The 121,896-nt window shown below is 41.3% G+C and overlaps 2 protein-coding genes and 5 long non-coding RNA genes across 10 annotated transcripts; 5 read left to right on the top strand and 2 right to left on the bottom strand.

Moving 5' to 3' along the window:
- Positions 1-531: 531 nt before the first annotated feature.
- LOC148129548 (uncharacterized) lies at positions 532-6,235 on the top strand. Its single transcript, XR_015745373.1, has 3 exons — positions 532-610; positions 2,454-2,528; positions 5,424-6,235. It is a non-coding gene; the product is annotated as an uncharacterized LOC148129548 (long non-coding RNA).
- Positions 6,236-34,997: 28,762 nt separating this feature from the next.
- LOC148129547 (uncharacterized) lies at positions 34,998-36,959 on the bottom strand. Its single transcript, XR_015745326.1, has 2 exons — positions 36,797-36,959; positions 34,998-35,688 (listed from the first exon to the last, which is right to left on the bottom strand). It is a non-coding gene; the product is annotated as an uncharacterized LOC148129547 (long non-coding RNA).
- Positions 36,960-51,728: 14,769 nt separating this feature from the next.
- On the top strand, positions 51,729-53,033 carry LOC148129546 (uncharacterized). Its single transcript, XR_015745306.1, has 2 exons — positions 51,729-51,951; positions 52,324-53,033. It is a non-coding gene; the product is annotated as an uncharacterized LOC148129546 (long non-coding RNA).
- A 4,354-nt stretch (positions 53,034-57,387) lies between these two features.
- Positions 57,388-58,357, top strand: LOC148129545 (uncharacterized). Its single transcript, XR_015745301.1, has 2 exons — positions 57,388-57,427; positions 57,970-58,357. It is a non-coding gene; the product is annotated as an uncharacterized LOC148129545 (long non-coding RNA).
- A 17,229-nt stretch (positions 58,358-75,586) lies between these two features.
- LOC148129544 (uncharacterized) lies at positions 75,587-78,172 on the top strand. Its single transcript, XR_015745314.1, has 2 exons — positions 75,587-75,813; positions 77,519-78,172. It is a non-coding gene; the product is annotated as an uncharacterized LOC148129544 (long non-coding RNA).
- An 8,788-nt stretch (positions 78,173-86,960) lies between these two features.
- On the bottom strand, positions 86,961-88,915 carry LOC113425878 (uncharacterized). Of its 2 annotated transcripts, XM_087943748.1 has the most exons (2): positions 87,791-88,915; positions 86,961-87,622 (listed from the first exon to the last, which is right to left on the bottom strand). In XM_087943748.1, the coding sequence occupies exons 1-2, from the start codon at positions 88,899-88,901 to the stop codon at positions 87,462-87,464; spliced, it is 1,272 nt and encodes a 423-aa protein (XP_087799874.1). In that variant the 5' UTR covers positions 88,902-88,915; the 3' UTR covers positions 86,961-87,461. The 2 variants fall into 2 exon arrangements, with proteins under 2 accessions (XP_087799874.1, XP_087799873.1); XM_087943747.1 differs by having other exon boundaries at positions 86,961-88,915.
- A 14,012-nt stretch (positions 88,916-102,927) lies between these two features.
- Positions 102,928-108,771, top strand: LOC113425877 (uncharacterized). Of its 3 annotated transcripts, none has more exons than XM_087943224.1 (2): positions 102,928-103,300; positions 106,061-108,771. In XM_087943224.1, the coding sequence occupies exon 2, from the start codon at positions 106,079-106,081 to the stop codon at positions 107,207-107,209; it is 1,131 nt and encodes a 376-aa protein (XP_087799350.1). In that variant the 5' UTR covers positions 102,928-103,300; positions 106,061-106,078; the 3' UTR covers positions 107,210-108,771. The 3 variants fall into 3 exon arrangements, with proteins under 3 accessions (XP_087799350.1, XP_087799352.1, XP_087799351.1); XM_087943226.1 differs by lacking the exon at positions 102,928-103,300 and adding an exon at positions 104,939-105,435 and having other exon boundaries at positions 106,061-108,758; XM_087943225.1 differs by lacking the exon at positions 102,928-103,300 and adding an exon at positions 105,466-105,620.
- The last annotated feature ends 13,125 nt before the right edge of the window (positions 108,772-121,896 follow it).

Below are 121,896 nucleotides of genomic sequence, written 5' to 3'. Positions count from 1 at the left end.
TGATGGAGGTGTGGTATTTTTTTTTCTTGCTAGTTCCTCGATCAGTTTTCTGCTTGTTTGACTGGTATTAATCCCTGCTTATCTGGGTGTTGCCTGCTGGAGAGAATATGTTTGGGTCTTTTTGTTTTCTTCTTAGTTTATGTTTTAATTCTCTCTTTGGAACGGTATGTAAATGTAGTTTATCTCTATGTGTCTATTGATGGCTGGTTTTTTTCTGAATGAAGAAGAATCCTTTTGTGTTTTGGGGATTTAATTTGGTCTAGGATGAAAGGTAGTCTACCGAAGACTTTAAGAGCTTCGGTTCCTGAAATCAAGATGGAATTGAACAATGCTTTCCTTAAGATTGGGGAGTCATAGAGAAGGAGGACAGTAGCTGCCATTGAAAACAATCATGTCATTCTTTGCAAATGACAATGGTGAGTCAAAAGATAAAAGGAGTTCTTGATGGACATGTTCTGTAACTTGTTGACATTTGAATGTGGAAAGATGCCTGGCTTGTGAGCAACTTCCTTTCAATGTCAAGAGAAATCTGATATCCAGCTGGATATCTCCCAGACACTATCTTTTGAGAGATACACCATCTCCACTCCAACCAGATGAACCATTTATGGTGAGAAGATGGAGGGAAGTAGACCCAGAGACCTCAAATACAGAGGCTTCCATATTTCCTTTTTCTTCCAGATCTTCTTCTTCTTCTTCTTCTTCTTCTTCTTCTTCTTCTTCTTCTTCTTCTTCTTCTTCTTCTTCTTCTTCTTCTTCTTCTTCTTCTTCTTCTTCTTCTTCTTCTTCTTCTTCTCCTTCTTCTTCTTCTCCTTCTCTTCTCCTTCTCCTTCTCCTCTCCTTCTCCTCCTCCTTCTCTCTTCTCCTTCTCCTCCTCCTCCTCCTCCTCTTCTTCTTCTTCTTCTCTTCTCCTCCTCCTCCTCCTCCTCCTCCTCCTCCTCCTCCTCCTCCTCCCTCCTCCTCCTCCTCCTCCTCCTCCTCCTCCTCCTCCTCTTTTATCACTTTAGTTATATCACTAGATTTCTTCCAGGTACCAAACATTAAATCTAAATAGTCTACTAGGATGGGGTGGAAATCTGTGTAGCTAGTTACCAACTTTTGAAAAGTATGAGCAGTGGGTTTATTTTTGTATCTATTTCTGGCTGTGATTTATCTATACATCTAAAAGGGGTCTGAGCTGTTTAGAGAAAATGCAGAAATAAAAAGTTCAATCTCACTTCGAGTTGTGAAAACTATCTTTTCCCGATAATGATAGCATAAAGAGATGGACATTGCAGCCTTCTTTACAAGCTCTTTCCCTGGGAATATTTTGGAAGGTCTATATTTCATCTCCCACACCCTCTCAAAATTTGTTCGGCTCCTCCAAAAATAGCAAAACACGTCAGCCTTTAAATCAGGTTTAGCAGCTAACTCAGCCAATAAGCTTCACCAAATTCCAGGAAATTTTTAAATATTTTCATAACTTTGAGTGGGATGGAGAATTAACTCTCATCATGTTGCCTCTCTGTTTTTTTTTTTTCCTAAAGAGCTTTTCATTTTTAAAAAGCAGCTTAGAAAAGAAAGATTGTTTAAAAAAGGGAAAAAAACCAGAAAGTGCAAAAAAAGGAAAAAAAATAGAAAAGGTAAGGATGTAGTAAAGAAAAGAAATACATTTGTTTTGTATGTCCAATATTATATATATATTTCCACGCCATTTTGTAATGTCTCATTTTTAAATCCAGCCTCAGTTTTGCCATATAATACTTAACAGAATAACAGAGTTGGAAAGGGACCTTGGAGGTCATCTAGTCCAACCCCTGCTCAAGTAGGGGACTCTTGTTCTTGTTCCATAACCTCTTTTAAACAGAATCTATTTAGAGTAAAAATTAATTTCTGGGTCCATTGTTTAAAAATATCCGAAGTTCAAATATTTTCCTTCCTTTGTTCTGTATTTTACACTAATAGGATGAACGATCAGAAATACCAGCATGATTTAAAAAAAACAAAAAACACCAGCAGTTAAAATTACCAACCATTATCGAATTAAATCACGTGTGACTTTTCTGCACGTACTTCTCTCCCTCTGGAGCATAAAACGCGTTCTTGCAAGGACATTTGCATTTTAAACTTCCTTCCTTTATTCAGTTGTTTCATCCTCACCTTATTATCTATGCTAATACATCTTAATGAGTGATCTTCTGAAAATGCTCCAGAAATTATAGGAGTAACAATACGCTTCTTTCATTGCTACTGCTAAAGAAATTTCTTTTTGTCTCCCCCCTCCTCCTTTTGATTTAATCATTTGCATTTATTATTATTTTTGGCCTATTAAATTTTCCTGGGGTGATGGAAAATTTGGCAGATCAGCTGTTCGTTTTGACTCCAGGGGAAAATGATTGCAATTGTTTTACATGGAACTTTTAATGGTTGCCAGCTAATTAAATAACAAAGGGTGTTTCATATCCCCCCCTTAGGCTCCCAAGGAAGAGATATAAGGACGCTAAACATATTTCACTAAAAAAATATTCCTTCTTTCTGCGCTGAAGCTGGTAAGTCTGTTTGATTCATTTCTTTAACAAAAAAAAACAAAAAAATCTTCTTTACGGGGCTTTCTACTCTTCGCCTTTTTCCTATGTATCCATTTAGACAGCTTTTTTTTTTTTTTAACAAGTTTTTTCCCAGGAATGTGTTCAATCTTTTGGAGGGCAAAGCACATTTATTAAGCAAGCGTTGGTTGTCTCCCTTCTCTATTTCAAGGCTTTACCTCCCAGTTGTGTAATATTTTTCTCCCGTCTGTGCTTCTTTTGCAAAATAAAAATGTCTGGAGACTTTGCTATCATTCATCGTAGGACGGATTCACTGCATCTTCATTTAAATATTTCTTTTTTCAACAGATCCTTTAATTCACCCAAGGTGGGTACGGTTAGGATTGTAGCTCCAAAAAAAAACCCACTCCATGAGGAATAAAACTCTTTGATTTTAAGAGGAATGTAATTCACAGATAAATAAAGCTACATTGACGAATCCAGCCTTGTAGAGGGTAGCACCTAACAATTCTCACATAGAGCATAAAATCATAGTGATGGAAGGGACCTCCGGAAGCATCCGATCTGGAGACCACCAAGAGATCAAGACCGGGAATTCCAATTTTAATTGTAATTTTTAATTGGAATTTTAATTGTAAGTTAAAAGAAGTAGAAGAAAAAAAAGGAGACAGAGGGGAAAAACCTTCTGCCAGGAAAAATGGACAGTTGTGTCTGTGAGACGAGTAATCAAACGCAGCTATGCTTGATGTCCTTAGAATAGTTTAGATTACTGTAGGATCATTATATCCCTTTTAAATATTACCTTTGAACATTAATCCAGATGGAAACTTTTGAATATAGGGGGCTTGAAGGACACGGACAATAGCTGGAAAACAACCTGGTAAATGATGGTTGTAATGGAAATCAATCTGTGAACTGTTTGAACAAATGACTAACTTTTGTAAAAATTCAATATTCAGGGAGTAAATATACAACTATTAGCCTGATTTGTCAAGAGAGAGAGAGAGAGAGAGAGAGAGAGAGAGAGAGAGAGAGAGAGAGAGAGAGAGAGAGAGAGAGAGAGAGAGAGAGAGAGAGAGAGATCTACAATTTCACACTATGTTCAAGTTACCCAAATTGGCCCAAATTGGCCCATCTATAAATAAATGAACCTAGATATAGATATGTGCAATGTAAGTTCATTTATTTATAGATGGGCCAATTTGGGTGACCTGAACATAGAGTAAAATTATAATACATGTGCAAAGCCATTGAAACATCTCAGAATTCCTAGGAGGTGGAATCTAATCGTCCACAGGTTTTCTAAACAACTTTTGAAGGCTTTTCTCCTTCCACTGATGCTTGGAAACTGGTTCGGGTTGTTTTCCAACATCTGGTAAGTTGGCAACATTTTAAAAAAAAATGTTTCTCAATTAGAATTACCCCTCCCTTCCTTCAAGGGTTTCATGAAGACACGTGTGGTTTCCAAAAGCTCATATGCCTTTTTGGAACTGTTGCCAAGAAACATGCCCAACTGGCTCAATCTATGAATTCTTGGGTCGTAGTAATACAAAATGAAAAAATTGAATTCAATTAACTTGCTTCTTCTAGTCAGTTTAGGAGCACCACGTTCCAAGTCTTTGTTTTGCCTTCTTGGCCCTCCAAGACAAAAAGTTGGAAAGGAAGAGTGGCCAGCAGAACAAAGATCTCTAGGACAACAAAACACCCCAAAGCAATTGACCGCAATAACCAAGCCAGGGATATGGCTGCCTCTCTAGCCAAGAAGGAGAAGAGAGAACTAAAAATAATTCCTGACAGTTGGAAAAATTAATCAATGGAACAACTGGCCTGCTGAAGTTGTGAATGCTCCAACATTGTTCTTAAGAAGTGATTGGACAACCATTTGTGTGAAATGGTAGAGTCTGTTCTATTCTATTCTATTCTATTCTATTCTATTCTATTCTATTCTATTCTATTCTATTCTATTCTATTCTATTCTATTCTATTCTATTCTACTCTACTCTACTCTACTCTACTCTAACTCTAATGCTATTCTATTCTTTATTCCAGTATTCTATTCTATTTTCTTAAAAAATCTATTCTATTCTCTACTCTACTCTACTCTACTCTACTCTACTCTACTCTACTCTACTCTACCCTACTCTACTCTACTCTAATCTGACTGAGTTTTTCCTAGTGCAGAATTTGTGAGATACCCCTATTTCCTGGAAAAAGTGGTAGCCACTGACATATTTCTCAAACAGCAACTTGAAATCTTGTAGGCGTGATTGGGAGAATGCAGTAAGGAGATCTGACCAGGTCAAATTAAGGTTGCTGAGGATGAGATCCATCAACCACATTTGCATAACTAATTTGTTTATTGAATGAACCAAACCTGGGCGGACTTGACACAATCATACACTCGTGCTCTTAACACCTCTGGATCGCCCACGAAACACATACCTGAACAGAGAGGTGCCCTCTGTGTCCTCATGCTAAGTCATGAGAGAGATTAAGTCAGTGGCTTCCAACCTTTCTTCACCACAACCCCCATTAAACACCTTTTGTGGCCACAGATCATGGCCACGGACCTGCCCCCAAGACATAAGATTTAAATCATAACATCTCATCATGCCTTTAAGAACTCCTTATGATAACAACATGGCCCTCTAAGGGTCCGTGGCACCCAGGTTGAGAACCATTGCTCTAAGCCATGGGAGAGACCTCTTGGAGATGAGGTAGGTCTACGGTTCTCATCTGCCATGGTCTCCAGTTGGCTTTTCTCCATCAGGATTTGACCGCGCTCTATTCCCGTCCTTCCATCTCTTTGATCCAAAGGGTTTGCGGGTGGTGCCCAGAAAGGAAAGGAAATAGATGAAAAATATGAAGCTCACTTGATATGAAATCCTTTCTTTTCAGGTCTATCTCTGCTTCCAGGAACATGAACTTCTACACTCAACCAGAATCCATTGACTCTTCTTATCTACCATACTATCTCTCGTGTTATCCACCGTGTTATGCTCCTTGCTATCCCCAGTATGGTTATGGCACTGGGACCAGCTACTGTGACCCAGGCAATGGTTACAACTATGGTTATCAGCCATACGGCTATGGTTATGGGGGTTTAAATACATGTTCCACATCACCTTGTAGTTATGGTTACCGATACACCCGCAGAGGAAGCTGCTACGAACCTTGGAACTACCGGATGGGCTACGGAGCCAGGCGCAACTTCCCATCCAGGAGATACAATAGCCCCAACCCCTGGTAAACTCCAGGTGGAGCTTCCAGAAGATTGCAGATACAGCAACCATCACAGGTGGCTACAAAGGACCTGGTGTTTCTGAAAAGCTGAAGAGAAGCAGCTCCCTTGTCCCTTTTTAGATGTTGAAGTGTGGCTTCTCCAACTTGGGGACAATGAGTTGTGAGTCAACCATGATGGGAATTGTAGTCTCAGTTTATCAAAAAGGCATCAAACTTGAAAAGGCTTAGTCCTTCTCATTGCCAAAAATGACCCGGTTCTTTCCCAGGATGAAAGGTGACCCAACCCCATGTCCCATTTTCGTCCATCTCTGTGGCCACCGCATGTTTTCAAGACCGTATCTTTTCACGAGAAGAATATGGCTTGGAGGAACAGGTCACGTTTCACGCCACCTTCTTAACAATATCCAACAAGCTTAGTGAGGAACCAGACACTCTTGCTGTAGTCTTCTCCTGCAATAAAATCTCAACCTCAATACCAAACCATCTCCTCTATTATTATCTTATTTATTGTGCATTGTTTTAATGACAACACTCTAGTGGGGACGTGGGTCAGAGGGAAAAACATTCATTGAAGCTCTGGAACGATCCCTCCCACCAACCGATGGGAGATTCCAGATCCCGTTGTCCTTTAGAAAGGCATGATAAAAAAAAACAAACCTGGTTTCTACTTTGGCTTTTGGATGGTCGGGAGTTTCACCTGGAGAAGAAGAGAAATGATAAACCCCAGAAGCTTCTTAATTTTTTTCTATTCCAGGGAGGGAGGGAGGGAGGGAGGGAGGGAGAGGGAGATAGATTTTGGGGTACAATGTGGCTGAGAACATTTCTGTGCCAGCCAGGCAACTGGCCCATCCTTCCCACTTGAGTTTTTCACACTTCATCAACAGTCAAAATTGACACACCAATGTATGTCTTACGTTTTTGTTTTATTTTATTATAGTCCAGTCCTGTAAACTTTCCTCTCTATATTGTGATCCCAAAATTATTTATACACGGACGTCTATTATTTTCATCGCTTATATTGTTTTGGCTAACAAACAATCCTCGTTTGATGAGTGAGTTGAGTATTACAGGCCAAAAAACCAAACAAACATTATTAACCTTCAGTATATGACTTTGAAAATTAGATTATCGTCTATACTTGGAGATAAGGTGGGAATTTTAGGTTCCAAGATACAAAATCAGGTTTGATTTATCCACCAATGGTTTCATCTGCAATTATATGTAATACTGTTTTATAAAAAAAATAGTCAAATATTCAGCCCATCTGCGGATAAGCTGAACCTTGAATGTTTAAATCGGGGGGAAAAGTGCCACGTGAAGACTCGCCAATTGTAAAAATGAAAATGGACTGTACAAAAATGACATTGGTTTATCCATATGTGATACACTTTTAATGGCATTTTGGTCTAAAAATGATCAGCTTAAGGATAAAGAGTAAATTAAAAAGGGTGTTAAAAGATCTGGGTGAGGCAGAACTATATGAGGTCCTCATGAAAAGATAAGAGGTATCAATGACCAATGAAGACCAAATCAAAATATTTTCCCACTAAGGTTGGATCAAAAATGAATTGTGTTGAAAGGGGACCCCCAAAATACTAATGGGTCTGCAAATCACAACCACAATTTGAATTATACCCCTAATTCCAATCCTACAGTTGTATTATCAAGCTCATGTTGAACATTGGAGTTTTCAAGAAGGGAGAAGTTATCCAATCCCAGTTAGGGAGAAGTTATCCAATCCTTTCCTTGTAGCCTGCAAAACACACCTCATATCTGCAAAGAACCACCTGTAAGGAGCCCTCAACATGTAATTACACAACCTACTTTACTCTGACTCACATCAGTAGTGACAGAAAGCCAACATGTTAGGTGGAAGCATACAGTAGTCAGCTCCCCATGAGACATATACTCATGACAACCCCAAAATTACCAACTGTGTAGATTTGTTGAGTGGCAGAAAAGCAGTGAGATAAGATTCCCTCGGTCAATGCCTACTTTTGATCTTGTCTAATCTGATTCTATCTCAAGCGGCAGGAAAAGGCATCTCCCAGTTTCCAGCGGTGGTGCCAAAGATCTGAACCTCAAGCTTTCTTGTACATCACCAAAAAAAATCTCCACAGCTGAACTGTGAAATTGCAACCAGATCAAAAACCGAGATGGCTAATGTGTCATTCGGTTAATTAACATCACAGAGCTATTTACTTTAAATATAACAGGATCTACGAGAATCTGCATATTGTGTAGGAGATAAGTAGCTTAAGGTTGGTCATGAGCCTCTTCTTATTTTAAATGAAGGCAAGCTGGACCCAAACAGAAGTTGAAGGACATATAATAACATCTGCCTACCTCCAAAAGTGTAAATGGATGACCTCGAATTCTCCCTGTTCTGATTCACCAACCCCATAACTCACACCCCAGCCCCCCAAGATCTAGACAATTGTGCAGCTCAGTGATTTATGATCCATATTTGATCCCAGTGTCCATCAGAGGGATGCTGAAGATGGGAATATGTCCTGTTGAGCCTCCTTGAGTTGAGCCACAATGGCCTCCTGAAAGAGAAGACCATTTTTTTGACTCAGTGTAGAGTAGACTACTGTTGGGAACAGAGTTGGTTCAAATCATGCCAATGGAAGGTGTAAGAATGAACACCAGAGAAAAATGGGACGTGGTACAAGGACAATACCTTCAGAGTACCCAGTTCTTGAACTACAGAAGTTGAAACAATTGGAAATCAAGAGTTTTCATGTTGGTTTCATGCAATATGCTAAGCTTTCATGTGTGTTTGAGCTGATACGTCCTGCAAAGTCAGCCAGTTAAGACAGTCTATAAACCAAGACCAAGAAAAAATGTCGGTTTCATGCAATGTGTGTGACAAGAGTCTCTGTAGCTGGCCATGATAAGAAACCTGGTGCTATTTTAGGTGGCTGGTGAAGTTTAATTTTTTTGTCTGTACAGGTTTTTTTTTTCCCTTGCCTACATTCCAGAGGTGGTATTCAGCTGGTTCAGACCAGTTCTGGAGAACCGGTAGTGGAAATTTGTAGTAGTTCGAAGAATTGGCTAATGCAACCTCTGACTGGCCCTGCCAACCCCATCTATTCTCCACCTCCCATTGAGTCCCAGCTGATCGGCTGGTTCTTCTTTGGTTGCCCTGCACAGGAGAACGGAGCTGGAAAGCAGGTTAGTGGGGGTGCAGAGGGAATGGAGATTTTGCAATATCCTCCCCCTGCCACACCCACCAAGCCATGCCCATAGAACCGGTGGTAAAGTTTGGAATCCCACCTCTGCTACATTCCAATTTGGCATTGGAGAAACATAGAAGATAAGAGATGTTCTTCAACTATAGATGTGTATGCCAACCCAAAGATTAAAAAACAACCACAGGCACGGAATTCGATGCAGAAGAAACTTTAATCAAGGACAGAGAAATAGAGATACAGAAAAAACAGTTTCAGTTTAAGGTGATGAATACAAGTTAGTTGTAGATATTTAAGCAAGGATATAGCTTGCCATGCTGGAAGAGACCTCAAAGAATCTTCTAGCACTCTGTTTCCTACAAGGCCCAGCCATATCCCTTCTGGAGATACATACAAGGAAGGTGTTAAGATATTCCCCCTTAGTTAGTTCTCCAGGAACATCTATTGATCAAAGCAGGCATCCTGCTACTGACTATAGAGGTAGAATTCTTAGCATGCTATCCCTAATTATATGTCAACTAGTTTAAGATCATTGAAAGCCAGGTCCAATCAACATAAGTGATGGAACTATCTGTTGGTTGTCTTGAAAGTTGCGTTGTGTCTTCTCCATTTTTATTTCATTTGTTGCATCCTGTTGAGATTCTAAAGCGCCATCTCAGAAGCTGCTGCTGGATCTGAAGGCTCTTCCTGAAGGGCAACCATAGAAAAACAAAGCCAGGAGACCAATAATCAGTCTTGGAGTTGTAGCAAGGAGAGGCACAGCAGGAACCTTGGAAAGGAGGTCACATCTGAAGCCAGGAGATCAACAATAGTAGTAAGGATAATAATAGATGACAGGGCAGCATCTGGAGCTACAAGCTGGAGGTCCCCACCTGTTCATGAAGGGAGGGGAACAACAGCAAGGAGGACAACAGCAGCCAGAGTCCATGGAGGAAGGAGGACATCTTAGACTGTGGCATCGAGGCTTACAGATGGGGCTGTAACACGGGTTACAAGAACCACATGTGGACCTAGGAGGGTAGCAGGAGCTGCGGTCTTGAGATCCCCGTCTGGACACAGATGGAGGACTCCAAGGGCAGCAAGGAGCACAGGGATTACAAGGGCCCCATTTGGACAAAGGAGGAAAGTATCTGGAGGAGGAGCTGAAATCTTGGGATCCCCGTCTGGACATGGATGGAGAACCCCAACGGCAGCAAGGAGAGCAGGGGTTACAAGGGCCCCATTTGGACGAAGGAGGAAAGTATCTGGAGGAGGAGCTGAAATCTTGGGATCCCCGTCTGGACATGGATGGAGAACCCCAACGGCAGCAAGGAGAGTAGGGGTTAAAAGGGCCCCATTTGGATGAAAGAGGAAAGTATCTGGAGATGGGATGTTGAGATCCCCGCCTCTTCATGAAGGGAGGAGACCAACAGCAAGGAGGACAACAGCAGCCAGAGTCCATGGAGGGAGGAGGACATCTTAGACTGTGGCATCGAGGCTTACAGATTGGGCTGTAACAGGGGTTACAAGAACCACATGTGGACCTAGGAGGGTAGCGGGAGCTGTGGTCTTCAGATCCCTGTCTGGACATGGATGGAGGACTCCAACGGCAGCAAGGAGCACAGGGGTTACAAGGGTCACATCTGGATGAAGGAGGAAAGTATCTGCAGGAGGAGGTAGAATCTTGAGATCCCCGCCTGGACCTAGATGGAGAACCCCAACGGCAGCAAGGATCATAGGGATTACAAGGGCCACCTCTGGACCAAGGCGGACAATAGCTGGAGCTAGAACTTTTAGGTCCCCAACTGCCCATGGAGGGAGGAGCAGATCTTGACCGGCCAGGCTGGGGCCTACAGAGGGGGCTGTAGCAGGGATTACAAGGGCCACATCCGAACCATGGAGGAGAACAGCTGGGATCTGGGCAAGAAGGAGACCAACAGCGACTTTTGATATAGGAGGGATGACCTCTGGACTGTGATCCACTGCTGGCCCTGATGCGAGGACCCCAGCGGTCAGAGCTACAGCTGTAGGAAGGAGAATCCTGTCTGGACTTATGATATGAGATGAAGCTCATGGGATCATTGGCGTAGAAATATTCAGAGGGGGAATTGTCGTCATTTTCATAGTTGATGTCCCAGCTGTCTAGGTCCAAGTATTGCTGAGGTGTGTAGAAGTTCATCTTGAGAGGATCAAGGTAGGTCTGAAAAGAAGGACACTGGATGAAGGGAAGCCTAGAGACAGGAAAGCTTACTCAGAAGTGGATACACCATCCAGATTACAGCTCTCCAAAGAAATCAGAGAAGACTTACCTGGACCATAGACAATAGACAGTATGAAGAGATCTCTGGAACCTCTCAGGATTTCACTGACCTTTTATAGAAATCCTCAGTGCTGGAAGGGAGCTTGGACAACTCATACATCGGAAGCCCAACATTACCACCGATTTATTTCAAGGAACTTTAATTCCCTTGATATCTTCAAAAAGTAATTTTGGCTCGTCGGAACACACCCTCATGCTGCTTAATTGTTAGGAATTAAGAGTTGTAGCTGGTCTGAGGATTCTCATGTGAGCCTTATGAGGTGGTGGATGAGCAGAACAAGACGTTGACTCAAAGCCATAGGGTGACCTACGGAATGACAAGATGCTATTGATGGTAGGGAATGCATACCTAGAGCTACCACTGCAATCCACGTGTGTTCATCCAGATGTTTGCAATGGTCTACGAAGAAGACTGGGGCATGGCACAAAGGCAACACAGTCAGATAATCAGTAGGAGTTCTTTTATTAGCTCCAACTTTGCCCCCAATGTCCTGGTTACCTTCTGGCTGGAGAAAAACTCTCCCAGGAACAGCTGTTGGCTGCAGAGATTCGAACCCAAAACGTGGTCAACAAAAACTGTAACTGTCAAGGCAAGATGAGGTAATTAGTCCAGCAGGTCAAGAGAAGGAATTCCAGATGTGAAGGAACGGCAGTAATTCAACATGGTTGGGAGGATGCCAGGAATGCAGATAATCAAAGTCAACACAATGTAAACTCACGTTTGTTCCCAGAAGGCGCTGCACTCAGCTTGCATCTCTTTTAAACTCTCATTCCCAGCTGTGGCTAATGAAGGGAATCAGGGCCCTTTCCTCCCCTGTAAGCCATGCAACCCCGTTGCTCCCTTCTCCGTTCCTCCCTGCATGCCTAGGATGAACCCTACCGACTCGGTTATTCTCTGTACATGGATCCTGCTAACAATTGCTTGAACATTTGATCTTCTGACAATTTCTGGGCACCTTCAGAGTGACTTCATCCAACTTGTGGTCCTCACAATGTTGGATTGTGACCAGCCTGAAGAAATCTTGTTTTCCATGGCTTTGGGCTTCCTCATTTTCTAATGAATCTCATTTCTATGTCAGCGCAGAGCAAAGCTCCAGGGAAGACCAAGGGAAGAATTTTGCAAAATGCATCGCACGCCCCTTGCAAACAGTTTTCCCGACGTAATCATGTTTGGGATATATTATTATTATTATTATTATTATTATTATTATTATTATTATTATTATTATTATTATTATTATTATTATTATTATTGCTGTTGTTCTTATGTCCATTCATTTTCCTCCCCTGATGACATTTTGCAACTGGACCACTGCCTTTACCACTTTTGAAAGAGCAAAAATAGTGTAGCTTAGTTGCATTTAATTAAGCAATTAGTTATTCATTAAAACTGAACCAGCCTGATTTCTTCCCAAATCTCAGAACTTGGGTGGAGGGCATCTTCCGTTTTACTTTTATTTATCTTTATTATATCTTTATTTTCTAATTTGTTAGACAAAAGACTCTGACTTGCCTGCCAGTGGAAGTTTATATTTTATCCTAAGCTTATGATTATAACAATCCAGAAAACTATTTATAATCGTAACCTAACTCTCTCCATTATAATTTTTTTTGGGTGTGTGTGTGAAAAAAGTCACATTCTCTCCTAAATATTACCCATTTCTCACCTTTATGTCGACCACATGTCCTGTGCATGATGGATTTTGCAAGTTTTTCAAAAACTAAAACATGGTACCCATTTCCTGACTTTTCTTTCATTACACAAAGTCCCTTTTTGGTGTCCGTTGACTTATTTGGAGCCCCATCACCCAAACCCATCTCAAGATGTTTCGCCATTGATGTTCCTCTTGGAAAAAAACAGGAGTATATTCCTTCTCCCTGTATCTGTTCTTATTCATTTAGGAATTTTAGCCCATGCCATTAAAAAAAGGCCATTCTTTAATTAACCAGCACCCTAGGGTTCTCCAGGCCTAAAGCAAGACCTACAATGTTGTGATAAACCCAGATTTTAATTACAGTTTGTCGCACCTTCTGCTTTTTTTGGAAAACGACAGGTGACACCTGCTTCTTACAAAAGAGCCAAGATGTGGCTTCTTCTTTGAAGAACGTCAGTGTTTGATTCTCAATTTATTTAATTATTTTTATCCAGGAGGGATCTTGACTAATTGCCACCTCTCAAAGGCATGCCCATTTGACTTAATCATGCTTGATCACAGCTCTAGCTCCAAAGACCATATTATTTTGTTAATAGTTGGGTTGCTGCTTTGGAACATTCCTATCGGATTACACTGTAGACAAGTACGTCTCTACCAAAATCCTGTCTAAACTATGCATGGATCAGGTTTAGAAGGGTGTTGGGCCTTCTTGGTGGCTTTATGAAGAAGACTTGCAATCAGAAGTAAAGATGGAGAAGAAATACACTGGTCCCTCGGGATTCTTCAACGTTGGGCAAGGCTACACATTACACTGAAAGTTGGACTCAGTCCATTGTATCAAGTAGTCTCAATTCCCACTTGTAAAGTCATGACAGGTGGTAGAATATTGCAGGCCATAAACGTTCTGTTTGGTCTCCTGCCACAACTTCAGCCTCAGTCTTCTCATTTGCTCAAAATCCCAAAGCAGGTTAGCTTGGATAGAACAGTGCAGACCGAAGATAGAATGCAATGTGAAAAGCGGGTCTGATGTGGAGTTTGAAATAAATATTCTTGGAATCAACTTGTTGAAGATGGAAGAGAGGGAGGGAGGGAGGGAAGGGAAGGGAAGGAAGGAAGTAATGCGGGAGGGAGGAAGAGAGGAAGATGAAGGGGAAGGGGAAGGAAAGAAGGAAGGAGGGAGGGAGGAAGATGAAGGGAAAGGGAAAGGAAGGAAGGAAGGAAGGAAGTAAAGAAGGAAGGAAGGAAGGAAGGAAGGAAAGAAAGAAAGAAAAGGAGGAAGAGGAGAAGGAGGAAAAGGAGAAGATAGACCAGGAGAAGGAAAGAGAGAAGGAGAGGGAGAAGAGAGGGGAGAAGGAGAAGGAGGATGCAGGATTTCTTCAATAATTCTCCCTTTGAATTCAGTGAAGAGAGCATGGTCTGTTCCTAGGATCATATCATGGCTGCAGTCTGTGCAAATCCAGGGCAGCAATTAATATAATAAAAAGCTGCTAACACATCACCTTTTCTCCTCTGACGTTAAAATTAGAAGGGTGTAGAAAAGCACAATGTACCCGACCTAAAAGTTGAAAATTACACAGAAGAGGAGAACGATATACAGAACTGCAGATTAGCAACCCGCTATCAAAGTAATTAAACTCATTTGTAGCAGGAGTACAACATCTGGAGTTGGCATATAATTAGGTTCTCCCCTTTAAAGATTGAAGTCTTCTGGCTATGGGTGAGAATGTATATATACAAAAAAGGGAACTGTTGCTTGAACCCTCTTTCAAATTTTGCCTGTTTATCCAGATCTCTAGGTAGGTGCTACGCGTCTCTCTTGGTTCGGCAAATGGTTCATTGAGGGGAGACTTTCAGCTGACGGTGGGGAAGCAACTGATCTTAAAACATTTTTTTAAAGATGGGGGAGAATCTGTGAATTTTAACCTCGTGTTTGTAGGAAAGCATTCAGCAGTAGAATAGCTGTTTCTATTTGATTTTAAGTCCTGTGTTTTAAATGGCATGTATGATAAGAGATAGACAGATGACTAGATAGGTAGGTAGGTAGGTAGATAGATAGATAGATAGATAGATAGATAGATAGATAGATAGATAGATAGATAGATAGATAGATAGATAGATAAAAGGAAGGAAGGAAGGAGATGGAGTGAGGGAAGGAAAAAAGAAGGAAGGAAGGAAGGAGATGAAGGGAGGGAGAGAGGGAAGGAAGAAGAAGGAAGGAAGGAAGGAAGGAAGGAAGGAAGGAAGGAAGGAAGGAAGGAAGGAAGGAAGGAAGGAAAGAAAGAAGGAAGGAAGAACATGGAGGGAGGGAAGGAAAAAGAAGGAAGGAAGGAAGGAAGGAAGGAGATGAAGGGAGAGGGAAGGAAGAAGAAGGAAGGAAGGAAAGAAGGAAAGAAGGAAGGAAGGAAGGAAGGAAAGAAAGAAGGAAGGAAAGAAGAACATGGAGGGAGAGAAGGAAAAAGAAGGAAGGAAAGAAAAGATGGAGGGAGGGAAGGAAGAAGAAGGAAGGAAAGAAGAAAGGAAGGAAGGAAGAAGATTGAGGGAGGGAAGAAAGAAGGAAGGAAAGAAGGAAGGAAGGAAGAAGATGGAGGGAGGGAGGGAAGGAAGGAAGGACAAGGAAGGGAGGAAGGAAAGAAGGAAGGAAAGAAGGAAGGAAGGAAGGTTTTCTTTGTTGCTAATGAAATCTATTGACTATAATTTGCTTTTTCAACAAGATGATTTTTTTAAAATCCACTTCTTTTCAAAGAGACATGTTTTAACTGCAAATGGCATGGCTCATTTCAGAAAAGTTTAAAGTTTTCTCAACCCGGTTCACCTCTTCATAATGGGAAAGTGAGATAAATTCAAATCCCGTCAAACCGTTCACTTCCTGTTTCTTATATCGCTCCAGATCTAGAATGTCTGACTTTTTTTTTAAACTTTGTAATCCTCAGATAATAGAGGATAACCATGGAAATAACAACATGCGGATATAACAAAGCAGCCCTTTAGAGATCGAGATAGGCAGAGCTAGTGTTACACAGATGGGTAGATAAAGAGACAACCTCGCGGTAGCTGAAAAACAATTTCCAGAGCTTGCTTACTCGGTTCATCCTTGCAACAAAATAGTGCTTCAATTTTTTAAAAAAAAAAAGCACCTCAGGAAAAAAAAAAACCACAAAGGCTTCCACCATCAGATTGTAAAACTCAGCATTCCCAGAACAAATCCTAGAGTGTCCCCAAGGCAATTGGACTCCAGCCAACTTCCTTCTAATATTGAATCTGAGGCGCAGCATTCGCCATGTTGTTAAGATGGTTGGGAACACAACGGAGAGGTGTTGTGGCCCAGGAGGAACAGTATTTGACCAGATGATTGCAAAATCCCCCTTTAGTAAGATGTTTACGGCTATCGTTTAGAACCAACGTTAGGATCTGTGTTACCAAGAGGAAGAAAAGAGAAAAGGTGTGATTGAGAGGAGGAAAAAAGAGACACAGGAAGGAAAATAGAAGAAGGGGTGGAAAGATAAGGATGGAGGTCCACCACAACATGTTTGATATGCTGCATTTTGGCCCTCAGGGCTTGGCCTCAAAACCTGGTTTCCATAATTGGACCTACAATAAAACTCACCTCATCGATGATCTGAGGGTGGTTAGGAGAACCAACCTGGCTTGCATCACCAAGACTTGGTTGGACATTGGAAGGGATGGTTCTTCTCTCTGAAATATGACCTCCTGGATACTGAGAGTGGCACCAGCCAGGACTCCAGGGCAGGGGTTAGGGATGTCGTGCTTGTTATTTGTGAGTCTCTGGTGGCCTTCAGGGACCCTGTTCTAGAGGCCACCAGAAGTGAGGTGCTCTTCAACTTGGGAACCATTTTACCATTTGTTTTAGAGTTACTGGTTTGACTGTTGTTGTGAGCTGAGCAGAGTTGTTTAAGGTGCGCAGCCATATGAAGTTTTTGAATAAATAAACCACCTGTGGGGTGAAAAGGGACCTTCTCGTCCTCATCTTACCTTGTGTTTTGGATTCCAGGTATCCTTCCATCCAAATATGATCGGCATTACCGTCCTGAGCAATGATCCTTCTGGTGGCACCAAAGCCATCTATTACCCACCAACCATCTACAGGCCAAGTGCTTCCAATCCCAGCATCTGTCCACCCTACAGCTCCTTAGCTGGCACCTCAGCCAGGTGTTACATACCACATAGATACCGCCACCTGTTTGGCCTTAGCCCGAGTTGCTACCTTTATGACCCATCCATGGCCTGTGGCTATAGTTCCTCACCACTCAGTGATTGGAGAAGTGGCTATCAGCCATGTAATTATGGATACCTCTTCAAGAGTAATCAAGGCTACTATGATCCACGCACTGATGGCTACCTCTCCAGGGGTGTCCAAAGAAGCTCTGATCCATATGGATTGGAGTATCTCTATAGCTATCGTAGAAGATTTTGTGATCCATGTGACTATAGCTATTCTCCAAGCTATGGTAGAAGATGCTATGATCCATGCATTTGTAACTATCCGTCCAATTATGGCAGAAGCTCTTATCCCTCCCATGGCTACACCTATCGCTGTGGGTACAGCAATGATCCCTGTGGCTACAGCTCTGCTCCTAGGTCCTGTCAGCCACGCTATGCAGAACGCCGACGCTACAGCTGTCGACCCGTTTCTTATGACCCTTACAGATTCTCTTCCGAATCGCCCTACTCTTCAATATGTTGGAGACGCAGCTCTGACTGTTGCAATGATTGTGGCTCTTATTAACTCACTCTTGTCAGGCCCCTCCAAGCTAAGAAAGACGTGTCGAGTTACTACTATGCAGCTTCTTTTGTTGTCGGTAGACAAAATCTTGCCAAACTGAAGTAACTGCAGGCATCGATAGAGATATACGCTGAAATTCTCCAGGGAGGAGCCACCTTAATACTCTTCCTTCCAACTAAACTGCCACTGCCTCTTGTTCCTCTGGAATGCACCCCCTCCTTTCTGGGAATCCAGACCACATTCCACCACACTGTAGAAGAATAGAACAACCAAGATCCACGTGCTCACAAAAACTCTCCTCTCTTCAGTGCAATCAAACTGATATGGATGGGTTATCCAAGAGATGTTTGGAGACCACGAAGGACCGGTTTTCACAAACCTTTATCAACTTTTGCTAGCTCCATTCTACATGCCATTGTCCCCGTTTTCTTCATCTCACCTAGCTAAATCTGCCTTTGTGTTGGGTTTTGTCATATTCTTTATTTTCACAGCAAATAAAGCTTGTTCTAAATTGCTGATAATTGTTTGCGTTTTCTCTCAGATCCTTTCAAGTTGACGGGTGGTGGGAGAAATATTTATTTACAAATTACAAATAAATAAAACTTGGAGCCTTCTTGTACAAATGTGGGAAAGGGATATAACTCAGTTATCTAAACATTTGCCCCAATTCAGAAAATCAGATTGATTAGAGTGAGATCTTCAAATCAGACCAATTCAGACTAATTAAATTTCTAATTGGAATCAAATTGATCCAATGCTGGACATCCGTTCTTTTGAGTTCAAACTGCCCACTCTTCATCAAAGACTCCTTTCTTTATAACTTAAAAAAAAAAAAACCAGATAAAACTCTGATTCATACAGAAAGATCAAATTAGATTTGTTTCACTGGGAAAAGAATATAATGAACCAAACAATACTAAACCTTAAATAAACCGCTATAGCCTTCATACTGACTCCTAAAGCAAGCTTGTCCAACCAAATAAATAAACATCATGGTTTAGAGTGATTTATGAAGGTGTAATTTATTGAATGTAGTAATATTATTTTCTGATTTAAATAATAATTTAACAATAAGATATGAATTGTGAAAACTGGTGTGGTGGAGTGGTTAAGGTGATGAATGAAATTTATCGAGATCCAGAACTTCAACCATGGATGTTCCTTGGATGACTTTGGGCCAGCCCTTCTCTCTTGGCAAGGTGAGAAGTTTTGATGTCCTTCACACCTCCCTTGTGGGAACTTTCTGTTTGGTCCACCAAGGAATGGAAGAGAATCAGAGAGGCCTTTAGTCTATCTAATCTAACCTCAACCTTCCTCCTGTTTCCTTATTCTCATGTCCTCTTACTCTCATCTCCTCCATGGCTTTCCATCAGGATAAGTTTTGAACTACAAAACCCAATCTCAACCACAAGTTGATAAATAACCTCCACCTATTTCTCATGTTTGCAGCAATTAGTTGGGATCACAATCTTGTCTTAAGAGGAGGTGCAGGGTTACACCCTGCCTTTAATCTTAGCTGTTTTTGAGAAGACTAGGAGGAACAAAATGAGTTCCTCCTGGACTTGTTCTCCATACAGCAAAACTTGCAGGTGTCTCTAAGTGGGATGGACGCCCTCTGCTTCTGAATGATGCGGTTGGATATTGGTGTGGCCACCTCAGCGATGCTCTCCAAACATCTTGACTTTAGGCTGAGTTTACCTTTGGTCAACATCTATTTGGTGTACTGTCAGACATAAAGCAGAACAAACTCATATTATGTGAAGGCATCAACTCAGCCAATACACCATTTTTGATGGAAGAAATAGATGTTGATCCAAGGTAAGTTCAGCCTAATATCTTTGGCCAACATCTATTTATTCCATCAGCAGATCATGGCTTTCCTTCATACATGTTGAACCATCTCAGGTAAAGACTAAGATGGTTGCATTCACACGATATGAGTTTGCCTGGGCTAAATCCTGGCCTGTTTTGTGCCTCTCCCCAACATGTGAGTGGATTACCATGGGCTGACATTCCAGTCTTTTTAATTTATGATCCAGGATGGTATGTGAATTCAGATGGGCCACCACAGTAATCACATCCAATATTCTGTGAAAACACATTCATTTCTAACTATGGTCAAATATTCCTCCTTTTAAGCTTCCCTTTGAAGGCCCTATCTCAAAAGAATATAGTGTCAATTTGTAAATCATTCCTATGCCCTTTTCCGAGTTGCCATAAGAAGGAGCGGGGAAGGCCTGAGGGAGCAGTACAACAAATGAAGGCCGGAATCACATTCCACACATCTTGTGGAGATTGTAACCTAGGCTACTGGATCTTCTGCCATGAAAATCCTTCACTGGAGAGTGTGATTGATGACACCCAACCCATGAACCTGTTTCATTGGAGAATCTGATTTATGGCACACCCAGGAGGATGGGGGGAAACATGGTCATAGGTGATAGTATCTCACAGTTGGCTTCATACGGGTTGGTGCCAGACATGTTGCTCCTAATAAACCTTTTGTATTCTTTTGAAGCTTGGCTCATGATTTAATTAGGGCAATCATCGGAATCCTGACATATAATTCTTCTTATGCATTTGTCCACTCAGTCTGGACTCCCATGTAGAGCTGATACCAGTGCACCATAAAAGTCTAGTTTTCATCTCAATAAGACCAACAGAAAGTAAGAACAGCTACATCTTGGACCAGGGATGTTCCTATCTAATCCCACACGACATAATATATGGTGACTAGTTTCAACTTCCAAGGCATTTAGACTTACTGGTTTGACATGGTTTTTACATTTTGGGGGGAAGCCATTTGTGGTGACAAATCTGGACCCTGGGACAGAACCCCCAAATATGGTTGTCTTAGGCTTCCATTCTCCAATGATCAGATTCCCATCTTGGCTCTTGAACCTTACCAAGTCTTGCTCAGAATTGGGATCACGTCTGTTGAGGTCAACAGACCTCAATGTCATTTTTGACATTGGAAACCCGATGTGCGGATGTGTCATTTTTCTTTGCCCTCCTCGTGCCTTCTCCACATGTCCCACCACCTTTTTGAAATGGCCACCTCAGAGTGAGGCCAATCTTAAGTGGATTTGTCTCTCTTGGCAATCTCTGGGCATCGTAGGAATTATTTTGAAGTAAATAAGCTCTTTGGAATGTCGTGTAAACAAGTAACATGACTGTAAAAAGAAATTAAGGGTCCGAAAAGAGCTAACCTCACTTCCTTGATGTAAACATCATTAAGGCTCCATGGGATTTGCTCTTCAGGAGGTGACTGGGAGGTTTCAGAATCCAACTGATTGCTTCATTTTGGAAACCCAAGTAAAGGGACTGGCCTCTGGCTTTGAATAAGCCAATGCCTTCATCTAATTAAAAGTGGAAAACCCTTGCTCTGATGTTCCCTTTTGAAAGGCGTCAGTGGATCCAGAAGAACATTCCTTGTCCCCAAAATTGGGTGTTTCCAGGACAACCCTCCAGCAGAAATGTCTCGGCCAGAATTCACACCCGCCCTTTTCTCCAGAGCGTCTCCTATTTCCCCTTAAATGTGGCAATTATGCTTATTAAGGATTCCTGTTTCTTCCACAGTTCCTGTCATCTTTGTCCAACTTAAGCTGCAAAGAGTAGCAGTTCTCGACCATTAGGACCGAGCTGGGGAACCATCTCTGTGTCAGAAATAACATTGGAGAGCAACTGATCATGGTTTGTTCAGGTTTAGCCCCTTCCCACAAAGATCAAAGAACTGAAATGTCCGGCTTGGTATAGGGTTCTCCTGCTTGACCAGGGGGTTGGATTAGGGGACCTCCCAAGGTCCCTTTCAATTCTGTTCTTCTGTTAGAATTAAGGAGAAATTCCCTGACATTGAGAACAATGAACCGGTGGAACAGAAGTTGCCTCCAGAAGTTGCAAATGCTTCAACACTGGAGGTTTTGAAGAAGAGATTGGATCACCATTTTGTCTGAAGTGGTGTAGGTCCCTTCCAACTCGGTTGTTCTGTAAATGAACAAAATGTTCATTTGTGGAATGCCTGGTTCCAATGCTCCAAAATGACCAGGCTTGGAAGAATCATATAAGACCAACCTCTAGGTCCCAAGGAGATTCTCCCTCATCCAGGTCATGGTTGTCCCAAAGATGCTTTTCAAAAGGCAACTGGACTTTCTTGGTTTTCTTTTCCCTTGAAGACATTTCACTTCTCATCTGGCTGAAGGGGGGGGGGAGAATGGAAGGATTTATATGCTTTGTAGTCATCTGGTTATTAGTACTCTTTCTGGGGATCATTGAGGCCACTTGGGGGTGTTATCTGTGTCCTCAGCGTCACCTGAATAGTGCAAATGGATGTGGAACCTTGTTGGAACTGCTCAAAGGGTTGTGTTGTAGACATGGGATAACTAGCGTCCTATCCTTCCCCCTCTGTTGAGGGAGGGCTGTTCAATTTTAATACAGATGACCTCTCTGACCCCTATTTCAAACCTGGTTTGAATGTTCAGCTGCATTTGGAAAAGCACCTTTGGAATATATGGGTCCCAGCATCACATTAAGTTGTGGTTTGCTCAGCTACAGCATTCTTCACAAGATACATCGATAGACCCTGTGTCAACCCAACGACAAAGAGTCACAATGGTATGAATCAGGCCTCACGATGGCTCGATTTGGTACTTACACAAAGCCACAAATGAGCCTGAAAGCAGCTGAAACATACCTCTGAATTCTTGTGACCGTCCTTTGGTTCTTATAGAGTTGGAAGGGATTTTGGAGGTCTTCTAGAATCTAATCCAACCCCTTTCTCTTATACTATTTCAGATAAACGGTTGTCCAATCTCTTCTTTTAAAATCTCCAGTGTTGGAGTACCCACAACTTCTGAAGGCAAGCTATTCCCTTGGTTGATTGCTCTTGCCATCTGGAAATTCCTCCTTAGTTCGAGGTTGCTTCTCTCCTTGGTTAGTTTCCATCCATTGTTTCTCGTCTTGCCTTTGGGTGCTTTGGAAAATAGTTTGACCTCCCTTGTCTTTGTAGGAGCCCCTCAAATATTGGAACGGCGTTATCATGTCCCGCCCAGTCCTTCTTTTCATCCGACTAGAGCAGAGTTCTCCAAACTTGGCAACTTTAAGACTTGTGGAGTTAAAGTACACAAGTCTTAGCTGCCAAGTTTGGGGACCCCTGGACTAGAGAGATATAAACTAGATATATCTTTTTCGCTGCCTCTGTTTGGCTTCAAGAAAGCAGAAGTTGGATTTGGGTTTGGATTATTTTTTTATTCAGAAATTCCCTCCTCCTCAAAGTTTTTGTCCCCCCGGGCTTCTGTCCAACTTCAATCTCAGATGGTGATGACTCTAGAGCGGTGGAGATGCCTCTTCTATAGAAAAAAAATCTCCAAAAAAATATTCATTAAAGTTTTATTACTGCAAAACAGCTTATGACACAGGCTGACACGCCTTTCTGATGAAGCTATCATCAGAGGTATCATTTCACAAGTTCCGGAGCCACCCGTCCCCCCAGAAAAAACAACTTCTGCACGTGTAAAGAGTGCGGAACAAAGCCTTGATGATCGAGAAGAGGCTTCCAAGATTTTCACACACATTTTTGTCGAGCAAAGCACATCATCATCCTAACATGTCCATCGACTTGCAGTAACAAAAGTAATATCATTTCATATGTTCCAGAGCATTGCAAGTTTTGAGCACAACCGCAAAGTGTTAAAACTGAGTCATGGTAATTTTTTTTATTTATTTTTTGCTGTTGTTGTTAATAGCTGCTGACACAGCCTGGAACAGTCATCATGTACTCAGCATTCGGTCAAACATTGTTGACAGCTTTTAACACCACGATGGCAAGCTTGCAAAAACACTTCAAAAAAAAAACCCCTCCTTTTTTTTCTCACCTGTCTTTTCCCTCCCTGACCACAAAATGTAATTATCCTGATTTTCACACTGATGAAAGCTGGAAGTTTAGCAAGTCCAGAAATGGGCCTGTTTTCAGCTTCCAGAGAGCCTTCGGAGTCTGGGGAGGGCAAAAACACCCCCCACACACACATCGTAGTGCAGGAGGCCAACTAGGCCACGCCCACCATGCCTATCCAGCAACTGGTCAGAGAACCTCTCCCTACAATTTTTGAAGCCCACCCCAGCTGTGACACCTTGTGAAGTCAAGTTTTTTTAAAAAACTGAACTTGACTTTTTAAATCGAGGGCCAGGTCCCCCTCCTTTCATTTGGCAGTTCTAGAGAAGTGCTTTGATCGTGCCTTTCTTGCTCTTTCTTTCTTTTTAAATCCAGACTCACCTAAAAAGATCTGGATTTTTTCCTTTGGATCTCCCGAAACCGGGTCGGAACAAACCTGAACCAGGTTTAGCTTTCTGAGATTAGCTGAGGTGGAATATGAAATAATCTGGATTCATTCTAAAATGTTGGGTTGTTCGGTGTCCCTTTGAAGTTCTACAGGAATAGTTAAACCATCAAACAACATTCATTTGGAATGACTGGAGATGTTCAAGAAGAGATTGGACGACCATTTGCCTGAAATGGTCTAGGGTTTCCTGACTGAGCAGGGTTTGGACTAGAAGACCTCCACGATCCCTTCCAACTCTATTATTCTGTTATTCGGAATTTACGGCAATTTGCCCTATCGCAAGAACAGAAAAATTAAAGTACAGAGTGAAAAAGCTTTCAGCCTAATTTTACACAAGGAAGGAAGGAAGGATCTGCAAAACTCATTTTTAAAATAACTAATAAACTACTGCCTTCTTGTGGAGAACATTAGTACTGCATGAAATAGTAATCATTCCTGCCCTCTATTGGAGACTTCGGGGAAATATTTAAAGTATCAGATTGATTTGACAACCTGTACAGAGTGCCTCAGATTGATCCTGAAGTTTTTCATCCCTGCATATATATATATATATATTAATATATATTAATTTTAAATGTTTGCTCGGGGTCTGAAGGAATTTTAAGAGAATCAGACGCAAAGATTTAGGTCTGTATGGTTTTGGACAAATAAAAAAAGGATGCTTCTTCCCTTTCTTTAAAGAAAAATTAATAGTTACAGTCTCGTCCAATTTAATTTTTTTTTCTGGATCAATTGCAAATATTCAATATTCTGAACATCTGCACTGAGGTTCAGTTACACACCTTAGTTTGCCCACCCACGCCTGAAGTTTCCAAAACTTTGGTGCTAAAAAATAAAGGGGAAAAAAAACCCTTTAAAATAACCGCACACAGTATCTTCAACCATTATCAGGCAGGAGGATGTGGCCCTCTAGTACGAGAGCAGAGTATTGCAAGCCCTCAAACAGGTTTAAATCCAAGCCTGATAAATTAGCGTACTGGGCCATTTCATTCAATGCTAACAGTAATTTAAAGCAGTGGATTAAATCCTGGCGTGGCAAAGAAGAGAAAGCATATCCAGAACTGTGCTAAAAAAAAAAATAAAGAAAGGAAAGGAAATTGGAAAACGGTAACAAATAAACCAGAATGGATTAGATGATCTGTATTTGTTTACAGCTCAACAAGTATTCAATTTCTTAGCAGTTTGAACCCGATCAATTCCTTCAATCAACTGAATCTTGAATTCCCAGATGAGTTTGGGGCATTGCATTGGGCCCCTGCCTTGATCTGAATATTCGAAGGACAATTATCCAAAAAACAGACATGGCTTCTGGCGGACACAAATTCCAGATCTGTATCAACCCAATTCTGTTGAATTCTCCCATTTGAACCACACCTGATGGGCCCCAGTCCCATTCTTGGCATTTTTAGAAGTCCCACCTCCCATCTTCACCAATACATTGAATGAGAGGTGGTATTCAGCAGGTTCTGACCAGTTCTGGAGAACCGGTGGCAGATATTTTGAGTAGTTCGGAGAACCGGCAAATACCACCTTTGACTGAAGATTTTATAGTATCCTTCCCCTGCCATGCCCACCAAGCCACGCCCACAGAATCGGTAGTAAAAAATATGTGAATCCCACCACTGCATTGAATGGTAATGAATTAAAAACAGTCTTTTCTTCTTGGTTTCTCGCTTCTTTGATGTGGACCTAACATTTAATGTACCTATATGACTGCAGTGGTGGGTTCCTTTGGAGGCTGTATGAGATTCCAGAGGTGGGACCTCTCATATACTTCAACTGTCGAGAGGTTGACAAGCAACCGTATTCTCTTGTCTTCTGCTTGGGAAACCCTTGGATCCTTTGAGCCGTGGAAAGAGTTTCTCTTGGAGTAGAAACCAGCTCTTGGTGCGAAGGTATGTTAATCTGTGAAAAGTACATGCAGAGACATGACGGCTTGGCATGGAAGCATGGACGAGAAGAAGAACAGGACACACAAGTGCAGATGTTGAAGGAAGTCATCACAATGAAGGAAAAAGAAGGCACCCTATAAACTCCTGGGAGAAAAATAAGCATAGGTTGACCTGCTGTAAATCAGAAGTCTGTTTACTTACTCTGCTTAGCTGGTCTGGCTTTTAAAATATAGAAAGACTCACATCTTACCTGCTGACAGAAGAACAGTGTGGGAATTTCATCAAAACAAACTTCGCCAAGGAACTGGCGGTATATTTATATACTTGCTCCAAGCTCTTCTGAATAACTAGAACTCTGACCTATGCAGAACCTCCAAATTGCTCAAAATTACTGCTTTCCTCTGCTTAATAATAGTGAAGTCTTATTCTCCACCCAATCTCTTCATCCCCTCGGCACCAAGGCACCAACTGAACAGTGTGTATCATTCCAAGAAGTTGAAATGCAAATTATGTATGACCCAAAGCTAAATCTTGAATATGTGTTGGAGGACAGGCAGATGGTTTTAATATCTCTTCCCCAGATTTTATAACCGTAATTATCTGGCTTTGTTTCCAAACTAGTAGCCAGGTTATCAACTTCATCCTTGTATAAGGAGGTCCTCTATTTTCTAAATTTGGAGAGCCACCACAAGTGAAGTGAGTTGTGGACCTCGTATCTGGCCAGTTCACACATATTGAGTCCAGCCTGTGGAACAGAACCGAAGAATGGATTTATATAATGGGTTGACCTAGACTTCTGGTGCTTTCAAAGAAGTGCAAGATCAGAAGACATGGAAAGATCTGGTCCATAGAATCAGATACGACTGAATGGATAACATCATCATAATAGCAGAACAACAGAATAGTAGATTTGGAATAGATTAATAATAATAATAATAATAATAATAATAATAATAATAATAATAATAATAATAATAATAATAATAATAATAGATCTGGAATAATAGATTCTGCTGAAGCAGAAGACCATACACCATTCTGGACAAATGGTTGTCCCATCTCTTCTTGGAAACCTCTGATGATGGAGCACCCACAACTTCTGGAGGTCACCATCATGATCTGGAGCTTTGGACTTATACAATGTACAATCTAGTATCTAATTCAGTATTCCTCAACCTTGGCCATTTTAAACTATGTGGACTTCAACTCCCAAAATTCTCCAGCCAGTCTTCACATCTTACAATGGCCAAAGTCAAGAAACATGGCTCTAATGCTACAACAAATGACTATTCCTTGGTGGTACAGATCTGACTCCATGACTCTCCTCAGATAAACCCTAATCTCAAGAGAACTCATTTGAAGACTAGCTGTGACTCAGGATATCATTTGTGTCCTCCCGAAATTGGTAGTTACACTGTTGGTTTCCCCACCTCTCTTGTCCCCAGTCTGCAAGAGAAATATCCTAAATTTACTGACAAGCAGCTGACAGCTTAGAGGTCTTTCCAAGAGCAACAGGTGAAGACGAAATTATAAAGTGTGATGGACTTGCCTAGAGGTCTCCTTTTCAATAAGGAAATATGACACATTTCCACCAAAGTATACAATCTCCACTCCTTCCTCCAGTTTTGGAGACAGTGTACAGGGTTGTTGTTGTTTTTGCTTTGGTTTCCTCCTTTCTTGAAATTTCTGGGAGGGAATAATGCCAAACCACGACTCAACTCCAACCTCTTCCCCGTAGCTTCTCTTCAGAAGATACCATCCCTGATTGACAAGGATTTTTCTAGAAGAAAAAAGACCAGGCCCTTTAGAAATTGCCTTCTGTTGCCTGAAGGACTGTAGTTAATGAAAATTTGAGACGGATGGACTTAACAGATTACGATTGCTGGAGTTTAGGAAGTTTGAGTTTGGAAGTTGTAGACGGGAATCTGAACATCTTGAATTAAACAATATAAAATGATTTTATTTGTGAGCCAAATTTGTGAATCAAAATGACAGGATAACAGAGTTGGGAGGGACCTTGGAGGTCTTCTCATCCAACCCCCTCCTCAAGGATTTCAGACAAATGGTTGTTGTGCAATTTACAAGCCCAGTTTGAAATTCCTTCGCAGAAAATCACAGTTATCTACTAGAGTTTCCACAGAAACCCTTATTAACTAAGCCTGGCAGTGTTTCCAAATTATCCTGATTGTTTATCTCTTCTTTATGACAAATCTCTTGGCTCACCCATCTTCTGGAAACATTTCCCAGGTGCCGCTCCAGCGGGCAACTTTCCTAAAATAAAAACCATTAAAGGACTGACAGTCCTAAGTAAGGTATGATTGCTCTCCCCTGCTCCGCTGAATGAAACTGGATTCTTCTGATTTTTTTTTAAAGAATCTTTGAGTGGTGGAACAAGGAGAGGAGATCAGGCCTATGGTCTCTGGGCTTGTTCCCGGGGTTGAAGTCCTCATACATTTTCAGTTGGCCAAGATTGAGAAACACTGATTCAGGGAGTGGAAGGTTGGCGTTTTCAAGAAATGGTTGAAGGGGTGGAATTGCAATACAAGACGTTGGGCAATTCTTTTAAAACCCAAGTTCTTTGCACTTTTTCAGCATTTTTTTTTAAATGATCAAATGAAAGATTTATCTATCCAACCCCGCTTTCTAAGATTCTTGATTTCCAAAATTTATCCCCTTGGAAGTCTTGGCAGAAAGGTGTTTTCAAGATTCACAACAGCACAAACAAAACAAAAGGTGGATTTTTAATCGTGTGAAAATCTTTCTCCAGGGCGGGTGCATTTTCTCTGAAGTGCCAGCCAGCACAATTCAGAAGCCCAACTCCATTTACATACCAGTACATGCAAATACCTCATTGCCATTTGTTCAGCTGATTACGAGGCAACATTCCTGATTTTTGAGAAGAGGTGAAGAAGAAGGGGGGTGGGGTGGCGTTTGCCAAGATGTTTTGGATCAAGGAGGAGACAAACAAGAAATGGTTGTGCGGGAACTTTCCACATGGAAGGCGTTTGCTGAACCATTGATCTCTGGCCCTTCCTATGATGATTAGATAAGGTTCTAGTTCTCATAGCAGTCTTCCAATATTTGAGGGGCTGCCCCAGAGAGGAGGAAGGGGTCAAGCTATTTTCCAAGGCACCCAAAGGCCAGACAAGGAATAATGGATGGAAACTGACCGAGGAGAGATTCAACCTGGAAATAAGGAGAAACTTTCTGACAGGGAGAACAATCAACCCATGGAACAGAAGTTGCCTTCGGAGGTTGTGGGAACTTCATCCCTGGAAGCTTTCAAGAAGAGACTGTCAGAAATGGTGTAGGGTCTCCTGCTTGGGCAGGGGGTTGGACTAGATGACCTACAAGGTCTCTTCCAACTCTGTTAACCTGTAATCTAACCAAATCATATACAAAGATGGGAAACAGTGCAAATTAAATGAGTGGGAATGGTCTCATTCCTTTTTCCACACCTTTTATTATCCTTCTCTCTGTCTGGAAGGGGAAGATGGAAATTCCTGATAGTCTTAATGAAATCAAAGTCAAATCCCACTTCTACCACCAAGCAGACATTCACAAAAACAATTGCTATTTTGAAATGCTCAAGTGCCTCTTAGAAAATACACACTCCTTTGCTGAACTCATGGCTACATAATAAAAAAGAATCCAAGGAAATTAAAAAAAAAAACCAATTAAGCATTCCAGCAAAATAAATTAAAAAGATCAAAACCAAATGGTTAAAAATAAAATAAAACAGACAATAACGTGTTCGGTAAAATCATCATGCACTTAGCCTTCTAATATGATAACAGAATGATAGAGAATAACAAAGCAGTAACAGAATAACAGAGTTGGAAGGGACTTTGAAGGTCTTCTACTCCAACCCTCAAGTGGAAGACCATCTACCATTTCGGGCAAACAGCTATCCAATCTCTTCTTAAAAACTTCCCATGATGGAGCACCCACAACTTCTGTTCCATTGATGACAGTTCTAACTGTCAGGAAGTTTCTCCTTAATTCTAGCTGCTTCTCTCTTTGATTAGTTTCCATCCATTGGTTCTTGTCCTTAGGTCTTCTCTATCATGGCAATGTTTCCAGACATCTGTTTGCTTTGCGAAACTCCAGAAGTTGTTTCAATTGGGCTGTTCCCGAGATGATTTTTTAGGGAAGTCGGAAGCCCAGCAATTTTCAAAGGAGGGTCTCTCCTTGTGTGGTGAAATACACAGAAGGTTCAAGAAGAACAAAGAGATAGAAAGTCATTCCTTGAGAAAACTTGGGTGTGACACCAAGGAAAATGTTGTTCTTAGCGGTTAAATTAGGAGTTCGTGAAAAACAAACGTATCACCCACTGAGCCATGGAAAGGAGGTATAAAAGGCTATGAGGTCTTAGAGCAAAGGACCTTGAACATCACATCACATTGCTGATTAACTGCAGAACTTGGTAAGTTTAGCAGAAGTTCCTGAGAACTTGGGCCAACCTTCTTAGCTATTACATAGGATTCGAAGGAGATTTTGGGTGAGTGGGTGGATCCATCGTGCTCCTAACTGTCAGGCAACCGAGAATATTGTATGATTTGCAACAGAATTTGATGTTCTTCCTTGAACCTGGTGTTCATGCCTTCCTTCTTTTCCATCGTAAGCTAAAATTCTTGTTGCAACTTGCAATGTGGCTTCTGAAGTTGCAGGTTGCTGATACACGTTCAGGTTTCGGCTGCAATTAGTTTGATTTCTTGTTGAAAAAGCCACCAGGTTAAAAAATAATCTGCGTACGACTCTTGATGTGGGTTGGTCTTCCAAATTCTGCCTCAGTTGGATCGCCAGACTGCAGGGTGTGAAGTCCGTATGCGATGGGATATTCAATAAAATCTTTAAAAACTGGAGGAAAGTTTACTCTTAGATTGTTGAGCCTTAGTAAAAGGGTTGAGTAGAGTACATCAGGTGATTGGTCACGTAAAAGCTACAAGATTTTGGAAAACAGAGTATGTTTAACTGATTTATGAAGTGAAGAGGAAAAATAGTCAGGCAATTGGATAAAAACACAGTAAAAGAGAATGTCAGAGATTAAATATTAATATATTAGCCAGTGGAGCATACCAAGGAAAGATCTATCCAGACAATATCTGCTACTTGTCCTGACCTAATCTAGAAATATAAGCAGAGTTAATCTTTGGTTAGTCCAAAGCTGTTCTGAACTTTACCATTTCTAGTTTCCCAGGGCTGAGGAACCATTTCATTTCTATTACCTCTTTTTCAAAGTCAGAGCTATGGTTGCGTTGGGTTGTCTTTCCATGAACCTGGAAATGAAAGGGCCACCATCTTCTTCCTTGAAGAAAAAAATGGGCTCCCAGGTGTAGGGAGGATTAGATGATTCCATAGGATCCAAAGAAGATGCTCACATCCCCGTTGCAACGTTTTCAGAAGAGGGCTCTTCTAAATAACGTTGAAAGGGAGAGGTGGGTATTTGGATTTGTCTTCTTCTGCTGCTATTTTCTGCTTTTTCTTCTCCCCCACCCCCCTGTCATCTCTCTTAGCTCAACACAATGCACGCAGGACATAGTATGTACTCCGGATGGGACCACTGCTATCCCAACTGTACACCAATGACCGTGATGGTTCAGCCACCTCCTCTGACCCTCGGCATCATGTCACCGGCTCATTATTCTCCAGGCCATCCCGCCTGTATCAAGTCACACAACCCTTGTGCTCCAGTTCACTGTTGGGATGGAAGAAGCCACTACGATTACCACGGCCTGACCCATGGCGCAGCTCCCTATTTTACCTCCACTTCTCAAAAGTGTTTGCCCAGGAGCAAGAGTGGATATGTTCCTTGTCATACCTACTGAGCTCAAGAACCACCGACGGCAGACCAAGAAAGATCCACAACTTCCATAACACCAAGGCATGTTTGAAGCAATGAGACGATGGACCTGTGATCTAACCGTGGATGTTCAAGGAGGACAGTTCTTCAACTTGTCTTTGCCTGTTGGGTATCCATCCTCAAATGCATGTCTGGGCCACCCAAGTAAGGAATCTACGGCTGTCCTAGAGATTGCTGAAGCTCAATTCCCAGATGGTTTGGTCCGTGGTGATGGAGGCTGGGTGTGGGACTTCAACAACTTCTGGAGATCTGTTGGATGCTCCCTCCAATCCAAGGAGATTTTGTATGCTTTAGTGTTCCTTTGTTTGAACTGAGAAGGTGTCTCAAAATAAGCACGATGGCTGAGTTTCCACCATATGATTAACCAGAGCAGATTAAGACCTAACACACACGTAGTAGCACAACATACTGAACCAAGTTGTTTCTCTTTTTGGGGGTTGTGTTGTGACTCACGGTGTTGGGCCAATCCAGTTTGGATTCTGCAGACCCAGGAAATGGGTTGATTTAATAACTGGATTAAGCATTTTGTGGGAATGCAGCCAAGACTAGGCTTATATCATTGAAAGACCTTTCAAAGCAACCTTCAGGCACCATGGATGATCCTGCTTCAGCCACTCGTGGGTCCATCTTTTCTGCAATTGACCAAACAGCCCTGTCGTTTTGTGTCCTCTGTCCTGCCTTATACATTTGAGCTCCTTAATAAAATCATATCCTGCATCAGACATATGTGTTTCTCTTTCATTACTTTAAACTCCAATACATTTTCATAATTCTGTGATGAGGCATAACTATTTCAAGTGTCCTTGGGTTAACACTCCATGAAGGCCTGATCTCCAGTCGGCTCTGCCCTACATAATTTACTGCCCACCTTTGACCCTGTTTCCCCCCTCCTCCCAGGTATGTTATAAATCACATTCTCCAATAAAGTACTTTCAACCGCTGTAGAAAACACGCCTCTCCAGCTGGGCTTGGTAACTTGAGACACAATCTGGAGAAAGGTATGCGTGGAATGTGCTTCTGGTCATAGCAATGAACTGGTCTATCAGATCTCTCCCCCTCCTTCTTATGGCAACTCCAGAGCAAGCCAGGAATGCTTTGCAAGTTGACACTTTGGTCCTTCAGATGTTATGGAAACTCAGTCCCCATCCGTCAATGAATATTGGGAGGGAAAGGACAGCTAGCTCTGAAGAACCATGTCTGAAGCTAGCTTTAATCTTGTGGTAAGACAAATGTATGGAGATACCATTCAAAGAATTAACGTGTTCCACCTAAAAATGGTTAATGGTTAACCTTAAGATTCGAAACCACAGACTACAAGGCTGAGTGTAGGAACCCAGCTAAAAAAAGTCACATCAGGAAGGTTGAAAAGAAAGCAGCTGTCCTGATTTGCTCTGGAAAAAACATAGAAAACTTTCTTGCATGATATGCTAGAGAAGAAAGCTGACTTTCATGGAGTCACATCTCAATGATTATTTGCATTGCATCCACTGGGAAGCTCCTAGAATGAATGCACCCAACATGTTTGCACATGGAAACACAGAATGTGTTTGCCAGACCTATTGAGAACGACTTGGCCTTCTCTTCAGTGCTTTACGGAAGAAAACAAGATCATTTTGAACATATAGAACCCTAGCACCCGTGCTTCACTACGAAACTCAGGCTTAGCTTTTGGGGAGGAAAATAAGGGGGGGGGAATTGTGCCTCTGTCTACCAGCATCCATCACTATTCATCTGGCTGGCGTCCTGTCAGTTTGAGAGAGAGTTGAGCGTTGTCTGGAAACGGAAAGAGTATTTGCTGTGTGAGCACGAAGGAGACAACAAGGAGCCTGGGCATGGCTTAGCTCAACTGTTCTGTACTAAAGCTGCTGTGAAACTGAAACTCCTGTCCTCTGCTTGTGTTTTGCATTTGGAAGAGATTTCTTTCCAGGTCGGGAGGGGGAGTAGAGCGTGTTAATAATCAGAGCGTATTATTATTATTATTAGTAGTAGTAGTAGTAATAATAATATAGGAAACACTCTAAATGCTCTGGTGGTCATTTTGAAAAATCCTTCCTTAGCGAGCCCCTAGAAGCCAAGAGGAACCTACGAGCCAAATTTCAAGTTTGTAGGCTTTACGGTTCTGGAGATTTTGTGATGATGCGTGAGGGGCATTTTGCTTTTATAGAGATATATATATATATAGAACATAGAATAATAAAGTTGGAAGGGACCTAGGAGATCTGTCCAGAAAATAAGGGGACTTTGAATGTATAGGCTAAAGGGCAACAGGAGACACCGCATAGGTCTTCCCTTGAAGACTAACTCATGGTTGAATTTTTAAGGGGAATTATTCACCAATAGACACTGCAGAGGTATTTACAAGAGAGACTTGTGAAAATTCCCAATTAAAATCCCAAGGAAAGGTTAAAATAAAAGGAAAGTCATCTCTGTTGTGGATGGGGGGAAAAGGACCGTTGATTTCCCACGAAATTATTCACTCCACAAAAGTCACCTCCATCATTCCCTAAAAATAAACTCTTTTGAAGTTCTTTTGAGGGTGAAAGGTCATTTTAGCATCCTCAAAATTACAGATCTGCAGAAACAGGACCTTAGTGGGACGAATAAGCTACCATGTTTGAGTTTGCACACTGTGTTATCCCAAACAATAATACCTAACACCTCCTGCCTGCAAATGTTGATTTAAAAACAACCCAAAAGAAGATTGGACTGAAGTGGTATAGGTCCGAAATGATATAGGGTTTCCTGCTTGAACAGGGGTTGGACTAGAAGACCTCAAAGGTCCCTTCAAACTCTGTTCTTCTACTATTCTGCTTTCCTTCCTTCCTTCCTTCCTTCCTTCCTTCTTCCTCCCTCCCTCCCTCCTTCCTTCCTTCCTTCCTTCCTTCTTCCTCCCTCCCTTCCTCCCACCTTCCTTCCTTCCTTCCTTCCTTCCTTCCTTCCTTCCTTCCTTCCTTCCTTCCTTCCTTCCTTCCTTCCTTCCTTCCTTCCTTCCTTCCTTCCTTCCTTCCTTCCTTCCCCATCATTGGAGGCTTCTAAGAAGTGACTGGACACCCATTTGTCTGAAATGGTATAGGGTTTCCTGCCTGAGCAGGGCGGTTGGACTAGTTGATCTCCAAGGTCCCTTCCAATTCTATTCTGACCATTTGTTTTTCACTGACCCAACCTGAATTGAAAAGGGGGCATTTTATTTTGGCGAACCATCATTGAGAAACAGCCAAGATTCAGATAACCATGAGCAAGAGGCAGGAAGTTTGAATGCAATAAAGATTTTATTGGAAGGGGGTGCGGAAAAGAGAAGCTAATATTCCATACGTCAATGTTAAAGCAGAGGAAGCAGTCCCATCAAACAAGGGTCGAATTCAACAGAATCCGCGCAAGCATCAATCCCAATCCCCTCCAGGGCGAGTGAAGAATCATTGGAAAGGCCAAATGCGGATCCATCCCAGATCTAAAGGGCTGCCATTCCCCAATTAGGGTACAACTGGAAGTCCCTCAGAACATTGAACAAAATTCCACGAAGGGGACAAACAATCTTGGAGGCTAGCATTTGGGGTTCTGAACTTCCTGCGATATTCTTCAGCTGTCAAGAAGTTCTGGGTTGGTTCAGCAATCTTGGCCCGTCCTCCATCTTCTATCCTGGGGTGTGGAACGTCAAAGACTTAGAAACGTTGTTGAAATTGCTGCTGCTGCTGCTGCTGTTGTTGGGACTTCTGGGAATAAATGCTGGCTGCACTCGATGGGAGGGGTAAACTTCCACGATAAGGCAGAGGAACACAAGGGTTGCACTGGTCAATGCAGAGGGGCTGGTCTGGGCAGTGGAGAGATGGGCCTGGAATGCTGAGGCAGAAAGGGGGCGGCTGGATGGTCACGGTGGTGGGTGGGCAGTTGAAGGAGCAGACATCCCATCTGGAGGCCATCTTTGTTCAAAAGCACGGGTGGGTCTACAGGCAAGAATCAAGAGAAAAAGGATGTTGCAAAGCTTAGTAACATTTGAGCTACCCCAAGTCTTTATGATCTGTTTTCCAACAATTGTTTTAAGAATCTCTGACGCAGAGGACATTTTGAGCAAAGAATGAAGCACAGACTTTATAGATCTTAGTAAAAATCTTAGTAGGAATCCATAAAAACATAGTTTTAAGAATCTCTGATGCAGAGAACATTTTGAACAAAGAATGAAACACAGACTCTACAGACTCTACAGTAAAGTCATGGTGGGAATCCATAAAAGCATGGTTGGAAGTTCTTGAAGGTCTTCTGTTTTAATTCCCTGCCCAGATGGGACTTCTCAGACCATCTCAGACTTTGCTGGAAAACCTCCAGGAATGAATATTCCCAAGTCTGAGAAGAAGACCGCTCCACTCCTGAATAGCTCTAGGACAGGAGTCTCCAAACATGGCAACTTTAGGATTTGTGGACTTCAATTCTCAGAATTCTTCAGCCAGCAATGCTGAATTATGGGAGTTGAAGTCCATAAAAGTGGCCAAGGTTGGAGAACCTTGCTCTAGTAGATCCTTGAGTTTAGCGTTCCCTCTGAGAAGCTTCCACTTGTTGGGGAAGTTTTGAGGAAAAGCCCACACCCTCTTCCCTGTGACAGCTCAACATTTGTTTAATGAAATATGTTGAATTAATTAAAATATATAAATATTCATGGCATTCATGAAGTTCTTGGATAACCCATCTCTTTTCCTCCTCATGCTCTCCCTGATGCAAACAGTTCATGCGATAATACAAGACTTCCTAAGGCTTCATCAAATTACCACTGGCAGATATTTGAAGGTTAGGTGCTAAAGCTAAGTTGGGAAAGCTAGAACCCAGCCATCCATCTCAAGTTTGGTACGAAAAGTTGGGGAGATCTCCTTCTCATTTTGTTGGGCTTAACCCATCAGCAAGGGGAAAAAATATCAAGGTTCGAAGCTAAGACATTCTAACTCCCTTCTTAAGCATCATTTTTGCAAGAAGTAAACCGCTCGGACGCCTGTGCCAAGAAACATCAAAGCAAGATCACCCAGCAGCTCCACACAAGTTAAAACATCTCAGTGCCTTACTTACCAAGTGATGCAGTGGAAACAGCTTGGAGTGAGTTCTTTCAGCTCTGAAGGAATCTGATACTCGACTGTGAATCTCCTGGGTCTTTTATACAGCTGCAGAAGGGGGTGATGCATTTGACTTCTCAAGGTCCTAATTAATTGCTCATCACATTCTTTTACTCCTGGTTGTAACACCCAAGCAGTTTCAGCGGTGATTTCACTCTTCTTAAGCCTCCTTCTTCATTGTTGATGCTTCAATCCATAGGTGGGGTCCCTCCAGACAGACACTGAGGTGGGGTGAGGTTTTCCAGAGAAATATGAGACATTCGTGATGGAGATTGCTTGTAAATCTCACGAGAAACAAGTCGGGAGAACATAGTCGGGAGAAGAAGATCAGAGAAGAAACATAGAATAATAGTTGGAAGGGACCTTGGAGGTCTTCTAGTCCAACCCCCTGCTCAAGCAGGAGACTCCATACCATTTAAGAAAAATGGTTCTCCGGTCTGTTTTTGAAAGCCTCCAGATATGGAATCCCCACAACTCTCTATCTTCTTTGGATCTCCATCCTTTGTAGCAGTGAATTAAATTCCCATAAGAAGGTGGATCCTTGTCTTCAAAGCCATGTCTGCCTTCAGACAATCCAAAGAACTTAAGAAGAGCTCAGGTGAACCAAGTCAAGGTCCTTCTTAGTCCAGAGGTCAACCTTTATGGTGCTTGAAAACTGATTTTGAAAGCCTCCAGTGATGGAGCCCCCACAGCTTCTGAAGGCAAGCTTTTCCACTGCTCTGACCATTAGGAAATTCCTCCTTCATTCGAGGTTGCTTCTCTCCTTGGTTAGTTTTCATCCATTGTTTCTCATCTTGCCTTTTGGTGCTTTGGAAAATGGTTTGAACCCCCTTGTCTTTGTAGGAGCCCCTCAAATAAGGAAAAACAAAAGAAAATCACTTTTTTCAATGTTGTAAATGTCTCTAAATCAACTGTTGTTTGTTGAAGATTTCCTTTATTTGTGAAGACAGCAGAATTAACCCCCCACCCCACCCATTTTCAGAACTATCTCAGCTCCATCTTGGAAAGACCAGAAACATAATATTTTCTTCAATAACAAACATGCCCATATTTTTTTTTTTTTAAAAAAGATGGCCACATGGTTGGCCTTCTAAACCAATGTGACTTAAATAAAGAGCTCCTTATTTAAGGAACAACAAATGTGTTAAATATTCCCAGTAAATTAGGAATTGATTCAATTAATGAATTGGTCGAATTAATTAAATTAATTTAACGAAACTGTCAACTGAGCTTTTTTTTTTTTTTAAGAAAAGGAACATTCTGATTATGAAAAAAATGTAACAAGACCAATTTGGAACTTTTATCTTCTTATTTTCTGGAAATTCCTTGCGGGAAGATTAGAAAATGAATTTTCTAACTTTAAATGCTGTTTTTTCTAAAGATCATTTAACAATAGAAATATGAAAATATAAGCATTTAAACTGGGAAAGTAAAAAAGTTTCAACTTGAACAGGGCATTAAGAGCTTCAAATTAGTGCTGACCAATTTTTACAGCTCCAAGATGAAAATTTTAGGAAGTCTGAAGATTGTCTCTGAACACGTGAATTTTGTAACTCCTTTCCGTCAAACATCACAATTAAATTGCACCCAGGTTGTTATTCCAAGTAAATATCAGCATACTCAAAAGCTGAAAATCCATCCACAACCGGATAGCAAAATTGTTTTAACCATTTTTGAGTCAGTCCTTTGTCCTTTTTTTTTAACCCCCCAAAATTATTTTGGGAACATTTCAGCCAACTGTGGAAGAAAGTAGGCATGAGGATAGACAGTTGCAAGAAGCAAAAATCATTCCTTGAGAAAACATAGGTGTGACACCGGGAAAACTGTTGCAATTCATTAAAAGCACAACAGCTCTTAGAATCACTGAAAGAATTGTATAAAATCCTTGGGATTTGGGAGAAATAGCATCCAGCATCCAGACACTCCAACAGAATCCACTTCTCTACAAGAGCTGGTAAGATTTACAGAGATTTTTTTAATTTGGCTGAAGTCTTTCAGCCAACTTTTCCCTGATTCTTGTTCTTGAGGTCTATCCTTGGTTAATCGGTTGTCAGCTTCAAGAACAACCTGGTTCTTGAGTGCCAAACCCAGAGATCTAAAAAAATGACAAGGATAACTATTTGAAACCAATTTGCATGAAATGGAGAAATGGACCATTGCTTTATTTTGGTCCTTTTCTATCCAAAATGGCCAGGTTCCTCCTCATACATTCAACTCTACTTGACTTGAAGAAACATCATCCATTTTGCAAATGCATGATGTCCTCTTCCCCAATATTTAGTGTCAAGGCAGCACTGGTGGAAAATTACTTTCCCAAGGTCAATAGCTTTCTCCTGTTGGAAGCTACTGAGATGTCCTTCAAGATCCATTTTGGTGGAGTGGATCCTAGATGTGGTTCAGGTTCAGGAAGAAAAGGCATATGATGGAGAGGAGGAGTACACAGGCGCAATAAAAAGAGCTCTGGTAGATTTCCAGAAATTAACTCATTCCTCTGTTGGTGTCCTCCCATCGCTACCTTCTTAGGGATTCCATGCAAATATATTTGGTGCTATCCCCACTCAATCACATCCTTGTGTTTTAATTCCCAACTCCTTAACACCTCAACAATTGTTCAACAATCCCAGCAGGTAAAAATCCAGAATGCTAATTTGAAGTAAATTCCATTCATGTATGCATGCATGTACGGGTGATGTTATCTCTCAGCTCTCCCCACTCTTGTCTTCCCGTAGATCCACGCCTCTTCTCATCCACCATGTCTTACGGATGGAACAACTGCTACCCCAACTGCACCCCTGTGACCGTCACTCTGCAGCCACCTCCATTCAGCATGAACATCCCCAGCACTTCGCTCTGCTGCCCTGACCAGTATGCCTGCGTTGATCCCTGCAGACCGTGCTCACCCACCGTCTGTTCTCCTATGATCTGCTCGCCCACCATGTGTGGTCCTTCCCTGTGTGCCCCTAAGGTCTGTGGTCCTGCAGCATGTGGCCTAGCACACTGTGGTCCCGTATCATGTGCTCCTGTATCATGTGCTCCCATATCATGTGGTCCCATATCATGTGGTCCCGTATCATGTGCTCCTGTATCATGTGCTCCAGTGGTGTGTGATCCTGCATTCAGCCACAGCAGATACAACTCCGGTTACAGTTCCTACAACCTTCCTTCTCGGAAATGCCTTCCCAGAGTCCAGACCATTTGTGATCCTTGCACCAAATACTAAGATGGCACAGGACGGGGTAGAATGAGGAGCCAGCTCTTCAGGTCAACTACCCTTCCAGATGTCAGTTCTCAGTGGCTTTGTCTCTCGAGTCAACTTCTTCATCTTTTTTTTTTTTTTTTGCAAGCTTCTGCTTTGTTTCTTGGTTGGTGGATTAACTCTTTGTGACCTTGGATCCCTTCTGTACTTGCTGAAATCAAACTGCAGAAAGATAAATATATGCTTTGCTTCTCATGCCGAATAAAGCCTAGATGGGTATTGAAAAAAAAAAATCATGGTTTCTTGTTCTGATGGTTTCGTGGTATTAACTTTCCTCTCCATTGAATTGGACAATGGTGAAATGGATGGAGGGGCACAGAGAAAAAAGAGAGGGAAGGAAGGAAGAGGTGGGAAGGGAGGAGGGGAAGGAAGAGGGAGGAAGGAAGGGAGACAGGGATGGAGGATGGGAAGAGGGAGAAAAAGAGAGAAAGAGACCGGGGAGGGAAGATGGAGGAAGGGAGGGAGGGAGAGAGGCAGGATGAAACAGAGAGAGGGAGGGAGGGAGAGAGATTAATCCAAAATCTTATTTTAGAAAAAAGCACTCTGTGTGTGACAACTAAATATCAAGAAGTAATCACTAAAATTTCACTAACCAAGTAGTTGAGACATGTGTATCAGGTTCCTCTTCTACACTGACTGGTCAGATTGGATTATGTCCAGATCTGGTTGTGGTGAGGGACATCATAGGAGGCTTTCAAGCAAAGGTTGGAGAACCATAGGTCTGAGATTACCTGAGGATTCTTCAGCAAGGCATTCGACAAAGTAGACCACAATCTACTTCTTGGGAAGCTAGAAAAAAGTGGGAAAGATGGCACCACCACCAGATGGACTCACAACTGGCTGACAAACTGTACTCAATGAGTAGTCCTTTATGGTACTACATCTACATTGAGGGAAGTAAGCAATGGGTATCACAAAGTTCCATCTTAGGCCCAGTACTCTTCAATATCTTCATAAACAACTTAGATGAGGCAATAGAAGGGGAACTTACCAAATTTGTGGATGATGCTAAGCTGGCAGGAATAGCTAATACCCAAGAAGATAGGCTGTCAAGATGCAGATGGATCTTGACAGACTTGAACACTGGATCCTATCCAACAAAATGAAATTCAATGCAGAGCAAAGGAAAGTGTTACACTTAGGCAAGAAAACTAAAAGTACACATACAGACTGGGTGAAACCAGGCTTAATAGCAGTAACTGTGACAGGGATCTTGGAGTCTTAGTGGACAATAAATTAAATATGAGCCAACAGTGTACAGTGGCAGCCAAAAAATCCAACACAATTCTAAGTTGCATTAACAGAGGGATAAAATTAAGATCAAGGTAGGTACTAATACCACTCTATAAAGCCTTAGTAAGATCACACCTAGAATACTGCATCCAGTTTTGGCAGCTCCTCAAATATTAGTCCTTATCTTCACTAGACTAGCCATGCTCAGTTCCTGCAACTGTTCATTGTATGTTTTAGCCTCCAGTCCCCTAATCATCCTGGTTGCTCTTCTCTGTACTTTTTCTAAAGTCTCAACATCTTTTTTATAATGTGGTGAAGTGAACTGGATGCAGTACTCTAGGTGTGGCCTTACTAAGGCTTTATAGAATGATATTAGCACCTCCCTTGATCTTGATTGTATCCCTCTGTTAATGCAACTTAGGATTGTATTGGCTTTTTTGGCTGCCACCACACACTGTTGGCACATGTTTAATTTGTTGTCCACTAAGACTCCAAGATCTCGCTCACAGTTACCAGTCTATAGGTATCCTTTTGGTTTTTCTTGCCTAAGTATAAGCCTTTACTTTTCTTTACATTGAATTCTGTCAGATAGAGCCCAGGGTTCAAGTTTGTCAATGTGATAAATGCCAAAAATAGAAATAGACATGAAGAACCGTAAAAAGCTTCAGTTTATTTAGAATATTTGCAAATATTAGAATAGGACCCCATCTCCTCAACAAGCAGGAGATGAGGACGCCACACCCAAAATGGATATTGCTTATGTAGGATGTTGCATACAAAGATTACATAATTCTTCCAGTTACGCTCATTCAGTACTTTTAGGGGCTTTTTCTCAGTAGTTTTCCGATATAACTCTGCCCAAACCATCTTCTCTGGGAAAGTACCTCATTCTCATGGCCATGTCTTCCTGTTATGTCCCTCTGAAGACAACGGATCATTAACAGGTTCCTGCTAGGTCAAAATGACCCAGTTCCTCCCACATATATCTGAACATCAAGAAATACAACCCCCATGTTCCAGCCACAAAGCTGACATTTTACGTTAGAACCTAACAAATTGTAAAACAGTACATGTTTCTCAGGTATAGTTATATAACTGTCCAATAATCATGGCATAGTTCAAATATCGGATAAGCGTGGCTTCCCTCTTGTTCTTCATTTTCACAGGTGTAACTCATAATATGTATTTTCTACATATCACAGTCAAGATCCATCTGGATCTTGAGCCTGTCTTCTTGGGTGTTGGCTATGTGTCTCACCTTAGTATCATCCACAAATTTGGTAAGTTCCCCTTCTATTGCCTCATCTAAGTCGTTTATGAAGATATTGAAGAGTACTGGGCCTAAGATGGAACTTTGTGATACACATTGCTTACTTCCCTCAATGTAGATGTAGTACCATAAAGGACTACTCATTGAGTACAGTTTGTCAGCCAGTTGCGAGTCCATCTGGTGGTGGTGCTATCTTTCCCACTTTTTTCTAGCTTCCCAAGAAGTAGATTGTGGTCTACTTTGTCGAATGCCTTGCTGAAGAATCCTCAGGTCATCTCAGACCTATGGTTCTTCAACCTTTGCTTGAAACCCTCTTATGATGTCCCTCGACACCCTTCTTGCATTGTGGCAACCAGATCTGGACATAATCCAATCTGACCAGTCAGTGTAGAAGAGGAACATGATTCACATGTCTCAACTACTTGGTTAGTGAAATTTTAGTCATTACTTCTTGATATTTAGTTGTCACACACAGAGTGCTTTTTTTCTAAAATAAGATTTTGGATTAATCTCTCTCCCTCCCTCCATCACTTTCTCTCTCCCTCCCTCCTTCCCTCTGTCTCTCCTTTTCCCACTCTTCCCTCTCTCCCTCCCCTTCTTTCCTTCTCCCTCCTTCTTTTCTATGTGCCCTTCCATCCATCTCACCATTGTCCAATTCAATGGAGAGGAAAGTTAATACCACGAAACCATCAGAACAAGAAACCATGGTTTTTTTTCCAATACCATCTAGGCTTTATTTGGCATGAGAAGCAAAGCATATATTTATCTTTCTGCAGTTTGATTTCAGCAAGTACAGAAGGGCTCAAAGGCCACAAAGAGTTAATCCACCAACCAAGAAACAAAGCAGAAGTTTGCAAAAAAAAGATGAAGACATTGATTCAAGAGACGAAGCTGGTGAAAACCAACATCCGGAAGGATAATTGACCTGAAGAGCAGGATCCTCATTCTACCCCGTCTTGTGCCATCTTAGTATTTGGTGCAAGGATCACAGATGGTCTGGACTCTGGGAAGGCATTTCCGAGAAGGAAGGTTGTAGGAACTGTAACCGGAGTTGTATCTGCTGTGGCTGAATGCAGGACCACACACCACTGGAGCACATGATACAGGACCACATGATACAGGACCACATGATACGGGACCACATGATACAGGAGCACAGGATGTGGGACCACATGATACATGACCACATGATACGGGACCACATGATATGGGACCACATGATACAGGAGCACATGATACATGACCACGTGATACAGGACCACATGATAGGGGACCACATGATACAGGACCACATGATACAGGACCACAGGATGTGGGACCACAGGCCTTAGGGGCACACACAGAAGGACCACACATGCTGGGCGAGCAGATCATAGGAGAACAGACGGTGGGTGAGCAGGGTCGGCAGGGATCAACGCAGGCATACTGGTCAGGGCAGCAGAGCGAAGTGCTGGGGATGTTCATACTCAATGGAGGTGGCTGCACAGTGACGGTCACAGGGGTGCAGTTGGGGTAGCAGTTGTTCCATCCGTAAGACATGGTGGATGAGAAGAGGCGTGGATCTACGGGAAGACAAGAGTGGGGAGAGCTGAGAGATAACATCACCCACACATACATATATACATGAATGGAATTTGATTACTTTGATTACTTGAATAGGGATAGCACCCAATATATTTGCATGGAATTCCTAAGAAGGAAGCAATGGGAGGAGACCAACGGAGGACTTAATGAATTTCTGGAAATTAACCAGAGCTGTTTTAATGCTCTTGTGTCCTCCTCCTCTCCATCACATATCACTTTTCTTCCTGAACCTAAATCATATCTAGGCTTCATTCCAGCAACATGGATCTTGAAGGACATCTCCGTAGCTTCCGAAACAGGGATCAAACCAGAAAGTTTTTGATCTTGGGGAAGTAATTCTCCACCAGGGTTGCCTTGACACTAAATATTGGGGAAGAGGACATCATGCATTTGCAAAATGGATGATGTTTCTTCAAGTCAAGTAGAATTGAATGTATGAGGAGGAACCTGGCCATCTTGGATAGAAAAGGACCACAATAAAGCAATGGTCCATTTCTCCATTTCATGCAAATCGGTTTCAAATAGTTATCCTTGTCATTTTTTAGATCTCTGGGTCTGGCACTCAAGAACCAGGTTGTTCTTGAAGCTGACAACCGATTAACCAAGGATAGACCTCAAGAACAAGAATCAGGGAAAAGTTGGCTGAAAGACTTCAGCCAAATTAAAAAAAATCTTTCTGTAAATCTTACCAGCTCTTGTAGAGAAATGGATTCTGTTGGAGTGTCTGGATGCTGGATGCTATTTCTCCCAAATCCTGAGCTTTTTATACAATTCTTTCAGTGATTCTAAGAGCTGTTGTGCTTTTAATTAATTGCAACAGTTTTCCCAGTGTCACACCTATGTTTTCTCAAGGAATGATTTTTGCTCCTTGCAACTGTCTATCCTCATGCCTACTTTCTTCCACAGTTGGCTGAAATGTTCCCAAAATAATTTTGGGGGGTTAAAAAAAAAGGACAAAGGACTGACTCAAAAATGGTTAAAACAATTTTGCTATCCGGTTGTGGATGGATTTTCAGCTTTTGAGTATAATTTGCTGATGTTTACTTGGAATAACAACTCATGTGGGGTGCAGTTTAATTGTGATGTTCAACGGAAAGGAGTTACAAAATTCATGTGTTCAGAGACAATCTTCAGACTTCCTAAATTTTTTATCTTGGAGCTATAAAAAGTGGGTCAGCCCTAATTTTAAACCCTTTAATACCTGATTAAGTAAAATTCCTGCCCCGTTCAAATTGAAACTCTTTTCTTTCCAAGTTACCTTGCTTATAATTCCATATTTTTATTGTAAAATGATCATTAGAAAAATAATTTAAAGTTAGAAAGTTCATTTTCTAATCTTCCTCCAAGGAATTTCCAGAAACAAGAAAAGTTCCAAATTGGTCTTATTACATTTTTTTCATAATCAGAATGTTCCTTTTCAGATTCGTTAAAGTAACTTAATTAATTCAATCAATTCATTCCTTGAATCAGCTTGATTCCTAATTTACTGGGAATAGTTATTTGTTACAACTTAAATAAGGACCTCTCTATTTAAGTCACATTGGTTTGGAAGGCCAATTGTGCGGCCAATTTCTTTCTTTTTTTAAATGTATATTCTTGAAGTTTTGGCAATATCCATCAGGGAAAAAAGGCTGGTATTTCCAAGATGGAGCTGAAATAGTTCTGAAAAAATGGGAAAAAACTCTAAGTGTGAAGTGAATTCTGCTGTGTTCACAAAACACAGGAAATCTTCAACTTACAACAGTTCATTTAGGGAGAGTTACAACAACATTGAAAAACGTGATTTATGGCCATTTTTCAAACTTATGACCGGCCTCAGGTCACATGATCCAAATTCAGATGCTTGGCAATGGGATCATAGTTATGATGGTCACCACGGATCACGTGATTCCCTTTTCTGACCTTCCAACCAGCAAACTTAATGGAGAGGCCAGATTCACTTAACAACCGTGTCACTAATTGAATGACGGCAGGAATTCACTTAAGAACAGTGGCTGGGAAGTTCGTACAACGGGAGTAAGCACACTTCACACATTTTGTGAACACAGCAGAATTAATTTCATACTCAGAGAGTTTTTCACCCCATTTTCAGAATTATTTCAGTGCTGACCCATTTTTTATGGCTCCAAGATGAAAGGAAGTCTGAAGATTACCTTGGAGGAAGATTAGAAAATGAACTTTCTAACTTTAAATTATTTTTCTAATGATCATTTTACAATAAAAATATGGAATTATAAGCAAGGTAACTTGGAAAGAAAAGAGTTTCAATTTGAACGGGGCAGGAATTTTACTTAATCAGGTATTAAAGGGTTTAAAATTAGGGCTGACCCACTTTTTATAGCTCCAAGATAAAAAATTTAGGAAGTCTGAAGATTGTCTCTGAACACATGAATTTTGTAACTCCTTTCCGTCGAACATCACAATTAAACTGCACCCCACATGAGTTGTTATTCCAAGTAAACATCAGCAAATTATACTCAAAAGCTGAAAATCCATCCACAACCGGATAGCAAAATTGTTTTAACCATTTTTGAGTCAGTCCTTTGTCCTTTTTTTTTAACCCCCCAAAATTATTTTGGGAACATTTCAGCCAACTGTGGAAGAAAGTAGGCATGAGGATAGACAGTTGCAAGGAGCAAAAATCATTCCTTGAGAAAACATAGGTGTGACACCGGGAAAACTGTTGCAATTCATTAAAAGCACAACAGCTCTTAGAATCACTGAAAGAATTGTATAAAATCCTTGGGATTTGGGAGAAATAGCATCCAGCATCCAGACACTCCAACAGAATCCACTTCTCTACAAGAGCCGGTAAGATTTACAGAAAGATTTTTTAATTTGGCTGAAGTCTTTCAGCCAAATTTTCCCTGATTCTTGTTCTTGAGGTCGATCCTTGGTTAATCGGTTTTCAGCATCAAGGCCAACCTGGTTCTTGAATGCCAGACCCAGAGATCTAAAAAAATGACAAGGATAACTATTTGAAACCAATTTGCTTGAAATGGAGGAATGGACCATTGCTTCATTGTGGTCCTTTTCTATCCAAGATGGCCAGGTTCCTCCTGATACATTCAAGGCCTACTTGACTTGAAGAAACATCACCCATTTTGCATGATGTCTTCTTCCCCAATATTTAGTGTCAAGGCAACCCTGGTGGAGAATTATTTCCTAAGGTCAAAAACTTTCTGGTTTGATCCCTGTTTCGGAAGCTACGGAGATGTCCTTCAAGATCCATGTTGATGGAATGAAACCTAGATATGATTTAGGTTCAGGAAGAAAAGTGACATGTGATGGAGAGAAGGAGGACACAAGAGCATTAAAACAGCTCTGGTTAATTTCCAGAAATTCATTAAGTCCTCCGTTGGTCTCCTCCCATTGCTTCCTTCCTAGGAATTCCATGCAAATATATTGGGTGCTATCCCTATTCAAGTAATCAAAGTAATCAAATTCCATTCATGTATATATGTATGTGTGGGTGATGTTATCTCTCAGCTCTCGCCACTCTTGTCTTCCCGTAGATCCACGCCTCTTCTCATCCACCATGTCTTACGGATGGAACAACTGCTACCCCAACTGCACCCCTGTGACCGTCACTCTGCAGCCACCTGCATTCAGCATGAACATCCCCAGCACTTCGCTCTGCTGCCCTGACCAGTATGCCTGCATTGATCCCTGCAGACCCTGCTCACCCACCGTCTGTTCTCCTATGATCTGCTCGCCCAGCATGTATGGTCCTTCTGTGTGTGCCCCTAAGGCCTGTGGTCCCACATCCTGTGCTCCTGTATCATGTGGTCCTGTATCATGTGGTCCCGTATCATGTGGTCCTGTATCACGTGGTCATGTATCATGTGGTCCTGTATCATATGGTCCCGTATCATGTGGTCCTGTATCACGTGGTCATGTATCATGTGGTCCCGTATCATGTGGTCCTGTATCACGTGGTCATGTATCATGTGGTCCTGTATCATGTGCTCCAGTGGTGTGTGGTCCTTCATTCAGCCGCAGCAGATACAACTCCGGTTACAGTTCCTACAACCTTCCTTCTCGGAAATGCCTTCCCAGAGTCCAGACCATTTGTGATCCTTGCACCAAATACTAAGATGGCACAAGACGGGGTAGAATGAGGAGCCAGCTCTACAGGTCAATTATCCTTCCGGATGTCGGTTTTCACCGGCTTCGTCTCTTGAATCAATGTCTTCATCTTTTTTTTTGCAAGCTTTTGCTTTGTTTCTTGGTTGGTGGATTAACTCTTTGTGACCTTGGATCCCTTCTGTACTTGCTGAAATCAAACTGCAGAAAGATAAATATATGCTTTGCTTCTCATTCCAAATAAAACACTTAGATTGCATTGAAAACAAATCATGGTTTCTTGTTCTGATGGTTTTGTGGTATTAATTTTCCTCTGAATTGAATTGGAAATGGATGACGGGGCACAGAGAAAAGAGGGAGAGGGAGGAAGGGAGAGAGAGAAGGGGAAAGAAAAGCAGGGAGGGAAGGAAGACGGAGGGAGGGAGGGAGGCAGGTATGAAGGGAGAGGGAGAGAAGGAGACAAATCCAAAGCCTTATTTTAGAAAAAGCACTCTGTTGGTGACAACTAATTTCAATAAATAAATAATCACTAAACTTTCACTAACCAAGTAGTTGAGATATGTGAATCATGTTCTTCTTCTACGCTGACTGGTCAGACTGGATTATGTCCAGATCTAGTTGCCACAATACAAGAAGGGTAGTGAGGGACATCACAGGAGGCTTTCAAGCAAAGGTTGGAGAACCATTGGTCTGGGATGACCTGAGGAATCTTGGCCCTGAACAGGACATCAAGACCTCCAAGATCTTTGCTAGTTCCATGGTTCTCCACTGCTGACTTTAACTCCATGGGGTCTTTCTGTTAGCAAAAGGAAAACACAAATGGGTTTTGGAAATGGACAATTAGAGACAGAAAAATATCCCTCATATTTATACCTGGGACAAAACTGGTAAGACTTCAAGGTCTTGTACCATTTTTGTATATCCATCAATTTTAAGGCATTGGGTGATCCCAGTTCATAGTTTCTTCATTAAACCACACTGAAGGAAAACATAGCTTTCCGTAATATGTGCCCATCCTTGTTTTGTTTTATATATACAAATGTCCACATACAGAAACACAAGAGACACAGAACAAAATAACATAATTGGGAGGGACCCTGAAGGTCTTCTAATCCAACCCTCTGCTGAGGCAAGAGTCCTTATACCATTTCTGACATATGGTTGTCCAATCTCTTCTTAAAAACCTCCAGTGATTCTGGTGGCAAGTCGTTCCACTGATTAACTGTTCTATCAGGAAATTTCTCCTTAGTTCTAAGTTGCTTCTCTCCTTGGTGAATTTCCATCTTTTGCTTCTCGTCCTGCCTTCTGGTGCTTTGGAGAATAGTTGACCCCCCTCTTCTTTGTGGCAGCCCCTCAAATATTGGAACTGTGCTATCATGTCACCCCAGTCCTTCTTTTCACAAGAGATACCAAATTCCTGCAACCATTCTTTGTATTTTTTAGCTTCCAGCCCGCTAATCATCTTGGTTGCTCTTCTCTGTACTCTTTCCAGAGTCTCAACATCCTTTTTGCATCATGGCAAGTCAAAACAGTTTACATGTTTTCTTATTTATTTAGTCAATTTATATAGTCACCCGTTTGATACATGACTCAGCGCAGCAGTTAAATAAAACAACAATAAACTTTAAAAAGTAACTATCACAACGTAGAACAATCTTCTGACTGCAAGCCAAGAAGAAGTCCAACAGTTAAAAAAAACCTTTCCTTTTAAAATAAAGGGAAGCTTTAGTTCTCCATGAGTCCAGAAGAGACCACCAATTAAAAGGAGAAACAATACAGAATGAAGAAAGGGTGCTCCAGACTGATTCAAATTCTTCTCGGTTTCTGAACAGTTTGTGCTAGGTGGGCATTGGTTTCAGTAGATCCCATGGATTGAGAGATTTGTGAAGATTCGGGACTGGTTGTTGGGGGTTGGCTTGTAGCTGAGTTTGAGCACTTTGGCTGAAAACCTGAAGTTCTCCCTTGAGGGCCTCCAATTCTGCAAGTGATTCCAATCTGGTCTGCCTCTTCTGTTGGGAAAAGAAAGGGATGGAATTGAGACCACCTTGAGACCCACTTGTGATGGGGCTTGGAGTAACAGAGATTAGGGGACAAGGAAATACAAACGGCAACATCTTATCTTGGCTTCTCTTCAGCCCTCTTCCTTACCCCGCCTCTTGCCTTCAAGCCATAGTGATTAACACCTGGCTGTGTCATCCTACCTTTAACAGGTGGCAACACATTTACACATGTTGTAGAATTACTGTAATTATCCTGACACATTTTCTGAAAGGAGATGTTTATTGACTAGAAGAAACAATGTTATCCCTCAAGGCTCTGTTTCCTGTCCGGTAAATCAGCCATGGTGGTGATAGAGTCCAGTTTAGACACACAGGGCATATATGGGAAACACATGGATCGAGAATTCACATTATTAGTTCAAGAAGATGGAGGGCCCCACAAATAATTATCCCTATACAGGGATTTTCATTTATAATGACTTGGCTGGGATTCTGTGGGCAGTTTCAGACATGCTTTCTGGTCTTGACTGGACTAATTATCTGGCTGTACATTGTGAACCTCTTCATGAATATTTGGTTGATTCATGGTTATTTCAGTAGCCTGGATAATCCACCCAGACACATCAAGGTATTCTCACCCTAATTCCATAGTACCATATTGCTTTTGTATTTAAAGTTTTTTTTTGGGTGGGGGGGGTGAATAAAATAACCAATAAAATTACATTCTTGGAAAACATGGATTTTTCTTCAAGATTATACCTATCTGGCTTTGTACCTCCTTCTTCTCCATGTCTTCTTCCTCTTCCTCCTAGTTAGGTCCCAGAAATCTATCTTCCAAAATCAAATTCCTGTTCTTTCTACTGACCATCAGCACTGACCATCAACCTGTCTAACTTTTTTTCTAACTATGTCTGGAAATGCTGGGGTCAACGTTGTGATCTTCTGGGCTTTGGGTCAACCCCAAATGATTAATTTGCTAATTTTATTCCCATTCTGGTCTAAATTATTTCTTGGCCAGGATTGTCACTGTGGAATAAAATCAGAATGTAGGTAGGGAGAAAACTGTTTTATGGAATCAAAAGGTACTATGGGGGTAGAAACATTGACAAGAATAAATATGTTCTGAATGGAGAAGACTCACATTGTCATGTTGGTGTATTTAATACTGAGTGGAACCCAAGTAAGAAGAAAATATTGAATTTCCCTGTATGAAATCTTTCCAGACATTGTCACTTTACCCACTGGGAGACGTCCCCAAATTGATTGTTGGTCTGATGCAGCATAACTCATCTTATTTGTCCACTATTTGGTAAACTTGAGGAAAATCTCCCCACTGTTGATGTGAGGAACCTCAACAGAATGCTTCTCCAATTCTGCTATCCCTAAAGTTTCATCAGCAACCCTGGTTATAAAACCAATGTTTGAAAGACATCATCCGTTGTGATTTTCACTCAAAGTCTCCACCTGTGGATGAAGCACCAAGAATGCAGAACGAGGTGCCATGCCTTGAAAGTGAGTGATACAAACAGGAAAACAACAATGAGCAATTAATTAGAAACCTTGGAATTGGAGGCATCACCCATTCTGCAACCATATAAAAAGTCCAGCAGATCCCGAAGTCTAACATCAGATCCGTTCAGCACTGAAGAACTCAATTTGAGCTGCATTCACCACTGAATCTTGTAAGTTCTACCTTTTCTGCTGGGGATTCTTTTAAAAACCTGGTCTTATGGACCAGAGGGAGCTACCTGTTGCAAGATCTGTTGGCTGGTTATGGCTATCTTATCCAATTTATTTTACCCTTTGTGTGTGTGAGTATTCAACCTTCTGGAAAGGAGAAGGTGGATACTGCATCCAGGTTTTTCATTACTTGAGGAGTTCTCCAAGTTCTGGAAGTTGGGTCTTCATCAATGTATCATCTTCAAATATGGAAGGTGTTAAAATCTAACTCCATTGCTAAGGTCCTTCTATATGCTTTGGATTCCTCATTCAACAATTGTGTGAATAAAACAGGAAAAAATAAGGATCTGACTATCTTCTATTTTTTTTTGTAGGTCCACCAACTCAATCCAAGCAAGATGGCATCTAGATGGGACCTCTGCTCTTTCAGCTGCCCTCCTACCTCTGTGACCATCCAACCACCACCGTTCACCATCACCGTTCCAGGACCCTCTCTCTTCTGCCCTGACCAACCTCTGTGCATTGACCAGTACAACCCTTGTGTTCCACAATGCGGAGGCTCAAGCTACAACCGACCTCGCCCACTCATTTTGGCCAGCACTTCTTCTCGGAAAACGGTGTCCAAATTCTAGAAGGGCTGTAGAACTTGCAAGGTGTTCCAAAACCTTGAAATTATCCTCCATGGGATGAAGATGACAAAGAACTGAAGACTTGAGACATCCAGATCTTCTAACACACACACCCCCAAATCTATTCATGCTATGTTTGAACTCTACCCTCACCCTTTTCAAATCAACTATCTCCATGGACAACAACTTCCCAGAATCTCTGTTAGGTCTCTTAGAAAGAACTTAAGGAAGAGAACTATACATAGAAGACCAGACCAGAAGCCTCATCATTCAGTCATCTGGTATAAGAAGACACTTCATCCTTTCTGTTTGAATCCCATCTTCAATTTGCTTAAGACTGTGGGAATCTTCCCTTCTCAGCCATGTTTGATCTTGCCACGCTAATCCAACTCCTGTAAAATCCCCAGCTCCATATTGTATGTTTCTCTCTAAATAAAACTCTTTTCTGCATTGAACTTCTTGGCTTCCTGTTGTGTTCATGTTGTTCTCCATTAACAAAGAAATTATATATCTTGGAAGATTGATAAAATTGCTTTCCCTCCTTCCTTAAAAGTCAATGGGGGTCAAGGGTCAGGGAGGCAGTAATATCCCTATGCAGAGATTAAAGGATGTAGAGCAGCAAGCCCAGTCTTCTTTGACCTTGGGGGAGGGGGAATCAACTTTGATGAAATGACAGCTATGGTAGCCCTAAAGCAGGGGTCGGCAACCTGTGGCTTTGGAGCCACATGTGGCTCTTTCAATCTCTCTGCTGTGGCTCCCTTTTTGCCGGTCAATAAAAGGAAAAAGGACACCGTGCTAGGAGGAGAGACTATGGTGGGAGAATCGGACTTCTGGTCAGCAGAGGAAAAAGGACACCATGCTAGGAACAGACTATGGTGGGGGAACCGGACTTCCGGTCAGCTCCAGAATTGAATGGGTAGGACCTTTGTGGCTCTTTGAGTGTTTAAGGTTGCCGACCCCTGTCCTAAAGAATTAATTTTGAAAATTTGAAGGTACACTTTTCCACAGACTGAAGGTTCACAAGGAGCAAAGATCGAAAGCAGATAGAGCTCTTAATAAAGCTGGAACTGGAACTAAGAAATGGTCTGAACTTTTGATGGACAAGCGAAGTTCCCATTTCAGAGGTGAATGACAGCGATGCTTGACTTAGAATCTTGACTTAGAGAGAGAGACCGCTGAGCTTGGTTGGTTGCTTGCAGTCCAAGGTGGTTAGAGTGAGGGAGAGATGCGGGGATACAGGGAGGAAAGGAGGGATGGAAGGATGGAGGTAGGAAGGGAGGGATGGAAGGAAGGATGGACAGAGGAAGGGAAAGAGGGAGGTAAGATTCCAATAGATAATATTTGTAGCTCAGGATGGAGCTGGGAATCTTTGATGCTCTCTGAGCTTGGTTGTTTGCTTATGGATATTTCATTACTCAACTAGGTAACACCAATCAATCAATCAATAACTAAATAAACAAATAAATAAACAGTGAGTGTGAGTTTTGTCCTGTGTTTGTATACATTTGCCCTGCCCTGCCGGTGTTCATCATGGTGTGTGTTTTTCTCCTTGATATTTCCTCGATTGGGCTGTTGTTTTCTGCTTGACTGTTTGTCTGGGGTTAATCCCTGCTTCTCCAGGTGCTGGCTGCCAGACAGGGTGCATTCTGGTCTTTCTGTTTCCTTGTTAGCCTTTTTAATAAATCATGTTCATGACAGCACTCGTATGGATGGGCGCAAATCCTGTCTTTATGCATCTACTTTCTGGATGCTTGACACTCCTTTGACAAAGCACAGGACGGACTTTGAACAATATATTTTCCCCATTGAAAGTCAACACCTAGACTAAAAATGGACCTTGTTATGTTTTTTGACTCTTCCAAGGTTTTCATCAACCAATGTCAGCAGCTAGAAAAGTTCAGGTTTTATTGAGATCATCCCAAATCATTGCTCTTCTGCCTTCAACATCTTAGTGTTGAAAAAGCTGAATTCTTTGACAGGTGTCACAGTCAGACATAATCCCAAACAAGAATCAGCAAGAAAAATGGAGGTGATTACAGCTATTCTTACAACCCACAATTGGGACACAATTTTCATTGCAAAGCAAGATGGTTACTAAGTGAATCCTGATTTTACAACCTTTCTTGCCCTATTGTTAAGTGTATTATTGTAGTTGTTAAGTGAAACACACGATCATTAAATTAATCCAACTCCCTCATTGACCTTACTTGTCAAAAAATAGCTGGGAAAGTCACAAATGGTGACCACAGGATGCTGCGACAAATATGTGCCATGTGCTAAACAATGTAATTTGTGTGAGAACCAGCGATAAGTCATTTTTAAGTGCTATTGTAACTTGCTAAACAAATGATTGTAATTTGAGGATTACCTGTATCCACAGGGGGGAAATTCACATAGATGCACAGGCCAAGTCAACACGGAATTCTCCCCAACAGTGGGAGAAGGGATGGCAGAATTTGGGGTGGAGTGAAAAGGGGACTCAGCCTATAATACTTACGTAGCCACAAAGAACAAAGTCAAAATCCCCCCTTGAGTGCTATTGACCCTCATCAAACTCTAAGCATATGCCAATCATTAGCTGAGAAGATTCTGTGCTTAGGCTTTTAATAATAAATCAGTGTGATTTAATTTAATTGGTTTAATTAAACCTTCACCTGTGGGCCTGGTCTTCGCCACTTGACACCAACTTCCTTGTTCCGGCAATGAATAAAACCAAAGGGGAGTGAATTGGTACCCCCCCCCCCCCAAAATCAGAAGCGTTCATTCCAGTTCCTCCTCTGGATGTTTACACAATTGATGGAGGAGATGACCAGGTTGAGCCCAAGGGAGGGACAGGTAAACGTGTCATAAGTCACGAGTCCCTGCATGCCCATAAGAGATCTAAGCTTTACACTCATTTGAGCTACCCGAATCTCCTGATTTCCCTGGCGCTTGACAATTTCTCAAGTATTATGACCAAATGGTTTATTGGTCCTCCTTCAATGGTCCTCCTGTCAGCATGGTTGTAATTTGTGTGTCACCCAAGTTGTTTCAAGAATGAACTCACACTTTGTAACGACCCTTCCTCACTTGTTCATCCGGTTCTGTTTTCTTTTTCCCATAGGTGGAGACAGTCTGTCTAGCAACTATTATGGGGCAAGTGCATCCCAAGTCATTTTTTTTTCTAGAGCTGAGTCAAAACCCCAGGATTAGCTCCGGATTGGCTGACCAATTAGCTGACATTTCTTCATCATCATATTAATGTTTCAGTGGGATAGGAAAACCATTCATTTGAAAGGAAAAAAAACATATATTTATGTATTCATTCTTTCAATTTCCAGAGCCACCCATGTCAATCAATGGCTCTGGGTGACTAAGAATTCTATGTATTTTCATTTATTCATTTATTCCACATAATAAATCTATTTATTTTGCCTTATTCCCTTTTCTTATCATTTTTCCCTATTTTTTTTTCTTTTGGGTTCAGGATTTGTCTTGCTTTGATACCATTGAAAAGTCCTTAATAAAATTATACATCTATTACAAAAAAATAAATTGCTTACTGATCAGTGATCATGATGATAAAAGTTGATTGATGGAAATAATCTTTATCTAAACCCTCCTTTCAAAGGTCACTGATTTCTCTTAAACCTGGGTAGAATTGGCAAAATAAATTATTATTAAATGATTTAATAATAATAATTACTATTATAATATATTATATATATTATATATAATAATTATAATTATATATATTATATATAATAATTATAATTATATTATATATATATATATATATTATAATTATATATATATATATATATTATATATATTATAATATATATTATATATATATATAATATTATATTATATTATAATAATTACTAATAATAAATCATTAATTAATGATTTAATTAATAATAATTACTTGGGAGACAAAATAAACCCACCGTACTATCTTAATGTCTTATCATTCAGTAACATTTTTAATTGTATTAAATTCTATTGATTAAGTTATATTGTATTAAATTGTGTTGTATTAAGCTGTATTGCATTAAAGTATATTGTATTAAATTCTATTGCATTAAATTGTATTCAATTAACCCATAAGATATTAAATTTTACTGTGTTAAATTGAATTGTATTAAACTGAATTGTATCACATTGCATTGAATAAAGTTGCACTATATTAAATTCCATTCCATTGAATTATATTGCATCAAAATATATTGGGTTAAGTTGTATTGTATTGTATTAAATTGTGTTGTATTAACCTGTAGCATATTAATTTCTATTGCATTAAATTATGTTGTATTAAATCCGATTGTATTATGTTGTATTATATTTCACACTATTGAATAAACTTGCATTGTATTAAATTCTATTGTATTAAATTCCAATGTATTAAACTCTTTGTAACCAACCCTCCTTAGTTTGTGGAGATCAGCCAAGGGTATAGTTATATGCATTGTTCATTTGCAAGCTTGATGAAAAGAGCGTTTTGTGAGCAAAATGCACACCCTTCCTCACAACTCGTGTTCTTTTCCTATGTAATCAGCAAGAAACCGGTGATCAAGTGGAGCCAGAAAATTGGGGATCAGCCCGACGTGACCCAGAAATCTTTAGCAGCTGCCAGGAAAAAAGAGAACCTCACCTAAAATCCAAAGAAAAACAGATGGGATGTATCACTTGCAGAACCAACCAGGGTGTTCCACAAAGCTTACTCAGTTAATTAGAACTTTTTTAAAAAATTGAATTAATCATCCTATTTCTGAGGGATAAATTGTATAAATACCCAGGAAAATCTCAGAGCTCTATCACTTGGTTGAGTTCCTCCAGCTTGAGATCTTCCTTCTTGTGGCAGAATCAGGTAAGTTGAGCTGAGCTACTTCTACCACCTCTCTCTTTATATATTTGTGAGTTGTAAGAAAATATGAGAAAGCTTCTCTTTCTCCCTTGTTTGGTCCACATTTCTAATTTCTTAGCTTCGGTTCCTCTTTAAGCGTCTACTGAAACTCTGTAAATATTTGAGCAGCTTGGGTTGAAGGAGAAGGCTCAGCTACAACCTTTAGTAGACCAGTGAGGAACATCTTAACCTGCTGGTGGTGAATTAGGAGAACCCTACAGATTTAAATAAAGAAAAGAGCTGTTGGGTTGAGTTAAAGTTAGCCTTTCAAATATGGTTCTCCGTCCATTATCATGGAGACTGAACATATTGTATGAATCCAGATACTCCTGCCTTGAGCAGGTGGGATGAACTAAAAGACCTCCAAGCCCTTTCCAGCCCTATGAGCATGCCTTCTTGTGTCAAAGATTCAAAGGGCATTGGGAATTAGAATTTGAAGACTAAGAGATTTTGAGTTGGTTAACTCTTCCATTCAACATCTATTTTCCTTCCCTATGTTCCTTTAGATCCACACCAGCTCATCTACTATGTCTTGTGGAAAGATCCCATGCTATTCCAGCTGCCCTCCAGTGACCGTGACGATTCAGCCACCACCTTTCACCCTGAGCATCCCAGGCCCATCTCTCTACTGCCCCGATCAACCTCTTTGCATTGACCAATGCAACCCTTGTGTTCCACCACTGTGTCCTCCCATCCCCCGTAGAAGCTACACCAGCTCCGTTGTTTCTTCTCCCAGCGCTCCTCAGAAGTCTCTGCCCAGGAGTCAGAGTGAATGGAGTTCCATTAGCCAGAGATTCTAAGATCAACAACTCAACCTTCACGCAACAGAGATGAAGAAACAGGAGAAGTCAAGATTTTCTGAGGGATTCCATTGGTAGACATGGACTCTAGAAATACCCTGAAATGCCTAGGAAGTTTTGCTTGATAGACTAGTATTTTCCAACTGCCCTGCTTCCAGGAGACCCTTGTGTAACTTGTCTCTGGAACAAGAGTATGCCACCCATGATATGGGGATATATTCTAAGTAGCAGAGTATGTTCACAATGGAATCTCTATTTGTGTTGATGAATCTCTATTTCACAATCTCTAGTTCACAATGGAATCTCTATTTGTGTTGAAGAACGTAACCTGTGCTCCTCTGAAGCTACAGAATCTCACCTGTTTCTTGTTGAAGCTGCATACTTATCACTCTTAGTCTTCCCAGATGTCCTTCTTCCTTCACCAATGGGCATCCTCCAAAGGGCAATTTTGATTGTTCCATGTTGGGTGCAGTTGAAACATTCCATTGCTTTGCCTCTTCTTTTAAAATAAACCATCTATTGCAACCAAACCAACTTTTGTTGTGATTATATTGTTATGATCTTTGGCTCTTGGTCAGGGATGAAATCACCTTTCTGAAGAATAGAAATATGGCCTTGCTGAAAGAGATTGAATCTTTGGGGACAACTAAGATTCCATCTTTCCCTATTCTAGCTATGTATAATTACTTCTTCAAAAATCAACAAAGACTTGAGACTTGGTTTCCATGGTTTCTGCTCAGCCCACCAGAGCTAGCACAGAGGGAATCCTCCAGGTCTCTTCCATCAAATAATGTCCTCTAGTTGGCCTTGGTTGGCCTGAAGGGTCTTCTCAGTGCCCTTACAAAATAGCAAAAATGAACAAACCCACCCCCAAAATTTACATGGGCCTGACCTTCTTAGCTTTCCACAAAGTCTTAAAGATGTTCCTCTTGAAAAGTTAGGTGAACTCTGCTGCTTTTGATGTGCTTCTTTCTGAATGAAGCTATTGTTCGTTCATTGAAGATTGGAGGTCACATACTGTGGTTGCATGTTTAATCTTTGTTAAATGGCCCAGGATCACTGTTGTGAGAAGGGTGGCTCTATAAATCCAATCAATCAATCAACCAACCAACCAAGGAAGTAGAAATGAAACTGGTTCACTAAAACTGGTTCAATTTTGTGTACGTTGCATCATGTCCATGTATTTTTTCCTATTGGGGTTGAAATCAGCAGGCAAATTAATTGAAATCAGCAAGCAATTAATTTGTAAACCCCAGGATCCTGGTATTCCATACTGTTTTTCAAAAATGTGGAGAGCTTCATCTAAAGAAATGCAGCATTGTCTGTTTTTGACCACAAAAATATGGACCAAGGAAACCCAAACTTCTCACCTTAGTCTTTCTGACCATCTTAGATAATGGATGAAAACTGAACAAGGAGAGGTTCAACCTGGAAATAAGGAGGAATTTTCTGACAGTGAGAACAATCAACCAATGGAAAAGAATTTGCTTTTGGAAGTTGGGGGAGCTTCATCCCTGGAGACTTTCAAGAAGAGAGTGGACTGCCATCTGTCAGAAATGGTGTAGGGTCTCCTGCTTGAGCAAGGGGTTGGACTAGATGACTTACATGGTCCCTTGTAGGTCCCTTCCAACTCTCTTATCCTATTCTACTTAGATACTTGGGGAAAATTGATCACGATGTATTGATGAAATCACGGTTTCTCCTGATCCCATTCCACCTCTACCAGGATATATGTTAGTGGAATTTTCTGGCCACAGAAGGAGATCAATTTCATCAGAAAGGCCATACAAACATCTGAACACTCAGTTTATCTGATTGATTGATCCCAAGGCTTGAATGCAGTGAACGGAACTGATGAGGTGATTTTATTCCATAAGTATTGATCAAGCTGGATCTTTGCAGATCCTCTCAGTTCCTGGCCATGGGATCTAAATTAAATCCAATCCAATTTGTTTGTTTAGCTAATCTGATTTAGGTCCCTATTAATGGTTCTGAGTGTGTGTGTGTGTGTGTGTGTGTGTGTGTGTGTGTGTGTGTGTGTGTATGCATAAAATAAATCACTTATCCTATAGACATGAAAGATTTGAGACCAAGAGTTCTTACAGACACATCACCTTAGTGTACACCAAGCAAATGAGAGAAACTTTAAAAAAGAATTAAGGCCAAATAAGATGGATGCCTCATTTTCAAGAGGTTAAATTAACCAGCAACCAAGGCACTTCTGGACTGAACAATCCTGAATCAATTTGTACACCAATTGTTTTTATCTGATTTCAGAAAACAGCCAATATTTGCATTTCTGTGATGTTCAGTTCCATTGGTGACTCTACGCAATGCCATTTGGGGGTGATGCACCTTGGCTGTCCCTTCACAAAGTTGTAACAAGATACTTTTTGAAGTCCTGGTCAAAAAAGAATACTGAAAAAGCTAAAAAATGAAATGCTGGGTTCAAGCATCCAGTAGAAGACATGGGTTTCTCAACAGGCATTTGGCTGTGATCAAATGCCTCGCTAAACATTCATTATAATGTTGGTTTGTAGTGTTTGTCTTTGGAGGAGGACACAGAAGCAACAGAAAAACCAAGGGATTATTGCAATGAAGGTGTTATTTTGGAATGAAACCAAAATTAATTTACCATAAAACAAGAAACTGTTTAATCAGAAGACACTTTCTTTCTTTTTTTTGAAAACAATTTTATTGATTTTTAAAAACAAACAAAACAGACAAAACATAAAAACATCCATCTTTCTTTCATAAATATACAAACAGTGTATCGGTTGGTTTACCAATTTTTTGTGCATCCATTTCGTGGTCTCAATTACAATTACATTACATAATATCTCATATTGTCAATCAGAAATTATATACCCTAGTATCACTATTAAACAATCATTTGACCATGATTTTGTTCATTCATACTTTACGAGATAACTGTAGTTTACTTAATTTATTTTATAACAAATCATATAGTCATACCAAATCTATCCTAATAGCATTTTATAAATATAATATCAAAAAAGAAAAGAAAAAAATCTTTATATATTCGTTATTTTCTAAAATTCTGAATATTCTATTATTGTATTTTATTATCTAACCATTGGTAGAAAAGGTCCCAGATTTTATAGAATTGTTTATCCTCTTGTTCTCTAATTTCAAATGTCAATCTACTCATTTCAGCACATTCCAATATTTTCTTAATAATTTCTTCCTGCAATGGTATTTTCTCATTTTTCCAGTTTTTAGCAAATACAATCCTAGCCGCTGTTAATACATTTACAATCAGGTATTTCAAATCTTTACTATATGTATCAGGTAAGATTCCCAATAAAAAGATCTTTCTGATGTCCTCAATGAAACACACATACATAAAATCATAAAGGTGTCTTCTCAAGTATTGTTCAATCTCATATGTAGAAAATGCCACCGTAACTCTAGAACGTTAGAGTTACTAATAATACTCAACATTACATCTACACAATGAATGAGTCCATTATCTTGAATTCCCTTTCCATCCTTCTTCTGCATCTTCTCCAAGACCTAGATCTTGGCCTCAACACCGTCGACAGGGAAAGCAACCACTTCTCTGGCTCCTCCTTGATATGGACTTCTGAGAAGCCACACTGGAAGTACTGAAGTTAGAGGCTGTGCTGCTACAAAGGGAATCCTCGCAGTGTGGTGTTGGGACACAAGGGTTGTGTTGCTCAATGCACAAAGACTGCTGAGGGCAATGAAAAGCTGGGCCGGTTAGGTTCATGGTGAATGGTACTGGCTGGACAGTCACAATCATGGAAGGGCAGCTGGTATAACAGTAGTTCCATCCAGAAGCCATCTTGGATTTGGGTGAAGCTAACAGTAGCCAGAGAGATCAAGAAAAGAGAAACTTCACAACCAGAGATAAGGACGTATCTCCATGTTTTAAAACATTAACTAACTTGAACTACTGTATACCTGTTCAGAAGTGATAAACATTAAACTTTCTTCTACATAATTCACAGGTGGTATTCAGTGGGTTCTGACCAGTTCTGGAGAACCAGTAGTGGAAATTTGAGTAGTTCAGAGAACTGGCAAATCCCACCTCTGACTAGCTCCATTCCCATCTATTCTCTGCCTCCTGAGTCCCAACTGATAAGCTGGGTCTTCTTTTGTTGCCCTGCACAGGAGAACGGAGCTGGCAAACAGGTTAGTGGGGTGGGGAGGGAAGGGGAATTTTGCAGTATCCTTCCCTTGCCATGCCCACCAAGCCACGCCCACAGAACCGGTAGTAAAAAAAAAAATTGAATCCTACCACTGACATAATTGCCCATTCCACATCATAATCTAACTGTTGAGTGGTCTGTGTTGAAACTTTATCCCTAAACCTCTACAGAGATTCTCCATCATCCAGGTCACAGTTGTTCAAAAGATGCTTTTCCAAAAGGCAGTGGGACTTTCTTCGAAAACATTTTGTTTTTCATCCAGAAGAAACTGCTTGGATGAGAAGCAAAATGTTTCAAAGAAGAAAAACAACCAAGAAAGTTCAGCTGCCTTTTGGAAACGCAATTTTGGATCTAACCCTGAACTGTGATGGCACACATTTTTATGAATCAATTAAGAGTTATCTGATTCACCAAGATCTTAAAAACAAGACTATCAAGGCAAAAAGCAAGATATAGATACAGTCTTATATCCTATTTCTATCTTTCTTAGGGTTCCTCACAAGTAAGTTCTGGTGCCAGGAAGAATCTTTGCAGAATTTAATTTTCTGTGCAAAACTTACCTACTCCTCCCTCAAGAAAAACCGAGCTGGTGTACTGTGATGTGGGAGAAAGAGTCCATGAAATATTCACCTGTGCTTTTATAACTTTCATGAAGGTGGTGTATTTTATTTTATTTTTGCCCCCAGGTCTCTAATTAGTTACTTATACATCATCCCTTTCCACGTAACACCCAAGTTGTTTTAAGAGTGACTTCCATCCCAATGTGTTAGTTTATCCATCCACCTCGTAGGTGGGGTTAATCAACTGGAACCTGTTATAATTTAGCTTTTCCCCACGTGGAAATGAGTCAAAACTGGAATTCTGACCATTTGGCAAATAGAGTCCTTCCAGATAGTTGGTGTTTTAAGGGAGATGTCCTGCAAAGATCAGCTGTTGATAAAACACAAGGAAGAATGGTGTCATATTCTTGAGAGACATATGTCCTGGAGTATTACAGGAATCAAAGAGGAGACTGAGCTATCGTTTTATAAATCACCATCTCAATTTCAATGTCAACATCCTTCCAGTATCTTCAAGCTAGGCTTCAATCAATCAGAATAGAGCTGAAAAGAGCCTTGGAGGTCATCTAATCCAACCTCCTGCCCAAGCAGGAGACCCTATACCATTTCAGAAAAGTCTTTTCTTAAAAGCCTCCAGTGATGAAGCTCCTACAGCTGAATTCCAAGTTATGTACCTACAGCTGAATTCCCATTTATGCAAAGCACAGAGAAACAAATCTGCCCTCACTACCTGGTTTAGTAGAGATTATTTCATAAAAAGTATTTAAACAAAGCTTGGTCTGAACCTGTGTTGAACAGGGGCCATCTGAGTGGACTTTTAACACTGGAACCCTAAGATTATATCTCGGCTGAGATACAATTCATTTCCAGAAGACAGAACAATCCAGCAAGGTTGGAACATGGATTCATATGTGTTACACCAGATGCTGGATTGAAGAGATCTTTGACCTGATCCCCTGAAGGGATTTTTCAAACCAGGAAGAGGGAATCAACTAAGGAAACTCAACACAATCAAAGGAAGAGAAGAAAAAAACGGAGAAGACTTTCATCCATGCATCCAAGCTCAAGTCAACAATGCAGGCCCCCCCAAAAGCTCCCAAAAATGACCTCCTTTTTTCCAATGTTCTAGAAGCTGTTTTGATTCATCCTCAATAACAACAGGAAGAATATTGTGGAATTTTGGAGCCTTGTAGAAATTTTAAGGCTGTTCTCACCTGTGGAAGGAGACACCATAGAATCACAAAGGAGGAGATGAGGTGCACTTAAACCCACAGTGAAATCATTCCTTCACAAAACAAAGGAGGGACCTAAAAGAAACATCCTATTAACAGTTTATCAAAACTCTCAGGGATGGCTTGGTATAAAACCCAGAGTTCGCAGAGAAAAAAGGCAAATTATCTTGACAAGCTCAAGTTAAGAACTTTCCAGTGCCGGTAAGTTACATTAAGATGTTTCAAGCTTGGAAAACTCTTGCAAATATCTTCCTCTTCTCCTAACCATTTTTTTTCTATATTAAATCGTTTAAGGTTTTGCATTTATGAAGAAGCCAGAATATCCCTTTGTAGTTGTGTCTCTAAAACAGGCAACTGCCCAAGTGCTTTAGAAAGAGGAGGGGATGTGGTTTTGGTTTCTACCAATGTCAGCTGGAGGCTAAAACACATGAAAAATGGTGGTAAGAACTGGGTATGTCTAGTTTAAGTAAGAGAAGGACTAGGGGTGACAAGATAGCACTGTTCCAACATCTAACAACTTTTAGAGGCGAGCCTTTCCACTGGTTCATTGTCCTCACTGTCAGAACATTTCTCCTCAATTCTAGGTTGCTTCTCTCCTTGATTGGTTTCCATCCATTGTTTCTTCTTCTGTCTTCAGATCCTTTGAAGAATAGGTTGATACCCTGTGATGTATTTATTTACATGTTTAGTGGTGCTCATCATTTCTTAAGTTACTACAGAGCTATGGCATCCCACCACCAGAGATTTATATTTCACTGATGGTCTCTAATGTGTATCCTCTCCTCCCTAACAGGTTACTCATCCCTCAGTCCAGCAAAGATGGCTTCCGGATGGAACTGCTACACCAGCTGTCCACCCATGATGGTGAGCATACAACCGCCAGCCTACACCTTGAGCATTCCTGGGCCCTCTCTCTACTGCGCTGACCAATCAGTTTGCGTCGAGCAATGCAACCCTTGTGCTGCCATTCCATCCAGTGGGATCATCAACCACGGAGGGTATGGCTTGCTACCTGCCCATGCAGCATCGGATTTCATCTGCTCAAGTCCAAGGTCCCTGGAAAGTGACTACTACTTTTAAACTCGAGAAAGCCCTTATATCCTCAAGGATAACCTAAAATGGTCTTCAAAGCCCTCCAAGATTTGACTGTAATTTCTAGAAATGCATGCCCAATCTTTGTTTCCATGCTTTCGTCACTCATTGAGGTCCAGATCTTCTCTCTTCCTCATGGAACCAACCAGAGATGGAACTCCATGTGCCATGTCCTTCAAACTGCTTCCTGAGATTGTTTTTGTCTTCCATTAATGTCCTGAAACAACGGTCTTTTTCTACAACTCTGATTTGAGGGGTTTCAGAAGAAAATGGGTGGTCAGTTTACATTAATGGGAGACCAGATCTTCACACCCAATCTTCTCCTTTCTAGAAGTATTTGTACACTTTAAGAAGGTGATGACTTCTAATGGAATGGATTCTCCTTATCATGGTATATGGTGCTGGGAAATTTTATGTTCTGACTCAGACATTATGTACATAATTTTGTGTTGGTGTGGGGGTTTTCAGACCAGCATTACCTAAGTTCTCAAAAAAAAAATTGAATTCACATTGTTTCTTCATCTAAATAAACTTCTTATTGCATCAAACTTTGGTTTCCTGGCATTGAGATTTCTTTCCTAAAAATTGGCACTCAACATGGGCTTTCCTCAGACGAAGGTGGAACCAAACAAGATGAGGATGAACCTAGCCTTGCTCAATCACAAGTGCAACCTGTGTTCAATACCCAACTCTCTCTCCACACATACCTGAGGTTCTTAAAAGGTCCATGGGTGGAAAACCAGCCCAGGTAAAGATTTATTTTTAAGGTCAATGGCAACATTTCTAAGAGGTGAAGTTGTATGTCAGGAATAGGTGGTTCTAACACAAAAGAATGTTAGACTAACATAGGAATTAGTAAACAAGCACTGGGAGTGACCAGCAGATGGCACAGTTGGCCAGACTTGAGGTGTTCACTTGGTTTGTAAACTTCACACCTGACTCTGTATAGAAGACATTAGGATGCCCCTCCACAGAATGAGATAGTCTGTGAGGATACCTGATGAACTTTATGGAATTATTTTGGGGACAGCTAGAAGCAGAGATCCAGGACCAGAATGGTCACGGATGGAAGCCATGGTGGAATGCAGCTTTTGTCAGCCAAAGTCATTAGTTCAACCTCACCTGGCTTTTATAAAGCCTGGTTCTAGGTCCAAGGACATTTGGGGGACACATTCTGCTTGGTGGACATTGTTCTGACCAAGGCTTCCCGAGACCGTAATTAAGCACACGCTTAGTTAAAACAACTCTTGTTTTATTTCAACACTGGGAATTATGTGCATTCCCAGCCAGTAATGAATCCCAAATAGTCCCTCGAGATAAGCACCCACCTTTCTCTCCTTTGAATTGCTGCCAACAACTAAAGTGCCAAATGAATTATAAAAAAAAAAACAACCGAGGTACAAAGTCCACACAGAGCTTCAAGGATTAATCCGAACAGAGCGAATGACTTTGCTTCCTGCAAAGGTTTCTTCACCTTTGCCTGTCCTTTGGACCTTAGGGCAGGGGCAATCACCTCCCAGCCTTACTCCTGAGTTGCCCCTTTTGTCTCAGCTGCTCTCGCCTTCTAGCAGCTCTGTGCACACATGGCTGCTGGCAAACCACAATAGACATCTTCCTAATGTTGATGGATTTCTATTGAGGTAGATGAACCCGGGAAGGGTAGCAGACTCCAGATTTGGTTTCCCAGAAATGTCCCCAAGTGTGGTATGAAAATTAGAGGTAGCTGTCTCTGAAAGAGGAGGTTCTACCAAGACCAATTGTCTTTGAGAAACCTCTGAAGACAATCATCATCAAGAATGATCTCAAACAATGTTCTCAAAGGACCACGAGGGGGCAGCAGGTGGTCAGGAAAAGACAACTGTTGACAACAAACACAGAATTAATTTTCCTGACGGTAAAATTAAAAACGGGATTCAAGATCGGGGAATCCTGGTTTATAGAGAACCATCCTCATTTCTCCTGCTCTGTAAGGACAGCTGCAAGAAAACAAACTCTTCCAAAATGCTGCTCAAATGAAACCTTCTGGAGAAATGATGGACAGATTTAAGGCATGTCAAAGGAAATTTCAGGATTTCACGTCATTTTCAAGAGGTGTGAAGTTGGCACGCTTCAACCACACTCAAATATGATTTTCTTAACCCCAGGTCTGGCTTTTACGCTACTTATAAAATCAAGAAAAGGTGGGTTCCACCCCCAAGGCTTCCAATCCCACATTTGTGCAATGTTGCCAGCTTTGACCCCAAAAATGATATTATGATATACTAGCAGGGTACCCGTGCTTTGCTACGAAACTATGTGATCGGGCAAGTTTTTGGGTTGGAAATTCTGCCTCTGCCTACCAGCATCCATCGGAATTCATCTGGCTAGCATCCTGTCAGTGTGTGAGAGAGCTGAGGGCTGGTTGGAAACAGAAATGGCATTTGCTGTGTGAGCAAGAAGGAGACAGCAAGGAGCCTGCACATGGCTTAGCTCAACTGCAGTTGGAAGAGATTTCTTTTCAGGTGGGTAGGGGGAGTAGACCTCCTTAGCATCAGAGCGTGTTAATAAAAATATCAAGTTGCGCTGAAATGGATAAATTAACTTTAGCACTAAAAAATAAGGATGAATCAGAGTAACTATAGGAGTTGGAACTGTTGGTATGAGTGGATGAACCAAAGATAGACCATAGATAATAATAATAACCAATTGTAAATGAGGGACAGTGATGATAGTAGTAATTAGATATTCGCACTAAAGATTATTTGCAAATTTGGCACAAAATAATGAGATAAATAAGGTGCCACAAACTGTTGATGATGTAACCATCTTTTAACTGTATACCCCTTTTCTTTTTGGTTTTTTCCTTTCTCCCAACCCATCTGTGTGATGTTTGTATATTTTAATTGTAAATCTAATAAAGTTTATTGAAAAAAAAATAGATGATGGCCTTACACAGCAGAATGTGGTTACACAAGAGAGATACCTGCACACCATAACATCATAACATGAACACCACCATTATGCAAAATCTTGGGTCTGATGCAAGTAGGTAAGTCTCAGCATTTTCCTGATGATGTCATCAAGACAGGTGCACACACCCCCCATTCTACAGACATTCCCATTTTCCAGGGGAATGCCCACATAGTCTGACACAATCCTGTTGTGTATTCCATCAATGTTGTGAGGTTATGGCAACCAACGTTGGCAAAAAGATAAGCGATCTGATTGTACTGGTGTGGTTGCCTTCTACAGGTTCATAAATCAAATCAGTTTTGGTTTTGTGTTGTTGTTGTTGTTTTTTAATCTCCCTTGATTCAGAAGGATGTGATAAGAAAAGGCAGTGTGGTGGCCAGAGAAACCACAAAATTATCCTCTGAGAAAACCAGGGGTGGAGCATGAAGGAAGTCACCAAGTCAGCAGATCTAAGGCCAGGTTCTCCCAATCTGAGATTTTCCAGAAATGTGGAACCACAGAGTTCCTGGAGGTTGGGATGCTTCTCAGGGGCCCTAATTTGGAAGCCGCCTTAGGATCTCTGTCCAAGAGAAGAATCCAGATTCAAGCACTCCAGAGACTCTAGACCTGTGATGACAAACCTATAGCACGTGTGCCACAGGTGGCACGCAAGAGCCATTTGTGCAGGCACGTGAGCTTGCGCCAAACTTACCTGCACTGCACATGCGTGCCTCCCAGCTGATTTTTGGCCCATTTGAGGCCTTTTTCGCACTCATGGGGGCTTGAGGGAAGCCTCTGCAGCCTTTGGAGGCTGAAAAACGGGCCTTCCAGAACTACTGGAAGTGCCGAAACCGGAAGTGCAAAAAGGGCCCCGTTTTTTGGCCTCCGAAGGCTGCAGAGCCCCCGGGAGGGTGAAGACGGCCTCAAACGGGCTGAAATTCAGCTGGGAGGTGTGCGCATGCACAATGCAGGTAAGGTGGGTTTGCGCACGCATGCGCAGGGGGGTGGGGCACATTGCATTGTGGGTGCTGGCACGCACGCGCTTTCGGCACACCACAACAAAAAAGTTCACCATCACTAGTCTAGACCTTACTTGGTCACATCCAATGAAAGGGAGACCACAACCTCTCTGGATCCCTGGTTCTACTTTCTGACTTCTACAATTTGAAGGATATTCCAACTTGCAATCAGAATCCGTTGTCCTATGAATAGAACAAAATTTACTGAATGGGGAATGGAACCTTCCTTCCATCCATCCATCCTTCCCCCCTTCTCATTTTCCTTCCTTCTATCCATCCATCCATCCATCCTTCTCCCTTTTTCATCTTCCTTCATTCCTTCCTTTCCTTCCTTCCTTCCTTCCTTCCTTCCTTCCTTCCTTCCTTCCTTCCTTCCTTCCTTCCTTCCTTCCTTCCTTCCTTCCTTCCTTCCTTCCTTTCCTTCTTTTCACTTATTCACTTATGCAAAAAATGTGATGAAAGGCAGAAAAAACGCTATGGGTATGGAATACTAGCCCATCCACAAAAATTGGAAAGAATGAGGAAAAAAATGACAGAAGCACAAAATTTTCACGTCCTTGGCAGGTCCTAAAAAAATATGACTTTTTCTTAAGCAAGATCACTAACACCAATTTTCAGCAGTTATCCGCAGTTGATTTGGGGCCAGTCTGTTTAATCAATCAATCATCATAAAGGGAACTTATCCATCAAAATAACCGCTTCTTTTTGCCTTGGAAAATGTCCCTCAACCTGGTTTCCCCTTCCTCTCCTAAGTTACACCAGGATTTGAATCTATAAAGTTGACTTGATCAACATCCCGTTGGCATGTTTAAGGTCTGGGATCCGCATTGCTACGAAGGTTCTGGGTCCTCCAACCTTAGAGGTTGCTCATCTCTTTCCAGAGAGAATGATATTGCAGTTATAAGATGGAGTCATAATGAGGGTTGGTGATATTTGTTATCTGAATCTCCATGACACCCATACATCAATAAACACGAGCATCTATCTCAGTTGGCCAAGAGAGAAGGAAAGGTTGCACCATCTCTAGGTTAGGATCTATGGATGAATGGTAGCACCGCACCCAACTTTGGATTTCAAAGAGAGGTGATATCACTAACTGAAGATAAATTATCTCAGCTACTTCACGTTTATCTCTATTGCTTAGAAAGAAATATCTCTGTTGGTAAAGACGGACAACATTCTTGATCCACATTGCTCAACTCTTGCTCTACATCCTCTCTTCAGTGGATAGGGATGGAAGTTCTAGAGGCTGCAAGGAATTTCTAGTCTTCCAGTAGACTATATGGACTTCAATGGACCAATGGATTGGCTCAGTTGTAGACCCTTTTCTAAGTTCTTCTTCAGGAAAGGTTCCAAAAACACGTTGGAAGTAGAAATAGGATGTTCCCATGAAATTTACCAGGAAACAACTCTTGAAAACCCAACACCCTCCTCAGCATACAGATGCACTACGAATCCTTTCACAATGTCGATATTGTTCTCCAGATTCATGGAGACCTAACCCTAAGTGGATTTCCCCTCCCCCCATGTGATTGTCCCATGTATTTTGCCAGGAAAGGTAGATAGGGCGGGCTTGAAAAGTCAGCATCTTCCTAACCACACTGATACACGACAAATCTATTGGTGGTGTCCATTTTGCTCTCTGAATTCACAGAGACCTAACCTTAAGTGGGTTTACCATCTCCCCCATGTGATTTCCCCCCTAATGTAGTTAACAGGAATCGTAGATAGAACAGGCTCCAAAAGTAAGAAAAGTTTTACTTCAAGATCATCTTAAAGAGCTAAATAGTTGTGGATTCTGGTGAGGAGAAAGTGGGATGGAGGCAGGAGTGATTTTGACCGCATCACCCCTATTTCGAGACCTGTCATGTTCTACAACCTTCATAATTTTTTTAGGTAGAAGAATGAGACAAAACCTTTAGAAAGACAGAAAGAAATATCAAGTTTGGGCAATAATTGTTTGGGATTCATAGCTAAAGGGAAGCACATTACTGGAAATTTGCACAGAGCAAGCACGTTCTTTGAAGGATACCTCCATCCTGGTGTCTTCCAGATATGTTCGATCCCATAACTCTTTGTTCCTCTGTGGTGGTGCATTATGTGAATGGAAGTACATTGCATCCGGAGGCCCGTAGGTTGGGGGGTGGGGATTGCTCCAGTAGATGTTAACCTAGAGACTTCTGATTAAGTTGGAAATCCTCAGGAGCTCTCATCAGGACAGGTTCATGAACTGTCTTAAGGAAGTACAGGATGAACCAACAGCAGGAAATACAACATGGGAAAATGTACTTCTGGAAAAAAATTCCCTTGCTGTGCTGGTTCTTCAGTCGGCTTCTTCTTAACTTCAACCTTGACCAATTTCCTGTAGAGTCATCAGTCTTCAACATGAACTGTAGTTCTTACTTCAACTGAATACATTTTAAGGTAGAACACTCTAAGATCAGAAGGTGGAAAATATGAAACTAGGTTACACCCAATGATCCAGCAAACCAAAATGATTAGTGGTGTCAAATCCTTCATGCCATTTTTGACAGCTAATCTGAATCCTACAGAGGGGGAAAATATGAAATTGTGTTGAATCATTATGGAGAAGCATTGGATGACACTTCTAATATCTGAGGGGCTGCCACAAAGAAGAGAGCTATTCTCCAAAAGGCAGAAGACAGCACAAGAATGAATCAAGAATGAATCAAGGAAAGAAGCAACCTAGAATTAAGGAGAAACTTCCTCACAGTGAGAACAATTGATCAGTGGAACGACTTGCCTTCAGAAGTTGTGAATGCTCCATCACTGGAGGTTTTTAACAAGAGACTGAACAACCATTTGTCTGAAATGGGATAGGGTTTCCTGAGCAGGGGGTTGGATTAGAAGACCTCCAAGGTCCCTTCCAACTCTGTTATTCCTGATTACACAACCAAGCATTTTCATATTTTCCCTTCCCTATTAGGGATTCTTCAAATGGCATGGAATTTCAATGGTAACATCTCCATCCATCACGGTAATAGGAACTTTAGTCTAACAAGGTCTTCAAGGTCCAAGATGGGACTTAGAAGATTCCTTCTATGTCTTATCTGTGTAGTTTTTGTTAGTTGTATATTCCAGTCCCCTTTGAATTAATGGAATTTCCTAACAATCATTTCAAAAGCGTATTTTGAATTGTTTTCTGAACTGTGTTCCTGATTACACATGTTCCAGGATTATGGAGGACAGGAGAAATTATTCTGCCCCTTTTACCTAGCCTCCATATCTCCATTAAGGCAATCTTCTTTATTCTACCTAATTTTGATATAAATTCAAATTCTAGCTTATATCTTGATAGCAATTATATATGGTGAAGTGGGGATACCTACGGTCTATCCAGTGTACCATAATCCTTGATGTACAGATTGAAATTGTGAATTGAGTTAGGACTCACTTGAGTTGGGTTGAATTGGAACTCAACTGAATTGAGTGGAAGGACTCTGTTGAGTTGAGTTTAATTGAGGAAGGACTCAATTGAGTTGACTTCAGTTGAGTTTAATTGAGTTAGAACTCAATAGAAATGAGATAAATTAATTTAGGATCCAATTAAGATGAATTGTATTGAGTTAGGACCCAACCACAATTTGTTTCAAGCATTCCTTAGGAAGACTAAGAAAGGTCTTTCTTTGACAGGAAGTCTTATTCTCCAGACATTGAAGGAAGTTCTACTTAAGAATGCTCTTTCTCGCTCTTTCTCGCTCTTTCTCACTCTTTCAAGTTGCTACGCCTTTCCTTCAGTTGCATTAAGTTTAGACCTCAGTGTTGATCAATAAGACAATGAGTCACAACTTTGTGGAGTCAGATATTTGAAGCAAAGTGATGACATCTCTTTATGTTCTGGGCTGGGTTTCTAAGAAGGTAGGGTTGGTAGATACCAAACATCTGGCTCTTCTAGACACAATATCTCTATGATTTTATCTGATATTGAATCACAGAATTAGGAGGGGATCTAAGGCCAACCTTGCTACTGAAACTACCTTTGGAATTCATCATCAGAGAGTCTATGATCACTATGATCTCACCAGACATTTATCCTTCCATTAATGAAAAAAGAGAAATAAATCTGGGCTGAATTCTTGATTGGAATACAATGCTGTAGTTATAAGTTAGCCTCTACTAAAAAACAGCTAGCGAATATTTTATAAATTATTGTCCTTTCAGAGTTTGCATCATCGGTAAGATAGAAACCATAACTCTTGGATATGGTGATATCTTGGCTTGATTTTTCATTCATTCATTCATTCTGGACCTTTCTGGTTTATTCATTCATTCATTCATTCATTCATTCATTCATTCATTCATTCATTATTCATTATTCATTTCTTCATTCTGAACATTGCTGAACCTTTCCGATTTATGATCTCACCTAATACTTTGTGTCTTCCAATGAAAGTGGTATCATATTTGGACTTCAAACTATGTTCCTAAATCAACATGAACTACAAAGCCAATGTCTTCCAGGAACTGATGAGTAGACCAACCTTGTCCAGAACTGTCTGTTCTTCAGTTCTCCAGGATCTCAGCCAAAGTTTCTCTCAGATTTACAACTATATAATTTATTGAATTACAAGCTAGATGGATAACTCAGAAATGAAAAAAAAATAAAGAATTTTCCAGCAGAGGTATTAAAAAGCAATGTTCTTCCCACATGGAAGTTCCTTTTTTTAGCCAATGAACCAGGTTCTTAATCACCCCCGAATTCCCCTTTCACCTGGATAATCCTTCAAGATTAGAATAAATATTTGAAGCCAACAGTGTGCCCTGCTTCCAACTCAGTAAGTTCTATCTGTTCCAGGATCAACCTATTAACTAATCCTCTTCTTGTGAGGTCTTTTGTAGGAACTTCAAACAGGAACAATAAGCTCCTGTCAAATCTCAACATCGCTGTGACACCTATTTATTGTTCATGATACAATCATGAAACTGTGGAATTTTGTAGTACCACAAATGTCATGGTAAGAAAAGACAAGTCCCTTCTTTGAAATGCATGATATTTGTGACATTTCACCTGAAGCTGAAGGTCATATCTAGGCATATAGGCTCTGTCTATGTGGTAGCCCCCTCCAGGTGGACCTTTCAACATCAGATTGTAGAAACTTCAAACAGGAACAATAAGCTTCTGTTGAATTGCTTTTGACGCAGTCAGATTGTTTTTCTAACAAATCCCACCTTAACCAGGTTTCTAAAAGAACCAAGATGTGGAGAGACCTGGTCCATAGAATCACCAAGAGTCAGACACAACTGAATGGATAACATTCAGAATCAATGTCTATTTTAAGTTAAGCCCCCGTTAGACCCACATGAGAGAAGAACAAAGTTTTTTCAACACCAGTCTAGTGACCTCTCCCAAGGATACAGTCACAAAGTCCCGCTACTTATTCAGTATTCCTGAAATTTCTGGCAAATCTAAGACAGTTTGGCTTGAACCTTCAGAAATTTCCAAGAGTTTGAGAAGACTATCAAAGTTGTCCCTCAATGTTGAAAAAAAAAAAAAAAGGACATGCAGAACTAAAGGACCATGTTTCTTTTTTGAAGCAAGAAAGTTGGGTACCCACATGGCTCTAAGCGACAGTTTGTTGAAGAAGACTTTATTGGCAGTGTGCAAGTCACATTACAACTCAACGTAATGTCTGGATCCAGCTGTTGTAACTTAATTTGGAACCATCCCATTAAGGCTGAGGGCTTCTCAGTTCTGCCTTTAAACTAGACCTGGAAACTAGAATCCAAAAACTTCAAGAATAACACAGGTCCCTTCACCCATGTTTTAAATTAATATTTATTCTGCTTGATTTCCTTATTTGCCATCTTGTATTTTGGGGTAGAAGTTGTTCCACTGATTAATTGTTCTGTCTCCTTATTTCTAGGTTGCTTATCTCCTCGATTAATTTCCATCCATGGTTTCTTATCCTGCCTTCTGGTTCTTTGGAGGGCCCCTTCTTCTTTGGGGCAGCCCCTCAGATAATGGAACACTATCATGTCTCCCCTTAGTCCTTCTTTTCATTAAACAAGACGTCCCCAAAGCCAAGGGTATTTCTAATTCAAAGAGAGCTTCTCCTGTGAATTGATCCAACATAACAAAATGTTATTTCTCTTTCACTCCAACAGGCCCTTCAATCTTTATTCACAGGTGACCAATCTGAAAGCCTTTTGTGGAATGCTAGCCAAAGGAAGCTCATTGTTTTCACTTGATGAAGCCACTCATTTTTAAAAATCCATCCGTAGGGCGTAACATACATTAGCTCCCTTGCATTGAGCTGGTCAAACCGTATTGCCACAAAATTGGGTGGATCAATTGTTTTCTTATGCACCGCTTAGTAATCACCATCTGGGTGGGGACAGCAGCACACCAGGGTGTCTCTCTTGTGACACTGAGTTGGGAAATTCATTCTGGGTGTCTCATCCCTGGAGGCTATGCAGCTGAGGATATAAAAAGCTGACTCCTTGAGGAAACATCTCAGAACATCTCTTCCCTTCTAACGTCTCAACTCTTCGAGAACCGGTAAGTTCTTTGGAGGCTCTCTTTACAAGAGAGATTCTGAAGTGGAAGTCAACTCCATGGATTAAGAGGAACCTCTTAGCACAAGTTGACTTGAGAAGGCATGCTTCTCAAGAGAGGGTTATCTTCATGTCCTCGTTTCACTAATGGAGACCGAGATGGAGCTTGGGCTAGCAAGCTGAGGGTCAGGAGATATAGAAACCAAGCTTCTGAAAATTGCAGATGGGAGGGAACCAAGCTAGCGACTATCAGGGTGGGTTTCAAAAGCAGAGGTGCCTCCAGAGGTTTCACAGAGGGGGAATGGTTTAGGATTGGGAGCAAAGCCATCCAACTCTGATCAAGACATAGGAAATAGTCCAACTGCCATTGTCTCTGAGACTGGCGTGGGTCTTCTTCTCAATGAAGGAGATCCATTAACCTCTGGAGTCAATCTATTCTTCTTTCCTTCAGTTCTTCTTCCTCTTCCCCAGTATCTTAATATTTTTCAGGAACAGACATAGCAATTCTCCAATGCCAGAATTGGAGATTAAGTCTATAACTTTGTATTCTTCTGCCTGCTTGATGCTTACAGGTGCATCTGGAGTCTTTCTCTCTCCTTCTCCTTCTCCCTCTGTCTTTCTCTCCTTTTAAAAATTTCTTTCTTTCTTTCTTTCTTTCTTTCTTTCTTTCTTTCTTTCTTTCTTTCTTTCTTTCTTTCTTTCTTTCTTTTTCTCCTTCTCTCTCTTTTTCCTTCTTTCTCTCAGAAGTCTGAGAAAATCTACATGCCTTGTCTTGCACCATTTTTTTTCCAAGACCTGTATTGCTAACTTCACGCAGTTGTTCTTAACCAACGTGATTCGGTATTCTACCATTCTATCAAAACAAGAATTTGCATTTGAACCCAAATATCAGTAACTGTTTCTTAGAGAGAGCAACAAAAGATCATCTATAATCTTTTCTACTCTAATAATTTCTCGTGTAATATATATTGCAATGTAACAAATATCTACTGTAGAGCAATGTGCATTATTTCCACCTTGCGTAAATATATACAGCATATCAATAGAACATTTTATGAACTATGTTATCATGTAATGCATATTTTATATTAGAAATTGTACTCAGATACTCTAGATAAATGTATGTTCTTTGCACATTGCATAAATAAATGTTGTGCATAAAGCAACCTTTATTTTCTAATGCAATATATTTTACAAAACTATGTAACTAATGATGGATGCGGTACATGAATGCAACTTTATACAATATTTTATGCAATACATATTTTATGCTCAATATTTTTGGAGTTAATACATAGTCTGGAGAGATGTGTATTATTTATGCAGGATATAAAATAAATTTTAATATGGTATGTTCTAACACAATCATATTATACATAAATATATATTTCAAAAAGAGTTGGGCACTAGTTTGCCCAATATTTTACAAAGCACTATCCTGCATGATTATTAAATTATTGTAGAATTATTGTATTCATTAGAGAGCAAAATGTATTATTAATGCTTCTCCCTCCACTTCTAAACCTTTTCTAAATTATCTTTGGCAGTTTTCATAGTAATAAATATCTGTTGGAGTCCTTGTACTCATATATCTCTTTTCGGTAGAACGTTGAGGACACAACCCCATCAATTCAGGTGGTGATGTTCTTCTGACTGTGGTCTTCACACCTCATATCTTCTCCCCTTGGTCCCAATTCTTCTCATTTCAGCCTCTCTCTGACATCCTAAGATGGCTGCCAACCGCTCAATGTGGAATGAATGCTACGCTCAATGCCCAGCTTCAACTGTGACCATCCAGCCACCACCTTTCGTTCTCACCATCCCAGGACCTGCTCTCTACTGTCCTGACCAGCCTCTGGGCATTGAACAATACAACCCTTGTGCTGCAGTTCCTTTGCCCATGACAAGGGGTGGCTCCAACCTCACCAGCTTCTATTCCCGAGCTCTGCCAAGCGCTAACTTCAGCTCCAGCACTTATCGGTCATCGTATTAACCTTCCTGAGCATGAAGTCCTCCTCCATCAATGGACTTTTTGAAAGCTCTTCAGCTGACCATTTGCCACGACACATCTGTCTCTTTCCACATTCACATCTTAGCCATACCTAACTTCTCTTCACTCTACGTTTGACAAGCCATCAGACTTTGGTTACCCTTCCGTCGAATGCCCTAAGCAGAGAAAGATCCTTCTGTACCTACAGAATATGATTCCATAACTGGTGGAAAGGGGATCTATGGGAGGTTGACAAGAGGAAAACCCAGTTCTGGGGATGGAAGTCCACCTTTTCAGTCAATGTTCATCTTGTGGAACACGTTCTCATGTGTCTTTGTTCATATTAAAATATCTCTAAAGTTGCATTCCAAAACTTTGTCTGTTTGTTTTATTAAGCTACTGATGGAAACTTCTACAGGTTGCAGAAGTTCTGGGCATAATTAGCCTTTGGGAAGTCCCATTTTCCCCATTTTAACCCCCCACCCCCATATTTGAAACTTTTCCTTCTCATTCCCAGTTAATTAAAAAAAGGTGCATTGGGGGTCATTTTTCGATCCTAACCTTGAGATCTAAGAGCTAAGAGACTTCAAGCCTTATGCAAAAAAATGAAAAAACCTGGTTGTCTCCATTTCTATCAGGAAAGTTTCAATTGCCCAGACTGTCCATCTTGATGGGGGAAAATTGCAAATTGGGGACAAATCCATCCGAAAATAAAACAGAATCCATGTGATAGCTCATCAACAGCCTCACCCCATAACACCCCTCCAGGTTCTCAACCCAAACTCCAAGTCGCATTTTCCCATAAAAGTGATTCATGTAACAAATGTGGCAAGAAAAGGTCATACAATGGGGCATAAAATTCACTTAACAAATTTCTCACTTAGCAACATCAGTTTTGGGGCTCAATTGTGATCATAACTTGAGGACTGCTTACATAGGACAAGTGGACATTGCAATGCAGCAAATCATTTAAGAAATGTCCTGTGTCTTACTTGATCATAATTCAGCTCCAGATATCAACCCCTGTGCTATTGTTGAACAAACTAGAGTAGGAATAGGAAGAGGAAGAGAAAAATAGAATACAATAGAAAAAAAATAGAATTAAAATAGAATAGAATTCAGGATAGGGTAGGGTAGAGTAGAATAAAGTAGAGTAGAGTAGAGTAGAAGAGTAGAGTAGAGTAAAGTAGAATAGAATAGGATTCAGGGTAGGGTAGGGTAGAGTAGAGTAGAAGAGTAGAGTAGAACAGAACAGAACAGAACAGAACAGAATAGAATAGAATAGGATTCAGGATAGGGTAGGGTAGGGTAGGGTGGGGTGGGCTAGGCTTGGCTTGGCTTGGCTTGGCTTGGCTAGGCTAGGCTAGGCTAGGCTAGGCTAGGCTAGAATAGAATAGAATAGAATAGAATAGAATAGAATAGAATAGAATAGAATAGAATAGAATAGAATAGAATAGAACAGAATAGAATAGAATAGAGTAGAGTAGAGTAGAGTAGAGTAGAGTAGAGTAGAGTAGAGTAGAGTAGAACAGAACAGAACAGAATTCTTTATTGGCCAAGTGTGATTGGACACACAAGGAATTTTTCTTGGTGTATAAGCTCTCAGTGTATATAAAAGACTATGTTCATCTATATTCTCAATGCATGATATCTCAATCGAATATAATATTTTAAAACCCCGAAACGAGTCCATTGGACTCAGAAGCATTACATTCAAATTAACTTTTATTTGACGTGGCTGTTAGGCCTGCAGCCATACAAATTTATATCTTGTATTTCTTAAACCACATTTTCCCCCCACAATCCTGCGGTCTAGAAACCTGTTTGTTTTTTTTTAATCTGGGTTGTTTTCTCAAAATCTAATCTTTCCCTCACTGTACAATGAAAGTGCTTAAGTGTGCCTTTTTTTAAATGATTCAGCTCTTGAATGATAAAAAAATATGTGGGCTGCCATGAAAGGATTCTACACAACAGGTAGCACTGAATGAATATTTAATGTTTAAGGAGGCCATCCTAACTAATTATGGCAGCTGGAAGGCAGTCAGTGAGGTTTATGGCGGTTGCTTGTTAGATATGGATATGTCTTATCTTGAGGAAAGAACTAGCTTGAATAAAATCTTGTTGAGTAGATGAAACTACTGTTGCACAGATGTCACTCTTGTCCTGCTTGTGGATTTTAATAATTTCTCTCCCAGATTGTCAGTCCAACTCCTTTACAAATGGATGGAAGGAAGGAGAGAAGAGAATTGAAATATTTCATTCTGCTAGAATAACCATCATCAACAAAAAATAAATTCATGCAATAATACCATATGGGCTATCGGTAGTAAAGGATGGAGTAGAGACGTCCTTGTTCTACATTAGAAGAAAAGTTACTCTTTATGTGGTTTTTTTTAAAAAAATAAAACTAGACTGTCAAAATGCATATTTTTCTGCATTTCACTGCTTTATATTATAAAATATACATCCACAGCATGATGCCTTATAAAAAACAGCATACAATTTTGCATTAAACAGGTAGCTACGTTCATGAGTAGGCAGGAAATCTTGCTGTGAAACTCACCCTTGCGATAAGCCGTACCACCTCAACCATGATTAACTCAAGATTATCTTGGAGAGCTCAAGCCACAGCTTGACAGATTGAAAAGGATCCTTCCTCAGATCACAGGAGGACACGTGTGGCGACATTCCCACAGATGAATCATCAGCTGGGATAAAAATGTTATTTTCTCGCCCTGCTCACCAAACCCCAGACTAAAATTGTTGCTCATCTCCTTGCCATTTTGGCAGGGTGAATTCTGTGGCCTGGGTCACCCCAAGTGCAAGAATCGGGGACCACAGCAGGCTATGAACAAAAATTATCATTGCGGAAGACACTTCTGGCTGTGATCTTTTTTTGAAGTTTCCCTTAGTGATGTTGACACGGACCGACTGATAAAGAAAATGCTTTATATTAGTAACCATCAACATGACATCTCAAAAGTGCTTTTTCAGGAGGCAACTGGACTTTCTAGTTTCACTTCTCATCCAAGAAGTTTCTTCAGCTCTGACTGGATGGTGGGGAATGGAAGGATTTATATTCCTTGCAGACAAGCTGGTCATTTGCATCCTTTTTAGAGAGCTGTTGAGGCCACTTGGAGGTTTATCTGTGTCCTTGGGGTCACCTGAGTGGTGCTCCTGGTTCCTATAGTCTGCAATTTTTTCCTCTGGAAATCCATTCCTTCTCCCACACCATTCCAAGGTTGTTCATCCCAAACTACGTCTTCAAAAGAAAAACATCTTCAAAAGAACAAACAAAAAAGTCCAGTTGCCACCTGAAAAAGGGACAACCATGACACACCATCACATAATATGTTGTATCTGGTATTAAGTTGCGCCAAGTATGCAAACAGAAAAGCAAAATTCAAGATGGATTTAAGAAAGGATACAGTGGTGGGATTCAGCCAGTTCACAACAATTTGGGAAAACCGGTTGTTAACTTTCTGAGCAGTTTGGTGAACTGGATGTTGGAAGAAATCTTTAGGGCAGAGAACTGGCTGTTAAATTATTTGAATCCCACCATCGGAAGGATATATATTTTAAAAAGTGTTCAAATTCCATCAAGCAACTTTTGAAGGCCTTCTCTAGAATTCCTGAAGAAGTTAGAAGGTCAACAGTGAGATCGACCAACTTCCTCATTTTGCCATTCTGGCGGGGTCAGTTCAAATTTCAATGACCTGATGATAATAACGTTTATCTAGCTGCGTGCAACTGATAGAGTTTTGTGTCCAACTGATGGTGTTTTGAAGGGAGAAGGACCACGTAACTTAACTTTTTAGGGACGCCTCCCTTTTAAGTCCAGAACTCAGGGGAGTGCCAGATATTTTGTCTCTTCATCTTGAATCTTGTCATTGGACAAACTACAGGTGAAACCTGACTGAATATTCGAGCATGGTTTGAGTCAGTTGGAAGGAAATAACAGGAGGGTGTAACACCCACATATCATTATCTTGAGATTTGCAACACTCTTGAGTTCATAAATAGGACGGGCAATTCATTCCTATAATTTGAGGTTTCTCCCACAAGGAAATTATCTCCTGGGAGTTATAGAACAAGATAAAAACTTGAGAGACATTTCTAGACTTGTTTTATCTTGATTTGTCATACGGATCCTTCCAAAGAGAAATAGTAAACAAATCAGAATATTTTATTTTCTTCTGCGTTCAATGCTCTTATTTTTAAAACTTCCTAAATTCAGGAAAGGTATTTTAAGCTGGGAGGAGAACATCTGGAGATGGTTCAGAGTGTGGGTCAAGCTGTCAACCAGAAACAGAAGATAGTGTGGTATACTATGGGTCATGAAGTTAGGGAGGACAAAAATCCAGAGACAGTGTCATGCCATCACCACACTTGGTGGTAATCCCAACCCCATGAAATAAATGTTCTCCTGAGATCCAGGTGAACCTTATCTGGATTTCAGAAGTAGTAAAGAACCAACTCTTTCTGTAAGCCAGAACTTCTAGATTTCAACCAGAACTTCTCTGAGACAATAAACATTCCTTTCTGAAAACTTAAGAGATTCACTTTGAGTCAGCTACAATAAGACTGGTCTAAACAGACCCAAGAAATGGCTTGTCTCCAGAAGTTGTGGGTGCTCCATCAGTGGAGGTTTGTAAGAAGAGATTGGACAACCATTTGTCTGAAATGGCATAGGGCGTCCCACTCCAGGGTCCCTTCCAACTCTGTTATTCTGTATATACCAAGGATTTCTTGACATACGAAAGCTTCTTCTCTTCTTAACTTTAAGGTCAACATTTTCATTCCAGGATGTCAGCAAAACATATAATGTGGAGGATTGCTGGCACCACATCTGTTCAGGAAAAGCTAGTTGGTGGGTATTCCTGCTTAATGCAATGAAGTAATATTGCTTCTAAGAATAATTCCATTGGAAATGAGGTTGGCCAACTGCCTGATGAAACTATGCTATTCAGCTGAGTTTGGGAGATGATTGTGAATTAATCATTCATAAATGTTTGTATCATCAAAGACAGGGAGCCATTACTTTAAAGAATCTCGGGGAGTTTCCCATAGAAATGTATCAACTCAGCAAGATAACAACCCCACCATCTCAAACAAAATTCTCAAATGTGCCCCCAGGCCATCCAATGAATACTATAAAGAGTCCGTCCCCCAGAATTTCATCCATCTCCACATCTACTTCGAGGATTCGGGTAAGTGCTATCAGGATCTGGGGTATCTTGGTGCGTTTCTATGTTCAGGTGCATGCAAATGTTTGGTGATATCTCTTAGGATTTGATTCTTCTCCTGTTTTAGTGATTCTACTGTCCTTTATTATGGAATAAATTGTGATTCTGTAGCTTCCAAGAGCTTCTTGGATTTAATTTTTGGTTTTAAAGGTAGGGAAATCAGCACAAGAGGTTTAATGATCTAAGGTTTCTTCTCAGCAAGAAAGAGTTAAAGGGACTCAAGGTTTAGATGAGTGCAGATCATCATGGTCCAGTCCATTATCTTCTAAAATATCTCTAGAAAATTCAAAGGTCCCTCATACATTCTAGAACAAAACTATCCTCAGCCACTTCATGTTTCCATCACCTTCCAAAACATGAAGTCAGTCCTGAGCCATCATTACAATCTCTGCTCATGGTGTTAGAAGCCTAGTTTTTTTTTTTTATCAGGTCCAACTTAGTCCTTCTATGCTCTGTCCGAGACAGATCAAGCAGCTTCATTGATACATAATTAGGATTAAACTTGATTAGGTTTTGGTGGTGGGTGTGGGTGACTTAGGGTCCTCACCTATAAAGCCCAATCTGGCTCAGGGCTTGGATATCTACAAGATGAGCTATCTCAGGTGGGTTCTATCTACCATGACTGGATAACCCAAGTGCCTCTTGAAGGTTATTACCTACTGAGAAAGGTGGTTGGAGAAGGTGGTGAGAGAAGAAACATCTTGTGGAGATGTTTCTTTAGAGGTGAGGGTGTTTCCCACTCTTGAGCTTGTATAAACTTGGCTTTCAGGATGATTCATAATCTACACAATGCTTGGATGTTATTGTTCCTATTGTTCGCCTTAGCGTCGTTTGCTGCTATTCTTTCTAATGTCCTCTAAAGGTGGAAGCAATCAAGAATTCCAACATCAAGAAATACACCCTACTGTGCATATCCCAAACTCTGAACACAGAGTAAATTATAACTTAATTATACATATTTGGAATGTACTGCATGCATCTTAAAAGATCTGAGTCTCACTGGGCATTATACGTGAGGGTGTCACTCTTTGTTCGCAGATCCGTCGCTGAACTCCAACATGTCTGCTGGCTCCAACATGTCGGACCACTGTACCTTCTCCTGTCCTCCTTCGGTGGTGACAATCCAGCCACCTCCTTTCATCCTCACCCTCCCAGGTCCTTCCATCTGTTGCCCTGACCAGCCTCTGTGCATCGAGCAACAAAATCCATGTGCCATCATCAAACAGCACAGTCCACTGCAAACAATTCGGGCTTCCAGCTTCTACTCCCGAGAGCTGCCAAGCACTCCCTACAGCCCTAGCATTTACCGGTTCTAGACCCAAGGAAGAACTGTGATGATCTTGGTCTGTTTCACGATCTTTCAGGAAGCTGAAGACCTACTGTATCCTGATCTGATTTTGTTTATTGGAAGCTTTTCTCGCAATAAGATGCTCACTTCATGTTTATCCCCTGCTTTGGGGGCCTTTCTTGTTTCTTGGAACTGCTAAAAATAAATGAGGGTGATTGAACAGAGACGTTCTTATTGTGTAAACTCTGAGTAACCTTGTGTAAGATCCAACATCTTGCCATCTAGCTTCTTCTTTTCAGTCACTTAAATACTTGAGGTTGTAACATCAATGCTCCCTCATTCCCAAGGCACTTTAACTGCCAATGCAAATGAGTATGTAAATTGCGTAATACCAGTAAGCATACACACTTGACTAGGCAAATCTGACTTGTACAACAAATCTTTTTCAGCTAATGTGGTGGTAGAATTCCACCACCCAATCTTCTCACATGGAATATCCCAGTGAGGCATGTTGTTTATGCACAAGAAGTCTGGGATATTAGGGCCCTAATTTTCTACAATCTGGGTTTGAGGTTGAGCTGACATCCTATTAACCTGGTTCATCAAGCCAAAAAGTAACTTGGTTTACACTTAGCTATGCCTTCAGAGATTTCTGGAAAGTATTGTGTTTTGTAGATCTTAAGCCTGGCTGGACCCTCATGGAGAAATCCGAGGAAGTTTTTTACCTGTGCTAGCTTAAATCATAGTTCCACACCTACATGAAAAATGTGATCCACCCACTGCACAAAACCATAGTTCATTTTTAAACGTAGTTTATGGCATAGACCGTAATGTTATCGAATGTCAAATTACAAAGATGGGTTTATGATGACTTGCTAAACTGATCCCAAACCATCCAATGGTCGATTCGAGAATGAAACGAGCAAACACACTATTCTGAATTCTCTGGGCACATAACCCACAATCTCTTCGGATGATCCTAAATGGATTTATCAGGGGAACATATGCCAGCATTTAACCCCACTTTATAAAATATAGTTCTTTTTTTAAACAAAACATGGTTGAAGTCCCTTATTTGATACAGCTTGTCAGGACATATTCCCACATCCTAGGCAAACACGGATAGAAATTTTGGAAAACACTGATCATTTCAAGAAAAGGCAGCGGAGAAAATACTCTGCTACACACCTTTTCTGCTTAAATATTGAGTTTCAATATCAGTAGCTGGTGAGGAATTCTGGAAGTTGAAGTCCACACACCTTAAAGTTGAGCAACATTGCTGTAAACAGCTATGGGCCCAGTAGATTATTTTAAAGTTCCTCTCCAAAACTGTTTACTAATTAATTTCATTCCGGAGAATGGAAGAGAAGAATAAAATGTGGTTTGGCTCATGTTTAGTTTTTATCTAAATAACTTGTTTAATTGATTGCTTCCCTCCTACGTTACATCAGTGCTTTAACACTGTTCTCAATGCCTAAATATGGGGCCACGATTTTAAATAAACAAATAGCACGTATCTCGCATCATTGTGGTAGACCACACAACCCTGGAAGGCACATCAAATGTATTTAAAACAGGGAGGGCAAGATGTATTTTTCTCCTGTCCAAAAGGCAGGGTGGTTTAGTGGTTAGAGTATTGTGCAACCAAAGATAAGGGAAACAAAAACATGTTGGCGTTTTTCCTAAAAAATTCTCCTTTTTTATATCTCGCCTTCAAATCAACCTCTCCAAAATGTGCTCATCCCAACAAGTTGCGATAAGAGTTGCGGTTTGTAAAACTGGTGCCCAATTTGTTTCTTCTTCTTCTTTTTCCATTACCAGTTTTTCCCTCCCCGGTCGTGCCTCTGAAATTATAAACTTGGAAAGTGCGACTACTTTTGCCCATAAACTGAATTTGCACCAATTCCGTGGAGAATTTTTTATCATTAGCAGACCCTTCCTCTCGCATGTCTTTAAAAGGCAAATTTTGACAGCTGAGAAAGACACCTGGATTACAATTATCCAAGAAGGAAATTGAAAATTTAGCTAAAGAAATCAAATGCATCTTCCTGGATCTTAGTTCCAGCATAGATTCTCCGGCTGCAAATTTCTATGCAACCTGGTACATTTGTGAGAGTGCACCCTCATGTGGTGGCAGCTGCTATTTGCAAAATTGAGACAATCTGGACTGGTGGAACGTATAAAGACATTCATATCAAGAGTTCAGCTCTTCTCAACCTGCAACTACAGATCCAGAGTTTTCTTTCCAGCAAGATCTAATATTTCCTCCCCATGAATTCCTTTTAGCCAATGTCTTGAGTTTGATTTCTTCATTTAGAAGTAAGAGATCCAGCTTTGAATTCCTTTGTAGAGCTTCTACATCTGGGCTGGAAAATTCCACACAATGACCACTAGAGGGAAGCAAAACATTTTTCCATCTCTCTTTTTATGGCCCTCTAGTGGTCAACTGGAGCTTTGCAGTCCAGATTGGTTTGGAAACTACTTGATGTGGTTCTCGTTTGTGGTTGTCTGAGTTTTCTCACACACACACACACACATCTCACACACCCAATTCTGAACGACTTCATGATTTATAACAGTTTGGGGGCCTTGGTAGAGCATAGGAGGAAAACAATGAGGAGAACATCATGATGCAAAAGGAAATTTAATCAGAAGAACAAAAGAAATAATGAAGTATTGGTTCAATTTTAGCTGCAGATTAGGTTCAAGGTAGCTAAGAAGAAACATGAATCTTCATTTGCTGTAGCAAATATCTGTTGTTTATAAATATGCTTTTGAGTGTTTATGGATTCTATTCAAACACAGTTTTGGAGTCTGTAGGGGTGATATGTCTCCATTTCCCCAGCAGGCTAGGTTCATGATCTCTATCACTTCCTCCAGTCCAGAAAGTACCAGCAGAACTCAGAAAGGAAATTATTTCTTTTTAGGGGATGCCATCAGAGGAGAGTAAAGGAAGACAGAAGAGTCAGCTGAAACCTAGTCTAAGATTTCAGACCTGAGTTTATGTTCTTAGAAGACAATGGTTATATCTTAAGTCCATCACTGTAAATGTAGCATTCAGTTTCATGTTTTACTTCTCCAGTTGTTTGGGGACTTCTGAGTTATTTCTTCCATGTTCAGTAACAGGACTAGAAGTCTGAAGCGCCTGGCATCACAGCCAGGGTCCCTCCATAGGATCCTCCGTAAGATCTGCTGCTGAAGCCACCACTTCTGTATCCATCCCCTCCACCAACAGAGTACCCGATCCGTCTGTATCCACCAGAACCATGTCCTGTGTGGCCATAACCACCTCCATATCCACCAGAACCATGTCCTGTATGGCCATAACCACCTTCATATCCACCAGAACCATGTCCTGTGTGGCCATAACCACCTCCATATCCACCAGAACCATGTCCTGTGTGGCCATAACTGCCTCCATATCCACCAGAACCATGTCCTGTGTGGCCATAACCACCTCCATATCCACCAGAACCATATCCACCACTGCTGTAACCACCACCATATCCACCACCGCCATACCTAATGCTACTGCCATATCGGTGGCTTCCACTCATTCGTCGGCCACTAGTCCAACCACCTACTGTACTGCCCCTTGTTCCACTAAGGCCATAATTCCCACCAGTGACACTCACTGTTCCGACACTGCCTCTGCGACCACTCATGCTGCTCCCTACTCCACCACCTATAGTGCCTCCAGTTCCAATGCTACCTCTCCGTCCTCCCACACTAACCCCTGTTCTGCTACCTCCACCCAAACCTCCTGTGGTGATCCTTGTTCCACCAGAGCTCAAACCACCATGTATGGTGCCCTCAACACCACCAGTGCCTAAATCACCCTCAGTGATGCTGCCTGTCCCAACACTGCCTCTCCGAACACCCATAGTGTCTCCTACTCCACTCCAACCAACTGTAGAGCCCCCAGCTCCAATACTGCCTCTCCGACCACTCATAACTCCACCTTCACCACTGCCCAAATCGCCACCAGTCATGCTGCCCATCCCAACACGGCCTCTCCGACCACCAACAGTGCCCCCTAATCTGCTACCTCCACTCCAACCTGCTGTGGTACCCCTTGGTCCACCAAGGCCCAGACTACCTCTGGGTCCAACAACTCCTCCAATGCCCAGACCACCACTTCTGGGCCCACCAAGCCCTCCAATGCCCAGACCACCACTTCTGGGCCCACCAAGCCCTCCAATGCCCAGACCTGTGGGTCCTCCAGTGCCCAAACCACCACCTCCTAAACCACCCACACCTCCGACTCCACCAACACCCAAACCACCACCCATCCTACTCCCTATTCCACTTCCACCGCTCCAGCTACCACCCCAACCTCCTCTTCCAGGGCCCAAAGCACCCATACTCCCTCCAACAGTACCCTCAATGCCAATGCTGCCGCCATCTCTCGCCCCCATGCCACCAAAGCCTGCACATGGATTGTGTTGTTCAATGCCAAAGGCTTGGTCAGGGCAGAACAATGCTGGTCCTGGGATATTCAGGACAAAAGGAGGCGGCTGAATTGTGACGGTTGAGGCAGGACAGCTGGCGTAGCACTCGGACATCATTGTGGAAGGGCTATTGCTCTGAAAGAGAAGAGCGAGAGGCACGGGCTTAATTCAGCAGACATTTCTCTCAGAAGAAGACCAATGGAGAAGAGTTTCCATGCTGATGCAGTTGGTAGAAAGAATGCTAATGAAATTAGCATTAGTTCAGAAGTACTATAGAATACACTTTACACAATTTCAGAATTAATTCATGTGCAATTCAGGAACAGAAACAATACAGGACATAGTGTCTTTAAAGGAAGAGGAGAATCATCCTCCTTTTTTGACCCACCATCTGGTCCACAGATTGGAGGGCATCGCCCCTGAGTTTGGCCAGGGGTGAAGAGAGTTCCTTCCAACAAGATCTAGAGAATCACAGTTGGGCCAATACTTCAGGTTCTTTAAAAGCCCTACCGTGTTTATTGTGATGGTGAATGGTCCAGCTTGGGCATCTATCTTACCTTGGTTCTTCAGGGTCTTAAAACTCTAGAAACGTGAAGAAAGGACAGGACTTCTTTTGCTGCTGCAGTGAAAAGAGAGAGATGCAAACTAAAGCATCCATCCAATTGTTTCAACGAAGTGGTTAAATCTCCTTCTAAACATTTCCTAACTGGGAACATTGCCAGTTCCTCAAAACCCAAAGACACAAAGAAAGTGCAAGAGAAGTGAAGTGATGGGAATCCATCTCAAAGACATCCCCTGCTCTTCATTCAGACCACCCTCGATCTTAGGGTAGAAGACACCGGCTCTGACTTACCTTGTTCTTCTTGGTGGAAGGATCCAAAGAGTAGTGAGAGGTGCTGATGCCTCTTGGTCCACCACCAGCTTCTTATACCTCTTGATACACCACCAGCTGAGCATGATTCACCACTGGGCTCCATGCCAGCCATTGACAACTGAAAAGAAATTAGGGTGAAGAAATCACCTGCGGTGGACTCCCCCAAACATTGATTATCAATGCAACAGCAGCAAACAACTTCTGGGTTGTGTGTTTGCTCAACTTTCCTTCTCTTCCAGATTCAGGATAAGGTCTCCACCCAACAAGGTTGCCTAAGAAGATTAATGAATTTTTAGCCTTAATACTTTAAATGTTGGGGTATCTCACTTATGCACAGCTGCATAAGCACCTTGGGTACCATCCCAAATGTGTCACTGCCTACTCCAATTGTTCTTAATCATCAGATGCATCTGAATTCATGGGAGATCTCTTGGTTCCATTTCTTGAAGACGCCCAGCCATGTCTGCAAATTCAACAAAATTGAACAGCAGACAATTTGGGATCCCGAGTCAATATAAATCATAAGGATACAAGCGACAAAGTCACAGTCATACTGTCACAAGTGAGAGGGGATGGGCGATAAGGAGCGATGAGAAGATTAATAGTAATAGTAGTGCAGACTTTGTAAATAGGTGGACAGTGTTGAGGGAATTATTTGTTTAGCAGAGTGATGGCGTTCGGGGGAAAATTGTCCTTGCGTCTAGTTGTTCTGGTGTGCAGTGTTCTGTAGCGTCGTTTTGAGGGAAGGAGTTGAAACATCTTTACATGAAACATGTAAATAAATCATTATTAGTAAATAATTTACTAATGCACCACACAATTCTGGCCACTACTTTCAAAGCAGGGAGGCCAAACTTATGGAGAAGTTGTTTGTGGTTGAGCAATAACTAGAAATGCCCTTGAAGGACAAATATGTAAGATTCTGATACCATCTCTGTTCAGATAATACAAGTAGTCCTTGACTTGTGGTCCCAATTGGACCCAAAATTGTTGTTGCTAAGTGAAAAATTTGTTAAGTGACTGTTTTGCCCCATTTTATAAAACATAACTTCTTGCCATGTTTGTTAAGTGATTGTTAAATTAGTGACACCCTTGTTAAGCAAACCTGGCCTCCCCATTGACTTTGCTTGTCAGAAGGTAGCAAAAGGAAATCACTTGACCCCCGGGGCACTGCAACCATCATAAACATGAGTCAGTTGTCAAGCATCAGAATGTAAATCACATGACCATGGGGATGCTGGTCATAACTCAGGTTTTTTCCACTTTGATCAGTCGCTTGGTGAACTATTATAAATGAAGGACTACCTGTATAATTTTAGACCTATACAGAATTGGTTACTTGGTCTGGTCTACCTTATAGAGTGGACAGGAAAGACTATTTATTTTATTTGATTTATTTGGTTTGTCCATCACTTGCAAGATGATAGGTACAAGTATAAACATGGGTAAAAATGCAGGAAATAGGTACAAACCAATGGGGACAATAGGACAGGGACAGTAGGCACAATGGTGCACTTATGCACGCCCCTTACAGACTCTTAGGAATGGGGTGAGGTCAATAGTGGATAGACTAGGTTAAAGGATTATTGAAGCAGAGAAGGGACAGTTAAGAAGACATTTCTCAGCATTATATCAGGTTAAAATTTATCCTTGCCATGCAAACGCCGTCCTATTTTCTTGAAGGCAACCATGATAGAAAGCAAGGTCAACCGTTGAACATGGGCCCCTACCTCGCAAACACAAAGTAAACTTTTCTCTGCAGAAACAACCTGCTCCGTGTGGCTTTATGCAACCACAATCTGTCCCAATTGGAGGGTGTTTTTTTTTTAAAAAAATATCTATTAAAGCTATCTTGAATTATCTCCCTCACCTGTCAGATACGAAGAGTACCTCCACACCTTTGTCAGCTGGTGCCCCACTCTGAATGAATCAGACTCTGATTATATTTTGATTTGAACAAAGGGATTAAGGCAGGGGTAATGACCCAGTTGAATCCCAAATGAGCAATGCCTGGGATACACCCAACTTCGAGGAGTTCAGCAGATGTGTAAAATTGATACTTCCTATCAGCGAGAAGCTTAGGCCAAGTTGATCAGCCTGCCAGATTTCTGGATCACCCAGCTTAGATTTGATAGTTGGGTGGAATCATCACCTTATCTAAGAAAACAGCTGCACACTTTTTCCCTAGGTTCCACGTGTCCCTGTTATGCCAACTTCAGCCACCACCAAAGCCTCCTGCTTCAAAAGAAGACTCCACCTTTTCTCCCTCGCTGTCCTAACATGTGGGGGAGTCTGGTTATTTGTCTTGCATTTTGAAAGTCTACCTTCAGATCACTTGCACAAGATGGAGAACCAACACACTGTTCCCAAACCTGAGGAGAAAGTCCCTCTAAACTTTTAAAACTGGTGCTCTAACTGGTGGAGAACCTCTTGTAGATCCTACCACAAAAGGGCTGTCCCAGAGAGAGCTTCTCTATTCTCAAAACAGTGGTCTTGATTTCATGTCCATCCACCAGGGTCCATCTTATGAGGAGACAATCCTTGCCAGTTCCTTTCCTTAGAATCTAATTCTATCTCCCTCTCTTCTGACTTGGTGAAAGTGATGTCCAATATTTACAATATTGAAGAACGTCTATATTCCTTTCTGTCTTAGTCTTGTGTGTCATCTGTCTTCCAGAGCTACTTATTACTCTCCAATTTTTCTCTGTAGGAACAACCCTGTTGAGGTAGGTAGGCTCAAGAAACTGTGGCTGAACCAGAATCATCCAAGGAGCTTTCACTGTGACCCGAGTCTAATTCCTTCATCCCTTCCACTATGCCACACAGATTTTATCCTGTTTGATGTTCTCCAGATCAAAGAAGGCTGCCCTTTTGTATCTAATATTCAGGGCCACTGAATAATTTTGGTATATTCCCTTTCCTCTGAAATAGCATCCATCCTGAGATCTGCAGGACTCCAACTCTGGTGGGTTTTAAGAGGCCAAACTCAGAGAAATGAATGCCTTCCATTTCTGCTTAGGTATGTCAACAGTAGCTATTTTAAACCAGCTTCAATATTTCTCAATCAAGGATGGAAGGATGAGCTATGCCAATTTGTGGTTAGAGAATCTCCCAGGAGAAGATATCTAGAGGAGATACACAGGAAGCCCTCATTAAGATGTTTATTGTCCTTCAAGTATCATTTTATAAGTCTTAATCCCTTGCCCAAGGCATCTTACATCAAGCAGAGAATCTATGCCACTGTCGTCAAGGGGCATGTGCTAGGATGACTCCTTCTTCAATCTTCTGAGAAGGCAGTTGTCCATCCAAAGGGGGACAGCAGGAAGAAGGAGGAGGAGGAAGAGGAGGAGGAGGAGGAGGAGGAGGAGAAGGAGAAGGAGGAGGAGAAGGAGAAGGAGAAGGAGAAGGAGAAGGAGAAGGAAAAAGAGAAGATTGTTTGTTGCCTCATTAAAGACATTTCCCCTTCCTCCTCTCAATAACAGGACACTATTAAGATGCATCCCACCCAACATAACAAGATGACTTCTGAGAACACCTTTCCTCCCTTTTGAAAAGAATTATACAGAATCTCAATGCTCTTATCAACCATTGTGACAATGCCGCCTTCACAACCAGGGAAGCAAACAATTAAAAGTAATTTGGTGGAGCGCACAGCGAGGCGTCGACTCACTCTGTCATGTTTGGGAGGGGGAAAATATTCTCAATTCCTGCCCTCAAAGGGCTATAAAAATGCACCCAGCACACGATGCTGCTTGAAGCTTCTTCTTGAGATACCTCCTCGCCTAGACAACCAGGTAAGGTTCAAAAGAGAGCTTCTAAAAGTGCAATGTGGGGCTGAATTTATTTCCTGGGAAGCAGGGAGCTGAAGTCAGAGCTGGAATTGCAACCAGCCCCCAAGAGTCGGGGGGTGGGGGGTCTGATGGATTCATAATTTGGGGTAACAGCAACATTTTACCAGCAAGATACCAACTGTGGATCAAGATCGCCTTCATTCTGAGCAACTGGTTCTACCAATTGGTGAAGTGAGAAAGGTGCTGGGAGCAAGTGGTCAAGGGTGACCAATGATGTCAAATTATCTGCTTTCTTTTACGTAGTGAAAGATAAATGTTCCCATCATCACTTCACTGTTGAAGAAGTCAGCTGGCAGTTTTGTACACAGAAAGAGGGTGACTCTTGGTTTGTCCTTTGTATTTTATTTTTTAATTTGTAGATCCATTGAAAGATCCCTTTCTAAGTTATGTCTATCTCTTGACCCAGTCACCTTCTCTTCTGAAAGCATCTTCTCCTTCTACCTATCCTGTTCTGAAGAAAGGACACCTCCCTAGCTTCATCTCTGCTCTCCATACTGAAGGATCAGGAAGAACCCAAAATCCTGGGTTTAAAAGTCGTTACTTGTGCTATGTTCCCATAATGTGTAAATTACCATCATCACTTCTTCTCCACCATTCCTTCTCCTTCTTCTCTACCACTCCTCTTCCTTGTCCATTACTCTTTCTCCTTGTCCTTCTCTCCTCCTTCTCCATCTTTTCTCTTCCTTCTCTATCACTCCATCTCTATCACTCCATCTTCTCTATCACTCCATCTCTATCACTCCTCCTTCTCCAACACTCCTTTCTTTTCCTTCTCCATTACTCTTTATCTTTCTCCGTCACTTCTCACCCTTCACCATCACTTCACTTCCATCACTCCTCCTCCTTCATCTACTTCTTCTCTTCTCTCCATCACTCCTTCTCCATTACTTCTTCTCATTTTCCTTCTCCTCCTCCTGCTAATCTGGGCAAGCCTAGTTATGGATCCTAATATTACAATCTTGTATGGATGCCTGGATACCTCCCTCACCATCCGACCCAAGAGAAAACAACCAAGTTATTTCGTACATATGATGAGGATGGATCTTATCTGATTTCAAGGAGCACAATAGAAGTGTAATAGTGCAGAGTGATTTGATTTGATCCATCTCACCTATGTTCTTGTAGGAGAATGTGGGTGATGGGTTGTTGTTGTTTTGTTTATTTCTTAAGAAGATAATATTAAGCTAATTTAATTCAGCGACCATTAAATTACAAAAGGAGTGGTGCTCTTAAAATTAGTACCATTCTTAATATGTATGAGTATCTTTCTAGAATTTTGCATGTAATGTTCAAAGAATCCTTTAGGAGTAGATTAGGCTGAGAGACCATAATTCACCAATAGCTGCTCTTAGCCTTCTTCAGAGAAGTCCAATCAGCTATGACCCATCTCCCTAAATTCCCATCTGCTCATTAACTTAAGTAGTCGAAGGAGAATTCTGCAGATTTGAAATTTGTAGGAATTCTGGATTCCGTGTCCTGTTTTAATTCAACAAGGTTGCTGCAGAATAGTATAGTATCTACAGTTTCTGTCCATTCTGATGGTCCTTTTCTTTTCCCTGGTCTTCTTTCCTTGTAGAGTCACCTCCGTCTGCTGAAATGGACAGGCCATCTCCCTGCTACGCATCATGTCCGCCTTCCACAGTGGTCATACGGCCACCAGCCTTCACCTTGACCATCCCAGGTCCTTCCATCTTCTGCCCCAACCAACCTTTGCAGATTGCACAACACAACCCCTGTGCACGTGGGGGGATGGGGGCAGGAGAAAGAGTGATGCCTTCTGACTTCATCAATGAAGATCTGCCCAATCTAGAATTGGAGCCGAGCTCTAGATATGATTCAGCTCTTGCGACTCTGTATCGATCCAGAATGGCCTTTCCATCTGAGACCTGGCTGTAACTGATAAAAATTCAAGGAATGCTAAAAAAAAAAAAAAAAAGAATTGTATTCCTTTCAGAACCTAAAGCAATCCCAAATCCCAAATAAATTCATCTAAAACTCCTGGTGGTTAATATTTCTGAAGTCCAGAGTTCCATGCATCTTCTTCCAGATTTCTTTGAAAAAGTTTTCTTTATTATTATTATTAGATTTTCTTTATCCCGCCGGTATGAAGAACTCAAGTTGGTGAACATCCTCTGCTTTCTATTTCCTCCACCTCAGCAACCCTTAATACAATGAGAAATTGGCTGGGGAATTCTGGGAGTTGAAGTCCACACATCTTTAAGTGGGCCAAGATGGGAAACACTGGTTTAAATGTTACCCTGAATTTTGCTTGCCATAGCAAAATTCAGGTGGGGGGAGCCTCTCATCATTTCTGGGTTTTATTCTGGTTTGGATTAACTTCAGTGAGATTAAATCTGAAAATTAGCTGCTTTAATCTCAACTGCTTTGGGTGGGGTTTCCATGAATAAGCTTCATCCAGAGAAGAACGTCCCTTTTTTAAAACTCTGAGTCAGGAGAACATTAAACCACAACATCGAGAAGATGGCCAGGAGGAACATCAAATTGTGCTTTTTTCTAAGAAGCAGAGATAATATCATTCATGTTGCTCAGCTAAGATTAAATGGAGGAACTCAGTTAGCTGAACTATTATTTAAGGTTGGACAATTAACATCAATTTAACACAATGAGAGATCACAGGAATATAAGAATAGGCCCTTTTAAGCCTATCAAACTACAGAGAGTCCATTGGTTTTTTTTTTTTTATTTTGTGATCTGTATTCTGGAAATATTCCTCCCCTCCAAGTTAATTATTGATATAAAATTAATCCTAATCCTGATGACTCAGAACATGGCACAAAGGCACCACAGCCAGAATACAGGTATGAGACCCTTTATTGGCTCCAAATTTGCCCCCAACATCCCGGTTATTCTCCAACCTGGAGAAAAGCTCTCCCACAAACCTACAACAGCCTCTGGCTGCAGATACTCCAGTCCAAACGCTGTAAGCAGAATGACTGCAATCAATCACTCCAAGCAGGTCAAGATAATGAGTCCAATAATTCCAACAAGGCAAGATAAAAGCACACAGAAGCATGGCAATAATTCACACAGACGAGGAATGTCAGGAATGCAGGCTAAAAACTCACAACACTAGATGAATTCAGCATTTGTTCCTGACAAATGCCCCTCCCAACTGCCTCCTTTAAATTCCATCCCCAGTTGTGCCTTGTGAAGGGAATCAGGGCCCCTTTCTCCTCCATAAGCCACGCAACCCACATTGCTCCCTTCTCCGTTCTTCCCTGTATGCCCTAGGATGAGGAGGGGGTGGGCCTGGGTCTTCCTCTGAATCCCCTCTCCCTTGTTCTACCTCTTCCCTGCTCTGCCCAGCCTGACTTTGCCCTTCCCCAGTTTCCTCCACAGCCAACGGAGCCACACTCCCGCTATCTGTCAGCTGTTCATCATCCCCCTCAGATTCAGATTCGGGGGGGGGGGGGTGATGACACCTAAAAACCATCTGAAGTGATACACTTTGATTTTAACCCTTAAAGTGACTTCAGGAATTGATTCGGAAATACAAGCTTGAAGAGTCATTCACATTCCCTCAGAATGGAACCTTCAAATGTTAATATTTCCACACTAGAATTTATTCCAGAACAAGAACATTGTATGGTGTTTGTGAGTCACCAACCTCCCAGAAATAATGTTGGATCCAGGATAACAACTTTGGAAAGTGCTTTGAGATACGTTCTTGAGGGTTCTTGGAACTACGTGCCCTTTCAAACTAGAGAATGGATAAGCTTGTAGAACAAAATGGTACAATAACCCAAACAGAAGCTGTAAAGATACAGAAGATATCTTTATTTAAGATATAGAAGAGTGGTCAAGTACAAGAGACACCATAATATTCAGGACAAACACGTGCAGGCATCTACTTAATTGGATTTTGATTAGAAACGTGGTGCCATCTCACCAAGTTATTCAGCCACCGCCATGGAAAAGAAAAGTTTTAGTTCTTCATTATCAATCAGTAATGCTAAAGGGGCAATATGCAAAATAGAGGGGAGGTGATATGCTAATGAACTGAGGGACTGGAAAGAAGGGCCAACCACCAAAGCTCTGATCTCAAAATGCAATGTGGAGAATTCTGGAGATGAACCCACGGCGTGAGACATTAATCCTGAAGAAAAAAAAACATCTACTCCTTAAAATTTTCTTGGGTTGATATAACATCTCACGGGTGAAACTTTCTCAGATCTGTGCCAGCTGCTGCCACTCTTGAACTCCTGTGTCATGTCTTCTGCCCTCCTTCCTTTAGAGGGCGTCCTTCACCCATCAATCTCAGTGCGGTTGAGTAAACCCAAAGTGCTTCTTCTTGAAAGACTTGGTGATCTCAGATGGGATCTGCTGCCTTTTCAAAGCAGGTTTGCTGGAGGATGAGAACTAATTATGGCAAAGCTAAGCTTACCGAAAGCATCACAAAGAGCTTTTGTGGGCAGAAAATGAAGTTATAGCAAGGAAAGCAAATTTATTTGGAAAAGAGATATATGACCAAAGGAAAGGAGCTTGGAATTGGGCTGGGTTCACAGAGCACAAACAATCTTGGTTTTAACAACTCTTTCTTGAAAAAGCACTGTAAGTTGAGGCTATATAACACCTTAAGCTACAGACCACAGCTTACAAATGGCAATAACTGGGATCACCATAAAAGAAGCCATCTAAACCAGGGCTTGCCAACCTTTTGGACCTCAGGGACCACCAAGCTCATAATTTTAAATCCCGTGGACCATTAATATGAATTTTGACTGACGGTGGCTTGCTGACATCGGTGGGAAAGTCAGTCCCATATTCCAGAGCTGCAGTAGTCACAGGACTGGCCCTTTGGTCATCCCAGAGTAGCTGCTCCTCCACTTGGGTGCACGGGCCTGCCATGGACTGGAGGAGCTGCTCTGGGATGACCAAAGGGCCAATCTTGTGACTACTGCAGTTCTGGAATATGGGACCGACTTCCCACCAATGTCAGAAAGCCACCACGGGGCAGATTTCCCTCCCCCGCCATTGGTCTTACCTTCCAGTTCCAGCTTGTGTGGCTCTACTCAAGGTAAGATTTGCACTTGGCTGAAGGGTGGGGGTCAGCGGGTGGGTGGGACATGTGGCCAGTGCAGCCTTGTGTTCCTGCGCAGCGTGGATTAATCGTTTTTTTTGGGGGGGTGACATTTCTCTGTGGACTACCAAAATATTCTCACGGACCACCAGTGGTCCCCGGCTCACTGGTTGGCAACCACTGATCTAAATCTCTCGTCTTCAGCCTTAGCCCAATAAATCGTGGCTTAATGTGAATGCAAATTCATCAACCCACAGAAGAACCAGTTAGTACTACAGTTGTGTCGGGAGCACCAAGGCGCTTCTGAGTTGAAAGGATTGTATGGTGACACCACTGTTGTCCAGGGATGTCCAGTTGGGAGGCTCCTTTTCACAACAAGGACTAGCTGTTTGTGTGTACCTGCTCAACCAGTCCTTGAGCAGATACAAGCAGCCTATTCTAACCTAGGCTTCCGCAACAGCCTGAAGCTGAGCCCTCATCCTGATAAACCCCTTTTACAGGAGTGGCCAACCTTTTGATGGGGGAAAGTGTATTTTTGAGATTTATGGTTTGATGGCTAAACATCACCCTTTTTTTGGTAGTACCATAAAATTATGTATCAATGGAAAGATAATTTAATCAAGAATGTAATCACTGAAGTTTGTTCAATTATCTGTATTCTATGAAAAGTTATAGGTCAGAAGTGACCCAGAAGCCCTTGTCAGCCCTTGTTCCTCAGCTGTTCCCTTCTTCTGGCAATTCTGTGCATGCGCACACTGGGAACAGGCTCCAGCTGTTCTTCTGCCTCACTGATGTCTGACTCCGAAGGCAGCTGATAACAGTTGCAGATCACTCGTCAGAGCCTTCCCCAGACTCCAGGATTGGCCCATGTTCCTCCCCAACCTCCTCACTGTCTGAATCTGCTACTGGCTCCGCTGGCCACTTTTGGGCCACAACACAGCCCAGCTTCGGGGCAATCATGGTTTGTTTCCAAGAAATGTTTTCTGAAATGGGTTCAAGAAAGAAGCTAAGTCCCCAATCACTGTTTAGAGGTCATGATGGTTGAGTTTGCACAGCACACTAGACCAAAATGAAAAAAAAATCAACAGTGTTAAGGCTTAATTGCCAACCTTAGGTGTTTTAATGAAAGGCCACTAAGCCATTCACGAACTCAGATGGAACTCCTAATTAGGAAGCCTTAATTAGTTCTCAACTAATTCTTCCTTTCTTATAGTCGTACCACTCCAGACATGGAAAATCTCATCTCTCATCCCTTGTCCGATTGATACATGACTTTGGAAAGGGCTCCTCATAAATAATTTGCTTCCACTCACTTTTCCTGTTTGCCTCGATTGCTGTAATAATTAGTGAATCCCTTCCCTGCTTTCTCTGAAAAAGGGGTAAGTCAGAAGATGATTCAACAGAACACTACAATGTATCCCAGTTGAAAGAAAAGAGGGAGGGGTGCCGGGAAATATATCATTATAAATCATTGTACACCAGAATGTCTCCAAGAGCATTTGAGGTCAGCAAGAACTGACCGTGAGAACAATTAATCGGTGGAACAACTTGCCTCCAGAAGTTGAGAATGCTCCAACATTGCAAGCTTTAAAGGAGAGATTGGACAACCTTTTGTGTGAAATAGGGTCTCCTGCTTGAGCGGGGGTTGGACTAGAAGACCTCCAAGGTCCCTTCCAACTCTATCATTCTGTACTCAACACAAATTCCGATTTGGAATGGCTCTTTCTGTTGGGAAGATAACATCAGAAATCCATTAGGAAATCTCCCTGGCGTGCCACACCACCACACTCCCCCATGTCCTGTTTTTTCTCCCAGGAGGCCTCCCTGCACTTACTTGGGAGCCAGATGGGCCTCATGGGGACCCCTGGGATGGGCGGGGCAGGGTGGGCAGGGCCAGCTGGTCGTCAGAGCTACCGGTTTGGCGAACTGGATGTAAAATTAACAGCCGGTTCGTGTAAACCGGCCTGAACCGGCTGATTCCCACCCCTGCTAATAAAGGAGAAAATTTGGAATTCGGGATTGAATTGGTGCTCTCTGAATTTGGCTGTTTTCTTGTAGACATTTCATTGCCCAAAGTATATAACCTCATCATCAAACCCCACAAAGCAACTAAGCTCAGAGAGCACCAGGAATAAATCCATAGCTCTTGGGTGGTAGAGAACATTTTCCATCTTTATTTGGGGCCATTTCCCCTGTCCATGACCATCATCCTCTCCCCTTCAGTCTCCTTTTCTCAAGATAAAGATGCCCATCTATTTCTGTCTCTCTTTCTAGGTCTAGTTTCTAGATTTCTGGTCTTCTGCACTGTTCTTTTGTTCCCCTGCTTCAGCTTTCTCTTTACTTGTGGTCCCCAAATGAATTTTCCCAAATGACCAACCTACATTGGAATGGTCCCCTATGACTTTCCAAAGTCCATGGTATTCTGACACAGCTTAAAATTACATCTTTTTAAAAAGTAGCCACTTCACCTCTCTGACTCAGCTTGGGCTTGTGAGCAATTAAAATTCCAGGTTCCATTTCTCATGTACAGTTACCAATCCAGATATTCCCTTCCCTACAAATTCAGTTTTCTTTTTTTCTAAAGAATCAACATCCTTTGTCCCGATTAAATTTCAAGTCTCTTAATTTGTAGCTTCTCGTTCTGATCGTTGTTCCTCACTTCTACAGTTTGGTGCCTTCCATATGTTCAACCAAGAACATGATGCTTTGTTCAGATTTGACAAGGCCTACCCATTAATCCAAGTTCTAGATTGGAAACCCTGGTTTAGGGCTTTGTGTGTAACACAGACCCAACTAACCATGAGTTTTGATTTGCACAGATCCTTGGCCCATCGCTAGCCTTTCCAAAGGCTGGGAGAAATCTTGTGTCCAGCTCAAGCCCAGCTATGCGTTACACCAAAGGTATGGTGGATGATCCTCAAGGGTTTCTTCAGCTGACCGAACATCAAGCAGAATATAATTATACCACAACGTTTTATGGAATTATCACTCACTCAACTCTGTAAATCTTCTCACTACACTCAGCTCTGAGCTACGCTCCACCCTTCAAGTACCTTAATTAAACCAAACACCCATGGGTGTCTCAAGGATGTAGTGTGAGAATTTAATGAGTTTGGGCTACATGTGGATTCTCAATCCTTGACATTCCTTCCTTCCCAAAACCCATCATCTGGACCTTTCTACTGGAGATGGGCTACACTGAGACGTAGAAGAGGAATTGCTTGAGGCTAACCTACCATCTGATGTCACTGAGAGGTTGTTTTTTTCCCTGCAGTGGACTCAGTTTCACAACTTAGCAAGGAACATAAGGAAACAAATCAGCCCACCATATACTGTATATAGTCCAGTGTTAGTTTGAATTTGAGCGGGGGGGATTATCTTAGGAAAAAAATGGGGTGTTGGTAGCCCTGAGAATAGTGAATCAAAGGAACCGTGAAAAATAGAACGAAGAAATGCTTTTAGCTACAAAGAGTCTCCAGGAGCAGAACTTGGCCCCTGAATCATGAGATTTTGGGGGGGAAAGTGCAAAGAAAATCAACTAAGAAGATTAAAAACTTGGAGACTAAAACCTATGAAAAACAGTTGCAGGAATTGGGTATGGCTAGCCTAGAGGAAAGAGGACTAGGGGGTGACATGATAGCAGGATTCCAGTATTTGGGGGGGCTGCCACAAAGAAGAGGTGGTATAGGATCTCCTGCTTGAGTAGGGGTTGGACTAGAAGACCTCCAAGGTCCCTCCCAGCTCGATTCTGACTCTGATTCTAATTTATTTTCTAAAGCACCAGAAGGCAAGGCAAGAAACAATGGAGGGAAAACTAATCAAGGAGAGAAGCAAGCTGGAATTAAGGAGAAGCTTCCTAAAAGCGAGACAAATTAAGCAGTGGAATAGCTTGCCACAGAAGTTGTGGGTGCTCCATCCCTGGAAGTTTTTAAGGAAAGGCTGGACAGCTACGAGTTTTAAATGAACAGGGGGTTGGACTAGAAGACCTCCAAGGTCCCATCCAGCTCCATTCTGATTAAGGTTATGGTGTCACCTGCTTTGATTTCCACCAGAGACTTAACCTCTAGAATATGACCATCCTCCTTGCCTTCTTCATTATTATTATTATTATTATTATTTTTAAAAAAAGAGGAGAAAGGGGTTTTGCATGTATTAAGAAGTGACCTCGTTAAGGCAACGTCGACTCATGTAGGCTTGTACACACACAGCACCAAGATTTCAAGTTGGGTTTATATTATTATTATTATTACATCACCTCAACGGGCTCTCAGATGTGGTTATGGAAATGTTGGGTTGGACCAGGGAGGTGCTGGGAAACCTTTTGACTCAGGGGATCCTCTGAAAGGAGAAAACAAGAAAGCTACCCGAGGTGTTGAAGTACGTTTCAGCATGCCATGGTTTTCCCAAAAGCAGCAGCCCATAACGTAGTAACAAGCCAAGATGTCGAGTTGATCTTAATTAGAAGCCCCATGGGATGGGATGGGATGTCCTTTAGCCTGTCTATACATAAAGAGCTAGTTGGACAGGGCAAACTCCAGGTCATATGTCCAAGTCAGGAGGATGACTTGTAGACACCATTCTGACAATTAGACTAAATGCTCTATGTGGAAGGCGGTTTGGTTGGGATCTAATTAAGATCTTTGCATTGAGAAGGCCGCCTCATCCCCTCCAGGGCTGCCTAGGACTTGTTATAAAAAGCTCAGAGCCTCTTTCAACCAGATTCTTGGCATCCAGGTGTGGAGGGAACCAGGTAAGTCTTTGTGGGCATACTGAGAGGAGCGGGTTCAAGATTCACATGTTTTATCCACCTTCTCAACGACTTGGCTGGGAGAAGACATCTTGATTTTTAACTGGGATTTCTTTAGAGATTTCTTTTTTAACCTTAAGGATGCTTCTTTTTATTGGCCACTACAGTTGTTAAATTTTATTTATTTGTCAGTTTATTTGTTTTTTGTTTTTATTTCTATTTTCATATTCCCCTCTCCCCATATTGTACCAGAGTCTGTTTTTATGTACTTACCTTTTCGACTTCTTTAGAGGTTGTTTTAGTGTAAGGAAGGGTGCTTGCTTTTATTTGCTGCTACGGTTTACTCTTCTTAAATTTTATTTATTTGTGAGTTTACTTGTCTTTATTTCATTTTTATTTTAATATCCCCCTCTCCCACGTTGTGTGTGGAATATATACATCTAAAGAAGTTCTATGCAAAAGTTCAAACGTGGTAGGGATAGTCAGGAATCAAAAGGGTTGCAGATATATATTTTTCCCTCATTCGCTTTTTAGAAAAATCAACTGTTTAGCTCAGGCTATTTAGAACACCTCCCAACTAATGTGAGAAGAAAAGAGTTTGAAATTCTTGTGATTTACCAGTCCATACTCCAAATTAAGCAAATTAAGTAATCTTTTTTTAAAAAATGCTCTGTTTGTAACATAAACATACTAAACAACATGGGTTTTTTTTTTCCTCTTAAAGACACCATTGACTAATTCTGACATTATTATTTTACCGAGAGGGAGAGCTTGCTGGTTGAGGTGCAGTGAAAGAGGTGCAGTGAAATTAAATTAAAAAGGGGGTGTGGAGGCTGTTGCCAAATTTCTTTGGTTGCTTAAATGTCAGCATTTAAGGAACTGGTTCAAGGACTCTGGTAACTTTCATCTTCGAAAATAAAGAGCTTATGGGTTGCAGATAAAAGGGACCGATAAAAGAAAGACAAAACGCAGGCCAGATATATTTTTTTCTGTTGCCAACTCTGGGTTTGAAACAAAGAGAATTCAGGAAGATTGGCATCTGGGGACGTTAAAGGGAACACAATTATTGCTTTCTTTTTCCTTTTTCCTTTTTTAGAACTGAACAACCCCACTATATTGCTGGGCGCTAAGAACTTCAGAGGTCAGTTTAGGGGACTTCATTTGAATTAGATCTATATTTCATAGAACATAAAATAATGAAATTGGAAGAGTCCTTAGAGGTCTTCTAGTCGAGTCCCTTGCTCAAGCAGAACCACTGTTCGATGCACTTCCAAATCTATCAGATATCTAGATCCATATCCATAGGGGCAAGAGTGAGATTTTGACTTGGATTCTTTCTCATGACTTCTTAGATAGAAAACTCCTTCAGACAAATTGACATTCAATCAGACTCTTTTTTTTTGTCTTTCTGACCTTTATCAGCCATATGAAGGGTTAAAAACTTAGAAGCTTAGAAGATATTTGCAAAAATACAAATGTTGGACTTGAGAAAAGAGAAAAATGAAAGGGGAGGTAGGGTTGGAACCCCTAAGAAGAAAAGCAAATGAAGTTATCCAGAAATGGGATGGATGGATGAAATCGTTTTAACACAAGGACTTTAAATCTGTTGTTTAAAGAACTGGGTCCAAGAATAGCTTTTTTATATAAGATAAATGCCATTATCTCTAGAATACAACGGAACATGCCTCTTCTTAAGACCATTTGGGAAGAGGCATTCTCTCATCTAAGATGGGAACATTGCCAGATCCAACACATTTCTCTCCTCCCCAAAAGACCCCCTTTAATTTCCTCCATAGCACTAGACATTTATATCTGCAAGTATCTCCAACATTCTTCTTGGTTCAACAATTCAGAATATATTACCCAATTTGGGAGGGAGGAAACGGTACTTCTATTCCAGTTATGAGCAACATTGGAAAAATATTTACTTGGTTGTAGCTCGCTCCACAAAAAGAAACTTGAATTTGGAAAGACCTCTTGCTCATCCCTTTACTGAGATGATTGATTGCCTCGTTCCGGGATCACCCACCCTGCCATTCATTGAATTTTCTTTCCTAACCAGTTTAGTTTTCTGCTGATCTCTTATCTCTGAGGAAATCTGGAGTTGTTCAGCTCCTTCAAACTGGATCAGCGAAGTGGTGAGACTGGGGGAGGGAAGGGAAAAAAAACAGGGAGTGTCCACATTCTCTTGCCAGCTATAAAGCTTGGGAAATAGCTATGCACGCACCACCTGCCTAAGGTGAGTTTTCTTAAAGTGAGAAGTAAGAGCCTTTTAACTGCTTTGCTACAATTGTGGCCCCCGTCAAGCTGGATTTTCAGACAGGTAAAGGGAGCAGAACGAGAGTGGATTGAAGGTGTGGGCAGGAAAACAGGTGACAGAAACAAGGAGCTGGACATGGGACATCTGTCAGAAGACTGAAGGTTTTGAGATATATAGGAAAAGAGAGGGAAAGGAGAGGAAGGAAGGAAGGAAGGAAGGAAGGAAGGAAGGAAGGAAGGAAGGAAGGAAGGAAGGAAGGAAGGAAGGAAGGAAGGAAGGAAGGAAGGAAGGAAGGAAGGAAGGAAGGAAGGAAAGTTGGGATAAGAATCTCTTTCCTAAGTAAGTACAAGATCTACTAGATAAACTAGGGAGTAACAGTGATTGACCTTTTACAAAGTGAGTGTTTTTAGAGAGAAGGTGGGGTTGACCTGTCCATCTCTCATCATGTGTGGCTGATGAACGCCCAGATAATTTTTTTTGTCTCCCTTCTGTCTCCTCTTCAGACACATCCTCCCAGCAGAATGTCTGGCTCAGGCGTGAAGTGTGTCACCACCCCTTGTGTCACCTCCTGCCCAGATGCCAAAGTGGTGGTCCATCCACCCCCACTGGTCCTGACCTTACCTGGACTGAGCCTCAAGACCTCTCCGAATCAGTGCCTTGTGGAAAGCCAGACTTCATGCCTCACTAATGGCTGTGAGGTGAGCTGTGATCCGGGCTCCAAGGCCATTGTCACCAAAACTTCAGGCTTGGTTGCTCTTTCTGGTGGAGATACTCCTTGTTGTACAACCACCTGCCCTGATTCTCAAGTGGTGATTCAGCCTCCCCCGGTCTGCATCACCATCCCGGGTGCAGTCCTCACCAGCTACCCCAATGAGTGCCTCATCTCAAGCTCAACCAACTGTATCACCAGTGGCGTCCAACGCCCTGCATTGCCCCGTTCCACATCGGTCTCCGATTGCTCCCCCACTCCACCAGGTCTAACTCGCTCAGCCTCCGTCCCATCAGGACTCAACAGCTCAGCCCGATGCCTAACACAAGGACCTTCAAACAAAGTGGTGATATACCCTCCACCAATTGAGATCACCATTCCTGGCCCTGTCCTTGAGATAGCTGCAGAAGAGTGTACTGTGGAAGTCTACAACCCTTGCACTGATAACAACGCCCTGACTGGCAGTGACCAGGCGGCCATCACCAGCGGTGACGAGGGTGAAGTCAAAGCTCTAATTCCACGGGCCAGAAGTTGCACCACAGTATCTGGGCTGATGGACACTTCAACCTGCATTTCCCAGGGACCAGAGATGAAAATTGTTATCCAGCCCCCTCCTATTGAAATCGAGCTTCCGGGACCTATCCTGGAAGTTTTTCCAGAAGCGTGTAAGGTAGAAACTCTGAGTCCATGTCCTCCAAAACCCGAGGCCATCACTGGTAATGAGATCAAAGCCCTCTGTGACAGCAAGATGCCCTCAACTGCCCTTGTGGCTGCCACCACCAGCATAAAACGCCCACTGCCCGATGTCCGACGTCCTCCTCGACCCTGGGCTGAAATGTACAGCCGGTCAATGACACCCCGTAGCTTTGCATTAGCGCAACAATCCCGACTGGCAAAATACCGCAACGCCTTATACTCCATGCATTCCCAATCATCTTACTAAACTTTCAGTGGACGTGAAATTGTAAAGACAGCTGGTATTTTTATAAATATTTGTATATATAAAAAGGGAGAGTGCTGTGTCATGCACCCACCATCCACCGCATTATGGATCAGATGGGACATTTATCTAAGTTGCTAACTGATTTAGAAGTTTTAAGATGTTTCTTCTCCTGTCCATTTAGGTTTAAAGCCCAGTTGATCAAGAATTTTTACTCCATAGATTCCATAGTAACATTGATTGTCCTTTGAGTATCTTGTGGTTCCATGGGAATGTGGTGTACCAGAAAAGCAATGGACAAATAAGACCTAAAATGAGCTTTGACTCACCGCCATTTTGTTTGTAATGCCATAACTTCTCTCAGAGCGTTCCTAGTGTGATGACAGAGGTGAATTAGAAAACGCCCAGATTTATGGTCAACGAGAAATGTGACTATTGTAGTTTAACAGCTTTTGATGGCCACTGATCCCTCATCTCAATGGATTGCTCCAGGAGATTGTTGCTACCAGTTGCCGAGATGTTTTCTAGCAAACTTAGTTGCCATGAATTTGTTCAAATGTAAGCCATGTGCACATCTTGCCTCAAAGATAGCACTTTGTAACGCTTCAAAATAACTTCTTTATCAGTCCAAGTCTTGAGTCAATTTAAGATGTCTGTTTTTTGAATCTCTGCAGAAGTTGTGGATGGACTATTCTCCTATGGACAGGAATGCTTGGTTCTTGCATGGCAACTCCACCTTGGGGGGTACTCTCCTGTGATCCCACCATGCTGTCTTCTTCCCTGTTGGTGGGCGTGAGGTCTATCAGAGTTTCACAATTATTTTCAGGGAATAAAAGTTGTGGTAAAAGTGGACAGCATAGAATGTTTGATGGAGAAGTTTTCATTAACAGATCTAGGACAGCTTCTCACCCTCTGTGTTTTGTTCATGATGTCCTCAAAAACTTCTCCAGAGGATTGCATCAGGTTATGAGGACCACTGAGACTCTACATGGTAATATATATAAAATATGATGTGGGTCAATATTGAGGACTTCTTACTGATGAGAAAATGTTGCAAGCATAAAGTAGTGGAAGACCTCAGAATTCATTGTTTCTAGAAAACCACTATTTCCTCACAATCTTCAGAAAAGTGGTGGTGATCAATTCACCATGATATGTGTGGCTAATTGATACTTGATAAAATTTGATACTTAGAGGATCTGAAAATTGGTCCTTCAAATCCATTGCTACTACCCCATTGTCCCAACAGAGCTTCTGAGTAAACTCGTGGTACCAACGATCCTCCCATTCCGCTCCATGTAAGACTTACTCCAAGGTAAACAAACCTAGATAAGATTACATCAAACAGGGTTGGAATTTCTTTCAGAAGGATGTGATAAGTTGGAGGAAATGAACTCATCTCCTAAATGGTCCTCGGTTTGTAAAAAAAAAAAATTAGAGATTGTAACTAATATTCGTAGTCTTTGAAATAAAGCTAGCATGTTTATTTTATGCAAAATGTTTTTAAAACAATTCTCATTCTCCAAATGCCAAACCTTCCAATAATAAACTGAGTGAAAACTTCTAAAATGTTCCAGACTTCTTTTATCCTATTAATTAACTGCTGGGGGAGTGGGAGAAAACTAATATTCTAATAATAATATATGAAATATCCATTTTCATTGCAACCAGATATTTTTGGAGCAAATTCAACCACACGTTTCCAACTTGACTCAGAAAAACTAGACCTCTCCTTGTGTTTGCACTACTCACATCCAGTTTTTGCTCACTCTGCATTTTCTCAGCTAGAGGTGCACCACCAATACCTCATCATAGGCATCTCTATAAAGTTGGTATGAAGGTTTGGTCAGGCACAACTTGAAGGCTGACACAACTCTCTCCAGAATCACTTCAAGGCACAAGAGGGAATCAAGGTGTTGAAGATTTTAATTGGGGAGAGGAAGGTATCCTTAATCCTTTCATTAACACCAATGTTCAGAACATTATCTGAATTGTCCTGCTTCAAAAAATGCAGTGGAGTCTGTAACATCTCAACCCTGTTATCATTGTTACATTTTCATACACAGGAGACTCCATGGAACTACCATTTAAGTCCATTAACATGGTAAGTAATAAGTTATAAAGAGCATTTAATGGTAGCCTTCATAGGATGGAATTTCCTCTCTTCAAAAAATATGTGGACCATGGCTCCTAATGATCTGTTCTAACAACTTGCTTCCATCATGCCTCCTTACCAACCATGCTTCATTAAAGCTGCATATATTTACTTCCATTTTAATCCAAAATGTCCTGCTCAAGCAGATGGCATTTCCATATGCCTAGTGTCCATGATTCAAATAGTCAGCTACATTCCACACTGACTAGCTGGTTGGAAGTTATCAATTATCAACAGAGCTGTTGCCCATCTAGAAATCCTACAGTCCTCCAAGACTTCATTCCTCACCATTCCTGGTAGATCTTCATCTGACCTAAAAACATTCAAGTAGCAGATTTGGAAGCTGCGTCAAAAGAAAGTTCAAGAAGAAAACAACCCAGCTTCTACTATCAGTTGTTTCACAATTGCCACAACATCAAATCTTTCACCTAAAATTCTTGAAATCACTTGGCAGAGAAGAACAGAGTCCCATGTTCTTTGAGTTGGTTCATAGACACTGGGAAAGTTTTCGAGGCTCTGGACCTTCCCCAGAACATGTGAAAGTCATACTAAAGGTGTAGCAAACTGTTTAAAACACGAGAAGACCGATTTTTTTGAAAATGCAAAAGGGAAGGTCATTGTTTATCTCAGATACTTTCTCCATCTTCTTCTTATCATGAGAAATATATAGGTTATTATATCTTTTTTTAAAAGAACTGTTCTTGCCCATTGTCAGTGATAATTCCTTATTGTATAAGTCTAATCAATTTATTTTATCAGTTTAATTAAGCACATTGTTCTCTCTCATTGCGGATGAGGACATTCATCTTCTCCTAGATAAGTCAACTTCTCGTGCGTTTGTTCCATCAGCAAGTGCCATCCGGTTTCCGCAGGGATCTGCAGAATTTAAAACAAGAACCACTTCAAACACATGGTTGCGTTTTTCAAGAGAAATGCCTGAGGGACAGTTTGAAATTCACAGTTTGAAAACTGTGAAAGAGGGAGAAGCAAATTCCTGTCCAACAAGTTCAGCGCATAACCATCCGCGTCTTATCCGAATTCACGCAGATCCAGTTCTTCTAACATCCAAAGAATTGCAAGCACCATTCTTAGTTCAACTCCACCAACAGGTCGAAAGGAATCTCAAAAAAACCGGAAGCAAATTCAGCATTCAGATATAACCTCTTTGACTCCTTTTTTTCCTTATCTGGAGAACATTATAAAAATGAGAAGAGGAACGATGATCAGCATCGGCTAATTCAATCCATCCACAACAATTGTTTTGGACACGTTGGGATGCTTTGAGTTGATGTTCTATAGCAAAAGTCTCCAGAGTTAGTAACTTTTAAGACTTGTGGACTTCAACTCTCTTAATTCCTCAGTCAGCCATTGAAGTCCACAAGTCTTAAAGTTGCCAAGTGTGCTATAGGAACTGTCCGAATACACATTGCAAAATTTATCCATGGATGTCTAGGCTCATTTTGTGTTACTCTTCTCCGCCCTCTCAGATTCAGAGGCCACAAGGTGGCTAGAGCTAAAGAAAGAGACAGGTGGGGCACTACTTCCTTGGAAAGGAAGGAATCTGAAAAAAAAATGGGGCACTTAATTGAAAAATAAATTGTTGCCAAATTTAGTATAATCTTCAGGGTGTGTGAGATTTCAGAACTACAAACAAGGGATAGACAGCACACCATATTTCCTTACTGATACCAACAGAGCAAAATTGTGACTCCCATAAATTGCCTAAAATACAAGGAAGCAGAAATTTCCATAAAACTTTACTCTTTTGGCTTGCTCAGTCATTTAAATTGATGAGCAAGGATGGGTTTGTTTGACTTTCCACAATTCCCATATTATTCAAGTTCTTTTAATAGCATAGTACAGAAATGAGAGATGGCGAAGATCTGGAGCTTAAGGGAGGAAATTGGCTTTGACTGCCCCCAAGTGGTGAAATTGAGGAGTGGATGAACCAAATTGAGAAACTGTGTAGTGAACCAATTTCTCCACTTGGGGGCAGTCAAATGACTGGAAATACAGACAAAATTTGCATCTGATGCCAGATTTAGGAGATTGTGAAAAACTTTGAAGGAATTCCTCCATCCACCCATGTGTTTGTTTTTTGGAAAACCATATAAAAACAGTGACTATAAATAAAATCATCTGAACAACTAAAATAACAAAGTCACATTTTAAAACTACATTGATTATTTTTGGGGGGAGGGAATTGTTAAATATTTTAGAGAAAATTCTGCAAGGGGAAAAAAGAGATTAAATAGCATTATTTAAAGCAATGTTCACTCTTCTCTGGGCCCAATATAGCTGCATCCATAGAAAAAGAGAACTGAAATTTCTGCCCCCCAGTGGCCACTGCTCCCAGAAGGAAACAATTTAAAACTATTCCAAAGAATTAAGAGTCTATCCCCCTAGTGGCCACATACTGCCATACTACCTGGAGAAAGAAAACATGCAGAATATTAAGAGAATATTCTTCCCTCTGGCAGCCAAACTTTGAAACTGCACCCAGCGGGAGGGGGAAAAAAATACTATTGTATTCCAAAGATTGAAGTGTATTGCTCTCTGGTGGGTCTACTTCGCTATTGCACTTGGAGAAATTAAACAATCGCAAGGAATGAAGAATCTGCCGTCTGGTGGACACAATTTGCAACTACATCCAGGGGGAGAAAACAGTGCTGTCATTAGTTATGACAAAGGAGATAAAAGTCTTCCCTCTAATGGCCAAACTTATCATTGCACCCTGGGTGAAGACTTTTTCAAATTCTTGCAATTACTGCCCTCTTTTGTTTGATATTCAGAAAACACCAATAATAATAATAATAATAATAATCCAAGTGATCTATAACTATCAATGTAGAAAATGAATTCTACATGTTTTGGACTCGCACAACCCTCTGAATTACAACTTAACCAATCCCATTGAGCCTAGCCCCCTGTTCTGGAGATCTAGCTCTTGAGAAGCATAAGAACAAGTTGTTGAAGATCTTCAGAATGGAGAAAAAGAAGTGATTGTGACATCCCCAAGGAGGGTGATGGATGATGAATAGACAATTGTAAAGTTTTGTCAGATTCACGAGGACATCACGAAAAAGGAATTCTAGACTACACACTCAATAGCAAGCCCTTTTGTCTGCTCTCTCCAGCTTTTTTCCTTGCGGTATTCCCCAACTCTCAACCTCACCCAGCCACATTCATTTTTTTAACAATTATGTGAATTGTGCTTGAATAATTGCTGATGTCTTGTCAGTCTTACCAAGTGGACCAGACAGGAAACATACCCAGATGGGCTAATTCTACTTTATTGTAAAAGTGCATGAACTGAATCTTGCAAGTCTTGAATGTACAAATTGCCTGCCATCTCTGTTACAGTCTGAGAAACCAGAGAGGGTCTCGTCTGAGCTTCTTTCTCTGCCCATGATATAGTTGTGGTCTATACTAACTGTTATCTGATTTGAAAGTCTCTAGACCACAGACGCGGTGGCTCAGTGGCTAAGACGCTGAAGTTGTCGATTAGAAAGATTGGCAGTGTGAATCCCTAGCGCTGCATAACGGAGGGAGCTCCCATTACTTGTCCCAGCTTCTGCCAACCTAGCAGTTCAAAAGCATGTAAAAAATGCAAGTAGAAAAATAGGGACCACTTTGGTGAGAAGGTAACAGCATTCTGTGTTCCTTTGGTGTTTAGTCATGCCGGCCACATGACCATGGAGACGTCTTTGGACAGCGCTGGCTCTTCGGCTTTGTAACAGAGATGAGCAGCGCCCCCTAGAGCGGGAAATGACTAACACGTATGCACTAGGGGAATCTTTACCTTTAAGCAGTGTCTCAGGACCCAGTCTTCAAAGTCATCCCCATGTACATGTTTTTGCTAAAACAAACGCTGCCAGAAGATGGATTACTCAGGTGTAGATTAGGAGATTTCAGAGTTCTCAACCTGAAGCAGAATCTGACTAATCATGCCTTGACCATGAAACTAAGCAACATCAGGTCTGGTTAACGTAGACTGCAGGCCTTGTAGACTAGACTAAACCTCTCTGGAAGAATGCCACCTACGATTTGTGTAGGTTGGGAAGGAGGTGCTTTTGAAAAGCCAGTTCTCAGAATCAGGACGGCACAGAATGGAGTAAATCTCTGTAGTTAGTAATTACTGTCGAGGCAGTTGAGAATGAACATTCCAACATTCCTGGTTGAATGAACTCCTTTTTTCCATGCAAGTAGGTGTTGGGCCACACCTCTTGGGTGAGCCTCCTCTTGCCAGTCCAATATTATAATCCACCACCTCCTCTTTGCTTTTTTTGTTTCCTTTCAAATTTGTTTACCAACGTTCCAGAATTTGTCTACCTACAAAGAAAGTCACCTGAACAAAAGATGTGAGGAAAAAAATCTCAAGAGCAGAAGGATTCCACCCAAACCCTCTTTCCTTCCCTCCAACTCTTCAGTTTACAACTCATCACTTCTGATTTTTGGGGGGGTTGAGTTGCTAAGTCGTGTCCAACTCACTGTGATTTCATGGACCATAGCACACCAAGCCCCCTGTCCTCCATTGTCTCCCAGAGTTGTCTCCCATGTCCATTGTGTCAATGACACTATCTAACCATTTCATCCTCTGTTGTCCTCTTCTCCTTTTGCCTTCAATATGTCCAATTAATAGATGTCATAGCAAGGATGCCGGAACTGGGCATGAGTATCTAGTGAAGAGAAGGACCAGGAGAGACATGATGGCAGTATTCCAATACTTGAAGGGCTGCCACAAGGAGGAAGGGGTCAAGTTATTTTCTAAAGCCCCCAAAGGCCAGACAAGGAATAATGGATGGAAACTGATCAAGGAGAGATTCAACCTGAAAATAAGGAGAAACTTTCTGACAGTGAGAACAATCAACCCATGGAACAGAAGTTGCCTTCGGAAGTTGTGGGAGCTTTATCCCTTGAGACTTTCAAGAAGAGACTGGACTGCCATCTGTCAGAAATGGTGTAGGGTCTCCTGCTTAGGCAGTTGAATGGACTAGATGATCTACAAGGTCCCTTCCAACTCTGTTAATCTGTTAACATAATCTTATTAGCAAGTATTGGATGCATCTCATGTGAATGCAGTTACCAGGTTGTTTTTCATCAAAGAATAGGCATGTCAGTAGGCTGCAACAAAGATAATCTCATTTGATGAAGCCAATGTGTCTCCATCCAGCGAGGTCTTTCACCATCAATTCCCACCCTGGCAGGGGAGCAAGTAATGGAAATCGAGCATCAATGTGCTGATCACACATCCTTGCATTGGGTCAATAGATGTTGACAAATCACAAAAGTTCAAACGGAACCAAGACAAGATGCTCTGTGATGTCTTCAGAAAGCTTTGGGAGATCCATGGCCCACCTGGTATTGAGATCAACATCATCTGGCACACTTTGTCTTCATAGACATCTCTGTCACATGACAATATAAACAGCTGTGACAATTCTGTCAGAAAGGCTATTATCAAAGTATGCTAACAACGAAGACCATCACATTCCAAAAGCCAGTTATGGATTTGGCACACCCTGTTGAACCAGATTCTTGCTTGTTATCACTGATAGAGTACACAGATATCCAGATTGATTTAAGGAAGATTGGATCAAGTTTTTCAGGATTGGATGGTTTTTGTTTGATATCTTCTCCAGGTGAGGGTGGCGTGCTAACCCAGCCAACTGGGTCAGCTTGGGGTTCAAATCCAGGAACAGAAGAAGCCAGTCATCAACATCTGTTTAATGAGATCCACTTTTAGCAGTGTAACTACGAAGTAAATAAGATTTCACTTAGAAAACTAGCTCTTAAGGTTATCTCTTCTCCTTCCCAATAGTGTTTAGGAGTTAACTTTTAAAAAAATGCTTTCAAGAACTATCCAAAGGTTAAGACAGTACAGATGAACAGAAAGACCTCCCCCTAGACCTTCTGGAGATCTTTGTTAATGTACCTCCTCTCAATTCAGCTACCTCAAAATTGCACAGGACGCGCAAAATATTGAAGTTACCTATTCTGTAGATCAAGAAGAAGAATTTTACAGTAGAATTCAGTGGTACCTTAGTGGATAATTCAGCTTCTGGGTTTTGTGTCTCATCAGTGGTGGATAACTTCTACAAAACCGTCTTTCTTCATTCGTGGTTGCCTGGGAAATCTTGCCAATTTTTTTCTCTGCCAAAAGTGACAAATATTGTTCTTCAGTCCTGCTCTAAGCCAGCATCTTTTTGGAAGTGTAGTTGAAGGCAATGAGAAACCCAAACATCTCACCAGTTGCCCACTACAGAACTCCCAAAGATGAGCAATACCTTTGCCAGACAGATTTACGACACACAAACACGCATCTTCCTATACTTGCTCTAACTTTAGGGAAGAATTTTTGCTTAATTTTAGGGGAGAAGCTCAGTTGGTTTGGGCTTCATTTGGGGGGCAGCTGGAGAAGGAATGTGGGTGTGAGACAATGAAGCAAAAAGAAAAGACTTCAGGTTGTGACATGCCATAGAGATGAGGGTATTGCAAGGCACGGGGAGGAACTTGGAAAACATTTGCAAACTATGAAGTTGGAGAAGAGAGGAAGAGTGACATATTATTAATAGCACCCTGGGCGATTTTCCTCCTGTAATTGGCACCTGTGATTTAAAAAGATTTTAAAAGTTTTTGGTTTTCTCTTCCAAATTTGGGGTGTAGCAAAAGCAGGGTAGGAGAAATGAAGGGCAATTAGCTTCTGATTTTGAAGATGATCTTCTTCTTCTTCTTCTTCTTCTTCTTCTTCTTCTTCTTCTTCTTCTTCTTCTTCTTCTTCTTCTTCTTCTTCTTCTTCTTCTTCTTCTTCTTCTTCTTCTTCTTCTTCTTCTTCTTCTTCTCCTCCTCCTCCTCCTCCTCCTCCTCCTCCTCCTCCTCCTCCTCCTCCTCCTCCTCCTCCTCCTCCTCGTCCTACTCTACCTGAAATTGATAGATTCTTCTGTTTCCTTAGTCCAACTCAACAGTTTAGAAGCCACTGTAACATTTAGTGGTGGTAAGTTCCCTATCTCAGCAGCCAGAATTTAGAAAGCAACTACCTCTGTCCATTGAGACTTGAGTCCTAATTAAAACGGAATAAATTGCAAGATGGACCAACTGAGCACCATATGGGAATTGCTGTTCAAGAGAGGGAAAACATGGTTAATTCTTTCTATAGTACAATTAGACTTGGGATGATACAATTTGCCTCCGGCCTGATATTCTGATTCAAATGTTTGCTTGTATTCCCTCTGGATATAAAAAGAAGAGAGGGAGGGAGGAGAGGATGTAGAGGATGACAACATTGTATGAGTTCATTAAAGTGTTAGGCAATGACTTTCAAAGGCCCATCATTTCTTTTGGCTAAAAATCTTTTGGATTTGGATCAGAATGTTTCTGGTATGTAAACGTTAAAATGGGAGAAATTGGGGAAATGAGAAAAGGAAGGAAGGGAGCAAGAATGGAGGGAGCAAGAGAGGAAGAGAGGAATAAAGAAGGAAGGAAGGTATAGAGAAGGAAGGGAGGAATAGAGAAGGGAGGGAGGAAGGAAGGAGGAAACCACTATTCTGTCATTTTGTATGTATGATATTTTGTTATTGCTATATACTTTTATCATGCTTTTCTACTTAGACATATTTTTCTTTTTTTTTCTTTTTTGCATCTTTATGTTTTAACCAGATTTATGTTTATTGGGCTATAAGCTTCCCAGAGTTGTTTGCAACTAAGGTGGTTATGAGGCCCATAAAGTAAGTATAGAAATAAACAAACCCAGGGGGAGATTATTTTTAAGTTCTGAACGTGTATTTATTTATTTCATCAACTTTATGTCTGCCTATCTCACATACACACAAAAAATGACTCTGGGCAATGTACAAGATAATAAAAAAAAGTTAACATACAAAAGACAATTGTTATTTAAAAAAAATTTAAAAAATGAGGTTAAAGGAGAACAGGTGTTAATTGAGAAGTTACTCAAATACTGTTGAGTAACTGAATCCTTCCCAAAGGATATCTGTCCTGGGAGAATCCAATAGCCCATGATAACATGGTTGGGAAACAGATGGTAATGAGTCACCCAGAGAAGAAGTTAGCAAGTTATGCTGGATCTTGGGGCTTAAGTGATTCAGTTCTTCAGCTCTGGATTTATGCTAAGACTGAAAAAAATGAAAGGACACATTCGCAGAATACCAAGCAAGAAATTCTTTCAGCTGCTTGTGGACAAATTGGCATGTAATCATGACAGAGACTTAAGTCAACCTTGGAGATTCCAATCAGTTTCAAAAATCAATCCAATTCATCTCAAGCTCCCAAATTTGATCTGGAACAGATCTCCAACCCCAACCTGAACTTGTTCAAACCAATCCAGAACTAGAGATAGCTCGGCAACTTCAGAAGATCTCTGAATTGCTCCGAGTTAATTCAAATGCTGTCAGACCTGCCCCAGTCAGCCCCCCTATAAGGAAAGCAAGACTCTTGAATCCATGGAGTTGAATCGAAAGAACTTTTACCCAGAGAAACTGGATGTAGTCAAGTCAGGTGGAATCTGAAAGTCCCAAGCAAATCACAAAACAATTCTTTTGGCTTCCCAGTCCCAACCCTCTGACCAGTCCACCACCAGCCAATGCAATGCTGAGAAGATTTTTCAGGGTGTGATGGCCTTGGAACCTGGCGAAGACTGGCTGGGAAGGAGCCTCTCCCATCTCTAAAGATAGTCTCCCTTCCCAATTCCCAAGCAAACGGTAGAAGTGAGGGGAAAAAAAACAAGTATGCCAACCCACTCTCCCCTCAGCATGATGGCAGGGCACTAGAGTACAACGGTGGACCTGACAGATGCATTCACTTGGTCCAATGGATTCAAGGCTCTTCATCAAACTGAATTAACTGAGATAAATGAAGTTTCACCAGGCCTCATTATCATGGAAACAGGCCTTGGAAAGGACATGCCAGAACTTGGTATACCCAAAATAACTCTTCCACTTGCCTCTTCTTAGCATGGGAGAGAGGGACACTCTGCCCTAGTGTTGGGGTTCTAGAGCGAGAGGAAAGGGAAGACACTCAGGAGCTATGTAAACACCTCAGAACAGCAATAAATCAAAGAATTACTGTTGCCTTTCAAGTTCCAGGCAATGCTTGTTGCCAATCTAATCTTGGAGCTTTGCAATTAAAAGTCTGTTGCTTCTTTCTTCCAACTTTTGCTGTGTCTTTTTGAGATAGCTGGGTTGATTCACAGACCCTGCCAAAAGATGGTGAAAGAGAACCAAGTGTGTTTGTGGTTCTCGGTCGTATACCAATAGGCTGACTTGTGGTGGAGAAAACGTAAGCATGAAGCTAATGGCCCAGAGGTCCACCAAAGTGGTTGCAAACCAACCTTTCCTAATCTGAGCTCCAGTTAATCACCATAAATTGTAGGGTGTACTGATGCCACGCAGAAAGCCGAATGAAGCAGGCTGATTTTCATTATTTGTGCTACTTCAGGGCTCCAGGGAAGGATGAGTAGACACCATGTCTCCATTGTCACCCTCCATTTCTCAGATGATGAGAGATAGCTGAGGTTTTATGGGTTTGTCACACTTGCCCTGGAGAATAAGAAGAAATCTTGGATTCTGTTTTACATTTTGGATTTCTAGTGACCTATTCCTCCAAAGGAAAAGGCAAGGAGATCTAGGCTTAACAAAGATAATCTTCTGTCTGTGGATAGTTGAGAAGAAACAGCCCGTCTGCTTCCCTGAATGAATGCAACTGGAAAATTTGAGATCCACCAGAGATCTATGATCTTCCAAAGTGACCCAATCAAACAATCAACACTGTGGTTCAATATAATGCAGATTCTGCTATGAATTAGAACTATGAAGCTCACCAACTAATGAAATTGATGAAGAACGATGGACTTCATCAGTTGCATCTGCTTGAGCAGTAGGTTGGACTAGAAAACCTCCAAGGTTCCTTCCAACTCTGTTATCTTTAGCCCCAATGTTGAACTTTTCTAAAAGATAGACAGGGGATTGGTTTTAGCTTCTTTGGATTGATCAAAATAGAGGTGGGATAATCCATCAACCAACCAACTGTATTTTATGCTTCTGCCCATTTTGCCAAAGCTGTCACTCATAGAACTAAGCAAAGATCTTGGTTAATCCTCAAGCAAGTCCTTATCTGATCTTTGACTCTAATAGTAAACTTGATTTGATTCAATAACCTCTAGACACAGAGGTTCCATTGTGATCAATTACCACCTACTGCCTATCAACATCTTCTGAAACTTTATCATAGGCTTCTTAAACCATTGGACACAGCTTGCTAACCAGTGATGGGATTCAGCCAGTTCACACCACTTTGGGAGAACTGGTTGTTAACTGTCTGAGCAGTTTGGTGAACTGGTTGTTGGAAGAAATAATTGGAGCAGAGAACCAGTTGTTAAATTATTTGAATCCCACCAACGTTAACCTTTTAATTCATTCTTACACCTAGTCCCTTTATTTTCTCTCTGACCATAATCAGCCTGCTCAGGTTTTCTGTACTGTTGAGCTAACTATCACTATTCCTCACCAACACCATCCATCTAAGCAGATACATAAGCCAGTCCAGACAGGATTGTCCATATATGATGAAGCAATTGGTTGCCTGGACAATTGGAGAATGAGTTAAAACATTGGATCTGGGTCAACACTATTGATAGGAAAAAAGGGGGGGGGGGGGCTATTGAGAAAGAAACTTGCCATGATGATTAAATGTGATTAAATAAGATAAGGATGTGGGAAGCTCTGCTTATTTTCTAAGGGACAAGCCATTGGCCAAGATAAATACTTTGCTCGGTAATGGCGAAAGTCTTAACAACATTCCCCCAAATCCTGTCAGGTTTTATTCAGATTCCACCAAGAAAAAATATCCTAAATAATGCCTTGAAACAGAATCTCTGATCCCACAAAATTTAAAATTATTTTTTTTGTACTGATCTGTCATCATAATGACCAGCCGGATGTCCTGAAAGATGTTTGCCAACAGGAAGTGGTCACATAAGCGTGTCCTGCTATCAATTCCATTCAAGTGAGATTTGAAGATATGAGAACACCAAGTCTTCAAGACTGATAGCCTTCAACAGGTGTGTCCTTCATGTATTTAGCCATTTCCCTTGGAAAACCATCTGACCATGGACTTATGTGATCCTCAACTCCACTGATTAATGATTCGGTCTTATCAAACTGTTGAGAAATGTCTTCCTGATAGTTGTAGAGCCACATAGTCCATGAGGAGAAACCACAATAATGTAAGGACATATAAACAAGACATGAGCAGCAAAATCATGTGTGCCAGCATAAGATCCACAGAAACAGATTCCTCCAGAATGTTAGAAAGACCCAAAATAGGAAGAAAAGTGGGAGAATCAGGGCAATTTTTTCCAAAAGGAAAAATTCAGATCTTCACCTCTTTCCATTGGTGTAATTTTGATTTTTTTTTTCTATAAGAACACATTCTGGACTTTTGAGGTGTTCAAGTACTGAAATTAGTTGATGGTAAATATTTTGTCTAAAGAAATGGCTTTATTGCAAACATTCCCAATGTACACGCCAGAGTAACATAATAATATAATGGCTCAAAAATATTTAATTTCTTAATTCTCTGTCATTTGGGTTAGCATCAGGTTAACTGGGATAAGTTACATCAAAGAAGTTTTCTGAATTGGTTTGTCTATGCATGGATGGGGTAATACTTCGTTTTAATGCAGATCTACAGCCATCCAGAGGTTTTTGCCTCAAACATCTAGAAAAAGCATCAAGTTATTGATATTAGAAGAGTGTCACATTGGAGTGAATGATATAGGTCAACCTAACAAGGTATAACTAAATTTTCTCTATGGATCTAGGGACTCTTATTCAATACTGAGTGCATAGACCTGGCAGGTATTACTCTCTGAATGCCAACAGTCCTGAAGATATCTACTGAAGGATTACAACATGTATCTATGGCCTCTTTCTTTCAAGTGGATCTTTTCTTCAAATAATTCCTCCTCCTCTTCTTAACTTCCTATCCAGAAGCGTGTCTTTCTATCACTTAGCAATTCATTCATCTTCTTATAGTAGTTCCAAGGACTGTGGGGCGACCCAGATGATTTCATCTCCTCCGTGTTAAGGGAGAACTTCTGGATGGTGTTGATGGAGGAACAACAAAGCATACCTCGATGGATTGCAAATTCTAAACATTACCCATGACCCACAGTCAGTGGGAGCTGAAATATAATGTCTGGAGAGCAACATGTTGTCATCTATGTTGTACCTTTTCAGGCAGTGAGCAGGATAAAGCTATTTTTTCATTGTGGACCCCTTCAGGGATGGGAAGTGATTATTACAGGACTTCACACGAAAAGATACAGAGCTGTCTCCATTCCTATTCTCCAAAAAATGTCCACTGTAAACTCCAGCTCCATCCTAGTAGACTTCAAAACTAGTTTTACCTGGAAAAGCACACTTCCTCGACCACAAACATTTTGTACTAGATTAACAGGACTGTGGTTAGGCTCTTGATGACAAGATGATCGCCAATTAATGAATGCTTGAAACAAGAG

The sequence above is a fragment of the Notechis scutatus genome, chromosome 14 (genome assembly GCF_049901735.1).
Source record: "Notechis scutatus isolate UNSWTSFEM ecotype Mainland chromosome 14, rNotScu1.2, whole genome shotgun sequence".
Taxonomy (NCBI): domain Eukaryota; kingdom Metazoa; phylum Chordata; class Lepidosauria; order Squamata; family Elapidae; genus Notechis; species Notechis scutatus.
Note: the sequence above shows the minus strand (reverse complement) of the source record. Positions and strands in the feature narration are given on the sequence as shown.

Coding starts and splice junctions, on each gene's coding strand:
- LOC113425877 (XM_087943224.1), top strand. CDS start 106,079: ATGTCTGGCTCAGGCGTGAAGTGTGTCACCACCCCTTGTGTCACCTCC.
- LOC113425878 (XM_087943747.1), bottom strand. CDS start 88,901: ATGATGTCCGAGTGCTACGCCAGCTGTCCTGCCTCAACCGTCACAATT.